Below are 144,179 nucleotides of genomic sequence, written 5' to 3'. Positions count from 1 at the left end.
TAGACTCGTTGGTCGGGCAGTTTAATCGGAAAATATTCATAGAAAGACTGTAGCTTTGTGACGACTTGGGACTCAACTAGGTCCGGTACTAAAGACAGCGACTTGGGACTCGACACGACTCAGATTCGAGATGCGGCGACTTGTTCCCACTCCTGATTACTAATACACCCATATAACAAGGTGATTTCAGACACCGATGTCCGACACACTTGCTGTATCCGGACGCAGAAACGTCAGATTTGTGCCTAATAAATAGTAGGATATCCATAGAAAATACTGGGTAAAAACTCTTTTGAAAGCAACGATTACTCAATATGATTTCGTTTCGGTTTTTTATGGTTCAAAACGGTACATTGGCATACTAAAATCTGTATACTAAAACATTCGTCCCATCTGATGATTACTGAACTATGAAACCATGCTTGGACAATTTACTATATCTGGAATTAAGCAACAAAAAGTTGTATACTATACTAAAACATTCGTCCCATCTGATGATTACTGAACTATGAAACCATGTTCGACATTTCCATGTCAGTGTAGATTGAATATTCAACCAAAACGATGCCAATAAATGCCCATGGTCGCGAATGCAAGGACACGATCTTTTAATTCTATTCCCATAACAGCTGATTCAAAATGTGTAACGATATCATGATATCGTGACTTGAATTCAACAATACTTCCACGATTACAATATTACAGATGATGAAAATGCAAAAAAGTTCATCGACACAAACCATATCAAAGACATTTTTGTAAAACACTCAATCACCTCAGTTTAAACTGAGTAGTATATTTTAACCGACACAGTGTCATCTTGTATAAACAAAATATTACAAATTCTGGTAGATGTGGTAATCAGCAGAGCAAAGGTTAAACCGATTTAAAGTTTCACGGCAAAAAAGACACTTTTTAATCTGTAGCCAGTGATACTAATAATGTATCTTTTATACTCTCAATAGTAGTTGTTATGAGTGAATTCCTAACGATAGGGGTAATTCCTAACGATAGGGGTTTGACCATCCAGTATCTAAATAAGCCGGAAGGCTGGTTGGTAGGTAGCAAGATATTTTACTCCAGTCGTATACTACTAGTGCACCAAAGTTATGGAGATACGTTGGGTCTTAATAATCACCGGTCTGAGCTTTTATTGACATTAGCGCCCAAAATATTTCTTAAAAAAATGAGCGACCAGGATGGTATGTTAATGTATATTCAACACATCACATCCACCATTTAAATGATTTTAATGCTCTTGTCAGTGATATTGTCGCTAGGGATTTAACAGTTTCTTACGACTTTATCTTTGTTAGTTACTACAGTATTATCTAACTTTTAATAGAATTCTAAAGTTCTTGTCGTGCTCATTGACTAAGTTCAGAAATTCTAATCCACTAGTGTTAATAGGAACTAATGATACCATTATAAAGTTAAACACGCAAATGCGTCTTTTTGAACTGCTTCTAATTAAGGAATGAAATATTTAGTGGCTTAGGGTCGTTAGTGCTATGAACCTGCTAAGATTTATCTGACGGAAACGAAATTGGAAAAAGTTCACTTCCTTTATAAGACACATCGATAGGGGCAAAGACTTGATGAGGTCTGCGCCGGTCAACAACAATTAGTCCATTATAAGATATGATACTGGCATATTTATTGTTTGTTTCTGATAGTCTTTTATCTCCTACTTGCTGCTATACAAAGTATACATTACTAGCACGCGGCGACATCAATCTCATTTGATTGACAAGAAGGTCATCAAAATGATTGATAGTCCAAAGAGGGGAATTCCTGGCGCGTTTCCAAGTAATTATATCCGGGCTTTTTGATTAGCTATGAGAGTTATCTCGCCTCGCTGAAAATTGTCTTGATTACACAGTATTAGCCTTGATGAAACATAGCAATGTTTTTGATAGACTGACAAGATGTACGAGACTACGTAATGCCAGAAATAAGTCAGCCATTGTTGTTTGGAGAGCCAATGAGAGACGAAGGAAGCGCCATATTTACCGGTTTATTGACAAGGGGGAGTGTGTATATAGGATGTAGTTACATTGATGTTATCACTAACTAAAGGTTAGATAAAATATTGACTTGGCTAACAACGTGTGTTGGAGAAACTTTATTTTGTTATTTTACAACTTGTGTACCTATCAACTAGTAGACATTTTAAAACAATGGCGCAACTTGATTCTTTGCACTAGTATACATGGATAAACTTTTGGCTATTCAGCACACCTATTACAAATAAACAAAGTTAATGTGTTTGCATATTGCACCGGATAAACTTATCGCAAACTTTTCTAATAATCACACACAAACACAAAACAGTAATGGTATTTTGATCTGACAACGCACCGTGTAGCTTGTTGAGAGAGGGATTGTTTTTAAGCCACTGGTATCTACTGGATTAAATTGTCATACCATGTTCTAGTTGAATATCGTGTTATCAACTTATCGCAGATTATTACTCAGATGATATCGCACTTTGATGCCCTTTGATTGACAACTTGGGGTCAATATTTGACCTGTGGGATATCCAGTAACTTAAACTGTCGGATTAATTTGTGTTAGTTTATTAAATTGAAGGAGATATTTTAGTTAGATCAACAAAATGAACAGCACATCACCATATATTCATCCAGACTATTATAATCCTCTCCAATCACCAGTAAGTTTCTTTAATACTTCTTTATTTCTCACACCTCATTCCACCGAAAATATCATGGGAAGCGTACATAACTGTAATAACGATTGAATGGAATGGGGTTTAACGTCCTATTTTTCTGCTTATGAAGACGGGCATACGCAATCTATTGTTCTATGGGGGAAATTTTCGCCTGGGCAGCAATTGAATTCCAACTGTCAAGGCTTATTTTACGTGCACAGGGGATCTCGGTCTTTCGTCCCAGCCGAACTACTAGACACTTTGTTTACCAGGTCTTCCGCACCGGTAAATGAAGAGAAACTTTCTTGGCCATCACCGAGAGCGAACCATAGACCCCATGGTGAGTGAGCCAGGCGTGGTGATTGGACTATTTAAACCCATGGTTTCGAAAAGTTAGACATATGGGGGTTGAGATGGCCTAGTGGGTCTAGAGTGTCACGCTTTGACCTCTAGCTGCCCGGTCACCTCTGGCTTGTAGTTGTGGTTTCGATCCCTGGTGTGAGCGTATGTGGCTTGGAGATAGGGGCGCCTTCTCAACCTCGTGGGTTTACTCCGTGTACTCCGGTTTCCTCCCACAGGAAAGACCCCTGCGGGTGCCCTAAGATAATAATAAAAAAAGGACAACTTGTCTGCGATATCACCTTCGGTGGATGCGGACATTAAACACTAAGAACAACAAACGTTAGACATCCAAACTGTTGACAAATCGATCTTGTTGCTTCTTACTAGTAACGATAAACCACTGAATATGCATGCAGTCTCCTATTAATATCCTAGCTAACTTTTTGTATCAAAATAACAATGTAAAACATGTTTTTGATATTCCATATTAAGAATAATTATACGCCGAGTTGCTCTATTAGGGGCTGTTGAGAGAGACCCGGGTCGCTGTGCATGTGTACTTTATTTAAATTGATGAATTGAAGTGTGATAAGGGGGTGTGGTTGTGTATTGTGAAATATACGTCAACTGGATAACGCACATGCGTCGAGGCAGCAGGTTTCGCGTTGTGAAATATCCTTACTCGCACGTGTGGCTGGAGAACATGCGGGAGAGTTTATTAAAACACACGTGGCTGTTAATCAGCATAGTTGCTTAAAATAGAATTGAAATAAGGAATATGATATTAAGCGAATTTATAATCTCTCTACTATTTGTTTTATAATTCAATACCCGGCCTGTCGTAACCCGAATGGTCGCTGTAGACATTATACGGCTATCCAGGGAGTGGAAATAATATTATGACATTTCTGGGGGTACATATTTCCAATTGAATGCCTGAAAGTAGATCAAGTGCGTTCTGTTTATCTCCTTTCTGTGTTAGAAATGAAATCAGACCGTTCTTACCCACTGTACGTTTTCATAATCAACGTACAAGCCCAACACACACTGTCTGTAGATGTGTAGTGGTTATTGATGAGTTAGTAGTCGTTGGCTGATATATCTCCGACACCCCTTTTATAAAGCATATTGTATTGATCGGTGAACAAGCAAAGATCGGAGTATATCGATCGTCTCTTCGTCTGCATATCCTGGCCTTTCCATATCAAAGGCTTTTTAGTTTGTTGTTTCGACGTTTCCGCTACTTGTCGAGCTGATTGTAGTCGCGTTATGGGAATTATTTAACAGACATTTGACATGATTGGCAGAAACTCATTTCAGTCAAGTGCTGAAACATGCCACCATTTTATATTTGCTCAGTTTTCAGTCAATACAGCCGTCGAAATCTTCATACAAATCTAATGATTGTCTTGTCACTTTTGTTTCAAGGCCGACAATTCAATAATTCCTTGAGTGATGCGTGTTAATTTCTTTAATGAAAACCTCGTGAACTCACGGCGGGAATATTTTGACGTAAACGAGTAAATGCTACTCGTGTATCAATTCCTATTCAGCAATATTTCTTTAAAGATCCATAAGTATATCAATTCCACACAATAGGACAGGCATCTGACAAGGATGCAGCAACGCACACAAAACCTTCTCGATAAAGTGTAATCGAAATCAATTCTTCAGTTATATTGTTGAGAATAAAATATAATTAGCCTACTGACTATTGCCTTGAAACCAAGGTTACAGTCTATCATATATACCAGTTGAACATATAATACCCTCTCAAATGTCATCAGCAGTAAACGTGTATTTGCGAACGCATATATTGATTCCCACTTGAGCCACAGTGCGATTTCCGTGGTCACAAAGTACCTGGTGCGAGGGCGTGGTTGTTAAACCAAACGGTCCCTTGCTTCTTGAGTATACAATATTGTGGTAGAACAGCCTCTTTGATGTGTCGTTGGTTGTTATCTTGTTTACATTGCATTTAGTGGCTAACATCATAATTTACTATAGAGGTATTCTGAATATTCAGTCTAGCAATGGGCCCCTAAGAGAGAAAAGCAGAACACGCTTACCCAGATTCCGCGACTTCGGGTAAGGTGAAAGGTTTTCGAAGTTTAAACCAGCTAAGGAGATAATACACGGAATCATTTTGACCTCGTTTTTATTTTAAACATGTTTCTTGTTTGTCTTTACAGATTGATGCCAAATCAAGCCCCCTTGCCTTGTTGGCAAAAACATGCAATGCTATCGGCAAAGACAACCCTCCTGCAAAACCTGTACTGAAATCAGTCGAGAAAAAAGAAATTGAAAAGACTCAAAATGGACAATCTCCCGAAAAGCTTTCAATACCAAATGAACTGAAGGATACCAAACAAGAAAAGGAGAAACCGGGCTTCAGAATGATTCATCATAAGGATCAATCTGGGATAAAAACAAAGTCCCCGACTCCAACTATTGTTAAACCCGAACATGAAACCAAAAAAGACTCCACCTCTATTCCAAGACTCTCTCCACCTAGTTCGAAATCTAGTGAATCTTCTGGTTCCCCACTTCGTTTCTCTAGCCCAATCCACTCTAAACCATCTTCTAGTCTGTCCCATGACGTAGCCTACCCTTATGGATTAAAGCAATCTAGTTCCTCGGGATACCCTAGTTTATCAGCTGCTTCGTTAGGGTATCCTGGGCTGTCTTTACTTGGCCAAGGATTAACTCCAGAATTAGCTGCTTTATACCATTCACAAATATTGGCTCAGTCTGGAATATACGGATACCCTGGATCGTCTTCCCAACAACCTGCTCTTAAAGCTAGTGCTGCTGCCACCTCTCCAATGAATCCTTATGTGAGTTATACTCGGGTTAGGACATCGTCAGGTGCTACAACTCTTGTACCGGTGTGTAAAGATCCATATTGTACAAATTGTCAATTAACTCTTCAGACTGCACATACATCAACCACTTGTAAAACACCTGGATGTTCCCAGTGTGCTCATGAAAAGGCTTTAATAGGATTAGCTACTGGTTCGCCAGGCATGGGATTTGCCGGAAATCCGTTGTCTTTGTATCCACAACTTTCATCTTTACCATCTAGTGCTGCAGGACTTTCATCTATACATGCTCTTTATGCCCATCCTCATAGTGCTTTAAGTGCCCATGAAGGACTACCATATGTGTGTAACTGGGTTTCAGGACATGATTATTGTGGTAAACGGTTTAATTCATCAGAGGATCTCATGCAACACTTAAGAAGTCATACATCGAGTATAGAATCAGGTTTAACAGCTGGTTATGGACTTCCGTTACCTTCGGGTCTTTCAACGGCTTCTGCAGGTTTAACTCATTTAGGGGGCTCTACACCCATTAGTCCCAGTGCATTGCGTAGAGCCTATCCAACTAGTCTTAGTCCTGGAATATTAGGTAGTAGTCGATTTCATCCTTACAAGTCGAACCTTGGAAATGTAGCTACTACTTCAGCAGGACAACCATTCTCCCCGCTGAGTGCTTACTACCCTTACTCAGTCTATGCGCAACGGCTCGGAGCCGTTGTTCCGTAAATCAGTTATATTTACATTGAATAAATGAATCGATGGAAAAGTTATTGTCGGTAGAAACAAAAGAGCATTATAATTCGAGAGACTTCTGTGGAATCGGATGTATACTCCCCCATCCACTGTTCGCATGTATTATTTGTGTTCTTTCTTTTGTGAAGATCCGACCATGAACTCCCAAGGCAATGTTTTGCTACTGTTGGTCGTTCAAATACAATGGCATCGCTCATGCTCGACGAAATCATGTTAAAACTGAAAACAGAAAAATATATTACAAAAGATAGTACTTGATGTGAAAATTAACAATTTTAATTATTGTTTGAATTATATTTTTTATGGTGCTAAGGTTATTTTTTACAGATGCATTATGTACGAGCCAAATCGTCCTATTGCCGGTCTTTTATTGTGTTTTTATATATTATATGACTTATTATTTAGACATTCATTCACATGACAAGTCCAAAATCAACTTTCTAGACTATCGTATGGCTGAGATATTGAGCGGTTAGACAATGCCTGCCATATCTTCGTTAAATGTTAAGATAGCCGTTACTCACGGAAATTACCGATTGAACGCTTGAAAATCGAGATTGTTTGGGCTACTTCTTGTCATAACTGCAAACATTCAAAATTTCGCTTAGGTAATTAGACTGGAATTGTTCCTTTTTTATAATCTATTTTTAAATTATTATAGCAAGAACGACCAGCTCTTTATCTAAATCTTACATAATGCATCTTTAATTGAAACAGAATGTAACGTTAAGATACCATTTTATCCAAGTGTTCCACAATTTCTATTAGTAATGTCTATAGTATGTTAAGAAATCCATTTAATATATTAATTTTACTTCGTTCCATATGCTTACAGTAATTAATTTAAATACTTTGTTGATTGTTGTTTTGTTTTTGTTTTTAAATAAAAGTTTTAATTCCAATTAAGCGAGATGTTCATTTGTTTACGTGACCAGCTTTATCCTAATTGTATCTTATTCCTCAGATTTTAAATCGATTATTAGGAGAAATTAGTGTTCCACTTTTCCCGATTCTCCCAACCATTTTTTCAAATAATTTACGCATTTCCACAGAACATAATCAATATAAATGCAGCGTAAGTTTAGACTTAGTGTGATCTCTCCAAATTGCCGTTTTCCCTGGTAAAACAATATGTATAAATGTTCACGTGGTGACACACTTCCGCGAATGACTAAACAATGTGCCAGGTGGTTTCTTTTATTGAATCTCGTGACGATAAAGGGATTTCAATAACTTGAGGAGGGTAAGTGGAGATGATCAACAACCAAAGCGATATTTTCTTTTCTTTACTCCCTTTTTAACTCTGAGCAACCAGATATTTTCTGTAATAGTTTTCCACTCAACATAAACGAGGCTATTTCGAGACTTACATGGGGAAACCCGGATGTAACCCACGAGCTTAGACCGGCCACCATATTTCTTGTCAGGTACAGGCCTGAGATCAAAACTACGCCACCAGAATCAACGACAGCCCTTAAGACCTAAAGGTCCCTTTGACAAGTCGGATACCAAACCATTCTGTACTTATTATACTAGAGCAGCAAATGTCCACTAATATCACGTTGGCTACCGTTACCCTTGCTTGGTTGGGTGTATTTCCGGGACTGAACACCATGTTAACAGGTCTGGGTTCAAACAAATACTCCGCCCATATCTTCTGACTATATTATATTCCCGGTATCTGATGGCTATTTGGCAGACGCTGGCCAGGACTTGAGCCCAGAAAAGCTAGCCACTTCGTCTTTGTCTCTGAAACAATTATCTTGCAGACAATGAGGCAGCTGAATATATAGTTTCAATTCTTAGATACCCTATAGTTTTTTTTCTAGATAGGCGTAAAGTAAAATTCGTTCAGTGGAAAACTCCATTTAGTATTTGTCCATGTACAGTAAACAGAATTGAGTAACAGCACCTATATCCCTTCAATAAATAACAGTATCTTTGGATGTCTCAACAATTCCACTTTCCAAATACGTTAAATTTCAGAGCTGTCGAAGTGACTTAAATTCCCCGATCCTTTAAATGATCGGATATTATTCCTCCTCCATCCCTCAATAAGTCAGTGCCCAACTCTAGATCTGACCGATATCAGTTAGCACTGGCAAAGAACCCATCCTTACACAGCAGTACCCCGTGTAAAAGATCAGATAAATGGAAGGGTATTAACATATGGTCTTATATTGCCGTCGTCCCTGTTCGTCGGTCGAAGCGTCGTCGTGTACACTCTACATGACAGCTGTCTAGTCGTTCGGATGGTACGAAAAACCGAGGTCCCGTGTCCATATTGACGTGCACGTAAAAGATCCCTTGGCAGTTGGAATTCGATATAAGAGTAGGCCGTAGCGCCGCTGCCTGGGCAAAATTTCCCTCACAGCACACTGTATGGCGTATGCCCGTCTTCATTAGCCCAGTTTAGACAGAACAGTAGGACGTTAAACCCCATTTCATTTCATTTCACACTCTACAGACTACATTTATCATACGATTTTAACACGTTCTTTAGATTCGTGAGAGGAAGAACACATAATTCTAGATAATCGTATCCAAACTTGTTTGCTTTGCGAATTCTCCAAATATATTACAAGTGGTATCGGGTGTCCCAGAAAATTACAACTTCTTAGCTAAGTAACATTCTTAAATGAGAAGTGGTATCACGTGCGGGAGCCGTGGTGGCTCTGTGAGTAAGACGATGGCTCGTTAATGAGATCTGGCGTTTGCTCTTGTGAATGATACGGGACAGAGGGCCTGGCAAGGACAGTGTCTAGTCGTTCGGATGGTACGTAAAAGAAACCTTTGCCCTTAGAATTTCGGCCAAACTGTGCTTCAAAGAACACTGAATGGCACGATGCCCGTCTTCATTAGCCCAGTCGGTGCAGAAAAGCAAGACGTTAAACCCCACTTCATTTCATTTCGACCTTTCTGTACACGCCAGCTGCTTTACTGTCCTTTAAAGTACACTACTCAATATCCACTTAGGAGCCATTAGAGATGATTAACAGCTATAAAATACAAGTTTTCAATTTGATGACAGTCCAGACTTGGGTCGCCATTGATTCCCTGTGGAATATCACATATAACGTTTAATAAATCGTTCTGAAACTTTTCAAGACGGGCTCATTTACACCGAATGTGTCTTCTGTCAAAAAGAACTCTCACTACGCCATTTGTCTGAGGGTAGACGGATCATAGGTGTCATTTGACCTCGGTAAACTCGGTTCCAATGTTGTCATCTGGACCATTTTGTTCCCAGATTAACAGACAAAGGTGGACACTAGAGTCCCATATGTACTTAGTTAATCAGTTACAATATCCTTGGAGTATAATATCCGAGATCGTATGCGTTTCTTTTCCCTCATAAATCGACGATGGCACTACTTATTCTAAACCCATATCCGACTAGAATTACTTACACCAGGACTTGCTCTATTTATCAGATATTAAAATACAGATGTGACGTCACCCTTTGATGTTGGCGTACTATTATTTCAAATAATCGTACGGGCAATTTGCCAATCGTACATTATTTTTACTAGTGAAATATTGGACGACGTATTTCACTGTAAAAGCACGTGTGGAGTGTCTGTATTTTAAGTTGTTTAATGGTCTCCAGCTTAAGACATTGCGTAATATATTAAAACAACACTCGGGCCTCGCGGCCCTCGTGATGTTTCAATACATTACTAAATGTCTCGCTCTCGACCATTAAACAATACATAATTGTCATCAATATAGGTTCATCTTGAAATTTGGTGTTCCGTCTGGGTGATGGGATCGTTTTGTTTTTATACACCTAGATTTAAGTGTGTTCGTAGTGTCCGTCGGTCCACTCGTTCCGTCAGCAAACAATTCAAATTTTCGATAAATACCTTTGAAATTATTGTTCTTGGAAAAACCATTGGCCGCTATAGAGGATAAAGATATCGCTCGAGCGTCTTGCCTATTGGTTTTCAGCGATTTTTCGATAATTACTCTCCGAGTTATTCACCTTGATCACTTTGAAAAATCGTACAAGCGGTGTAGTAGTTACATTTATTATCCGATTGAAATTTATATGCAGTATTTATGTTCATGGGATAAAGAGGTGCAATGATTTTCATCGATCTTCGATAATTACTGCCAACGTTATTGCCCTTGTGTACTGTTTACAGCCTTACCGCGGCGCTATGTTATCATCTGATTGACATTAATCAATGTTTTGTTTAGTATGAGGAAGACGTTTATAAAATTGTAACAATATCGGATAATTACGTTATGGGCTGTTGTTCTTGATCACATTTTAGTATTATGTATATGCTCTAGTTACCTTTTAAAGAATCGCCATACAACAACATCCATGGGCTGCTTGCATGACTTAGCGACCGTGGGAGTACGATTCGTTGCCTATATTGTTATTTTTAATTATTGTATAAGCGAAAGGAAATAATTGAATAGATTGAAAATTGTCGGATTGGTCAATCTTGATCAATTACCAGGACGTGGAATGTAAAATGTCATGAAGCAATAAAGATCGAAGACGCTATAGATCCCAACTCGTGAAGAATACAAATTGGCATAGGATGACAGCACAACTGGTCGACGAATCAAATACGTCACGACAAATTTATGGCCACGTCTCGAAATTTGACGGAACAAATTATTTCTCTTATTTTTTTCTAGATTCCCACCACGAAGTCAGCGCTGTCGGTGGCGCCATTCTGGTTTTCACTTTATTCTCCACGGAATGATCAAGTCTCTAAAAATATTCCGGATTGTTTTGTGCAAACTATTCAATTATTTTTAGCTGTATAAATGTAATGCCCGTATCTGAAAGGGCGCCAACTGTTCACAGCAATGAGTTATCGCGGTGCAAATATTCTTCATTAATTTCCCTGAATGATAAATGTTCTTTCTATTGCTCTGACTTGGAAAGTGATGCCCAACTAACAGGCTGTTTAATAATGAGTGCATATTGGAATTTCAAAATACTTGACAACTGTACGAGAATATTTAATAGTTTTTTGTTAATAATGTTACGGGGTCCTATTATTGTTCTCATACATCTTTTTGTACACAGATTGTTCTCATACATCTTTTTGTACACAGATTGTGACATTAGGGACAGGTCATGACAAGTGGCAGAAAGACAACTTGGAACCATAGCGTTAATTAATTTGACGATTCGTGAGGAAATAAATCGTTTAAATTTCATAAAATTGTACCCTCAATTTTGTATACATAAATATGGCTTAATGGTAAAAGTGATTTTCCTTTTGTTGATCCACCGCGTTTGGCAAATCAAGAATAAGCAATTAACTATCGGTCTTCGCAAAGTTCGAGGGGACACCTTGGAACTATACCGTTAATTTAATTGACGATTTAGCAGTACGTTTAGAAGAAAAACAAACGTTTAAATTTCATGAAATTGTACCCTCTTTTATGTAAAAATAAATCGGAATTAATGGTGAAGGAGGTTTTCTATTGTTAAGCTTCCGCGTTTTGCAATTCAAGAGTGAACAATTAGCTAACCGTTTGCGCTAAGTTGAAGACAGAAGTGAGTCTGGAATAGTTATCAATCAAATTTTTATTGAATTATCTGATGTACTAACTATAAGGTCGAGAGTAAAATACGATGTCTTTAATCAGATAAATAGAGATAATTAGCACAGCAAACTACTTGATGCACTTGATTTACAGAGTTTGGCGTCTTCGATTTCATAGCTGATACCCCTCGAGAACGTGTAGACAAAGTTCTTGACCTTTCAACCTCTGCGATCCAGATCTTTGACCATTATAAGACATTCTGAGTATCTGGGACATAAAAAAGTATTCTTCTAGTAATATGCATGGTTAATGATGGGTAAGGGAAAAAAGATATTCACTAGACTGGAAGCAGACTACATAATATAATGCATAAACAAATCCAGAACAGTTCATATTGTCAATTGGAGTGGCTAGTCCTACGTATAGCGTTCACATATTCATATCCAAATTCAATTCGGTTTCAATATCGGAACAGTTCCTATTAAAAACATGGGATTGGTCAGTCCATAGAATGTACCGGGTCAAACAGTATAGGAGTAATGGGTTTATAGTTTTGTGGCTATATGTGAAAGAACTGACACTTCAACTGTTCTTTAAGGCATAAACATAATAGTACATTAATATATTTAAAGACTTGAATTGCATGGGGGGTTTTTCTAATAATGAATTACACTCAATTTGTATGCCATACTGCAATATGGATATTGGTGATTGATATTACATTCAGACTAATGAATAACTTCACAGACAATTCCGCTAGGGATTCGAATCCTATACCGTCCGTTCATCCCTGGGTTTTTTTCGATGCATATCTTGTAAACCGTTCAAAAACTTCATTAAACTTTGAACAATACCCTATTATTATTGTGGTTGTGCAAGGGACTAATTAGAAACTTCTCGAGTTTATACATTTTTGTGTATCCATGGAAACAAATTTGACAGGTTTTCGGGTATACAGGGGCGATGGATGTTGATGACTGGAGAGAGAGAGAGGGAGATGGGGTTTAACGTCCACTCGACCCAAACTAGGTCGTTTCGGGACTAACATATGGTTCATTTTTCAATTCACTTGCGCGTAGGAGTCTTTAGCAGTGAGCGTAAACCGGAGGACCCGGAGAAAACTCAGGAGGTTGGACAGGCGACTCTATTCCTTGTCACGTACAACCGGGAAATAGAAACCCCGCCAGTTGACTCAATGACAGACTGTGATACAGCGTGCGTACGTGCTAACCATTCGGCCATCCACCCCCCCCCCCCCGACTGGAACTTCTTGTTACATTTTAACATTACATATAAGCGAGAGAGAGAGAGAGAGAGAGAGAGATGGGGTTTAACGTTCACTCGACACAAACTAGGTCATTTCGGAACTAACACATTGTTCAATTTTATTTCAATAATTCGCTTGCACGTAGGGTCTTTAGCAGTGGGAGGAAACCTGAGGACCCGGAGAAAACCCACGAGGTTGGACAGGCGCGACCCTACTCCTTGTCACGTACAACCCTGGAATCGAAACCACGCCAGTTGACTCAATGACAGACCTTACTATACAGCGCGCACGTGCTAACCATTCGGCCACCACCCCCCCCCCTCCATTACATAAAAGCAAAAGCTGGTGTAGATAGATACATCAAAAGTAGGTATATCTATATATACATCTGTTCATCTAACATATTTATAGTGATATTCGTTTTCCAGGTTTGTGGATTAGCGGTTGATTTATGGGACAGATAGCGACAAATAACGTTCACTAAATACGCTTCACTACTTCTACGCTTTTTTGATTTGTTATTATTCGCAAAATAATAGTGAGACCACCAAAGACGATTTCTGGCCTTTACATCGCATACACCATACATTCACACATTAAATATCCCTTAACTAAACACCAAACATACTCTATAGACATAACGGTAACTGTACCATTATAACGTCAGTGCATGACTCCATGCATCTTTATCAAAACCTCCAGCAATTCTATGATAAAAACATATAAAGTCCTTTTAATGCTTTCAAGTGGTGTTTTTATATATCTGAATCGGTTGTAATTAACCCCAGGGGTATACAGAATGTCTTTTTCAACAGCTTTTTGTTTGGTTTTCTTCTTCATTGTGCACTTGTTCAAGGTGACTCCCTAACCTAGAAAATTTGATTGTAGAACGTGGAAAAGAAATGTCTTTATAATATCATTCCACATTCAACTGCGGATTACATGTACAAACATTATGCTAACTATAGTAGGTAAATACTATAGTAGTCAAATCCAAACTCTTAGTGAAAAATATATTTTTCGAAAAGATTGGATAGGGCATTTCTCGATGCCCCGTCGACACAATTCTTTAAAATAAAAACTTTATTGATTCCATAAAAAAACTTTCAAGTATATAAGCATGGTTTACATAGTATAATGAACTTAATTCAATCCACTATTCTCACAATTCAGGTCGACTGAAAAGGAATAGGTTATTGCTTATTCCCTATGTGTCATTTTCACTTTCTGCTTGACAGTTTAAGATGTTGGTTATATATTGGGTTTTCCAAATGGGCGACGGACGGCCATACTGAAATACAGCACAAACACAATTTACGCCACTGGCCATCGGATCATTGTGATGCTCTGTAACGTCAACCCGGCGCCAGTAGGCCTGTGACATGGCATTACGCCACCATCTTGTAGCCTGTTGAACAAACCAAAATTGTGTTCTACATTTTAAAATGAATTACGTCTCAATAAAAGACAATCATCCAGAACTCCTTCGCGAAGACATGGTTTTTGATCTAAGACAATAAATTGATAAAACTCATGCATAGAATATAGTAAATATATTAATAAATATTGGGGAATTATCTGGGGAATATTCGATTGTGATATTAAGGTCAGACAAAACTATCAAAATCTTTTATCACCAGTTGACAGTTTTATCATAATGGAAAGAAATGGTGTGACTTCTGAATGATGGTTCTGACTTTCCAATTTACTTGAAGTAATTTCCAGGGGACCCGGTGATGAACAGGGGAAGAAGAAAAGCGACGTTTGGTCCGAACATGTGTCATTAGATAATATCATATCCCGCCAACAAATTGCTAGTCACTGTGATTGGAGGCCAGGGAGGTGCTATCACCCCGATTGTCAGTTTTGTTGATGATACAAAGATTAAATTGTCAAATAGACCCCGATACAATAATGAGATGTTGCCATTCGTTTGAGGCTATCTTGTCTTATGTCTTCTACTGTAACCGATTGTGATAAATGATGTATGAAGTTGCTGTCAGGGGGCACCACCGACCCTCTTTCTGTATTTAATGGTGGGAATTAAAAACTGTCACATTTGTCAAAGAACTTGACATTATATCTTGGAATTAATTTTGGGACTAGGAGTTAGCGGGTTTTGTAATATGATTTAGGTAGAAGATATCGGTGCTGGTACCAATAGAAGGAGTTTATTTTTAATCTAACGCCTTTATCACTTTGTCAAATTAAAAGACGTGACGGTTTCTTGTTAAAGGAGCTAAGTCTCTAACTCAATATTTCCATAATATTCGAAATTAAAAACACGAATTAGAATTCAATATTGAATAATTTCAATCAATATTCATGTTGTTATCTTGCAGTGAAACTAAAGGATTCTAATATCCAATATTTAAGACACAATTAACATTTTATAACCAGTACACGAGGTCGTATACCCTATGGTTTCATGTGACATTTTGTAATGAACAAATAAAAATATATCCTAATTAATAACAACTGATTCACAAACGACAAAGTAATAATTTAAAAATGTGTAGAATGCAATTGGAACTGTTTACATATTTCACCAAAAATAATTGATTAGAAATTACAATATTGTTTTTAAAAATGAAATATAAATCACTGTACATACATTCATATTACATGTGATTTAAAGGGACAATAACACTCTTGCTGGCTTGACAGCTCCAGAAAATAAAAAATAGCTTTATTCTAAGTACTAGATGTGTTAGTGTCTTACATGTTGTGTAAATTATCCATTAAATCATATTTTACTTGTCCAGAGGGTTTAAAGATATTTTTAAATCCAAGTCACATTTGAAAAGCTTTACGTCAGGCTTTTCAAATCATTTAGTTGAATTTTTCCAATTTTTTTAATTAGGTGTGTTAAGATGAAATTTGTATCATCAATTAATTGGAATATTGTAAAATAGTACAATTTGTTGACCAGAATAAAGATTGGGACATATTATTCAGTTACAACAAGAGTGGTATTGAGCCTTTAAGGACCATTTTCGTCTATTTCAAGGTTCCAAACATAGAGCCATACGCCCTTTATAGATCTTGTATTAAAGCTAATCTTAAAACTGTGTAAATGAACAACACCACTCCACGCATACTAAGAATCTGCATATAAGTTACTGTTTTTACATTTGATTGAGAAAACAAAACCAAAATATCAGCCGTAGATAATCTCTGGGATTGGATTAAAAAGAGGACTATCAAACGATTTTACACAACACGTGTATGTGGCTCTGAACTGTTCACATAGTCTGAAGAGGATGACAAATGTGAATTTTTACGGAATTGAATAAAGTTTTAGACTGGCGGTCCTTTAAGGGGTTCATTTAAACATACATTATGCAAGAACTAAATCTGCCTATTGCAGCTGTTTCTTTAGGCCTTAAGTGTTATATAAACTATTAAGTAGAAATTATTAACATGACAAGACAATGATCAACTCTCAAAGCCATCAGATGGGTCCGATTTTCAAGAAATATGAATCCTATTTGCGGTTCAACGGCCGTTGATGATTAACCGTAAAAATGTATAATCGAGACTTTGTTTATTATCGTAACAACGGTACCAATGACAATCGTGACTACGGTGTTATTAAATTGAGGGTTTCTCGGCTCGGGGTGAAGTAATTTGACTGAAATTTTCAGCATATTCCTTTTACATTATCTATTTTTAACTATTATAGAGAGAACTGTCAGCTCTTTATCTAAACTTTCATAATGCCGCTTTAATTTATTAAAGTTTGTACGGGATTTAAAATCCCTGCAAAGACTATCTGTGGCTTTCACTTACTATAATTATAATAATACCACTTTCAAATCTGGTTTGACTCATAAACGTATTTCGGAGTGTAGGATCAAACTTCTCTTATTTCTCGCATAGTGCAAAGGTTGAGTTAAAAATACATTAACCCGCACCCCACCCCCATCATAGTTATTGTGGGTGTAAAAACCGTATTCGCTGACTTGTAACCCGTTCAGACGCATATTTTTAAACCAGTTCATAATCGCTGGGGTTTTTAAGACAGCATCGTGTTGCGTTCACACGTACTATAAGCCAAACCAGTTTAACTATTCTGACCTCTTACTGTCATACAGCCGAGGCTAGATGTAGGGTTCCGGAATCTGCCGAGGTTTGCCGAGTGTCACAGAAATGTAACTTACTGCGTACTGCGTATGCTCAAAGTAAGCTGGAGCCGGGGGTTTTAAACCAACCCGTTCAGACGTTGATGTTTTTTTTAGTAAATTGGTCAAATTTCTTTATATTGTATGTGGGTATTATTGTAAGTCGTGTTCTATCCTTTTCAGTTAACAGTTTTACTTCACCAACGCAATATCTAATTTACTGTGGCGTTTGAATGGACGCACGTAGAAGTTATTTTAAAGTTGAATCCAGTCATCATTATAATATTATGTTGACCATCTGTATTTATATAGTAAAAGAGTCTATTTCATAATCAATCAAGTATCATGCCCAGTATTCATTTATCTAAACTATAGTTATTGTAACAACCTATCCAATATCTCTGATTAACTGAAATAGCCGACTTTAATTATGATTGAGAGCGTCGAGGTTTTTCACGGGACATTTCCTATTATATAATTCACAAACTGTCACAAATTTCCAAGCAGTTAATTTATCACTTAATTGATTCGGGGGGTCTGAGTGGAATTTACAATGACCATTATCTTAAATTGCAACCTGCCATTCGAGTGCAATCACCGGCGATCGGTTGACAGCTAATAACGGGAATGAAAAATAAAACCTCTCGTATTTGCTTCATGTTTAGATGGCTTCCTATAGATCTGAGTAAAATATCTCGTTTACTACCCAGTTGATGTCAGTCCCGTATAATTGAAGACCTTTTCAAGAGCCAATAAGTTAGTAGATGAATGCTCGCTTTCCCCCTTTAATTCAACACTATGAAATGAAACGTTTGGTACAAAGCTTTGATTAAATTCTCGATATCATTCAATGTGGCAATTTGTTTCAAAATCTTATCCTCATGGGTGATTCCTACTGACATTAACTCGAGAATTAATGATAGAAGTCACTCGTTGTCGGAAATTTTATGAGAATAAGCTATTTTTTCTCTGGCACGAAAAAGCATGTCGGCTGATTTGTCATCGTTATCATATGTAGACAATCTAAAAGTATTGATTTTCACGGCAGGATATAAATTTAATTTGGAAATAGACCATACATCAAAATAAGATATATGGCAAGAACAAAACTCTATTACAATTACTTATAAAATACATGAATTTATCCTATCTCATCTTACATAATAGATAGGAAACAGGGTTATAAGTATAAATAACAGAAGCATATTGTAAACTAATGCAGTTTTTCTCTCCTTTTTTTTCTGTCTGTAAGCTGGCTATAAATCACGCAATGGAAGTTTTAAACTTTGAATTAAAGTCGTTAACTGAAACACAAGAAAACGACGTAAATAATATCCATGAAAAGAAATAACATGCTTTTCTACCTCTACACCAGTTAAACCTTTTTACACACCATTCAACGATAATCATTGTTTATTTATATATTTTGACAAAACAGCTAACACTTCTTCTGCGCCATCCAAGATATCCTTTACAATAGTCCAGTCAATGTACGTTAAATTTAGGACAACCTAGAAAAAATTGCAACAGAAGGTTTCTTGGTACCGTTGTGTTCGTGGATCAACCTCTACAACATCTCCAAAGTTCTCTGATTTTCGGGCTGAGGAAAGGGCCTAATTTGCATAAATTCAAAATGGTCACCAAATATGCCTTTTGGGGGTCATAACTCCTTTAATATTGAGCTTTCACCTTATTAATTTATTACAGACAGAAACATGACCCCTGCTAGTAAGAATATCTTATCAGAAATTACCATAAATCAACCCATGACGTCAACACGTCTTATTTTGGCGTAATTTATATCAGCATACAATTTTCAAATAAATGACTGAGCTCCAAGGAAGATAGAAACTGATAGAAATTGAAATGTAAATAATCCCATGAGCATTAAATTACAGTTCAGTCCTGAATTGACCCATTTCTTGTAAAGTCTTAGTAGTCTGTTAGATGTCCTAAATAGGGTTTATCTTCAAGTTTGAACTCTTCTTGCTCCTACATAACACGTGAAACCTTTACATTCGCTGCAAGGTGGTCAAACACATAAATACTAGAAAGCTTGCGTATGGGAGAGCTTATGGAAAAGGTAGTGAACACCTTGTTTTGTGTTCAGATTCAGAACTTGCTGTTGACTTATTTGCTGGGCACAGCAGTCCATGACTCCGGCCGGTTTAGATAACATTTTATGAACAACACGGCTGTGGAATGCGTGAGGATGTAACAAATAAATGTATACAGTTATCTACATTATGGCATTATAAATGAAAGCAGATTGTTCGAAGATATCACAAGGGGGTCATTAATCATTCACCGAGAATCCTATTACCTATGAACTTTAGCCTTTTTGTCTTTTACTGCGATAGATGCCTTTATTGAACACCAATGACAGGACGTAGTAAAGATGGCGCCCAGACTCAATTAGCAGACGACCCGTGAGAGACATAACATTCTCGTGCACCAGTATTTTTAGCCCTCTCTTTGTTTCCACGCATGTCAAGAGTACTGAGAAAATAGACTATTGGATAAACGAAGGGTACGTTCAGTTCAGCAGCGAATACGAGCTAGGTTGCGGGTAGGTGCAAACGGTAATGGATATACTCATTTAAGATAAAGCATTTCGCCACATTACTCATTTTACTTGACAGAAGCTTTTTACTGTTTGATAGATGACTGGATGTTAATATATTTCTACTGCTATGTGATGTGAGTGATAGACTCGATCGCCATTCGTGCATCATCCCCGTGACCTTCTGTCCTTCAGTTAGTCATCCTCATCTCCAAAAATCAAATAATTTGAGGATCTTACAAGGAGTTTCGGAGACCAAAGGACGATTATTTATGGTTCAGGTGATCTGGTTCAATTCTGTCAAGAATGAAGTATTTAAATTTGATCACATGTGATGTCTATTTTGCGAATTTCAAATTCTTCAATCTTGAAATTTAAATGAAATATCATGATACCGAGTTGCGTAATCATACCCGCGACGGGTAGGTTGCCATCGAAATATTTTTTATAGAGGTCTCCATTTCAACCCAGCCTACTAGTCACAAAACCTATAACTTTTTGTGTCCCAAAGAAAGCAGTCCCGAATATTGGCAGGGATTTTATCTAAGACAACCCTAAATGACCCTCCTACGACATGATTATCAATATCTGTCTAAATGTCCAAAATCCAATAAACTGGTGATTCCAATTCTGTCTGAGAAAGACAAGCAACATTTATTATTAACTTCAATATATTATGTGTGCATGTAGCCGGTCAGATCTTCTAGTTATTCCTAGATTAATCATCTTTTAATCTAAAATACAGAGAAATTAACGAGAACGTGGAACCTAGGACGTTTGCACGTACTTTCTTTGACTCTTCAAAACATAATTATTTTGGCAAAAATTTGAAATATCATTTATCCATTCAAGCACGCGTACTAAGGTAAACACGACATCCAATTTGAAGCAATTGCTTAACGAATTATGAATCTTCCGTCCTTACTCAGTTTACTTAATCTAACTGAATTTGATAACCGTGTTCGATCTTACAGCAGATCTTATTCATTCTTACTCATAGAACGGGGAGACGCTGGATGACTAGTTGTATTCGTGTGACCTATCATTCTATTTCACCTCGTGGAAGGATAGGATGGCCAAGTAGTATAACACTTCCGCTTTAGATCATAATATGGGCTCTCACAAAAAGCGGGTTACGCTACCATTTTAAGAGTGTCAGGAATGGTTCAGCAAACGGAACGGTTTAATTTTGAGTAGTGTAAACGGGCCAAGTGTGAGTCGGGTGTTTGTGGTTTCGATCTAAGAATGGTCTAACGCGTGCTCTTTAGAACATAAGGTCTGTCATTTAGCCCACGGCTAAAGAGCCCTACGCGCAAGCGAATGATTGAAATGCCATTATGTTAGTCATGTAATGATCTACGCTACATCCATTTAAAGGGGCAGCGTGTGCACCTGAGCCATAAGTAGCCTTTAATCATAATAAATGTTGAATATCGGTAATCATATAGAAATTGTAACTGTTCTGCGCCGACTAGGCTAATGAAACGACCATACGTCATGCAGTGTGCTATGTGGGAAATTGTGCCCGGACAGCGGCGCTACTGTCTACTCTTATATCGAATTCCAACTGTTAAGGGCTCTTGTACGTGCACGCAAATGTGTACACGGAGTTTCGTTCTGTTCGACCAATCCAAACGACTAGACACTGAGCCACCGTCGCTCCTGGTCGGACGCAACCATTCAACTTAACTATTCCATACCATATTCCCTATTTGTGTTTCACAAGAATTTCAACTTTGTTACCATATTGAAGATAGTCTTGATTTTGATAATGATAACTCCCTATGCGTTATTAAATAATATATTTTAATGGTTACAGTAGCATCTAGCTAGGGTAAGTTGGCAGGAACAGGGTCTTTCTGAAACCAAAAGAGGTATATCCGGAATGGACGCCATGACAAAGCACATCTCATTTGAAACATTTCAAGTGAATTATCACTCAATATTTATTAAGTCTTTTATACAGAAAAGATGTACATCTGATAACAATACATGTATATTTATCAGACATTTTATTTGTATAATCGAAGCTGAGTTTACTTTAAGCATATTAATATGTCTTTTGCATCGTTGAGCTTTCAGGCAGTAGACGATTTTATAAATATAAATGGCTGTTTTACACCATTTCTTTCAAGAAAAATAATCCGAACTTCAGCTCACAATACACTCCGATGTAACTGTAGACGTTTAGCCTAGTGTGAATAATGATTTAAGTTTCACGGAACTTCGACTTATATTTTCGGAACCGTCCCCCTGGATTTCGACTAAATCTAATAGCAGATTGCCTTCCCTGGATAACGACTCTTTGCTCAGATGAGCATTTTCTACCGGACTGCCCACGAGTAATAAAAGTGACAGGGAAAGCAAAGGGTTGTAATTTTGACAAATAATGTTCTAGTTTGCTACAATGGGTTTAATTTAGTGTGGAGAAATTGGGCAAATGGCTTTCTGTGTATGCCTGAAAACCTGTTTGGTCTCTCCTGCTCTTAACGAGCCACCAAAACAATACGATTATAAACACGTAATAAATGAGTTCTTTAGAAATCTCGAGTCGATACTGGTACTCGCTTTGCTCCCAGGTTCATTTTCCTGCGACTTTCATTACACTCTATTAAACTTTGATAAAGTTCGGGGGAAATCGGCCACAAATCCAGAAAATTAGTTCAAATGAAAACAAAGGAGACAGCAGTAAATGAAGTTGGCCATGTAGCGATAAGCGCACCCCAGATGAGGTTTATCTATATTAAATCAGCGTTACCAATCAGGCTGATGTGATCCTTGAGATGACCCTTTGACAAATACACATCTTCTAGCGTGGCGGAAGACGGGAGTTTTATGGGAACGGTTTGGGGAGATATCAGAAGAAATGATTACGTGTCCCGACATTAGATTAACAGTTTCATTTCTTGACATTCAACTCATTTTTCTTTTCTCATTTATTCTCATGTGTCAATCAACTGCCTCCAGATTCACCAATCTTATTGTGTTGAACAGTCAGCTACTGAACAAATTTTAGTTCGGAACAAAACATGGCAACATGTCTATTAAGGTTTTTTTTCTTTGGTAACATGTATACATGTGTTTGTTTCTTTGGTATGATGTATGTTGTGTTGTCTTTAATAGTAAGTGCAGGAGGACCGCACTACACGCAAAACAAAAATCTACAAGATAAACCTGCGGACAAGACAGAAAATAGACATTGCACAAAATAAACAAATATCAAATCAAGTGAATGGATCCGGGGGCCAGCCGTAAGCGTCCACTGCGCTGTACAGTCCCTGGCCTGTGGTGACAAAGACTTCACTCAAATTTGAAAACAATCAGGAATACAAAAAAGACGTAACAGAAATAATGCGATCAATTTTGACAGTGGTCGTCTCCTGAATGGCGATAGTCTTACAGTTGACGTCATGAGTTAGAACGTCAAACAACTTTAACAATAAGGGCGATAATCCGGATAAAATCTCGGAAAATGCTAAAATATTAAGTGTAGTGAGGAGGGGGGGGGGGGTAACATGTGTGTACTAAGGTTGCTCTTTTTTGTACCATGCCTCTTATAGTTGTTTTCTTTTGTAACATGTCTATTATGGTTGTTTAATATGGCAGCATGTCGATTATTGTTGATTTTGTGCTAACATGTCTATTATAACATTTCCTTTTATATCATGTATATTATGTTTGCTTTCCTTATGTTTTTACTTTGGTAAACATGTCTATTTGGTTAAAACATTGGTACATATGTACTTTCTGGGGGTTTTCATTGGTAAGATTTATGTTATGGTTTTATTTTTTGCCTTGGTATATAACACGTCTATTATGTTTTGTTTTCTTTTGTAACATGTCTAATATGTTTTTGCTTAGTAATATGTCTATTATGGTTGTTTTCTGTGGTAACATATCTACTATATTTGTTTCGTAGCATGTCTATTATGGTTGTTTTCTGTGGTATCATGTCTATTATGTTTTTCTTTTGGTAAAATGTCAATTATAGTTGTTTTCTGTGGTAAAATATCATTTTTCATTTGGTAACATGTCTATTATATTGTTTTTGTTTTGTAACATGTCTATAATATTGGGTTTTGATTTCGTTTGGTAACATGTCTGTAATATAAGGTTTTGATTTCGTTTGGTAACATGTCTATAATATAGGGTTTTGATTTCGTTTGGTAACATGTCTAAATAGGTTTACCGTCGTTTGGTAGCATGTCTATTATGTTTTTGCTTGGTAGTATGTTTATTATGGTTGTTTTATGTGGTATATTATGTTTTTCCTTTGATAGTCTTTTATGGTTGGGTTGTTTTGGCATTTAGGAATTCCTAAATGGGAAATTAAAACAGGTAACCACCCTTATGTTATTAATTGTCTTCCATAGAATCGCTTTCGTGTCCTTTTTGTGTATCCAATTCATTTACTAAATGCGACTGGCACAGGTTACCATGGGATTATAGATAGATTTATTCCTCTACTTATTTTGTCATACAAAGATTACAACACTTGATGATCTCCATAGACAATAGTTCAAATCCTGTGTTTGATGTTATCTTCCAAGGTTCAGCATTTAATGGAGGGTCGGTTAATTTAAGGGCAATAGGAGCTCGAAAACGATGAAAAAGCCCGGACTACAAATTACACGATTGGTGTTAAGGTATTATATGTGTCCTGTACTCAGCATGTCAAACTGTCAGATGACGTGAGATATAGACTGCAAAACAAATTAAAACACGTGTAAATTACACACAAATCTGTCGTGGAAGACAAGGAAGGTCGTAATTCTTTATTTTATAGATGTTTAGGAGCGGGTGTAAAGTACTTGTAACTAGCTGTTGGAGTCATAAACAGTCTTATATGGCGCTAATTTACAATCGCCTTCCCTCGTATACAAGAATCGCTTCCATTCTCATTGCTAAACAAGGCAGTTAAGGGCGCGAGAAAACAATAATGTCTAATCCACCGAGATTTCACCAATTTAATTTGAGCTGAACATAAAAATTCTTCTCGCTTACTGTCAGACTGATTAAGAACATAAAATATATCGTAATTCTCAAAACCGACGACTCTAGCATTACACAGTGGAGTCTTTAAAACAATTGACTTGATCCAAGGCCAAAACTTGTCTCCAGGCAACTCAGATGGGGTTTATAGAACAACTGTCTAGCTTAAAACACTTGGTAGTTAGAAGAACAGCGAAAAATTTAAAAGCCATTTGTCAAGTCAGTTTGATATTTTTCTAATAGTTTTGGGTTATTAATATTTCACTCGAGAGAATTAATAAAGCTTTGATTAACTTTCTGGTTCACTTTGACAAGTCTAAAAATCATAAAAAATAATTTGGGATAACATCTAAAAAACAGAGAGATGTTGTTGGTTAAAGTCAGGGAACCATTTCCAAGATAATTTTTTATAGTCTTAATAGTTTTTATAAAGACGATGTCCTACCCTTTCTCATTTTTGGTTAGTCATATAACTGACTAATAAATCAACCGATTCTTGTAACAAATGCAATTAATTTCTGTCTCCTATGCAGATAGGGAACCTTTCAATAAACAAAAAAAACAACAATTAATCCTTTCCTTGTTCGATTTTATTTTGTTTAATTTAATTGATTCAAGTCATTTGTTAATGGTTGCCAAATGTTATGCTCCTGATACGGGTGATTTATCATTGGTTTCTATTGTTGAAAATTTAATGACTCTTCTGGCAGTATTTGTCGTTATTGTTTACGATCTTATATTAAGGAGAAGGGGTCGAATGGATGTATTTTATGAATGCATATGCTCCGGGCAAACAAATTATAATGTGATATAAAATACGAAACTGATGTGATTTGGCAGTTTGCAATATGGTTTACAAGATCTGTCACAATGGTTCAGGCCTCAACGCAGTATTCCAACTAACCAGTATTGAATCATTGATATTGCATGTGACATATTGTTCATATTTTAGCCCAACTAATTATTTCACCTCAGTGATGTCGTCAGGGAAAGTAAACGGAAACGATCTAGTTAGATGGATTAGTGTTGTCATTCGCAGCGCCACTCATTTGTTCGATAACGCGGCTGTCAATTCGCGTCTAGCTCTAGGGCGGCGCTCTGTCCACTTCTATTAACGTTACTTGTCAAACACTGCTCACTAGATTAAAAGCTCTTTGTTGTCGCAATACGACAAATCCCCCTCGTTTATTCCCAGTATTATTAGACCTGTCATGTAATTAGTTAATAGAAACTTGACAAAGACCAATTGGTGTGATTAAAAGCAGTTTGATGAAGGGAGTCACCACATGGTTTATCGCATCGGGGGAAAAAAGAAAGCGCACTTTATTAACATAACAACCCTGTAATAATTGCGATATTTGACATCATTATCCTCATTTCAAACTGTAAATAAAGGCAAATTAAACACGGGGCCTCCTTTCTCAGGTATGTTATTTCCCCATGAACGGATCGTGGCCACGATAATGAACCATCATTTCACAGGTATTAATGGGCGTCCTCTCTCGAGACAAGGGATTACATAATGGTTTTATTTACAGATGCATACAGACTTCGAGTTTCTAAAATATAGAACTTGGCAAGATGTTCGTGGCTTTAACATACATTTGAGGAAGCGGACTAAATACAAAATATGCACATAAAACATTACAGCTTCAAAAGCATTATAAATAGATAGAAATAAAGTTGTGAGTATTTACAGAATACCTAAACAAAAGACATTTAAACGTCTCTGTAACTCTCGCTTGCTGGCGTTCAACCTCTGATACTGGGTATCAAACAATCACTAGAAGAGAGAGGTCATTCGGCTACTAAAGACATGTTTTACGGAACCCACAACAAGACTTTGTTTCCAGTAACGTCTGTTCTCTAAAGGCGATTCAATCATGAGTTATGAGAACAGTTTGATCTTAATTCGCTGTATTGATGATTTAAACAAACGAAGAGCAAAGTAAATTAACCAATAAATCCGAACCGAGACAAATTGTAAGCGACCTTAAATAATTTAAAAGAATTTAATAAAGGTAAAGTTATTGGATATCCTACGCAGCTTTGTGAAGACGTATAGGAAACCGTTGTGGTTCCAGTATCCAAGTTAAATCAAGGTTTGGAAATGGTACAACTTAGATTTGTTGGGTGTCTTTCCAGCATGATACATACATTTATTCCACATGCATATTATTTCTAGGTACATTTATACACACTTCATTGTATGACCTTATGTAAAATGATTAATATGATAAATTGCAACAAATAAAGATGAAAACCAAATAGGCCCTTTAATGTATTTACAGCATCCGAAAACGTGTAAAAACCATCGATGGAATTGCCAGTCGTTTAAGATAAAGTGATCTCCAAGGCGGACACAGAACGTATATATTCGACTTGTGAGCAGGTATTAAAGAAATGCTTTGTTTTTGTACATAATTTTATTATATCTTGTTTGAACAAATGCCAGAGAAAATAAATGGTAAAGTTGAATTTAATCTTCATTAATATTTCTATAACACGAACATTGCATAATGAATATGCAAATGAATGGTTTGGGCTCGTGGGGGCTCATCACCGCCAAGGACCGACCGGGACGGTTTGTTGACAATATCGCCCAAACAAAATACATCGCTCAAACAAAGTGACCGACAAGGAAAATACATATATGTTATAGATATGCATATTCTACACATCGAATGCAAAATTTATTAAAAAGGGATTGACAAAATTATAGATAAGTGAAATTGACAAAAATGCCGTTGTCTGTGATTATTAGCAAGACCGTTTTTGTCAACATTTTAAGCATCCAAAATTTAAAAAAAAAGTTTTGATGACTCTTTTAAGTTTTTGGATATTATGTGTAGAATTTTTCTATAACATGTTTTCCTCGTCGGTCACTTTTTGCAATACTTTGGATGCTATTGACAAAGAAACTCTGTTGCGGGTTCTTATCGGTGATGGGTAGGATCTGATCCTATGCTTTTAATGTTAGTAAATGATTCATCAAATGTAGGCTTCACAGATTTATATGAAGATATGCAATATATAAAATGTATTATAATAAAAAAATGTAGGTAATAGGTGTATATAAGGTGGGTATTTATAGCACATGTGATTGTTATATAAGTTGAAGGTATCTGTTATTGCCTGGAATTCACATCATCTAGACTTGTTACCGCTTGCTGTTTTGTTGATGGCGGTTGTCAGTCAGCATTAGAACGGTATTTATTCACGATCATCTCACCAAAGATATCCGAGGAAAAAAAGAAAGCAGGGGGTTTTCATTAAATTAGGCAAACTGATATGAGGCAAATGAAGATCAAAAGTCTTCGTTTTCTAAACCTGTCATTTTTGACAGCCGGTGACGTGTTCAACAGCTTCTTTCTGAAAACTCCGCACTACTCATGATCGTTTTAAAAAACTTCAGTATGTATTTTGCACCTTTTTTATATACACAATAATTTTACTTCTTCAACGGCCACTTTTTTTGGTAGATTCGTGCCAAATTATCAACATAATTATCTAATGATACTGACTTATATCTCGAAGGCTACGACTTTTGCAAATTTCACTTTTGTACAGCACTACTTTAATGTATATAAAGAGAGTCTCTGTAATGTAAATCGTCCATGTTGGAGAATGTCATTACCCCAACAACATGGCGTGAGGCTGTAGGCGTAATGAGAGAATTAAGAAGATAAAAATGCTGTAGCGCTGATGGAGCTACGTGTTCCTGAAAATTTGTTCGCCCACCCTAGTAGATACAGCTTTCAACCTTTTTCTCCTGTTCTCTATAAAACGAGCAATTAATTCTGCATTCCTGGAGACTCGTTAGTTTGACAGATGAAGTCACAGCACATTTCACCAACCATCCATCAATAATAGAATAGATAATCACCTTTGGCTCCTCACTGGCCCGCGGCCATTTTCTATTGAGCAGACCTATCAACATTGATCAGTGTTAAGCAGTGTTTTACGAGCTGTAAGTAATGTTGTGATTTAGAATTAATAGTCCAGTATGTCAAAGGGAATGTTCCTCAAATATAATCAGCTAGGCTTAGATAGTTCACAATCCACGCACGGGATGTTGTTTATAAAGATACTTTTTATTTTTACTTTATGTACTTATACGGTATTAGAAATAAGATTCCTTAATTAAAAGTGATGTATATAGACAGTTATCATCATTATTGTCTCTAATGATAATAATCACAACTTCAGCCACTTTTAAATCCTTGTATTAATGGATATTGTTGGGTAACGTCATGTTAATTAAAGGGCAGTTTGCTCCGGGCTATAAACACGTATTGAGATTAACACCCAGGGAGTTATTTGATGTTTTGAGACAACGAGTAAACCCTCCTCTCATCCCACCATAGTGCTGTAATAAGTGAAAATTAAACATGGTTGTCTTTGATTAACCTTCAGAATCAGACAATGATGGTTACATTTTATTTCTCCAGTGATCTTAAAAGAGTCTAATGTAGAACGCAAAATGGAAATGAAATGAAATGGGGTTTAACGTCCTACTGTTCTGCTCCTAACCTGGGCTAATGAAGACAGGCATACGCCATACAGTGTGCTATGAGGGAAATTTTGCCCGAGCAGCGGCGCTACGGCCTACTCTTATATCGAATTCCAACTGCCAAGGGATCTTTTACGTGCACGCCAATGTGTACACGGGACCTCGGTTTTTCGTCCCATCCGAACGACTAGACAGCTGTCCTTGTCAGGCCTTCCATCCTGCATCACTGACAAGGGAGAACCACGCCGGAAAATCTGGATGAACTTTCTCGGCCAATGCAGGGATCGAACACCCGACCTCCAGGCTAGCGAGCCAGCGTCTTACCCACTTAGCCACGTGATCACCACGCAAAATGGATTAGGCTGAAATGGTTTGGCGTCACTTGTCATAAAGTGGGTCTCGTAGTTCGGATAGGACAGAAAACCGAGCTCCAATGTACAAACTATCAGTGTACGTGACGGATTTCTTGGCAGGTGGAATTACACTGCATGGGTAAAATTCTCTCACAGGCACTGCACATGTTAATACACAAATATAAATTACTGTATGTTAAGACTCGGAATTATGTAAGTCAAGTGTCGACAGCGCGCATAAACCAATTACATTCAAGTTAAAAGTTCGTGTTTACCGTAGCTGCTAGTATTTCTTAAACAGGCATACTGCCCAGGTTCACTACATTCTTTTCTTTAAAGATACATTATACAAGAGCTAAATTTGCCTACTGCAGGTCTTTCTTCAGGCTTTAAGTTTTATATAAATCATTAATTAGACATTTATTAACCTCACAAGACCATAACCATTAACCAACTCTCGATGCCATGGGAAGCTCGATATTTCAACTAGACTAGAACGGTTCGGTCATTTAATGATTTAATTTTAAAATGGAGAAGCTAGGCTAAGACTCTAATATACTAGTACCGTATAAACAATCAATGCACATGTACTTCTTGCCAAAACTATAAACAGTGATAACTTGGCTCAGAATAAAGCAATTTGAATGAAATTTTCAATACACAGTATTCATTTTAAATTATCTATTTTTGAACTATTATAGCGAGAACGACCAGCTCTTTATCTAAATCTTACATAATGTATTTTTAAGCCATGAAGTAATTTCCACATAAAGAAAACAAATAATAAAAAAAAACTCCCACGCATTGCCAATCGTGCGCTATGTTTTGTTTTTTTAATCCAAAATTGTCATTGGTTGAATTGATCATGTAATGTTCATCCGAAACCAGATTTAAGACAAAACTATCTTTTGTCATTAAATTCAATCGGATATATTGTCATGTTTTGTATTATTAAAAACAAATGGTAGCCAAAATGTAAATCGAGAAAAATAATACACCGACTTTAAAATAAATCATGTCCAGAGATTGATTTCTACTTTCATGATATTTGCCATTACCAAGATATACATTTACAAAACACCATGAATAACAAATGATGTATATAGTTCTAACACAGTTTGGGATGTTTTGAGAAGAATTATGTAAGTTAGACACGGTACTCCATATAGATTAAGTCGTATGTATGCATGTGATTGAATCTTTAACGCTCACCAATCTTTATATTTAAAGACACGTGGAGGTCGGTAAAAGAATATTAGGGAAAATGGATGGCACATTAACTCCACAGTTCATTTCATTAACTACCATTTACATTACCTTTGGTGCCGACAGACGGTAAATTAAAACTTGATTAATATTATGTCTAGAAATAATGAGACATTACCCGGGACTACTTTCAACACTCATTTATCACCCATCAAATACCGCCAACAGCCACGAGGCAAAACTGCTAATCTGGTAGGCTTCAAACCCTCAACAAACATTTACTATGACATGTAATTGGGACTGACTCACACGTGCATTTACTTATGCATGTTCCTCGGCATGTGCGTAATTTATAATCGGAATGGATCGGCGGCAAAGTTCCAGGATGTACAACGCCTGATGTAAATTATATAGTTCCTCTTATCATATCATAGACCATTAAACACACCATATCAATTACCACCCTCTCTTTTATGTACTTGATCGATGCCAATTCTTACGTGTATACATAGTGTGTCAGCATGTTTCGTCAATAGCCTAACTATTATACAGGGTAGAGGGAAAGACCGAACTTGGCACGGGGGTCACAGTGATGCAACGTTCTCAGATTTAAAAAAAAAATCATAATAGTTGTCTTTTCTCATTATTATAGTGTTTGAATTCCAATTAGTGTGTGTGTGTGTCCGTGAGTAAAACGCTGGCTGTCTCAAGTTGTTGGCCGAAAAAGTTCCTCGGGGTTTCCTGCGTGGTTCCCCCCCCCCCTTGTCAGTGGCGAAGGACAGGTGACCTGGCAAGGGACAACGTATAGTCGTTCGGATGAAATGAAAAACCGAAGTCAGGTGTACACATTGGCGTGTACGTAAAAAATCCCAAGTCAGTTTGATAAAGAGTAGGCCGTAGCGCCCCTGTCCCGGGCAAAATTTCCCTCACAGCACAATATATGGTGTATCAGACACTGTATGCCCTTCTTCATTAGATCAGTCGGAGCGAGCAACAGGCCATGGGCTATTTCACTCCATTTCATTTATACTCCCTCCACAGCCATCCAAAGTAAAATCCCGACGTCGTCAATTCGATAGTCTAACTTCATTAACATTTCAACGTCTCATATGTTTCAAAATATCAAAGGTGCTATTTGGACATCAAATATATTTCAGGTAAACAAGGATTGATTATGAAAGAGCTACCAAAAGTATTGTACTAGTGTTCATGTACGTACAATATCGTAGTTATTTCCCTTGAACAAATGATAATTGAAGACGTAAAATACAAGATTATGCTGATAGTACATAGACTGGGAAAGGTATTGTACAGTGAAATTTCAGGAAGAACCATAACGAATATAGAGGCTGCTGTTCAAATTACGGTGTACCGCCATATTTTGTCTTCTTTTTATAATAGCTTTACAGGTAAAGACTGGTTTCTAACTATAGTGGGAGCTACGGTGGCTCAGGGAGTAAGACGTTGGCTCGCTAACCTGGAGGTTCCGTGCTCTATTCCGTTATTGACCGAGACAGTTCATCGAGATTTTCCGGCGTGATTCACCCATGCCAGTGGTGCAGGATGGAGGGCCCGACACGGAGCAACATGTTTTCGTTCGGCTGGCGTGCACGGAAAAGAAGTCTTTACAGTTGGAATTCGATATAAGAGTAGGCCGTAGTGCTGCTGTCCGGGTAAAATGTTCCTCATAGCACATGTATTTCGCATGCCCAGTCTATGTAGAACAATAGCACGTTAAACCCCATTTCATGTCTAATTATACCCTTGTCTATGGTTGAATATACTCCAACCATCGCGCCTACGGTGGTACGGTGAGTGGGTGTGCCTTTGCAGGGGTGTGGGGGTGAGGGCACGGTGGGACGGTGAGTGAGTGTACGTGTGTAGGGGTAGGGTGGGTAGACACGGTGGTACGGGGAGCGTGTGTGTGTGGGGGTGTGTGTGTGTGTGTGTAAGGGTAGGGTGGGGAGGTACGGTAGTGCGGGGAGTGAGGCGCTGGTTCATTAACCAGGAGGTCGACAGGTTGAATCGCGATATTGGCCCAGAAATTCTCCATTCTAGTGATGCATGGCCGAGTGGGATAAAAACCGATGTCCCGTTAAAGTGGCGTTAGATAGCTGGATATTGAAATCTGCGTAGGCCGTAGCACCGCTGTCGGGGCAAAATTTCCAACACAACATGGTATGCCAGTCTTCTTAAGCCATTTCATTCCATGTCCTAACTGTGGGCTACGTTTGAAGTCAGACCGTGTTATTACGTCATCTCAGTGTTGGTTTTAGTTACTCCAACAATGGCAAGAAAGGTCATCATATTATTATTACATTTATATTAGTAAAAGAAAACCAAAAAAACCCGGAGTATTGTGGTGACGATATGTTAAACGAATTAAATATGGAAAATTTTCAAATGGTGTACCTAATTGTCGTTATTTTTGTGGTGATCACATACATCAGAATACGACATTCTCCATAACAAATTACCAAAAATTATTTTTGTGGAATTCTCGTTATATTAAAGGGAATGGAAGCTTATAATTAACCGATTTCCTACCGTGACCTCATTTGACCCAATTCTGGCCGGTTCGTTTCAAAATGGATTAAGAACCCTGGTTAAACCCCATATCAAGACCAAACTTAGATATAATTGTTCCGTTATAAATGAAAAAGAGGAGAGAAGAGAGGGGGTGGGGGGCATTCTAACAATTCTCATTTGAAACTGAAACAATCGAAACTGTTAATGAGTCTGAGGTCTCCCCTTCCCTCACTAAACAAAGTTAAGAAACTATTTAAAGCTATGTGGAGTGTTATTTGAATGTATACAGTCTGTTCATAATGTACAGCTACATCAGAAAACTATTTAAACTTTGATATTTAGCTTAAGCCTTATGACAATTGATAATCATTGGTGGTATTGTATTTGTGTTGTGATTTATGACTACATTATAAACAGATTATTAAAGTTATTTATAATATTCACATATCTAATTATCCAATTATTAACTGACTGATTATACTGTCGCGTATTAGAGGTTGAAACACAAGTAAGCTCAAAAGAAATCTCCCTTAGCCCCATACAACGTTACTCGTCCATCATCATTATATAAGATTATTGTTTTTAACTGTATGACCGTTCTGACGGCCATATAATACAGAGATTTATCGCCTGAGTCATATACTCTGGCATTCAACATAATTATTTCATATAAAAATCTGTTTTATGACAGTAGCATTTAATAAATAGCCGATCCATTATGCAGCTTTTTTATTATTGGATGAAAAGTTTCTAATAAATAAAGCGATACGCATTAATAATACCAAGCACAATGTCAGAATCATGTCGCCTGTGACCCACAGTTCAATTCGTCTTTTTTATTTTCGCTGCTCCAACTTCCAGAATCGTTAATCTGAAAATAAACAGAGATTGTCTTGTCAACAAACGGTTAGATTGGCGATCTTTACAAGACAGCACAACCCAAAACAATCAAATCTGAATAAGACTTGACATTCGAACTGAATAAATACGAGAATAATTAAACTTCCGCCATCTTGTTAAAATGTCGATAGGTAGCCTGATCATAAGTATATTAAATATTAAACATACATTATGCAAGAGGTAAATCTGCCTATTGCAGGTCTTTCTTTAGCCCTGAAATGTTATCTAAATTATTAATTTGACATTAATTAACTTATCCAGACCATAATCAACTCTCGATGTCATCGCTAACCTGCTGTATTTACTTGATTAGGATCCGATCTGCTGCTCTACACTCATTCATGATTAAATCAAGAAATGGATATTCGAGACTATGTATTTTATTGTAGCGACTTTAGTAATGATGACCGAGGCTAGGTCCCAAAATTCAGTCGCTAAATTCTCGGTTTGGAGTGGATCAATATTTTCAGCAAATTCCCTTTAGACTATCTAGTTTTTAACTATTATAGTGAGAACTGCCAGCCCTTTATCTAATCTCCCATAATGCATGTTTAATGTTCGGAAAACCAGGTCATTTTTGACTAACATTCAATTTATAAAATACATAATATCACTTCCCATTGGAGGAGTTCCCATGGCTAACAAACTATGCGTATTACTTTTGTATTTAAACTACTGGCTGATTGATGACTGTTGCTTGTCATTTGCTCAGCCAGCAGCTTCGGCTTCTGAAATCAAAGTACAAAATGCGTGTCAAGCACGCGACAGGTTATGCTTACGCTTTCCAGATGCTATTTTTCATTTGGGGACTAACAAACGTTTGTTTTCCCTTTGTATGGTAAGTTCATGTGTATGTATGGTCATGTAAAGGCCTGCCCCCCTTTCCAATTGCAACTACCAAGGGATCTAGACATTTTCCTTGTCATGGTCTCAAACGTTACCAGAATTGTAAAGTTCATTTCCGAACCAGGGACAGCACGTAATGCATGTACAGCACGTAACATTTGAGCGAATGAAAGTACGTATACAATGTAATACGTCAAGATGTATCATTTATTTCCGTTAAAGCTAGATTCGTGTCGGTTTACTATTAACCCCTCGCCCCCAACCCCCAATCAGATAGAAGATCCCTTTATATCGTTTAGTAGAGCCCACCTTTCTGGAACACCTGTTATCACTTTTCTTAATTTCATTTATTTGAGAAGTTCCTAATAGTTAACAATTTCTGTAATTTTATATTTCATTTATCAAACTCTTTATTAAAGTCTATGATCTAAAATGATATAGAAGTTAACTGATCTAATATACATAAATTGCTGCAAGGGGGGTGGGGGGGGTGAATCGATCTGAATTTAAATGTTTTTGTTAACTCAACCATAATAAAATCATTTATCATATATTCCCAGCGTGTATAATCTTCCAGCAATAAAATTCCACACAAACAATTTACCCAAAACTCGGTTCAGGAAACCTGGAAATTCTTGCTTTCAATACGGTGATTTATGGCATGTCCAAAACGCATCGTAAATATAATGTACTGCCTGTAGGTCCGTTGACTCAAACCGTTAACGAGCTTTCCTCTCCTAAAGCCCGGCTATCCAATTTGTGGTGATATTATGTTTCCTACACATATTAATGGGTTATAATTTGTAAACTGGGCAGCGAGTCATTAGTTTAGGATGAGTAGGATGATCTATGCCCGTAGTTTAATAAAGGTAGTCACCACACGCTGTATAAATCAACATTTATTGGCTATTCTCCACACTTAATCAATCTGGAAGCTACTTATAATAGTGTGTTTGGTATTCTAAATGACGGACCATATGGTAAAAGGTGGACTATATAGTAACTCCAACTGTCGACCTAGTTCTTATGAGGGTTTTTTTATTACCCGTGCATAATTGTGTTAAAATCGCCCTGTACTCAGTAAACCCTGAATATATAGAGAGAGAAATGGGGTTTAACGTCCACTCGACACAAACTAGGTCATTTCGGGACTAACATATGGTTTAATTTTATTTCAATAATTGGCTTGCGCGTAGGGGTCTTTAGCAGTGGGAGGAAACCGGAGGACCCGGAGAAAACCCACGCGGTTGGACAGGCGACCCTACTCCTTGTCACGTACAACCGGAGATTCGAAACCACGCCAGTCGACTCAATGACAGACTTTATGATACAGCGCGCGCACGCTAACCATTCAGCCATTCAACCCCCCTCCCTGAATATAAACAACCCTAATCAAATCTGATCCCATTTTAAAATAAAAATATAAACTGCTTACACTCTGCAATGCATGCCGCCATATTGAATCGATCGGTATTTACACAGCTTTATCAAATGTTCAAGTATTTAAACTTTTGTCAAGTAAGTATGAAATCATTTAAATTTTGGATCAGTAGAATATGCATATCTATAGCATATCTGACCTTTGTCTGCCACTTTTTGCAATACTTTTTGCTCTACTGACAAAGAATCCGCTCTTGTAGGTTGTGGGAGTGGGGGGGTTGGATGATCGAATGGTTAGCACGTGCGCGCTGTATCATAAGGCCTGTCAATGAGTCAACTGGCATGGTTTCAATTACCCGGTTGTACGTGACAAGGAGAAGGGTCGCCTGTCCAACCTCGTGGGTTTTCTCCTGGTCTTCCGGTTTCCTCCCACTGCAAAAGACCTCTACGCGCAAGCCAATTATTGAAATAAAATTGAACCATGTGTTAGTCCCGAAATGACCTAGTTTGTGTCGAGTGGACGTTTACCTCCTCTCTCTCTCTCTCTCTCTCTCTCTCTCTCTGTTGTTAGTGATTAATAGAACCCCCATTTTAGTATTATAATACACGACAAACACAAGTATTTTACACCTGATGCTATCAATCTCTTGTGTGATTTATACTGAAAACCACGGGGTACAAGATCCACCTAGGCTTGTTTATTCGCTAATCCTTATTTAGATAAGTCATAAATATTGTTAAAGTACACAGACGTTTCTCATCTAATAATAAATAAATATTAATATTAAAACCACCCTGTATAATACTGAAGAACTAATACACAAATTATTACTAAATAACAACTATTAGGATACAATATTTTGAAATATTACTCATAACAACCAACGCACAGAACACCATTTTGTAATAATATCAATATTGACCGATGGACAAATGAAATGAAATGGGCTTTAATGTCCTACGGTGTGTGGTATGCCATCATAAAGGAAGTTTTGTCTGGGAAGAGGCGTTACCACCTACAGTTCATCGAATTCCAACTGCTAAGAGTTCTTTTACGTGCACCTCGGTTTTAGTCCTTCCCGAACGATAGGATGAGTTTCCCTTGTCACATCGTCAGTTGTACACGACATAAGAGGGTAACCAGGATCAAAAAATTCCGAGGAACTTGCTCGACCAACAAATTTAACAACCAATACCAAAAAACAAAGTCTTGATCTAACAACCAATTCAAAGCAGCTAGCAATACAAACATTAACCAACAATCACTGTTATACACCAAACAAATCATAAAGTGACAACCATAGTTTAACAATACTGCTCACAACCAATACGAAAAAGTCAATAAAATCGAATAGTCGATATAACAATACTCATAACGACTTTCACACAAACTATTACTCAGTAATAACAATACAAAACAAATTCCTTAGCCATCTTAACTCCTCAAATGAGAATATGTATCCAGTGTATTAGAAAACGTAAGCATGCCATGTCTCTTGCACGACTCATGCCCCTATTTATTAGCGAGCTGTAGCAACAGTTTAGATCTACTTGGTAGACCTTCTGGTTGGTACAGAAAAGTACGAAGTTTCATTTCATTTGCACTGGGAAACAGATAACCTCAGGGCCAAAAAACATCAGCAGTGTCATTATCACAGTTGATTAAATGCAGCAGTACTAAAAAAATTCTCAGCCATGTCAACGCCCAATACACAAATCAAATACCAAAAAACTATAGCCAGGATGAGGTCTAAAGTAGGACGTTGAACTTTATTTCATCTCATTTGCATAGTAATACATATAGCATCCAATACACAAAATAACAATACTAACAGCAACTAATACACAATACTTCAGCTTGAAACAGTATAAATAACAAGTAATAAACAATATTTCATCTTGCTACAATACTAATAACAACTAATATACATCATTTCATCTTATTACATATAACAACTACAAATAATGCACATTACTTTATCTTCTAATATTACGAACAACAGCTGATCAAGAGCAGTATAAATAACAACTAATGTCGTGAAACAATATAAATAACAACTAATACACAACTCTACGTTCTTAGTAACTAACTCTCCCTTAAGAAACAATTTTTACACCAGTTCATACATAACATTTTAATAATACTATGTACGTTATTGCATAAAAAAAACTTACAAGGTTATGTGCATATACAAATGAGAATAATACAAATATACATGAAAAAAGAACAAAGGATAAATACATGTACATAATTATACAAAGATATACAACTTTACATAAAATATAACAATTATTGTTAATGTATTCTGGTGTTTTTAACATTTGCGCAATAGTAGCAGCATATTTTACATTAATAACTTTCTGTGTTTCGCGTAAAATAAGTCATCAACGACAACAGAAAACTAATTTGTCATATTGCCATTCATTAAAATCGTTCTTCTTTGTAACAGATTTCAATTTCCAGTTTTATCGAGTATTCTCTGAGCTTGCTGGCTGTTATTGGCTTGACTTACAGATTTCGACAAGTAACATTTTGTTATTAATGAGATCGAGTGACGAATGAAGATTGATACTAATTTCTCCAGTCTCTTGATATTTGATCTATATAAATTTCATCTAGAAGTCTGGATTAACTAGACGCTCACCCTTTTTGTTCTTTTTTCATTTGCAAGGAATAAGGAGTTTTGTTAATTCAAAATAGATTTAGCGTCAAGTTACAATATATTTGCAAGATAAATCACACAAGCTAAAGAGATTTTAATGCATAAAATTGAAATTGAATAAACTGTTTTACAGGGAGAGAAACAGAATATAACAGCACTCAAAAACGTATTTGCAAGATCCAGAAAAGATTTTAACACATCCAAGTAAACAAAAAATACATTAACCCTTAAATTGTTTAAGTGTCATTTCGAAATAATGCTTTGATTGATCAATTTTAATATTCTCTCTTGCCTATTTGTTATGGTATTCTCATCGGACGTCATTTTCGGACTACACCGAATGCAAATATAACATCTAATATGGTGTGATCCTCATTTTAAATCAAAGTCGGTCATGGATTTCAGAAAGCATTGTTGGGCCGACAGGTAACGTCGTAGGCAAACTGGACAACAGATCGGCTAATATTTCTGTTAACCCTTGTGCGTATACAAGGGTATTTCGGGACCCCACGGCCCGTTTGTGAGGATATGGTTCATAATTGTCTAGCGAGAATTTTATACATTGTCAGCTACTTAATGTCAAGTATACTGCGGCAAAAAGAATGGAAGTGCGGCAGTGGCAACATTCATCATTTGACAAGAAACTACAAGTATTACATTATCGGAAACAATGGGTCTTGTGGACACCCCTCCCCTTTTCCTTTCAACATTTGGCTAGTTACAAGTGTCTAATCGGTTCTGTGCTCGGTGCTGGCTTTGTATTTGGAATCTTTCTTTATACTGATGATATTGTCATTCTAGTAATCTAGATCTGAAAGCAAATCTAGGTACTCTACCAACCCCATCAAAAGACGATTCTATATCGTCACTGTTAATATCTCAAATATTTTTTGTACTCTGATTATTATTCAGTCTTTATATGAAGCTGTATTTATGCCTGGGTTCTTAGAATACCCCTTGTTGCCGACAATGTTTTTGGTGTGACGTGTCCGCACACGGGTTAATATTTTGTATTTTCAGTAAAGAGATTTCCGGTATTTCTGAAATTACCTAAAAAAACACCATTCCCTTACATACATCAATTTTTTTTTTTGCGATACAGCAGAACTCGTTAAATGACAGTCTATTTCAACCTGTCAATACTTCCAAAAGGAATATTTTATGCTCAACTAATTAAACGTTCCCTCACTTTCTAATGTTCAAGATAAATCACAAGATAAATAACAAGAATCTGACAGTAACAACCAGGAGTGAAACATAAATGCCAATGGTTTTGTGAGTGTCTAGTTAACCGAGTCAACTCTTTATTCAAGTATCAAACACTATCAATTTATCATTTTGTCCATAAACAATAGTCCCAGGGAGCGATCAGTTTACACTGATCAATACGACAATAAATCATACCACAGCCATCACACAGGGAGTAGTCATTACCAATAGATTTATTCCTGTAGTAAGACAGATAGCACTAAGGGGGATAACTCAGATTTGTGCCAAAAATCTATTACGTCTCTTGAAGAAAAAAAGGAATCACAGGGGATTTTGAAAAGATTTAAGTTTACAAGAACTCAGAACATGATAGGTATAATTTTTATATACCTGAAGGAAACAATGATTTATATTGTAATTTAAGACTATTATCAGCGTGAAGCAGACGACCAGATTGTTTTATGGATAAATCAGATTCTAGAATGATCTATAGGTTTTTTTTAATGATTCTATATATAAGTGTTTGGTAGCATTATAAATTGGGGTGTGTATATAAGTTAGTGTCGGTGGCGCGGTTTGACGGCATAAAGGCTTGATGGATGTTAGGGGTTGCAGAACCTGAAATGCCCGAGAAAGGTCGGGTTACAGACGACGGCACCTGGTCGTCTCCGAGAGGGGACGGGGCGGAGTTTACCGTGTAGAACCCCCCCCCCCCAAACACACACATGGAAATTTGACGCCCGCACACGCGTTTGCCTATACAGCACCTTCAAACTTATGAGGCTGACTAGAATTCAAATCAACCAATCACTCGTTTAACGTCAATGGAGAATTAAGCCCATGAATTAAGCAACTTCAAGGTTTCCAATCGGTTGCAACCGAAATCCCACTCTATTTCGACCTGAATTTCAACCATCCAATCAGATTGTTGCCGCTGCATTCACAAATAATAATAGTAGATTGGCTCCAGACTATGTTTTAATCCATAGTCAATTTAGTACAAATTCGTGGTATTCACAAGACAAGTAAAATTTGTATTTTATTAGATTTAGGGCACTTTATTTTTGCCAACTAGATGAAATAATAACTTTTATTTTCACTTTTCCCGTATGCTCGAAAAGTCAGATTTCCCGACTGTCAGTGGGCAGCTGCTGCGTCCCCTCCCCCCCCCCCCATCCCCCCCCCCCCCCCCCCGGCTCGGATACATGGGACACGGCATGAAAATCATCAGTGGCGTAGCTATTTGTTTGCCTATTTTCATCACGAACCTATTTCTTTAACAGTCAATGATTAATTAATCATGTTGCTAGAGGACTTTTCAACAACCCGATGGTTTATATTACGTGTTCAAATGTTTATCTTATTTATTTACATATGTTTATGTTTTATTTATTATTATTATATGGTATACTCAGATCTTTTGTGTAGTGTCTTGTTTCATATGTATATCATAATTTTACAAGTCAAGACCAAAGGCGCTTTTATTATCACGGTGGGAACATCAACATAGCACGTTAAACCACATTTCATTAATTCATACCGAACCAGATATGGAGTCAAATAGCGACACCGGTTTCCAGATTGGAAGAATAAAATATCAGATAGTTAATTATGCATAATTAATTCTTTTGCTTAGAATAGTTTCATAATATCTTGGGCCTTTAACAATGCATAAGACTTCAAAGATTCTGTATCAAGCTATAAACGGTTTACCTGACAAATTGACCATCCCCTACCTAGTGAAGGTGAGAATTATCCATGTTGACTTGTTACAATGGATTAAATATTCCTGTTATCTTACCGAGGATTTAACGCCGACGTGTGTATCCAAGGTAACCAGAACTCGGCTCTTAATGACAGCTTAAAGGAATATATGTTACATTTATCGCCTGGAGAAGAATCCGGGGTAAAAATGGTGCGGAACATGATCAAAGGTCTCCTGACAATTGTCTGACATATGAACAGACAGAAAAGAATGATGGATGGTTGCTTCGCATTATTAACTAGCAAGGAATCATTAGTTCTCACCGCTCAACCCAGGTCTGCTGCTCTCTGACCTGATTAAAACGTATACATCAATGTCAGATTGTCCACTTGTTTTAGGTAAAATGTCTGCTTACGTCATGTTTATTTTATGATTACTTTTTTCTAATTTAAAGTAAAACGGGTCGTGGGGTTTTTTTTATTATCGGTATTACATTATTCTGTGAAAACACCGGATGTGAGTTGCGCCATCAAAAATAAAAATACCAAACATTGGATTAGAAAAAGTTTAATGGCTAACAATAATTCTGCAAGATTCCATTTCAAAGCAGATTTTATCTCTGCTGGAAAACGGGTGTAGTATTTTGGACACATCATCAAGTTTCGTTTATCCAATACAATATCTCATATTGGAACCCGGTCAATTTCAAACTTGTTGATTTCTAAAAAGAAATAGATTACTTATGCGGTTACAACTGCCGTTTTGGTGTTCTAGGCTCATTTGGACCGTCTGTTATATTTTAGAGGGTTATTGCCAGATTCCTCAAACGTGTTTAACGATGAAATTTACCACTGAGGCAGAAGTTGACGTTGGCAGCACTTATAGGTAGGGTTTTCACCCGACCGAAAACCATACATCATGAGTCAGTTATTGCTGCAGAGTTAACGTATTAGGGCTGTTAAAAACCACTTTGACCAAAGCATGCGTATGAACGGCGTATTATGTATAAATACAAATCCAATTATCAAGGAATTTTGTTTTGGGGGAATTAGTATCATCTAGCTTATACCAATTTAAGTTTTTGCGATAACTATTGAGAGTGTTAAACAAATTTACAGGGTAAGAAAATATATACATATAATCATTATTTCCACTGTATTCCACCGTAGAAAGCCTTAAAACCAGTAGCAAAATACACCAAATTCAAATTAGGCAATATCACTTTAAATAAAACTAAATGCACTGTGACTAAGAAGAATTCTGTGTTACATACAAACTGTTGTGTAATTACATTTTTAAATCTTCTTTTATGCCTTTGGGGTTCATTTTTTACGGCATTAAACTTTTAAATAAATTTGGCTGGAAGTATTATTTTGCAATTATGCCTTTTTGTCATTTTTAATAACGATGGTTCATTGCACAAAGATTATTCTTTTTATGGTATTTCTGTCACACACGATCACATTCGACAAAAGGATAGCCTCAAGTTAGTATCGCGTTACATTTCCAGAAAGGCTGTTTTGGAAAGGTAATTTAGGTGGTTTCCTGTTTTCATCATGGCGGTCTTTTGTCTAGGATGAATTGGATGGCGGGATTAAAAACATCACACGCAAAGTCTACTTCTGTCAAATCTGCTCATTAATTTATAACGAATCCTTCCCGTGTCGTCTACTTGATCAAGAAAACTGTCAGTAACATACAACACATTGATAAATGGTCAATAAATATTAAACAAAATGTGACAGCAAAATGGATGAAAATAACAAATAATTTATTAGGCTGTAATTGACTCGTCCCAATATCTGGCTGATCACAAACCGAATCAGGAAAAGCCGAACATTAAAACACTGGGCTATTCAATATTACAATACCGACTATCATGCAATCTTACCATTAATCTTACATGGCGCCACATGTAATAAGAATTTATGATAGAGAAATAGACGAAGATAGCCTGTCATGATGTAATCACAATATCTCTCTTATTTTCTGAATAAATATTAATTTTTAAATGAAAATTTGGATAATGTGGCTATCATAATTCACACTTTACCAAAAAAATGAAACAAAATCAGAATGTGTCATGTCTGACAACATCCTTGTAAAAATTAAAACAAACAAGAAAGATAACTCTAAAAATTCGCCATGCTTGTTTCCCGATAATGACCTTTCCTTAGAAATAGTTTACGAGTTGTGACATTCTTCACATAATGGATCTCAAGTGCATTCGTGCTTTGAAACTAAAAATCAGGAGATCTTTATTTATCAAATTTTGTATTTATATTTACTTTTCAAATAGTATACTAAATTTTTTTTCAATTACTACATTTATATAACAAGTTACCTCTTAGGAAATCCCCTAATTAAATCCGGATTGAAATAAATACCAAAATCACAAGAGATGCATGAATAGTGGATGTACGACTTAATACAAATTTTATCATGCTGGATGAGTTATAAATATAAAAACATTTTTTGATAAACAAGCCAAATTGCGATTCGTAATCCATAGTTTGCAGACAATATCAACAGGACATATTTATCACCGACAGTAAAGATTTATTAGAAAGACAATCCTTTTAGTTTATAACAAACGAAAATGCCAAGTTGGATTGAAGATAAGAAAGCAATTTTGATTATTCAAAATGTTTCGTTTCGGGTAATGTGGATTCCTTATGTTGGGTTCAAAATGGCTATAACTCAATAAGACGTCTTGAAACACATTTCTGTTATCTAGATAACCAGAAGCGTTGATAGAAACTGACAGCAGACTGTCAAAACTCTGACAAAAAAGAAACAAATTTTAAAGATAAAAGACAAGTAAGAATAGATTTTATCAAGATCGGCTGGATGAAAATAAGACTTGGTGATAAAATAAAGCAAAATGATTTACAAGATGGCTATGTAGTAAATAAAGATTACCTATTCTCTTCTTCATGTCTACAAAAACAAGAGTGGAATGTCTAAACGGAATGACAGAACATTAGATCAGACATTTTATGTAAAAGTAGTTCCATTACGCACATCATAAATCTTGAGGGAGAACTTCAAGTTATGTATGTATATATATAGGTGAATAATAAACAAAACGCACAAGATGCTTAACGAAATCGACTATCAGTGGTCTTTCTTCAAGCGTACAATCTTGCTTCCAATCTTTTCTGATTTATTACTTAAATTACATGAACATAATCGTCAATTTCAAATTATCATCATGCAAATCCATACTGAATTCTGTAATTACTTGGATGACGGGTGAGATAAGATAAATAAAAGTATGTATATGTTGCCATCTGTAAAAGTTCAAGGAAACACATCTACGTGTCTGGATACCGTTAGTATCATAACAGAATCTATCGACAAATATATATATATTCCAACAAAATAAGATAACATCGTGCAAAAAATTTATAACAGAAAGAACAGTTTTGTACTATACACATATACAAGAGTGAAATCATATATCATTGAAATATGGAAAACAATTTTTCTTTGTGGTTTGTAAATCAAGAAATTCTTTATTATGGTCAAAGAATGTATCTACATCTACTTTTACATTTTGCGGCAAACGTGTTTTAAACCCTCTGCGATTACATTTTAAAGGGCGTCTGGCTCTATTTTTTAAACCTTGATATAGACAAAAATCGTTCTAAAAGCACATATTATTAATGTACAGTGTAATATGAATGTATGTAAAGGGATTTATTTATTCAATTTTTGAAAAAAATATATTGTAATTTCTAATCAATTATGTTCGGTGAAATACGTGAACGGCAGTCGTTTATGCCTGCTTAGTGCATTCTACACGTTTTTAAAATTATTATTTTGTCGTTTGTGAACCAGCCTTTATACTTTCATATTGTGTTGAAGGATATGTTTTTATTTGTTCATTACAAAATGTTACCCGAAACCATGGGTACACGACTCGTGTACTAATTATAAAATGCTGTGTCTTAAATATTGGATATTAGGATCCTATAGTTTCACGGCAAGATAACAACATCAATATTGATTGAAATTGATCAATATTGAATTCAAATTCGTGTTTAAATTTCGAATATTTTGGAAAATACTGAGAATTAGCTCTTCAAGTCTTGACTATGTTGGATCCAGATTTCAAGCGTATTACTGATTTTATTTGCTTTAATTAATCTACATACACATCGTGTATGTTGGTGGGTATTTTATCTGGATATGAATCTTTGATGTCCACTTCCGATTTAAACCCCAATTCCCTCTGTATACCCCCCACCGAACGATAAGTAGTCACATATTGGCATCGGAGAGTTTAATGGTTTATGGTTTGTTTTGATATTAATTATTTGTAACTTTTTTTTCTGGAGTTGTGTCCCTTTCAGTTTACACCTTTGTCAGAAATCACATTAAATTGTTACTCGGTCAAATGAAATGAAATGAAATGGGGTTTAACGTCCCGCTGTTCTGCTACGAACTGGGCTAATGAAGACGGGCATACGCCGTACAGTGTGCTATGAGGGAAATTTTGCCCGGACAGCGGCACTACGGCCTTCTCTTATATCGAATTCCAACTGTCAGGGGATCGTTTACGTACACGCCAATGTGTACACGGAACCTCTCCATCCAGCATCACTGACAAGGGGGAACCGCGTCGGAAAATCTGGATGAACTTTCTCGGCTAATGCAGGGATCGAACTACTCGGTCAAAGTGTTATATGCCACTAATATATCAAAGTACTAAAAATTAATTATTATTTTCCCAAAAAATTTTATTCACTAAAAAAAAAGTCTTGCCAGTTTTGCATCATAGCCGCCATCAAAATGCTAGATTTTGTTAAGATGCTGATAGATCTATAGGATTCCAAAGTGCTGAATATGAAGTTTTCAATCATAGTAATTAAACCTTCGGATAGAAAATGACAAAATGGACGTTCCAATGCTTCCCGGGCCGCTAGCTCTCAAAATAGCCATAAAACTCTTACAAAGGCGAAGATCAGCCATGTGGCAAATATACTGAGAGTTCGGGCAGTGGCATGTCGAAGAGAACTAATTTTGACTTGAATAATGCACTGCATGAAATTCTTCCAGTTGTAATTATTCTTTGAACAGTTCCCAAAATACGGAAATTCCCATCCCTTCACATACACCCTGTCATGGTTTCTACTGTATAATATCAGAAATGTATTGTTTAGCAATCGTTAATAATGTACATAATGGATTTTTCAAGAACCAATTATACACAGAGAAAACAATATCACAACCCCCCAATTTGAATATAGTGTTGGTCTTCGAGATAATGGTATCTGTTATACGTTTTGACGGGTATCCCATCTTCCTGGGCTGCCCCTGAGAAACACTGAACCAGCAAAGAAAGGCAAGAGTAGAGGATTTATTGTGATTATGTTGATATTGTCCGATTACGAACAGTTCTGTAGGATAAGGGATGGTGAGGTAACCATTCTCTTTTCAACATAGTGCTTGGCGCAAAAGGATGAGGTCACACGAGTATTAAAAGTGCTACACCTTCTCTTGAAGACAAACTGCGAGTTCTAACAGAACTTAGTTTGTTGATGTTTTCGCAATAATGGCCGAGGGGATGGTGACCCATCTGCCGTGTAATCTGCCTCATTGACACTCCAGTATTCATCATACCAAAATATTGCCATATTTTCGCTGCGTGAGTTGCACTGAACGCAGCGATTTTAAAACTTTCTCCAAACATGTATTTTTATGACTCATTGGATTAATACTTTCCTTGCGTCGTGGGTCTTTTACGTGCTGCACTGGCAGCTTGCACTGGTATGTATCGATTAAAGAATACGTAAAAAAAAATAATTTCACTTTCGCATATAATTATTTAAATCCTTATACGGCATTTAGTAACTGAACATATGATATAAAACACAAATTTATATGGAAAGCAATCACTGGGTTGCTTTCCATATAAATTTGTGTTTTATATCATATAATTATTTAGTAATAAATTTGTCTGAAGTTCATAAACATTCGAATGTTACTTTACTTTTATATCTGGCTATAATATCAACTGAAATACCAGTACTGAATCTTGTCTCTTGGTTGGACGCTACTTTAGCATACAGTGTATTTTTAATCACCGGGTTCCGTTTGACTCATGAAATTGCTGTCCCGTGGGTGAGTTTGAAGATGACGCCATCTCACTTCGTAATGGCATTCATCCTCCACAAGTCTAGTTGTCTTGCCAATTTTATGACGACTATAATGTATTATCATAATTTACAACTACAAGAATGGATATTTGCCAATAGTTTAGAATGTGATAATTAAGTAATTGCGTCATGGATATTTGAATTGAAATCTTGGAGTTGGGTAGCCAAGTGCGCTTTTGATCATAAAGTCTGTCACTGAGTTAACTGAATTGGTTTCTATCTCAAGCTAGTAGGTAACAATGTGTGTTATCACATGCCTAAGTTAAGTGCTTTACGCTCAAGGTCAATTTATTAAAATAAAATTGTTACCATATGTTAGGTTCGAAATGACATTTGTTGAGTGGAAGTTACCCCCACCCCTACTTCTCTCTCTCTCTCTCTCTCTCTCTCTCTCTCTTTCTCTCTCTCTCTCTGAATTTTAATCTCTGAGTTGAATAGTAACATTCAGACAATGTGTAGCCTCCCGGATTTGTGTGTTCCCTAGAAGTTGGATCCCTAGATGTTTCACTTAGATTGTCTAGGCCATGTTTCCCACGTCGTCTATCCAGTGAATGGTATCCTTTCCGACTATAATGGTCGAAGGAATCGCATGCCATCCCCTCCCACCAAATTATTTAATTAACCAAAATATTGGGAAGAAATGAGATTGGTGTTATTAGGTTTTGACTTGCCACTTGAATATTTAGCGCTTGGGAAATCTGTATTTTACGCGACGGAAAACGTCTGTCAGATCATGTTATCAGCATGACATTGAAAAACTGGTGGTAACAATACACTTAAGGGCAATAGACTGAATCTAATGACAATTTCCAGAAATAACTCTAATATCGCCACTAAAACAATACTAAAACACTATCATGCTACGCATTATGCTTTGAGCTGGTGGTAAAAGACCTTCAGGAACTATAATCAAGGTTATCAGATCAGAAATAATCGTTGGGGTTTTTGTTTTCATATTGGCTTACTAAGATCATCATTTTGGTTTTATTTTATTTCTTGTATGTTCTTGGGGTCTTTCGTCACCCGTGTGTAGGTTAATTGGTCTTGAAGATTGTTGACAGTGCTTACGTAGTCAGTTCTCTTTGTCCGCAGGCTTCGTGTTCTCTTTTTGTTTGGTTGTTGGGTTGTTTTGAGTACTTGGAGATGATATTGCAGATTTTGTCTCGTAGATAGTCGACTGTACCATCTGATGCTTTCTGACGTAGTCTCTTCTCAATACTGGGGATATACATGTATTCATTATGGTTTTGGGTATGGATTTGAATTCGTGTGATAGTAGAGAGGTTGGTTCACCTGTGAGGAGGGTACGTTGGCCAAGATTAACAGTTCTGGTTATATATTCTTTCCGAGGCGATTTAGCAGGTTGGTTTATCTTATTGGTTTGGTGGCTTTTTACAAGGATGTATAATGTGGCATTGGATTCAATATGTTATGAGGGTAATGCGGAGGCGACCTTCAGATAATTTGAACATACAACTTTTTCATTTCTTAAAAACGATGAGAGAATCCGCATCGAAACTTCGCCTGTGATTTATATAATTGTGTCAGGTGACATATCTGAAATGTTCTGTATAAGGTAATTCAAGTCAGTGAGCAGCTAAAAAGACTAGTATACTCACCTTCTGGATCAGAATTGGATTCTTCTGTCTAGAGTTCATGATCAGAATCATTAAGGTCATCAAGAGATAGTTCATTCTCGAGATAACTAGTTACAGTGAGCGCGGTGAGACAATTATTGTCGGGAACGGTCCGATTTACAGTTTGTACGCTGATGCTTGGGAATGACCATTTGTGATTCTTCGGAATATGTTGATGGTTTTCAGAATTCGATGTCTGGCTGGGGTAACCCACCACTACCACTGAAAAGGTCTGGTCATTGTCATTCGTATCGTACAGTGTGGGGCAGTAAGCAACGTCTGGATGGGATGGCAGGAAGTTTACCCATTATAATTGAAGTATTATCTGGTTGTGGTTATTTTCAATACATGTGAATTTGCTGAACATTTTGCAACACGTTTCGTGTGGTTAGTAATGACCTAGTGGATGGGGTGGGTGAATTAGGAACGCCTGAAGAGTCTACCCTACCACTGAAATTATCTGACAGTTCTCACAGCTAATACACGTAAAGATGCTGAATATTATGCAACAAATTCCACGCAGTTAGTAAATGCGCTGATCTGGCTTAGCTTTTGAGGGTTGGTCAATTATGGGCGTCTTGACAATTAAAATTTCCTAACATGGGAATTTACTGATTTTGTCGTTGGTCCAATATCCGAAAAGCATTTGACGTGATGAACAAATATATTCTCAGCATGCCGAAAATTTCCACAAAGGTGGATTTTAGAAGACGAATGGGTACGAAAACCAGAAAGACTGTTACTTTGTGTGCCCTAGGCCGATTTTTGTGGATTTTTTTTACTGAGGTTGTACTCAAATAGACCTTTCATAAATAGCAAGAATCATTTGTTTAGGAGCTTACTACTGAAGATTTCCCCCTTGTAAGTGATGCAGGACGGAGGGCCTGACAAGGGCAGCTGTCTAGTCCTTCAGATGTATACATTGGAATGCACGTAAAAGATCCCTTGGCAGTTGGAATTCGATATAAGAGTAGGCGATAGTGCCGCTGCCCGGGCAAAATGTCCCTCATAGCACACTGTATGGCCTATGTCCGTCTTCATTAGCCCAGCATAGGAGCAAAACAGTAGGACGTTAAACCCCATTTCATTTCATTTACTACTGAAGATTCAGATAGGATCGTTTTAATCACGTCTTGGCCCATGACCACGTGCCGAATGGAATACGTTTGTGTCGGTGGTAATGACCAAAATCAGTTTTCAGACCTAGATTTTAACCTCCGTCTCTGTCAATAATTTCTTGTTAACACTCTAGGAACTACAATTGTTATCGGATCTATTTGAATAGGTTGTTCCGTTTGCTGACAGGAAGACAGAGAAAGAGAGATGGGGTTTAACGTCCACGCGACACAAACCGGGGCATTTCGGGACTAGCATATGGTTCAATTTTATTTCAATAAAATGCTTGCGCGTAGGGTTCTTCAGCAGTGGGAAGAAATTGGAGGACCCCGAGAAAACCCAGGAGGTTGGACAGGCGACACGAATCCTTGTCATGTACAACCGGGGAATCGGACAGGAAGGCATTTGTCGCACATCCCACTGGTGATTTTGACCTAGGGCCCTGAAATCGGTAAATCCGGCCTGGTACCCACTGATAGATTAAAATAAACACAACTTGATGAATGTTTAGTTTGATAAAAATATCTTTATAACATTTAGACACTCTAAATGTAGGTATATATGTATATACAGTCCTCAATACTAGATTATCTATACACAATTATATATGATCAAATAATAGGATAGTTGTCATAAAAACTACCTTTTATTTTCAATTCAATTATGTGTTACATTGTTTATCATAGAGAAAATATACCCACTGCCTGAATACACAGAATATCAATAATCTTATTTTCAGTTTGAATTGAAATCTTCTGGATTTACTTGAATTGCGTATCTAGGATAAAATATGCAATCCCAGAATAATCATTTCAATCTATTTATCAATTTTAAATAAGCATAAATATTGGAAATATAACAGTTTATGGACTACCTTTCCGGTTTTTTGCTTAATTCAAGATGATTTTATGTCAAGATGATTTCAAAGAAACAATTTATTCTGATTACTAGTTTCTATTAGTTAATTCTTTCACAAAGTATTTCTAGAATAGATCGTAAATCACATAATTTAATTATGGTAAGTAAATTTTTACCATATAAAACAAATAGAAATATACTTTTACCACTATGAAATCCAAGTATCCATTTCATGATTTTTTTCAAACATTTGTATACAAAACTCTTAAATTATCGTTATTAACAGAAAATACCAGTTACCTTATTGAGCATCTGTGCAAAGTTATTACCATACACTTCAAACTACGTTATATTAACTATTTCAGATGCTACTTTTACTTTGCTTTTTTCTTCAAGACAATGCACATATGAAAATTAAGAATGTAACATCCATTTAATCGACCACAGTTGTCCAACAAAACATTATTTACATAGATTAATAGGTGACTATGTATTATATACAACCGTACCAGGACGATAGTCTGGAAAATAAACACACAAAATAACTAGAAATCATCATGCATAATGAATAGGTATATAGATAGATTTATTTACACAATGCCAGGATATGATTGAGCATATGAAATAAAAATGATCATATTTTCACAGATTAACAAATTTTTATTTGACATTAGTACACAATTGTAAAATTTATACAGAACCAAAAAATAAATCATGATTAACGAACAAGAAAATCTAACTGGTTAACCTCAAAATTAATTATCCTTGATTTATGATTTTTGAATATGATGAAAATGTATATAATAACAGAGCTTTAATACAAAAATACTTAAATCATATCCTTTTCATATTATTTTATAAATTAAATCTACTCAATATAAGCAAATATACAACAGTCAAAAGCGTGCAAGATTCTAAAACTAAACTCCTAAACTCAAATGACGAGAGTGTCAAATTTAATTTTATTTTTTATTCATAACCCCATGCACACGGATGAATATATCAAAACTTATTGACTGATGTAAGACAACAATGAAACTGATGATATAGATAAATGTATGTAAATATATAAGATTGATTAAAGATATATATTTTATATATTTTTTAACATGTCACAAGGACTCAATATGTACAATACAAAAAAACTTAATCAAAACAATACACAATTCTTTTAATCTTAATCTTTTTATCTTAAAAATTGTCACATATCAAGGCTTATCTGGTAGGGGGTAGAATCAGTGCAGATTTTATTTTCAACTTTTGATATATACTATAATTAATAATTGTTTATTTATAAAGAATTCAAAATCATGTTTGTTTTAATCAGTGACATCATTTAATTCTGACACCCTGTATAAAGTCAAGTATCCTCTTCCGCAAACACTGACCAGGAAATAAAAATTAAGATTAAATGAGAAAAATTTAATTCTCCCGGAGTTTATGGCATGCCATAATGAAGTTGTACCAAAGATAACTGTTGTTAACTGGTTCTGTACCCATTCTTGTGTTTATGTTATGATAATAAATATACTGAGGGTGTGTATATAGCACTTTATTGTCTTGTAATACACGTTGTTAACAAGATTCTAACACCTCTATAACTCTAGCTATTGATTTACCGCCTGTATTACCAATAGCAATCTGAAATAAATAATATGTTTATACTAGTTACTTTCATTCAGAAAATAATAAAGATTTAAAAACAAAACTCTGTTGTATGAATTTTACATTTTTGAACCAGGATCGAAACCATTATGATTTACATCTTTGTGACTGAGAGACCATTTGATGTAAGACATTACAAACTACTTGAATAATAATTTCTCCATTTTAGACTAAGGAGTGGAATAAAAAAAACCCCAAGAAATGAAACAAATGAAATACTCACTGTTAAATTCATAAAACCAAGGAATTTCTTGAGTGTTTTTATCATGGGGTCGAAGCTCTCATCGGGAAGATAACATTTTACAGAACAGACATAATCTTTATTATCACGTATAAGACAGCCTAATAATAGAGCTATATATGATGCTACAATACTGTTCTCCATATGTTTTCCTGCCTTGTGTAAAGCTGTCAATAAACAATGTTAAACAATGTGTGTTGTTTTTTTTATTCTAATTCTATTGAAATGAAATTTAAATAAAATATTTCTAAAATAAAAAATTGTTTCAAATGTTATTTATACTTTTTATTTATAAGAAACCAAAATATTTAATATGAAAAAATTAGAGTTATGTCCCCTTTGATATTTTTTTTATATATAATTTTCAGCTAGAAATACTATATAGCCAAAAAACATTCATTTAGTGATAAAAAACCAATGAGAAAATAAATCAACGGTCAAAAACTATTACTATTATTATTATTATAACAAGACTTTTATTCCTTGTTAAAATTACCCAAACCCTAAAAAAAGAGAAATGACCTTTCTTGTATGGAGAAAATGTCAGAAATATTATTACTTTTATTAGCTTAGACAATTAAGAATGGCATCACCAATCAGAGAAACAATGTAAATTTATCAGAACTGATGACTATATTTGAGTTTTATTCTTCGAAATTCAGGGTTTTTATTGAAATAAATAAAATTGAAATTACCTTTAGTAAATGTTTCATCATCATCTAACGGTGTTGGTTCAGGTGCAGTACTAGTGTTTCCATCTTCATTTAATTTAGCCTGATTAGCTGCCTTGATAGATTCGGCTGATTTTACAATCCATTGTACTCCAGCTTCTGTTTCCTGCCATTCACCACTCTTGTTATGAGCTGATGCTTCATCTTTCGTTTCTTCTTTACTTTCTCCTTCTTCTTCTTCTTCTTTATCTTCCATCATCCTAGCTGCCTCTTCTCTTTCACAGAATAACTAAACAAAAATAAATTTTATAAATAAAAATTATTTGTATTTCAATCCACTTATGCACTTTAAAATCAATCTTGATTTAGTTGTATAGATTGCCATATAAGCCAAAATATGCAATACTGTTGTAAACATACTGTTATGCAAATTTGTCATATGTATAATAATTAATATATCCTTCAACTAGAGGAATGAAGTTTTCTACTAGAACCAAATGATATGGTTTAAGTATTAGTGGTAGGACTATTTAAAATTTAATAATACACATAGTAGGACTACATGTATGAAATATTATGGACTATTTGACTGGGCAGTGGGTTGTTTTGGTGCCTGAATTTCCTTATTTTTGCCCAACAAATATCACCAAACCTTGAATTAGCTGAATATACCAAAAAGAGAATTAACATTTTTTTTTTTTGAAGGTTGAGTTTAATTCCAGATACTGAATATTAACTTAGTAGTCTTGAAGATTCGGTGTTTGAATTTGTTCAAAACGTGTCCAATGGAATAGCACTATAGAGAAGTGCAATGATTGTCCCCAATTTTTGGGCTCTGCAACTTTCCCCACCCCCGACCATTGCCACGACTAAAATCAATAACCACCTATACTACTGTGTACTGTTTTTATAGACTGATGTAATAAGTTAATAAGTCTTACCTCTACTAAACAGTTGATACCAGTTTTAATATATGTTGCACCATCTATTACTGTACTAACTTCAGATTCTATTAATATCTGTCGATTCATTTCACTGTGTTCAACCAGATTTATCAATAAACCCAAACTCTGTAATTAAATTAGCCATCTTATATCTCCTTAATAATAACATATATCATGGCAAGGGAGCCACGGTGGCTGGGTGGTTAAGACGCTGGCTCGCTAGCCTGGAGGTCGGGTGTTTGATCCCTTCATTGGCCGAGAAAGTTCATCCAGATTTTCCGGCGTGGTTCCCCCTTGTCAGTGGTGCAGGACGGAGGGCCTGACAAGGACAGCTGTCTAGTCCTTCGGATGAGACGAAAAACCGAGGTCCCGTGTATACATTGGAATGCACGTAAAAGATCCCTTGGCAGTTGGAATTCGATATAAGAGTAGGCGATAGTGCCGCTGCCCGGGCAAAATTTCCCTCATAGCACACTGTATGGCCTATGCCCGTCTTCATTAGCCCAGTATAGGAGCAGAACAGTAGGACGTTAAACCCCATTTCATTTCATTGTATACTGATAAGTTATCCAAATTTGTTTCCATTAGAAATTTCAAATTAGCAAGAGAGAGAGAGAGACAGACAGAGAGAGAGAAAGAAGAGATGGGGGTTTAAGTCCACTTGACACAAACTAGGTCATTTCGGGACTAACACATGGTTGAAACTTATGTCAATAATTTGCTTGCGCGTAGGGTTCTTTAGCAGTAGGAGGAAACCGGAGGACCTGGAGAAAACCCACTAGGTTGGACAGGCGACCCTACTCCTTGTCACGTACATCCGGGGAATCGAAACCACGCCAGTTGACTCAATGATCTACCTTATGATACACGTGCTAACCATTCGGCCATCCAACCCCCCAATTAGCAAAAGGCACAACTATTAGGTTTATGCGTGCAACACAAGGGGCAGAATTTTGCTTAATAAGCTGCAGCATTTCTGCCACTGCAACATTTACACGGCCAGACCTTAAGTTTTTTTTTTTTACCTATCCGAATGAATAGACATACTTTCCATGTCAGCCCTGTGGGCACAACCTCTGACAAGTCAAAATAAGTAAAAGTGGTCCATCTGTACATGTTTAGCATTTCTAGTTTTATGGATGACATTGTTTTTAAATACTACCTCCTTACTCTGAAAGCTTTCAAATGTTAATGATAACAAAGACAAAGTACATTGGCTACTTGCCAAGGGTTATACAGGGATTTTGTCACAAACTCAAACAGAAACCACAACATCTTGAACTCAGTGGACAAACATATATATATGGAAGACAGATGGATGTGATCAATTTGACGATAAAAATTAAAACCATTCGTGGGAAGTAAAATATACTTATCAAAACCAAAATTAAAACCATTCACTGAAAATAAAATATACTTACCAGAACTAATAAGTCAAATTTCTGTTCTTGAGGTATATATTGTGGAGTACTGAGTATACACTCTAATACAACATTTATCACTGCATCTTGTTCCCCAACTTTAGCACTTCCAATATCTACAAATACAGAACCACTTAAATAAACCAGCTATAAGAAAGATAGGTATCCAGGCAATGAAACATTAACATTATAAAGCTTTATTATCTGACTATAACAAAACATTTTATACTAACTGTTAAATTGTCTGAAAATATTAACTACATGTATTGTAACCACGGATGGTAAGGTGATAAAGGGACATAATCCATGACCGTATGTTCAGAAGTAGCTGAAAATCAATAGGATTCTTCAGCTCACACTGCCTCCATGGCAGTTTTAGATAACCAAGGTGCATCATACTGTACATAATTTTCAGAAATTTTCTGAAAATCAATAGGCTTGTTCCCTGTGCAATAATAGATAACAACTAAAATGACGTATGAGATTAACGATTTAACCTACCGTTGTCATGAGTTACATTCAGCAATACTCGTAAAACGGCCAACATACAGTTAAACACCACCCAACCAATTGATTCTTTCACTTCTTTATTTTCTTCAGGATCTTCCATAACAGGATGGTATGGTAAACATTCTACACAGCCTTTTAAAGCACTACAAATTATACAGTAGTCATTAGAATTCAAACATCATGATCTTATTAATAATGGAGTTAATGTTAACTACCCTGTCTTAGTTTCAGTATTCTATAGATTATTGATCACAACACTGAAGCTATACATTCTGTTATTACAAGTCAATAGTACGGATTACATTTCCTAATCCATCCATGTCACCAACATTCAAGGATAAACTATTGTAAAGCAGAGCTATGTTTCTGTTATCTTAGCAACTAGACAAAAATTTCTTCGGATTTTTCAGTCTTTTTTCTTGTCAATGAGAAAGGTGATTAGTTGTTCGGATGGACAAAACACTGAGCTTCCATCTACCATGGCAGTCTGTTAAAGCCACCTTCCCCAACCACAACTTACAATCAGAACAATTTGTAAGCCATTTCTTTTCATTTAGTTTGAGTGCCTATCTATATTGACTTCATGGTGCACCAATTTCATGGTGTTCATGGTGCATCAATTTCATTATGTTCATGGTGGATCAATTTCATGATGTTCATGGTGCATCAATTTAATGGTGTTCATGGTACATCAAATTCATGGTGTTAATGGCACGTTAATTTCACTGTGTTCATGATGTATTAATTTCACAGTATTCATGGCACATTATTTTCATGGGGTTTCTGGTGCTTTAATTTCACAGTATTCAGAGTGTATTAATTTCATAGTGTTCATAGTGTTAATTAATTTCATGGTGTTCATGGTACAACAATTTCATGGTTTTCATAGTGCATTAATTTCATGGTATTCATGGCACCTTAATTTCATGGGATTCATGATCCAAATTAATTTCATGAGATTCATGGTGCACCAATTTCAGAGTGTTCATTCATGTTGCATCAATTCCATGGTGCCCATGGTGCAATAATTTCATTGTGGTCATGGCACATTAATTTCATGTTGCATTAATATCACAGTATGCATGACACATTAATTTCATGGTGTTCATGTTACTTTAATTTCACAGTATTAATAGTGAATTCATTTTATGGTGTTTATGGTACAACTATTTCATGGTTTTCATAGTGCATTAATTTCATGGTTTTCATGGTGCATCAATTTCTTGTTTTACACAGATCATCTATATTGTGGTTTTAATGATAGGAATGCATGTTATCAACTCATACTATGCATAACTATGAAAACTGGATCAGTATTATATTTAAACTGTCTGTACGTCAAATATGTCTGAATTATGACTGACATGGTTGTTATTATAATATCTATTTTTATAGTATGGTTTTATAACTCACCAACATAATGATGTAACAAGTATAGCTGATTTATAATCTATTAAATAACTCTGATTATCTGTGTTCATAAAGGTTATCTGAAACAGATGACATAACACTATTAATTATATAACATCTTTCCACAACATTAATACATTTCTATTTATACTCTTTACACTACAGATAATATTCTGTATCTTGTTTAACATTTTATTAATTCATTACATCAACACTAACTGCTTATTATTTCTATTACAAATATTGTTTACAGTATTAGACATTTTATATTTATTGATTGTAGAAATTTTTCAATTTTAAGGTAAGATGCAAATTATTAATTAGATATTTATTCACATGACATGCCCATATTCAATTCTCTAGACCATCAGATAGCCATGACATTGAATAGATTGAAACAATTGCACCATTTGATAATTTAATGTAAAAGAAATGAATACTAAAGACTTTGTTTACTATCCCAGCAAGAGTACTTGACAATCACGACTATCTTGTCTAAACTTAAAACACTCATAGAACACTCTCAGAATAAAGTAAACGGACTGAAATTTTCAACATATTCATTTTTCATTATCTATTTTTGAACTAGTATAGCAAAGCATCTTTAATCTGAGAGTGATTGACAGATAAACATAAATATTATATATATTATATAACTTGATACATGTACTTACATTTTCTAAGACTCTTAGACATCTATCTAATTTTTTGAGTACTGGTAATGTTTTAACTATATCCCTCTGTAAAACATCTTCAGCACATTTAGAGCATGATGCAACTAAAAAAAAAACATTTTACTTGTTTATAACATTATTTTAAAGTCTCAGCAACAGTAGCCCCAGCAAATGTTTAAATTTTTGGCAACCTTCAATGTTTATTTAATGTCTAGGTTTGGAAACTACTTCCAAGACAAAATCAATAGTTTTGCAAGGAATCAAATGTGATATGACTATATACATGTACATTTGTATATAATTAAGAACTGGGTTGATGTTCAAGATTACAACAATATTCAAGGCCATACTGTGTATATTATTAGTTTCTTGATATTCAAGGTCACATATAATTAGTTACTTGATATTCAAGGCCACATATAATTAGGTACTTGATTTTCAAGGTCAAATATACATGTATAGATACTTAATCGTCTTAATGTCATTTATATTCAGGTATTTGATATCCAAGGTCACTAGTGTTGAAACTACTATTCGGATATTCGTTAACGGATACAAAATAAGGGTTATCCGTTTACTATTCGTTACAATATATTCTGACATTCCGTATGCTCTATATTTAGCCATTTTTACGTCTGATTACTTTGAAATTGTCCCCAATGCAATTGATCACGTACGCAGCTCTGAGCATAAATGTCAACATTATGCGTATTATTTAGTGATAGTAACTAATAAAATTATTAATGCAGTGCAACAAAAACAGTAGTCTAAATAAAAAAAAATATTCATTCATTCCCTGCGCTAGTTTACGGCATACGAGTTTAGACCGTGTTTTGACTTCCCACAATGAAATTTATTCATAACGACCTAGGTCACGAATATTCCCACTCACTGATTGGTTCAATAGTAGTAGATTATCAGAATGAGGCAAACGACCTTGCCGAATAAATGGCACATGGTTTTATTTTACTTTTTTCATTCGTGTTGATTGAGCAAAATGATAAGTGGGAGGGTGCGGATAACAGGAGTAGTTATACTATACAAATTCCTTCACCTCATTGATTTTTTGGGATGTCAGACCGATGTCATAGATAATCTTAATAATTACGGCTAAAGGTAGGCACGTTTTTTTCTTCGCGGCTCAAACAATTTGCAAATCGAAAGTACGATTTCATACTCGCCATACACAGACACTCATAAACATTGAAACAAGTAAGAAATTATGAGTACCGGTATATGAACTTTTGATGTAATTTTGTTCAAGAATTTCACGTCTCTGAATTATCCGAATAGTATTCGGATAGCCAACAAAAGTATTCGGATCACAAATCTCGATCCAATTTTCAACACTAGAGGTCACATGTAATAAATTATGACCAAAATCAAGGTCACACATTGAATAATTGATAAGCAAAATCGAAAACAATTGGGCACTTGATTTTCAAGGTCATACATGTATATAATTGGGTAATTAATGTCATTTATATTCGGGTACTTGATATTCAAGATTGTATAATTAGGCCACACAAAACACAATTTTTATTTTTTGTCAAGGAATCACTACTGGGCTAAATGATTTACATCATCATGTTTATAGGAATGTATGATTATCCAGTATCATTTATGACTGTCAACATTTATCAGGGTTGTGTACTTGATAAATGAGTCTATGCCACATTTCTGGATTCATTCAAATTTTTATAGTTATTCCCTGTAACTGGGGCAAACATTTACATGCAGTAATAATTTTTTTTTTTTTATAAAATAAAACAGGTTATGTGACCATTTTAAAATGACACAGGATTATATGAGAACAAGAATATTTTTTTTGATATGGCCTTCGGTACTTGACATCCAAGACTATTAAAGTTTCATCAAATTGCAACACATCAAAAAACAGGTATACATGTACTTGTGTTGTTTTTGTAAAACTATGTTTATAATAATATACATGTATACTTACTTGTGTCTACAACATGATCTAACGCTCCCTGAGATCTCAACTCTTCCTTAAACCATTCACCAGCTTTACGAGACGTTAAACTTAATAATGATTCCATAGCTAAATTACCAGTCTGAAACAAAACATTGACAGTAATTATAGATAACATAGTTTCACAAGTGTTTCAAATGTTTAAAGGATAATGACACATATCATTGACTAAAGCATACTTTTAAATAAACTTGTACTTATTGTAAATGTAACAAAATTGGTAAGGTATATACTTCCAAAAACCAAGGCTTTTACCAAAACCTATAATTTTGAACATTGCCACTGACAAGACATGACAATAAAACAAGACCATACAGTCAAAGATTGTGGTATGTAAATTTGAAATGCTTAACTACACAATGTATATTACAGAGAGAAAGTGAAATGGGGTTTAGTGTTCACTCGACACAAACTCAGTCATTTCGGGACTAACATGATATGGTTCAATTTTATTTCAATAATTCGCTTTTGCGTAGGGGTCTTTAGCAGTGGGAGGAAACTGGAGAACCCCCGAGAAAACCCACGGGCGACCCAACTCCTTGTCACGTACAACCGGGGAATCGAAACCACACCAGTTGTGTCCGTGACAGAACATTATGATACATCACGATCACGCACATGCTAACCATTCGGCCATCCACCCTACCCTGTATATTACAGAGTACCAGATACAATGTAGTAATAACTACATGTACCAGAAGATGATAATATACTCACAGTTAAACTATCTAAATCCAGAGTTTTTGCTAAACCAGCTTTCTGTAACTGTTCACATAACTCTTTAATTTTTAGTTTATTTTTTTCTAATTCCTTGCGTGTATTGGAGTCGTATTGTTTTTCTCTTTCTTTGTCGCTGTCCACTTCAAGAAGTCTTAACATGAGATTAAGACTTTCAGTGTCCAGATCCATATTAAGGCGATCTTGACTCAACATAAACATAATGGTAGCTGTACATAATGATAAACTCTGAAATACAGATCAAATTCAAATACAATGATAAGCTGCCAGGCAACACTATGAAAATGAAATGGAATAGGGTTTAACGTCCTACTGTTCTGCTCCGATACTGGGCTAATGAAGACGGGCATAGGCCATACAGTGTACTATGAGGGAAATTTTGCCCGGACAGCGGCACTATCGCCTACTCTTATATCGAATTCCAACTGCCAAAGGATCTTTTACGTGCATTCCAATAATGTATACACGGGACCTCGGTTTTTCGTCTCATCCGAAGGACTAGACAGCTGTCAATGTCAGGCGTTCCGTTCTGCAACACTATGAAGTGTGATCAGAATTTCATTATTTAATTCAAACAACTGTCCTATAAATATTGCCCTAGTTTTTTAAATCTCAATATCGATGTCTAACATCTTTTAAATATGAGCTATGAAATAATTAAAACACAAATTCCTCACAATTTGGAAGTTATCAAGAGATGTAACTGGACACGTAATAATCAGAAATAGTTGAAATTTGATCTTTTAAATTACTCTTGTTGATCTAAACAATAATCGTAACTTGCAAAAAGATCAATTCTTTTATAATGAATATTGACCGAATCTGAAACCAAATTAGCTTAGTTTGAGTCACAAGTAATGTCAACAGTATTCAGTTTCAAGTGGTATACAAAAAAGATATTAAGAGCATTCGTATCGAAATGGAGAATTGCAAAAGAATAAAAATGTTTAAAGATTAATGAAATGTAAGTGATGCCATAGTTTTATAACATTTGGTAATTCTTTCAAAGAAAAAAGATGGATATTATCTGATAAATGAATAATTGAATAGTACTCACTGGATCAATACAAGCATCATGTAACATAGTGAATATTTTAGTTACTGTTCCATGAGCTCGAAGATGCATTCGGAATGCTGGCAGCTTACATTTCTGAGCTAACTGAATACAACTGGAAGTAAAATACAAACTAGTCAGCTGAATGTAGATTATAGAGAGAGAAAGGGAAATGGGGTTTAACGTCCACTCAACACAAACCAAGTCATTTCGGGACTAACAAATAGTTCAATTCTATTTCAATAACTCGCTTGCACGTAGGGATCTTTAGACGTGGGAGGAAACCAAAGGACCCAGAGAAAACCCACAAGGTTGGGCAGACGACCATACTCTTTGTCACGTATAACTGGAGAATCAAAACCACGGCAGTTGACTCAATGACAGATCTTATGATACAACACGCACGCACTAACCAATAGGTTTTTTTACCCATCTGACGGGTTAAGCAACACCCTCTTCATTGTCTCAAAGGTGCTAACTTTGACAAAACCCCTGACAAGTGGAAACCAGTCTCCATCAAAGTAGGGTGGCTTGTGCCAACATTCAAAAGTATTTACATTTATTTTGCTAGCAACATAGCAATAGAACACAGCTTGCAATATAAATATTTCTTCACATACCTAATACATCTAATAGAGATAGGCTCTGTATTTTTTAAGCTATCTAATAAATATTCCACATCATCCGTAAACTCCTGTGTTTCACCCGATTCTTGCATTTCAAATGATTCTTTGACATTACGTACGACCGTAAATAACTGAAAACATAAACAAATACGATTTGGTCTATTAATTATTAAGGATGCAATAAAACTAAAAGGAACAAAGGTGTGTGGGTGGACAGGTGTGAAATTATAATTCATTATATAAAGATAGGTCGCCTGGAAACAAATCATATGGCCACAACTGCTACATGTACATGTAGGTAACACCATGCAGTCGATAAAGGATGTCACATAATATTTAGTATTTAGAGCATCCAGAAGATTTTTTTCAAATTGATCAACGGTGATAACAATGACAAAAATTATCAGAAATTGCGCTGCAAATTTAAGTCTCAACTATTAAGGCACAAATATAGAAATTAAATGACATTATTTATGTCAGAATGTATTGTGAAATAACTGTAAAAAATTGAATTAAAATTTAATGTATATTACCTGTTTATGTTCTTTATTAACTTTCAGAGATGTATAAGCTTCTTCTCCTTCTTGTGTTGGCCAGTGTACATTACGTTTCATTTTTAATGTTGGTACATCATCAACAACATCATTATCTACTGCCTTTCTCTTCTGTTTATTAGTTTTAACCAATACAATAGTACCCTGATATAACCATTTAAAACATCAGTTAATCAACTAATTATAGACAAATCACAGTATGGAGTCAATCAAAGAAAGTATAATATAATCAGTTTGGACTTGGAATCAGTGATATAATCAGTTTGATGTCAATCAAAGAAAGAATGATATAATCAGTGGAATCAATCAAAGAGAGAGAGCGGGATAGAGAGAGAAGGGGTTTTAAGATGGGTTTCCGCGTACAAACTGGGTGATTTAATGGTATATATGGACTAAAAACATATTCAAACTAATTAATTTTTCATAATTTTGCTTCAAATCCTTCTCAAACATTGTAATTGCGAAGGAATGTCCTGTTATAAAAATTCGATCAAACCAAGTCACGTTTACGTCACCTGACTTACCTCTCTTGGAAGTCAGAGGAGAATTCATTGCATACATAAAACGATGTTGTCTTTAATCGCTTACTATTTATTACAAATATCGAATTATAATTAAATTCACGGATTATCCACTACCCGCCTCTTTTTCCATCATTTTTATCTCAGAAAGTGTTGTACATCTAACTCTTCATAAAGTTTATCAACTTGTACATCAAGCGCTCCAAGAGTGTTTTTCGGGGAATCCAGTATTTTTCTAGTTAGATTGGATATCTCTACTTTCCATATATACCAAAATTACCATACTTTTATTGGAAATAACCACCCAATAAATACTTTTCTGGGAACCCATCTTTAAGGTCAACTTCACAAAAACTAGGTCATTTCAGGACTAAGACATGGTTCAGTTTTATTTCAATAATTCGCTTGCACATAGTGGTCTTTAGCAGAGGGAGGAAACTGGAGATCCCAGAGAAAACCAATAAGGTTGGACAGGCGACCCTACTACTCCTTGTCACATACAACCGATATGATACATGTATAATCAGTGTGGAGTCAATCACAGAAAGCATGTTTTAATCAGTATGGAGCCACTCACATAAAGCATGATCGAGGATGATGGCTTCATCTAATCAATCAATATCGAGTCAATCAAAGAAAACATGTTATAATCAGTATTGAGTCAATCACATAAAGCATGATCTATCAGTAATCAGTATTGGGGAAGATAGTATCGACAATCAGAGAAAGTATCATATAATCAGCATCGACAATCACTGAAAGCATTATTCATCAAAAGGAAATGGTACATTTTTAAATTTCATATGACCTACCTGTGCCTCTGGAGACAAATCCTCATTCTGCCATGACCGAGCATTGTAAATAGCTTTTGACGGTGACTGCAAAATGAAAATAATCATATATCAGTTATTCTAAGAGATCTACATTAGTAAATTATTAAAAAATACAAAGCATGCTAAATTGGTACTTTCTCAATCCCTAGCCTTTGTCATGGCATTTTATACGAAAATTTAGAAATAGTTCAATATGGTAGGGGGTTTTGCTTTTTATTTCCTAACATTTCTAATTCTAGCTTAACTAATGGATGTACATATAGGATTAAGAAAATAATGCTGATGTAGGCTGTTGTAAATTAATAAAAGTTGAAATTTCTGTGTTAGAATGTGTATACATTACATGTACATGTATGTAGGGCAGGGAAAAGTATAGGATCAGTATTTTGACTTTCAGTTTACCAGGTCATGTCTAATTAACATGCTAAAGAATTTTATTTGTCTAACTGATCTGAACAGACAGAACAGTGAATACAAATTTGAAAACGATAACTTTCGTCTCTAGAGAATGTACACAAGATTGTACAAAGTGAAAAGGTACAATGTATAGCCTGGCCTCAAGTAGATTGGATGATTTTACCAAGAGATCAAGGACAATAACTCAGATATCACTAAAGTTCAAAAGCTTCTTATTTTAACATCTCATAAATTCTGATAAGATCAGGTAATAGATGTAATTTCTAGTGTACAAGTATGACAGCACTATACAACAAAATCTTAAAGTGGTCACGTAAAATATTTAAAAAAAGTAAAACAGTAAAAGAACAGGAAATACAATTGACGATAAATGTCATAGAATCCAGGCAGAATATTCATTTAGTGAAATCTACATGTACATGTACTGAACACTTAATGCTTAAATTTAGTAACCAAGTTAACAACTTACTTGTGTGGGTTGATTGGTATTTTTCTTGGAATTGCGTGTTTTAAATATTTTCCTTGTTTTGGTCAACGGTTGCACATCACTAGAAGGAGAGTCCACACTTTCAAGATTCACATTCTCACGAGAATCTTCTGATGCATTTCCTTGAGAATCTACGTCAGATTCATCTACATTGTTTAATTTTTGAGAATTATTTCTCGAGTCAACACTATTATTGTCAATGTCCGAGGAGTCCTGAATAGGAAGGGTGTCACTTCGAATTAAAACTGGCGGTTCATCTGGATTATTGACGGCAACAGAATCAACCATTAACACATCATCCTCACTCATAATATACACATATTCCATAGTTTGTTCAACTTTAACCTCAGTTTGTTTGGGTGCTCTAGATTTAAAGATCCTGTAACCACTTTTCACAGGCTTGACTGCTGAAGGCATAGGTTCATCTTCCTGGGACACAGGAGCTGAAGAAGTGTCCTCTTCATTTGGAGCTTCTTCCTCTTGATATGAATTATCATTTTTTGCTCCCCTAGAGCGAAATATACGATTTCCTCTTGAAGGTACCACAGGTTTTAATGAAGAGGCTGGAATCGGTTTGGATTTTGTACTGATGTCAAATATTTCATCATTGTCTACAGCAGGTGGGTCTGCAGATGCCTGCGAACTCGATTGAGATGTGGATTGTACAGATGGACTAGTTTGTGGGAAGTCACTTTTTGATGATGTTTCAGCGCTATCTCCATATTTCAAGGGACTTGAATCTTCTTGTGAAGTAGAAGAATCAGTAACACCAACAACTACATTTGGTTTATATCCTCTTGGAAATTCGCGTCCTGGCTGACCAAAATATTTAGTTTGGACATCACCTTCAGCTTTGGATACAACTTTTGGCTTGCAGACAACCACCATAGTTGTTTTGTCACCACTTTTAAACTGGCTTTTAGAGACAACATTGCTGTGAGCAAATCCTCCGACATCAGCATTGGGTTTATTCTTTTGATTTGAGTCCCACATTCTTTTAAAGTTCTCTAACAGTTTTGGATTGTTATATTTGGAATTTCGAACTTTCTTAGGAACTTCATAATTACTCCAGCCTGCCATTGTTTTGTCAACTTTTTTAGCTTTACCATATGTTCTTATAGGTACTTCCTGTTTGACCTCCTCTTCTGATGCATCATAGGGACTTAGTGTGGGAGGTGCATCAAGTTGACTAAAACCAAATGCATCATGCTCAGATAGGGCTTCTGATGGGGCTTCAGAAGAAGGCTGTGATTCTGATTCTAAAGTAGGAGGCGTTGTAAGACTAACAAGAGTAATAGAATCAGATGATTTAATAATACTTGGCGTTCGTGTGTATGGGTTTCTGTTAATAACAGCGGTCGTCTTGGAATATGTTTTTGTTGAACGACGGATGTTTTCTGTGGAGAATGCCACCTGTACATCACTTTCATCTTCCTGTGATTTCAAGATTACTGATGCTGCTGGTGATGAGGAGGTATAAGGATCATCTTCAGGTTGTGTCGTTACAGCAATCCGTGTGGCAGGTAGTTTTGTATTCTTAGAAGTGGGTCCTCGTGCTACGCTAGATTTTCCCTTTCTGGGTGAATCTCCTTCAGATTCAAAGCAAAACACATCTTCAGATGAGAGATCTACTTTTGGTGCTACAGCTTTACGTGGTGACGAGGAAGCCGATGAAGATGCAGAAGCTGCTTGCATCTTCTTTCTCGGACTTTCTCTGACGGCTATAAAGTTTGTCTTTCCCCATTTTGTACTGGTAGAAGCTGCTTTAATGGGGGCAGGTTTATTACTGATCAGTTCATCAAAGGCACGACTAGCTGGACTCTCTTTACCTCGACCATAGGTACGACCACCAGTTCTTCTTAATGTACTACTGCTCATTATGAAGGATACTGAAACAACAATAAGTATACAATAAACTAATTATTGTGATGTTTACATCTACTGTTTATTATAATGTTCCCCTTGTAATTTCTACATATCTAAATCAGCAGATACAACATGTAATATTTCCACATGATTATGAAAATGAAGAAATAATAATAATATTTAGTTACATTTATATTGGTAAGTATTCACTCATTAAAAACAGCAATTACTGCATTCTATTTTCTCAGGCAAACTTCAAATCCTGTAAGAAAAATAATAATTAATGATCACAAAATACAATGTAGGACCGAATACTGATGGTAAAAATCCTATGGCGATTTTGCTTCAAGCTGGAATGGAGCATACTACATGTACTGTATGTTCACTCTTGACTATGAAATTGGTAATTTTGCTATACCTAAATGAATTATTTTGTTTGCTTAGAAACTACAACAATCTTTTCTTTAGCTCATAAGTGATAAAAGCATTACGTGTCCACCAAAATAAGCCTACCATTCAAACTATGGTTTTAACTGGCTTAATTTTATTGGTGAGCCGCTGTAGCTCAGTGGGTATTCTGCTGGGTCACTAACCAGGGTGTCTGGGGTTTGACCCTGTGTTGATCGAGAAATTTCCCTGGTCTCCCCTTGTCAGTAGGTGCAGGATGAAGGACTTGGCAACAGCAGAGTTTAGTCATTCGATTTGGACAAAAAACTGAGGTAGTGTGTAGCCCTAGTCGTGTGTACACACTGGCGTGTACAGAGTAAAAGAAACCTTGACAGTTGGAATTTGAGACAAGAGTAGGTTGTAGCGCCGTGGATCAGGCACTATACACCCATCTTCATTAGCCCAGACATTAAATTTTCTTTCATTTCATCTTAATGGTGTGATGTAAAAATGAAATTTAGAGGCAAATTAGACCTATACATGTACTGGTATATCAGCAGATTAAATGAAATTTGACATCCAGATAAAAATTCACAGAATAAACAACACCAACAAAAATATGCTTTTATCTTTTGGCAGTGACTGACCTACATCAATTTTATCCATCTGTCATTTTAAGTGACCTAATCTTTTCAATGCCAGGTTAGTCTTTACTATATGTTTGATTGGCTGTGTATGTCAATAATATATGTGTCTTCAATGCAAATAGCGAGACACAAACTAGGTTACTCGATACAAACTAGGTCATTTTGGGACTAACACACGGTTCAATTTTATATCAATAATTAGCTTTAGCAGTTGGAGGAAACCGGAGGACCCGGAGAAAACCCATGAGGTTGGACAGGCGACCCTACTCCACGTCACGTACAACCGGGGAATCGAAACCCCACCAGTTGGATCAATTCCAGACCGTATGATACAGTGCGTGCGTACTAACCATTCGACCATCCAGCCCCCCGGTTATTTCAGGACTAAAATACAGTGTATGGTACAATTTTATTCCAATAATTCACTTGCAGTTAGGAGAAACCGGACGATTCGCAAAAAAAAAAACCCTGATCACTCGACCACCGTCAATGGAGTAACATTAAAGTAGCTAAGTCTTTAACTCTATATCATAGAAAGTCTTTGATATTGAAAACACAAATTTTTTGTCAATTTAAATCAACATTTATGTTGTGATCATACCGGTAAAAAATGGGCTTCTGATATCCAATATTTAAGACAAAAAAAACCACTTCCCATAATGCATTTTAGTGCCATTTGTAACAAGGGACTCGAAGAACAGGCTAGACATATTCCACAAGTCATATCAAACGGTGATGTCATATTCATATCTGGAGAGCATGCGCAATAAATGCTCTTTGTGTAGACTGGTATAACCAGACGCTAGAGATTGCCATTCAATTGAGACGTCTGGCGTATTTCGCCGAACATAACTGATTAGAAATTACAGTAAAAACAGAAACGATTGAATGTAAATCAGTTTATACATTTATAAAACATATTTGTATATGCGTTGAGACTCATTTGAGCCAATTTCTAGGTCCCAAATATTAGCGATTTAGCTTCTTTAAGTCAGTCAATGTACTTATCCAGGCAAGATATGAAATTGAGCTTTTTTTTTTCTCCTTGTCTAGTAATGATGTTACAGATCCTGGTTATACCGAGGTAGATTTTGGATACCCATGGGAGTTTCAGCTTGCTGGTAGAGTACTGTGACTATTAATGAATTAAATGGGGTTTAACTACTACTGTTCAGCACCAACTGAGCTAAAGAAGACAGGATTATGCCATGCAGTGTTCTATGAGTGACATTTTGCCCGGACAGCAATTGAATTCTAACTGTCAAGGTTTTTTTTTTTTTATATCTGGTTAAATCAGTCTGATTAAAATACAGATCTTTATTTCGTTTCGTTTTTTTTATACTTCTGATGGCCTGCACGAGATGAAGATCTGACCGATTGTAGTGGAAGGTCGTGTCAGGGATCATACGAACGGCTTGTGACCCTATGACATCAGACAGTTGATTAACCAATCAGCATTGATGTTTCTAGTGGGATACCCACAGTTCTGTGCACCACTCGCCAAGAACTTGCCGTAACAGACCGTTTCATTGGCTAATCCCTCACATCAACAAGAATGTGGCTTATATAACAACTTGTTCAGATCCTAATAAAGTCTTGACAAGTAAAACAAAATTTGCGGTTAAATATTATCGTTAATTTTTCCAAGGTGTGTAACCCCCACAACAGATATCCAATAAGATTAATCAACACAATCATTTTAATTCAATCTATTATTAGTATAAATAATAATCAACAGCTGAGTCAAAAAGTATAAAAATTATAAAAGTATTAAAAGTCAAAAATAATATTTTATTTTGTTTTGACATTTCAATTTTCATAACTCTACCAGTCAAAATTTCACAAAAATATCAAAGTAAATTAGACGCCAAAATACTGCATGGCCTCTAAGACACATCGTTACAACCACTAAGCCAACTTGGACAACATCCGCTGGTCGACAAGAATGCAACAACTACCATATCATGAAACGAACGAACACCAAAACAGTCTTGTTTACTCTTCTGAGCACTTCCTGCGATGATTGTCAAGTGAAAGCTCGAGTTAATCAAGACATTTTATGAGCAAAACATCTCTAGAGCCTATGTGCGTTACTTTGGCAAGGGAATGGAGACTGCAAAAGAGTTAAATATACGATTACCGGTGAATATTTGAGTTCACAACAAGTTCTTCTTTACGTTCACCGCCATTTTCCTGTAAAATGGAGTTTTTTGACAAAGACGCAGGCGCAGAGACCTCAAAATAAACAGGGCTAGCTACAATTAATTAGTCGAGGTTTCGCATTTTACATGGGAGACTACTCCACCACTTGCCCATTATTAACTCCCTTTAACCAGAGCACAGCCTGTATTAGATCATTAGACAAGCTGGACACATTAATTTAAAACCACATCACCATTTTTTCTGACAACTAATTTAAAATGCAGACATAGCTCCATATGCCTGTTTAGTGACTAAATCACTCACTGACTCAGGTTTAACTTACTCAATCAAGAACACCCTCTTTGTTATTTTTTTTTTATGGATGTCCAATACCCACCTTAAATTATAAATATCTTGAATTTTAGTATGAGCTACCTCAAATAATGGCTCTGATAGGCAGTGCTACCCACAATTCTTTAGGTTTTCTCAGAACATTTCAGTTGAATCATTATGGTAGCAGTCGTGGGTGTGGGGTAGTCCAGACACAGAGAATATATTTTCTCTCCTACATCCATGGAAATAAACCTGTTTTGGCAAACTCCACTGTAATCCTATACATGTATGCATCTAAATGAGCAGAAATATTGTCTCAAAATTTCTGATTTTATCAATCCCACTGACCTATCGCCAAACTTGACATTGTCTCCACCTTGAATCCCCGGGGACAACAATTCTTAATGTCTTGCTTTAAAAAAAAAACAACCTAAAAAAGGAATGTAACCAAAAGCTTTCTGCAATAAAATGTGGTATCAAATTCGTGCAAATAGCATGCAAGATTGTTTACTACTTTTTTTCATCAGGACAATATGCCCATAATATTTATTTACATACGAATATGTAAACAGTTGTGTATCTGAAGTTATCTACACAGATGGCTCACACAGGTGGTCTCTGTGGTCTAATCTCTAGTTGAATTCAAAATACAGTCTTTTAATTAAAATATCTTGTTTTATTTATCACAATTTATTATACCACAGTATATGGACTATACCTTTTGCCTAAAGGTGAGATTTAAGTGTTGGTTGACTTTGTATTACAGATATGAGGCAAGTCTCTGTTGCTATTACAGGTGATTGCAAAGGAAACAGTATCTTTTTTAATGCACAGACATGAATCTTGACGGTTGCGGTAATAAGTAATTTGTCTGACATTATGGAAATTTCCAGAGAAGATTAATTTCTGCTCCCCTCCCTCCTTTGAAGTGTCAATGAAAAAAGACAAATCCAATAAATTTAATACAGTATCCTATACAAAATAGAACATAGTCTATCCACCAAAAAAAGAATTCACTAAATAAAAGTATATAAAATATGTTTTATTGTAGAGAAAATACATGATGAATATGCATATTAAAGAGACTTAAAAGATTTGTTTATGTTAATTTAAAGAGTTGAATGATTTTGAGCAATTTCTTTTAATCAAGATGTAAACATATATAACATTCAATATTAGTATTTAGTTATACAATGTGTTATCTTATACAAAATACGATGCAACAAACATTTACACCAACAGCTTATTTGTTAGAATGCAAGAAATATTTTACATGTAAACAAAACTACACGTAATTTGAATAACTGTACAAAAACCTTTGTTTAAATGGGAATGTTACATGAATGTGGTAATAAAATTAAGATGGTCCATATTTTATCTTCAATAACAAATACTACTACACTGTCATTGAAAATAGAGTAGAAAAAAGTACCACAGATACAAGTTTAAATATGACTCAGATGTTTACACCTAATCTATCAAAATTCATCAACATGCATACGTCTGTGATACAGAATGATTCAGATGTTTTCATCCTCTGGTCTAGAACTCATATTTATACTGTAATGCTGAAAACACTTGATATCATAGATTTATTACAAAATATTGTTTATTAAATAAACAATTTCGAAACACTGATGTTGTAATCAAAGGTGTACAGAGCACTGAGTTAGACTAACTGAAAAATTAAAGAAGACTTCAAATAGCATAATTTCAAGAAAAACTGTTTAAAAATAATTATTGCATAAACTGTGGTCATTAAAGGTTATGCCGACACTATCAATATACAATTTATGAATAATTGATATAAGAGTAATATAAAACTACTACAGATAATTATATAAATATACATGATATACAATAATAATGAATAACAGCATTAATTACATTAATTATATATAAATACTCACAACAATTTATACAAGGAATAACAATACAAAACAATGAATGATGATTAATTTGGAGAATGAATAGTAAGACCACATTAAGGGGAAGTAACTCTTCATATACTGCTATACCAAACCACCTTTCAACCAATGTCATACAAAAAATAATGTGTACAAAAGACATAAAATCATCATTCAATATCAATTAAACAATCATTATCATTTAACAATTAAATATCAGACAAAAAACAATACTATAACTATTATTATGTTATTTATGACGAAAATAAAAGCAGACTAAAGAGAGGTAACTCTTACATCTCCTACATTTATCATACTACTACATCACTGTAAAATCAATTTGCTTTCACTCTTCAAAAATGTAATTAGTTTTAACTAAAAACAATCATACAGCAATCAGTCACCATCATTTGTAAGCTCCCCGAAATCAGAATATAAATTTGTTTTAAAAACGTTAAGCACTGCTCTAAAGAGAGAGTTTGTGCATACATAAATAAATATGCTGGTTTTCAGACAATCCTTCCCAAAAATCTTATGGGAAGGAGGTTTATATTTTGTCAAAGGACCACTACTGGGTTAAATGACTTCTTTTAAACATCACATTTCAAAGGACTATATTTATGTGACTACATTGTTTTTGTGAATGTATAATTATCTAGTATCACTTGTGATTGTCAGGGTTACATACTTAATAAATGAGCCTACAGCACAATTTAGAATTCATTTTTGGATTCCTGTGAAGGGGTAAAATATGTTATACTTATAGCACGGCTTTCATGAGTTAACAGGTTTCATTAGAGGCCGTAGGCCGAAGCATTAAACCTGTTAACGAAGGAAGCGTACTATAAATGACTTGTAACATTGACACTTTCTCAACATGCTTGTTGTTATTGCACCGAAAACCCACCCCACTTCTCTATATGATTTCTACTAAAACTAGTGTAAACCAGCAAAAGTGTGCAATAACATCGAACATGTCTAGTTATTGCATGATTTAGCTCCACCCAATATACTAGAGGGAGAGCAATCTGCTTATTTCCCATAAATGTTACAAGTATTTTTATGTTTCATGCGGTTCTTTTTTATTGATGCATAATTAGCTGAACATATTTTTATATGGACTTAATTACTACCTCTTTTTCATGACTTTTATAAAATGTGGCTTAGTTCAAAATGAAGTACTAAATTGGGTTTAACTGGGGTGTTATTTCATTAATGATGGGGCATGCTTAGTATGATTTAACTTTTGTTTTTAAAGATCAACTGGATGGTGGAACACAATATCAGCTTTATCTCAAACCTAGCTTATCTACAAATTTTCTACATGCAGACAACAAAACAAATCAACAAAATTCAATGAAATTGATAATTTCTCGTTTGGAACTTAATACCTATTGTATTTTAGTCTTCCAGCAATGCATCAAATAAATCAATTCCTAGGTCAGTGATGAGCAAGCTGTTACCACCTTCCATTATTATTTTTATATAAACATATCAAAATTCAAAAAATCAATTTATAACAAAAGTTTCTTTTTTTTCTATTGACGAAACTCTATTCTAGGTTTATCATATCGATACAGTTAAAACAGAAATACTCAATTATCTCTACTGCTGCCTTCATCTCTCTTTAAAATAACATCATTATTTCTGAAAAAGAAAGTTAAAGATGCATTAGTTAAGATTTTAATAAAGAGTTGGTCATTCTTGATATAACAATTCAAAAATAGATAATAATAATAAAAAAATAATGAAAATTTCAGTCAAATTACTTTATTCTGGACGAAATTAACACTGTTGGAAGTTTGGACTAGAAATAGGCATCAACTTGTCTGTTGCACCGTCTCCGAGAACTGTTGATCGTTTCATTGACAGATGATAACTCCGCCCATATATTCTTGATTATCAAGTAACATTCTCAATGCCTATGTTACCCTCGATCGTCAGTCCTCTCATCGGCAGTCGCCGGTAGTGACGTCAGAGATTAACGGTAAATGTTAGCTTAGTCAGATATTTAATGATTTAATTATGAAATGGATGACTGTTTAAATTCAAGCTGTATCCAAGCCTTCCGTGGGTGTTGATTTTGGGCTTGTTAGGTAAATAAAGGTCTAATTAATAATTCTTTAACATTTGAAGCCTAAAGAAAGACATGCAATCGGCATATTTAGATAAACAATTGGGATAAACTTTATAAAAGCTAAGATCAAACATCAATCAAAACATTTTGCCAGGAATGTCTGTTTATTTACTGAACATTTTTAGTGGCAATATTTTAGCCAACAGATATTGATATTTGAAATTGTGTTGATCTTCATTTGTGGTCATCTTGATTAGTTATACTGATCCTCTGTTAGTTTTCTTACCTTAGATCCCGAGGTAGAGGTTTCTGAAATATGTCTTGATGCTGCTGCTGCTGCAATTGTTGAAGGATCCAAAAACATCTCTGGTATACTATTACCAAAATATATTTTGGTATTTTGGGCTATTGACTCATACTTTACAAATTCTAAATATTCTTTTGTGAGTTTTAACTGTAAAAGAAATACACTATATAAGTAGATACAAATAAAATATAGTACAGTATTTTCGTTAAAATAGTATTTTATCTAATAAATATTGTATTTTATTCAAAAAATTCAATATAGTATTTTATTTATTCAAAAAATTCAATATTTTATTCAAAAAATTCAATATTTTATTCAAAAAATTCAATATTTTATCCAAAAAAATCAATATTTTAATCCCCAAATTTCAATATTTTATTCAAAAAATTCAATATTTCAAAAAATTCAATATTTCAAAAAATTCAATATTTTATTCAAACAAATATATACCCTATCAGATTAAAATAGGATCATTAAATATGTGCAGACGGCCTTGACATCAGGATTCTGGCAGGAGTTAATATCAATTAGTTAGACGGCAGTGGGATAATCAAATATAAAAATATATCATGTCTCAAATGCACATTAAACTCCATCCCGTTTTCTCTTTTAGAGAGGCATTAAAAGCTTGCAATGGTTAAAAAAAACTACCTACCTTATTTGATTCTATTTCTTTTTTTGTTCTATAGAAATCAGCATCAGCTTTAGCCTTTGCTCTAGCAGTGTTAGCAGAATCTGTAATTATAAATGAAATGGGGCTTAACTTTCTACTCCAACTGAGTTAACTGAACACAGGCAAACACCATACAGTGTGCCATGAAGGAAATTTTGCCCGGACAGCGGCACTACGTCCTGCTATTAAATTGAATTCCAACTGTCAAGGAATTTTTTATGTAAATGCCAATGTGTACATGGGACCTCTCTTTTTCATCCCATCCAAATGACTATACGTTGTCCCTTGTCAGGCCCTCTGTCCTGCACCACTGACAAGGGGTAGCCATGTCGGAAAAACCTGATGAAATGTCATGAAATGGGGTTCTGCTCCTACTGGGCTAATGAAGACGGAAATCCCAATGAACTTTCTAGGCCAATGCATGGATCGAACACTCGACCTCCAGGCTGGCGAGCCAACATCTTATCCACTGAGCCACTGTGGCTCTCTATAAAGGATATAAGTTATTATAAGTACAAATACAAATTGTTTATTCATTATGACATTATATAAGGCTCTCGTTCAAGTTTAGAATTTCACAAAAAAAAATTAAGTTTATAAAAAAATAGGATAAAGTTTGTCAAAATCAGTATAAAAAAACCCATCTTTCTAATTCGAGGTAACCAAATATGTCAAATCTTGACCAAATGGCAAATTTTGAAGTGATATAATAGTTAACAAATACTGTCAATACCTTCAATTTCAGACATCTTCTTTTCTGATTCTTTTTCCATAACCTTTTGTTCCCATTGAATTTTAGCCACCAAAGCTACTTTTTCTGCCTCTACAATGATGAAAATAGTTATATCATTTAGATTTATCAACAAGAGATAGGGTATGAGGCCCTTGAAACCATAAAATTAGAAATAGTAGAAGGTGCTGGAGTTTGAGTCTGGATGTTCTGAACTGACAGAATAACAACATAGTTCCACAAGTCCCTTTCAACCAGGAAAGGGTCTTGTGAAACTATGTTGTTATTCTGTCAATTCAGAACCTCAAAATCCAGTAGAGGGTGTTTGTGGGTTGTAAAGACAACCCTACTCCTTGTCACGTACATCCGGGGAATCAAAACCACACCAGTTGACTCAATGACAGACTGTTAGCATGTGCTAACCATTCAGCCATCAAACAATCTACTGAAATAACTGAATGATAACTGATTTACTGAGAATTGAGTTCTGTCACCTCAATGTTTTATGTATATATGTAGATTTAGGGATTATCAGCTGGTTGTTATATTTTATTAACTTGGTTGGTTTGACTGAAAACTAATTACCTATAACTGCCTTTTTCCTCTCCGTTTCTGCTTCTTTCTCGACTAACTTCTGTTTTTGAATGGCTATTAGTAATTTAGTTTTTTCTCCTTCCCTGAAAACGAAATATAAATACATTCACAATCTGGTAAAGAAGTATTTATACATGTTTCTCTGGTTAGTAGACCAAATAAACTTTTATTTGATGGAGCCATCACATACATATTTTATTGAATAAAACTTGTTACTTCTCTGTAAAACCATCTTCAAAACATTTATCCAAGTCCTGCGATACTATTTGAAGCCCTTTGACAATTCTTTACAGAAAAAGCTAGCAATTTCACATGTGATTGGCCACAAGTTTCCAAACTAAGTTATAGTAGTCACATGATAACAATGTATATTAGCTTGTTGGTAGTTTCTTGATAAACATGTCTACAAGCTTTACACAAGTGTGGGAGTTGTTTCTTGATAAACGTGTCTATAAGGTTTACCCAAGCGTGGGAGTTGTGTTTATCAAATCACTTATTAAAAGAAAACGGTCGTTTCAGGGAGCATTTTTTCAGGCAAGGCAAATAGAGTATTACATTTTAGAGTTTGGTTTGCCTTCTTACACCAACCTGATAGAAGTAATAATAGGGCTTCTCCTTTTAAATGGAATAGAATAATTACAACTTACATGGCTTCATAGTTTTTTCTGATAGATTCTGGAATCTTTGGCTTGGTAACTCGAACAGCTTGTACCATTAAACCAGGAGCCATTGCATTTAAATCTATTTGTAAGGCCTTCTTTAAATTTTCATCAATTTGATCTAAAAAAAATTAGAATTAAATATAATATTTATGGATTTTGATTGAAGGTATTTATAACAATTAGCAATGTCAAAGCATAATATTGATCTCACTACCACAGATGAAAATTTGACATTCCACGACCCATAGACATCTAGAGACATGTTCTGAACTGGTATGAAGCCCAGGAGTGCCGAGGAGAATGTTACATCAGTTTGGTAAAACATATCAATTTGTACAACAATATCATTATAACACAAAGACAATTGTTAAAGAACCCATCAGATATATTTTAATGATTTGAATGCATTAATTGTAATTCTATAATATTCTCGGAAACCTGTACCCTAGTCCTGTACAACTATAAATGATCAAATACAAGGCTATCCTCACGTGATTACATATGGCTAGAGTGTGTCACTATTACCAAGTCCCACGTACAATTCAACAGTGGGATTCCTTAAATTAGTTATGTAACCTCTTTACGCAAATTCTATTCATCAAGCCAGGGATCATTTATATGCACTACTAATTGGGATATTTCCAAATGGTTCTTCATAGGACATCTTGAAACAACAGTAGAAATACTACAAGAAAATTCTCATTCTGATGAAGCAAAAAGGTGAATTTTGTCAAATATGCTAGATACGACATTTTGACTCCCCATTGACAATATTATATTGTCAATTATAACAAGAATAATCTCAAAAAGTTCATTAAGCAAGAATGTATAATAACTGAAAAAAACTCACCAAATAAATCTATATAAACCTCTTGTAAATTGTGTACTGAACAAAACTGATTTAATTCATGGTGAATTTTATTATAGATTAATGTTTTATCATAGTCTGCAGTATAATTCTTAACGGTTTCATATACTGCAAATAAAAATAATAATCATTTTTTATTATACATCTACTCTCTTACTTTAAATATCTACTAGCAGCATACACGGCTTCACTCAGGCCCAAATTGAACCGAATCATGGCCTAAACCATTCCAAGGGTCATGCTGGTTAATTTGATACCCACAGAAATCTTTGATTTCGTTTGTATAGATTATCCACACAATAAGTTTCAAAATTATACATTAAACTGGGCTTCAAAAGTTTTAAAGTTGTGACTCTGACCCTTGTCACTAATTTAATTTAGTTCACAACCAAATTAGTGTGACCCTTCTATTTTTTTTTTTTTTTTAAGAATTTGCATGTTTTTAGGTCTTACTAAAACCACGGACCATATGAATAAAGTTTACAGTGGCTATTTGTATCGTAGGCTTTCATTAGCTAGCTAGCCAGTGAGTTGTTAAACAAAAACACTGAGGTATGACAATATTTTCAAGTCTGGGCCACCGATAAACGTTGAATCCAAGCCAAAAGATTATCTACCATTGACAATTTAATGTGGATTCCGCTGGGATAACTAAGATATATTTTAAAAATTGTTGACACTTGACTATGATTGGTAATTGGCAACTTGAATGAATAATACTAGAAAAGTTTAAAATCCTCTTAAATAGTGTATTAGCTTGATAACGTTGAGAGAATACTCTACGAAACGTCGCCTTAAATACACTAGTAGCTGTTTTCCATAAGTATGTGTTTTGTTGTTACTCTTAAATAGTGTTGACATTCACTATACAGTATCCGGTTTCTTTGTGTTCAATGAAGTAGCTTTCACAATATAATCAACTGTTTTATACATATTTATATCACTAATAAAATTCAATTGTTAAATCTTTACCTTTAGAACGTTCTAACTTATTAACAACTTCAATTCTTTCAAAATATATAATCACACCACCACTGTAAACAAAATACATCAACATCAAAATATACTGTGATCTAAGCAAATAAAATAATCTTTATGATCCTTAGAAATACAAGAAAAGCACATTCTTAATTTATTAATCAAATACCAGTGAGGCTGATGTCTCACAATAAATAGATGATACTCATTAATCACTTGCAAAGTTAACTTTTTATAAAGCACCGACCAATAAAATTGCTTATCACTCTGTTTAAACAGAAAATGCTAATTATCGCACTTAGTCAAGGTACTGATCCAATGAAAATATAGATCAAGTTCCATCCCTCCGATGTTCATGAGCATCAACAAATCAAATTGCTTATCTTTGCTTAGCCTAAATACATGTAGAACAGACTTATCATTGACCTCAGTAAAGACATTCATCTCTTTTAAATATTTTACCACAATTATAAGCAAGGTTACCTGGTTCCAAAAGGTGCAATCTGGTTAAAACATAGATCCTATTTCGTTTTTTTTTTGTTTTTTTTATAGTTTAAAATTACGTTTTACTTGTTTTTACTAATACTACTAATCTGGAAGAGTTCTTATATTACCGGCGTTTTGGTTGAAGGGAGGGATAAGCCAATGAGAAGGGAGGGATAAGCCAATGAAACAGTCTGTTACGGCAACTTCTTGGCGTGCCATGCACGGAACTGTGGGTAAAACACTAGAAACGGCAACGCTTATTGATTAATCAATGCCTGACCTCATATTGTCAAAAGTCCCTCGTACAACCCCTGACATGATTCGAGTACACCTTGTCAGATCTTTATGTAGTGTCGGCCGTCGAAAGTATAAAAAACAAAACGAAATATAGAACTGTATTTCAGATTGCAAAAGGTGTGACGAAAGACGGAGGAAAATTAATATAAGAATAAACCAACTCGATGAACAATACTGAAACCGGATATGGTGATAGTAATTTAGCATAGGCTCATTATATAAGTGATTAAAATGTGGTAATTCTATGTCATTTTTATTAAATTTCATTTACATCTTGCTAGGAAATATGAATCTTACCTTGTTCCACATGGAACATTTTTTACTTCATCTGTTTGTAATGTGGTCTATGAAAAAGAAAATCCAATACATACATTATAAGTGTACATGTATCAATTGGATTTCAGTATTCTACTTTTCTGCACTAAAAAGGCTACAAAAAGAGGCATTTAAAAGGATGGGCATTAGCATACAGTGTGTTATGAAGGCAGCAATGGTTCTGAATATTCAAATTTCAACTGTCATGGGTTCTTTAAAAACATTTTTAGATTAACACATGGTCAGTATAGTTTTTGATGATATGAACAAACAGAGCATTTGCTTCAAATGGTGACCCTTAACCCTTTGAACCCTGGCATAAATGACCATCCCCCTGGCCCGTGGATCAAAACTTGACAATTTTCAGTGACTAAATATAAAATTGCTAATCACCCAAAGTGTCAACAAAAGTTATATTCTACAAGTATGGATTATGTTTTTCTCAACAATACACCATAATCAACATTATTCACGTCCTTGTCAACACTCTCAAGTATTCTAGCCAGTGCCTGGTCTACTGTTGCACGTCTGTTTGCTATTCATGACCGTAAAACAATACATGTATTTCCAGGAACATTTGCGTTGTGTCTGCGAGTGATGAGGGGGAAGAAAGCACTGCAGATGACACATTGTAACATGTGTTCTGATTGGTCTAGACTTGATGGAATTCCAAATGAGTCATACCAGAGTATCACCGAGGGAAGGGGGAAAGCCCTCGCTACACATAACATGCATTCAGAGTGGAATTCCTAATGTGTCATGCTTGGCCGTAAAACCGACCAGCCAGGATATAGACATTATTATCTCGACCGAAAAACTGGCCAGTTGGGCCCAAAGAATTAAAAACAATTACGGGTTACAGATACAATAATGTCATTGGACTGAGAAACTAAATAAATGAAACAAAAAAAGAGATGTCCTTGAAACTGTAACCTTGAAAACAATTAATGGATTACCTGAACTGATCTAAATGTTGTTAATACAGGAAACATAAAATGATAGCCAGGTTCACTTGTTGATGATAATAAGGCACCTCCCTGAAAATAAAAAGATAAATTACTGATCCAGACATACATAATTCAATACATAATTTCAATTCAACACGAGAAGCAAATAGGGATTAAGACAAATTTTCCAACTGACCTTTCAGATACATGTAGATGGATTTGAAATCTACATAAAATCATCATTAGCACTCTTAGGTTTCATTTTTTTGAGAATTCCTACTGGAAATATAGTTTTATCACCAAGCCTTTAGAGGATTTTAAGAAGCCGTATAAATTCAGGATATACAAGATTCATGATTATAGTAGTATATTGGTGGTAATATATTGACAATTGTTACATTTATATCAATTATAACCGATATTTAACTATACATAGCAAAAACAAAATGTTAAACCAAAATATTAAAAACCTTACTCTATAGTACACACCAACATGACCTGAAATGGATAAAACAAAAAAATATAATTCATTAGCTTAAAAGAGGAAATGAAATAAAAATTTGAAAAGAAGCTAAACCGGGCAAATGAAGATGAGCATTTACACCATGCAGTGTGCTATGAAGGAAATTTTGCCCTGACAGTGACACTACGGCCTATTCTACACCATGCAGTGTGCTATGAAGGAAATTTTGTCTGAACAGTGGCACTACATCCTACCATAATTTCGAACTCAAAATGCCAGCAATGATAAAGTGGTCTAAAGAGCTTTAATTTATATAATTGAATACAGTTGTGTCAAGTTTGTAGCTTATGGATTTTTACCTTCGGATTATATCAATTCAACTAACCTTCTTCTATCTTGTGTATAGAAAAATTCAAAAAGATTCCTAGCAGGACTGCCGAGACAGATAATATCGTTAATGCTGGATTAGCCATTCTGTTATGTTGACAGTTACTGTGAAATTATCACCTTCCCTTGACACTGTAATCTAATAAAATATGAATAACAGAATATTTCATATCAATATAATACTGATTTCTCAAACTGAACATATAACCTACATGTACACAACCATAATCTATAAGTAGACAAGGTGAAGAAATGGAGTGAATCAGTCTATTTTTTACCAAGATTTTCATGTCTTAACTATAATTATTGACTTTTAACATTCTGTCTAGTACTAGTAATCTAATCTCATCAACATAGTACATGTACTAACCAAACCTAAAGGTACTTTTAATCTGTTTATTTTACCATAAATATCCAATGTTTCATTTATCACTTATTTAAATACCTATACCTTACTGTTTAATACTTGATACACAATCCAGTCACACAAATTCATCTAAGACAAGCTGAGAGTGTCAAAACTGAGCACTAATCAATCAATTGTACACACATTTCAACACTTTAGTTGCTATTAATAAAAAAATTAGATGTTGCGAAAAGAGTTTTGTCTAATGATCAGCCTCTAAAGAATATTTCTCTAAATCCTTTGCCCTCTTTATGAATTGTATTCGTGTAAGTCATTGTTGTGTTAAAAGCAACATGCAAGTTCCAAGCAGACGGCAGTGGATTGGGGTTATTGGCTAGACTTTAGAATCTATCCACAACTCACTCTAGCTGAATTACAGACAGCAGGTTACAGTGAACATCAGTCCTAGGTTATTTCAGGTTGATTTAAACAGTATTTTATTTCAAGTACAACTAGAGTATTTACAACACTGATGTAATGGATTAGAAAACAAGCCAAAGCTTATATAAATTCATCTCCATGTAAATTATACATATCAAAATGTACAAGTACATGTATTTCTAACATATTTACACTGACAAATATAAATAAATAAGTCATCATCATCTTGGGAGGGTATTTAATGTTGTGATATGCTGATTCACAGAATTGGGGCAGTGCAGAAAATAGTGATCGCTGTCTTCTTGGATGTGACCATATCTGCATATCGGAGGATTATCAGAAATATGCATTAAAAATCTATGGAAATTTAGAGTACAGTACTTTTACAGTTGCGAAGTCTGGAATGGATAATCTGAAATTTACGTACACCATAGTTATAATATTCAGGCATTTTATGATCATTCATGCTCAATTTAATTTTGAAATTTTGTATATCAGATTTATGTTAAAATATTAGTGGGTATATTGAGTATACTATATTCTAATATCACAATGGAATATCTTATAAACTACAGATTTGTTATCTTATAACAGATTGGCCATTACATGGTTAACTCATCGATACAATTTTTTTTATTTTGAAGCCAAAACATATTTACTTTTAACAGTCCATGCGATCAGTTATCAGAAATTAACAATGCTGTAAAGATAGACCTGGAATAGGCAAACATCTGGCACATGAACACAATCACAGGTGTGAAAGGCACTTTTGTCACAGATGTCATGCCTGATTTTCAATGTACAATGAAGACATGATTAGATGATCTTAACTGTTAAGATTGACCAGATAAAGACTGGATAAACAAGATTCCCCATCCCCAATATTTTAACAATCTTGGAGAGAGAGAGAGAAATGGGGTTTAACCTCCACTCAACACAAACTAGGTCATTTCGGGACCAACATATGGTTTAATTTTATTTCAATAATTCGCTTGCGCTTAGGGGTCTTTAGCAGTGGGAGGAAACCGGACGACCCGGAGAAAACCCACGAGGCTGGACAGGCAACCCTACTCCTTGTCACGTACAACCGGGGATTCGAAACCATGCCAGTTGACTCAATGACAGGCCTCGTGATACAGCGCGCGTGCTAACCATTCGGCCATCCAACCCCCCTTAACAATCTTGGAACCTGGTACAAGATGTAACCGGTGTTGTCTGACCCTTTAAAGAAGAATAAGCACTTCACAGACTTGATGCAGCTGGTAAAAAAACTCATTTTTGTTTGATATTATTTGATTAATTACCACCAGGCCTGTTCAAATTGATTATATACAAATTTTGAAAAAATCCTGCTAAATCTTTGTTACTTTACATGTTTAAATCAGGTCAAGGGCCATTACTTTGTCAATGTAATTAATTACATTACCCTTACTTTTTAAATGTAATCATTACAATTACCTTCTCACTTTTTCTAATTAGCAATGTAATTCATTACATGTACCATTACCCATTACATTGAAAGTAATTAATTACCATTACTCATTACTTTATGACTATGGTATATAAGTAAAAACCTTTTTTTCATAGACATTAAATAGACAACCAGACAACTTTATTTTTCTGCCATTAAAAGTGCCTACAAAATCAAACTCAAAATAATCCTTGATTTACTATAGATATTTTTTATTTTTATAATTTATAACTTCAAGGCAAAAGCAAATTTCCAAATGGGGGGCAGTGGTAACAAAAACTTGTTTTAACTGTATGACTTGAAAAATGAATCAAAAGTATAGAGTAAATTAACTACATTCTCTTTTAAGTAATTCTATAGAATTCCTAATCAATCCAAAAATTGGTCTATAATATATTGTATAGCTGGGAAATTATTCAGCATAACTCTTATATTAAATAATCATAAAATGATGAGATACTTGAAGGCCATTGTTTGGCTTGTTACTTGTCACCTTGAGATTAAGATTAAAGTGTAATAAGACTATATCGTCTTTTAATCCAACCGATTGACTGTATGATTGGAATCAAATTAGCACAAATCTCTACATCATTTCAGAAATCCACTTTTCAGATAATTTGTTAAATGCTTTTTTAAGATAATTTTTTTAATGCCTTTTAAAGATAATTTGTTAAATACTTTTTTAAGATAATTTGTTAAATCATTTTTTTTCTTCTAAAATTCCAATGAATTGGATATTTGTGTCAGATATACATGTATTTAATTTACGTCTTTGATGCTATATAAATATTAAAATTTGAGGCTTGTCATATTGGAAATATTTATATGTGTCATAAAATGTTATGGAAATGTAATTTAACATATTACATGATTTTTGGAATGTAGTAATTAGATTTCCATAACCAGTACGGTACTCAATACTCTTGATATCTTCCATTTACCCCAGCCCTGGTATAAATACAATTTCACTTTCAATTAAAAGTGAATTTAGCGGTTTTCAAGGAATGTAACTAACACTCCAAAAAAATTTCCTTGCTTTAAATAAATCAGTTCTTCGATGTTTAAGTCTCCATATATTTCAAATATGATATACGAAATTCATTTATTCTCTTTGTGAGAATGATAATGGCTCTTTAAGATTATGTTTTTTCGGTCAGACTAGCAAAAGCTGTAAAGATCACATTCAAACCGGAGTGCTAGAAATTTTGTAATCAATCAGCTTGATGAGTCTGGTAGACCGATGCTCGTGCAGTAGGTCATTGTGTGAGCATTTTTCAATTTTTAAAGCGACTTGACAATATCACAAGAATGCAAGCACATTTGTCAATGATATTAGAATGAAGTGAGTTGTGTTTTGATGCCATGTGATTCATACATTGCAGTTCAAATTAAAACTAATAGAAAAAGTGAATAACAGATGATACCAGTTTGGACAACGACGTCAATCACATGCATTAAGAAGATTGATCAATCATACATTGAATCTAAATCTAATGGAAATGAAATGGGGTTTAACAATAACCTCTGACTATTCTGCTCCAACTGGGCTAATACAGTCTGTGTCGAGAATAAATGATTCAAGTATGATATGGTCTACTGATTACCATGGACCTTTATGTTTATAACTGTCCCTACAGTGTATATATAGGCCTATCTGATAAATATAATTAAAACAATTTAAGATCATGGTGATGTTCGAAAGTGCAAAAGCATGGCATGCCATGTGAAATTTAAAGATATATATTACGTATCTACTTATGTAAAACTACCGCATATAAAGCCAACACTCTAATCTAAGTATATAAAATACCGGTCTAATAATGACACTTGGGAAAACAGTCTACAAATTTATGATGGCAATTGGCTATGAAAAAAACGGCAACTAATAGCCTAGGCCTACTATTACTGTAACATAACACTAACCAGTACACACTGTCTGTTAGATAAGAAACGTCATCTCTCAACCCTCTGTATTTCGAGATAAGAGATTGTGCTATATTAACTATATAGTTTTACCTGGCAAACCTGACGTGAAACACGTCGGGCTTCAATAAGCAAAATTGACAACATTTTTCATGAAAACAACAATTGATTATGATTATTTATAACACTTCTGCCACATTCAACTACAATTAAGCATATAATCCTACGAATCATGTCTTTTTGAATCAAAGTGATGATAGCCTGGCTCTCCGGCATTTTATTTGACATCTTTGACGCCATGAAGGTTGGGCGTCATGTAAAACATCCAATCAAATTACTCACCTGATATAAGTTGCGCAGGAATAATACACCGTAATTATGAATGTCCGTATCAATTTTGATAAAAACAAAACCTGATTTAATTTATTGACAGTATGCTGTATTATGTATATAGGCCTACTGAGTATTTTTGTAGATACCGGTAACCAAAGTTGTTTCGCTAGTGACTAGGGTGGTGTGCCTGTGTTTAATAAGTTCTAGTAGGCCTAGTATAAAATTAACTTATTTTCAAGATGTTGCATGCATTAATAATGAAATTAAGGTTGCCAGGTGAAATTAAAGGCATCCAATCGTAGCTAAAAACAAGCACGTATCAGCAGTACATCACATCTCAACGTGTAGCTAACTGTCTGTGACTGTAATCTTGGCCGTGTCTCGAGACTGCTTTTGAATAAATCTATAACAATGTGGCAAAGAAAGCTGACGTGTCTGAAAAAATAAAAATAGAAACTTACCTAAGGTGAAATGATCTAGCTTATGATTGCTACACCGGCCGAACAATATGAATATAAATCATGAAACCATGAAATAAATTTCGTCAATGCTACTTCCGTTCTGTATTTTGGAAAGATAACTCTGCCTATCCCGGGACTATTTTTGTTTTTCATTGACAGAACTTGCGAATCACTGCATTTATTTATCGTGTTTTCATAGTTATGTTTTAAATCTAAGAATCGCCCTTTTCCTTCTAAATATATGCGGATAATTTGGTTTCACTTCGAAGCCCGACAAAAACTCGGAAAATTAATATTTTCTATATTCCGGTAAAAAGAAAAAAACAAAAAAACAGGGGAGGTAAATATCAAATGTAATAGAGGAAACAGACCACCCTTTAATGAATGCGAATTCTGGTCTTTTTGCCCGGCTCCATCTTTTCCCCAAGTTTTCGTTGGGCTGAACACTTTTCACTACAATCAGAGCAACAAATGGTCATGTTACATATCAACGTAACCAACCGCTTACTATGTTATTCTTTCCGCTTTTAATTCATTTAACAAAACCTGTCAGAAAATTTTAATTCAAACCCTCTTCTTTCAATCTAGACCAAAAAATCAACAAAAATGGCCATGCTAAAGGGGTGTAAAGGGAGAAAAAGAGAATTGAGCGGCCATGCAAAACGGGTGTAAAGGGAGAGAGAGAGAGAATTGAGCATTAAATGGTGAAATTTAATGGTAGTCTGCCTGCATTGCTAAAAGTTCTATAAGTTCTAAAAAAGATTGGTTTCCATCTAATTTTGAGTACCATAATTTTACAGGTGCTACCATCACTAATTTGATGGGCTTTTATAAAAAAAAAGGGGGGGTTCTACTGTGAGGATTTTACTATTTCATGCCTGGTTAGGCTAGGCTATAGCTTTCTTCTTTGTGAGGGTACAGTAATAAAAAAATAAATGAGCCTCGACTTAAATAACTCAACCATTATTCAAGGCTGGCCAAGTTGGGGTGCCAGCATAGACTAACATTGTATGGGACTATTTGCATTTTAGCAGACATAGGCCTACATTCGTCCAAATATTACCAGACACCAGATACGAAGTACCGTAGCTATATATTGATGTAGGCTACCTCATACCACTGTTGCATTATGCATACTCCAACTCTGTATTCCATTTCTGGGAATGTAATTAAATAAGGAAATGGAAACAGGGATATCAAAATAAATACTTATAGCTTACATATTTTTTTATTTTTATTTCTTCAACTAATAATATATTTATATATGATAATATAAATCACTTAGTGGTAAGTTCCATATAACATCTTTGATTATCAATGCTCACATACAAAATATATATTATATTATATACAAAAATATCTTTAACTTATACAACAACAATGGAAGAGATTAATAAATGATAATCATTTGGTTAATGGAATAAATATGGAATGCTTCTCAAATATAGGTATGAAAATTATAAAGCTGATTAAAATCAGATGTAGATGCCCTTTCCTTTTATGGGTTACAACATTAACAATTGACATATTTGAAGTCAGTGTTCAGATCACAACTATTTTGACTAATCATATTGTCTGTATTGGTATACTGGGCTACATATTGTGATGAATGTTGGGGGTGATTTGGAGTTATAACCATTTGGCATACAAACAATGTCTTGATATAAATGTTACTAATAAAATAATAAACAAAATTGTTATCTAATTTTAAATAAATTGGGATATTACTAACAAATTGTATCAATATTTAAATATTCAATAATATCTAATATCAGTACAAAAAAATGAAGTACAATTGGATAGACTATCTGATACAAAACTGTTTCAAGACTGAGCAGCCCTTGTAGACAAGCTGTCTCCATGTCTATATTTATTAACTCGATTTTATATTCTTCAAATCAAACAACACATATTTCAAAACAAAATTTATATGTCAATAAAAAATCTCAATATGAACAATAAAAGTGGTTTCAATATCGATATAAAACTCAAGTAAATTTGAATAATTTGATTCTACAGTGGGTTAATTAATATAGTCTAAAGAAATAAAAAAAAAAGAGCAACTGAACAGATAAAGACTACTAGATACTGTAGTTTTATGGCAGTTGCAATGCATCTGCGTCAATCTGTTTCTTAGAGGATCTACAAATGCTAGCGGAATCCTCCACTTACGTAAACAACACAAATTCAGTAGAATAAAAAATGTTAATTAGTTGATTATCTAAACTGAAAGAACAGAATACATAGAGTAAAAATATTTATATAATTTATAGAATATCTTGACTAAATCTGGTATGAGGATAAGCTATTCCATATAATTTATAGAACATCTTGACAAAATCGGGTATGAGGATAAGCTATTCCATAAATTATTTATATAATTTATAGAACATCTTGACTAAATCTGGTATGAGGATAAGCTATTCCATAAATTATTTATATAATTTATAGAACATCTTGACTAAGTCTGGTATGAGGATAAGCTATTCCATAAAATAAATTACTAAATAAGCAAATTATTTATTACACCATCTAGAGGTAGAGGTGGAAATACTGAAACTAAAACAAGAATACTACATCTCTGACTCTTGAGTATTTCAATCCAATGAAAACTAGGTCTATTACATATATGTCTCACAGCCCATTTGAATCACCACATTTAAAGACCCACATCCAGTTTAAAAACCACTGGATCTCTTGTAATTTTAACAATACAATGAATACTGTATCCATAGCCCCGTTTACACTTGGCCGCGATAAGCGTGACGTTCTGGGCACGGTACCAGCCGCGATAAATTTCAAGAAATTGACCCGTTTACATTACTCTAAAATAACCGATCTCAGAACCGTGCCAAGCACGCTAAATGTGGAACTCTTCACAGAAAAGTTAATTTCAGTCCCTATACAAATTACCCAGATGAAAACAATTATGATGGTTGATTTAGTTTGAGCAGTCATTTTGACAGAACTGATGACAGAGCTGTCAAAGTTTGTGGGGGGAAAAGTCAAGGTTCATTTGGCGCTTGCGCAGTAATCCGTGCTCAGACCGGTTAGCGTCTACACTACGAAAATTTAAAGAGATCCGGTCCTGGTACCGTTCCGAGACCACCTCATTTCAGTGGGCCAGATTGGCACCGTACCAGGCGCGGCACGTTTACACTACAAAAAACGAAGAGTGCCGCACCTGGTACGCTTAAAATTTGTAATGTAAATGGGGTTATAGTCAGTGATGACATACTCCCAGAGTACATGATCCCTTCACCAGTTAATGTTTTCTCAGCAGGTTAGGAAACTAACATTTGAAATGAATTTTGACCATTTATAACTTTTGGTGTTGCTGAAGTTAACAAAGAGGAAGTGGGACTTTAATGAATGATTTTGAATTCTGACTAACATGTTGTCTCCCATGCTGCAATTCTTTTATTGTTCTTTGAAATATCTTAGGTTATATGATATATATATGTTTGGAATAATTAAATGGGATTTATGTAGAAACGTCACACTAGTAATAAAGTGTGGACTACCTTAGATATATTGTTTTTATAAAGTAGGCTACAGTGGGTACAAAAGTATTGTAACTTACTATATGTAGATATATGAGGTAGACTATAATATAAATATTACATACTCATGTATGTACAATAATCATTGATATAAATCTAACACATAAACATAAATATATTTATCTATTATGACATAGAGTCTATATATATATACATTCATGTGTATTTATACTGCCCTACAAAGGAGAAAGGCAGTATCTGCAACATAATCATAGTGTAGATACTGCCTTCTTCCTTTGCACGGCAGTATATATGACAAACAATACGTAAGCAATAACTGAATTTACAAAAAAACAACATTTTGCGCATAAATCTTGATCACTTGACATATAAGATTGCACCAGGGAACAATATACAGTCTTAATACATTTATCAAGAAAGCATACCAATATAACATAGGCAGGAAAGTCTTATTAACAAAGACTATTGATAATTTAATACAATAAAACAATTTATTTTAATCATTCTTGACGAAATGCTCGTTATTGAACTTAATCAAGGTTTAAATAAAACCCTTTTTCATCCCTCTCACTTAATTATGTACCGACAAATCAAAGTGCTTATCCCTGCTAAACTTAAGCAGTAAATTCTGGTCATCGAACGCAGTGAAGACATTCACCTAAAGTTTCTACATCAATTATAAGCAGAAATATTGTGTCCCAAAAATAGTGACAAACGAGTGAACCAATATAGTCCCTTGCTTTCTTTAAAATGTTGGTGACAATTAAAAAGTTCTGATAATTAACTCATTTTTATAATTAACACTGTAGCCATAGGGCCATAATAGAGACCAGTGTATAGACTACCGTTTAATTTATAAATTATTATATTCACATGTGATGCGATTGAAATACAATCATATCCACATTTCAAATTTTTTGCGTGATTGAAATATATCATGTTAACATATTTATGCGAATGAAATATAATCATTTGAACATTATTAAAATTGCTTAAATTACGGAAGACTTTGGCTTCTTATGACAAATATTCTTTGCCTTTTTTATCATCTTTTGGTAGAATTTCACAGGTGTTGAAATGTGAAGACATGATTCTTGATAAAAGATAACTGTCTTAGTACATGCCTTGATCTGAAATATAAAATAAACAATATACTTTAATATTTACCGAGTTGTTTTTATCTTTCATTTTGTAATACCTTGCAATAAACAAAATGTTTTTCATATGAAATGAAATGAAATGGGGTTTATCGTCCTAATTTTCTGCACCAACCGAGCTAATAAATGAAATGAAATGGGGTTTAATGTCCTACTGTTCTGCTCCGAACTGGGCTAATGAAGACGAGCATACGCCATACAGTGTGCTTTAAGGGAAATTTTGCCAGGACAGCGGCACTACGGCCTACTCTTATATCAAATTCCAACTGTCATGGGATCTTTTACGTGCACGCCAATGTGTACACGGGACCTCAGTTTTCCATCCCATCCGAATGACTAGACAGCTGTCCTTGTCAGTCCCCCCGTCCTGCATCACTGACAAGAGGGAACCACAAGCTAATAAAGACTGATGAATGCTGACACACCATACAAATTGATTGGAATGGTTTATCATACATAATTCCACTTATCTTTACTGAAAATAATGACATTGTTAGAAATATCAATAGATGGTATGCCTACTCTTGATGATGCACCATTCAATACATCAAATGTTAAAATATTATAGAAATATAAAGGATTAAGCTTTCTAACAACGTATAATATATTGTGTCTAAGGGTCCATAGGGAGAGAATTCATACAAAATTTCAGAAAAACTGACAAAGGTATTGTTCTGACAACTGATCTACTAAGCCCAGGAAAAGAGTTGGATTATATCAAATATCAAATCATGAGTAATATACCATGTATAGTTAGTGTGAAGTATTCTTATATGTAATAAAACTATCAAATAAAACTGTGCTTTAAAAAACATTTTCAATTATCAAAGTCATATATTTCCCTATTTGTATTATATACGGTATTATGAATAATATCTATAAATTTATTTTCCCTCCAATAAACTATTATATAGCATTCAAGATTTTGATTATATCCGCATTCCTTAGAGTAACATGATTTGTGTCAATGCGAATTTATCTTTAAAATGAATGAATATCAAATTTCTTGATGCCTATTGATAGATTTATAACCTTGTACTATTATTCACACAATTGCTCTGTGCTTACTTAAAGTGACACTAATCTTTGTCAATGGTTCATGTCACAGCAGTGGTCTGGACACATTTGTTGTATTCAAGTGCAGAAATTCTTAAAGCCTTTTAATCCTTTTATAATATTAGCTTTTATATTATAAATAATTCTAATCTATTGACTTGTATGGTACAAAAAGGTAATACTTTGAAAGCAAAAACAGGCTGGCAATGAGAGAGAGAGAGAGAGAGAGAGAGAGAGAGGCTGGCAATGAGAGAGAGAGAGAGAGAGAGAGACCAAGTGGCAGGTTTAACATCCAATCAACACAAAATAGGTAATTTTGGGACTTACATATTATGGTACAAATTTCATTTCAATAATTTGTGTGTATCCGTACCCGGAGAAAACCATCATAGTTATGCAGGCAATCCTCCTCAAATACGAGTGTGGAATTAAAAACACACTACATAACTACATGACATTGTTCTTAAAACACACACCCATTAGATCATTTACCCCCACACACACACACACACACTCCCTTCAGCCAATGAAACGACTGCATTTTAATACATAGCTAAAGGCCCAATATTGCAAAATAAATGACAAATATAGATTTTAAAACCATACAAAATAACCCATTTCTATCAATAAGAATCAAAGCTAAGATGGTATCAAACTTCGACTTTGTTTTATTTGTTTAAATTAATATCAAAATGATGATTACAATGGCCACCTTTATTACTTTAAATTTAATAAATTTATTTTTATATCTAGTTATTGTGCTCTTTGAAATCAAGGAGCACCGTAATTCTGTAATTTAGATACCGATTCACCAGTAGGGAACTGGTAAACAGTGTCGACAAACAAACAAGTAACAATAACACAGTTTTTTACATGACAAAACAATAATGTTATTGTATGATCTTGTGCTCTCCCAAAAATTGAAAAAATAATGAACCTCCCCAATTGACATTTGAGATAAATTCATATTTAATCTGATTTAAAGCTTTACAAAGGATTCATTGTTATCAGCTTGTGGTAGACCCGTGGATGTCAGCTCACAGTGAATAGTACAAATATTCTAGATGTAATTGAAAGATGTTTTATGATAAATATGATCCTTTTTATATTTGATTAATAGAATTCGAGCCTATTATCCACATATTTTTGATATTTGTTGTGTATTACCTGTATGTAAAGTACTTGTCATAGGTGAGGTCGGTCGACTGTGATCTTCGGTTTGTTGATCTTCCTCATCAGATAAATAATTCTCCAAAAACTGAAAAGCTGCTGTAGTTACATTTTTACCTGAAAAGACCAGACAAAAAAACATTCTAGTATTTCCTTGTATGAATGAAACCTTCAGTCTCAAATAAATAATGATAAATTCTCAATTCTTATCATGAATAAAATTTGTACATTAAATTCATCAAGTGTGAGAAAAGTAAGTTCTATTACTATCTCTGCATCTTATACCATCCTGAATCTAAATCCGTTTTTAACTACCGGTTACATGTACAAATGAAATGAAATGGGGTTTAACATCCTACTGTTCTGTTTCAACTGGACTAATGAAGACAGACATACACCATAGCCTACAGTGTGCACTACGACCTACTCTTATATCGAATTCCAACTGCCAAGGGATCTTTTACATGCATGCCAATGTGTACGAGGGACTTCGGTTTTCCATCCCATCTGAACGACTAGACTGCCGTCCTCGTCGGGCCCTCTGTTCTGCACTACTGACAAGGGAAAACCACGCCTGTTAAACTTCCTCGTCCAACACCAGGATCGAAACCGCAACCTCCAAGCTAGTGAGCCAGCTTCTTACTCATTTAGCCACTGTGGCCCCTGTACATGTACAAGTCACATATGATTATTGTTAACCCTTTAGGACTTTGTACATGTAAAATTTTAATCTAGACCCCAATGCTGCACCATATGATTATAATGTATATAACATGACAAATACCAACACCCTTAAAGGAAGGACTCACAGATCTGATATGAAACCTCTTGAATATAAATAAAGGAAATCAGATTTAAATGACCTTCATCAAACACATCCTTAAGTTTCATATTTATATCACCCCATAACACATTCTACAGTAGATAACTTTCATATTCTACCTAGCGATAATCCCTTGGATATATCGTTTGATATCCGCTTGGCAATATCGTTTAACAGGAATTATATTTATTTATTTGTAGTTGGGTGATATAGAGAACCTCCTATTCTCAAAAAATATCAACACTCAATAAAGTAAATAAGAAAAGCTCAGCAAAGCCCCATTCTTTTTACGTTATAGACTTGTGTTAATGTTTCAATATTCTTTATATATTGTATAGTACCATCATGGACCTTACATAATACATGATAGTACTTTGTGTTTAAAAACACCACATGCAAAGTGACTATTTCTCACAAATTTATTATCAGATATCAGTGGCCTGCAGAAAAGGGGGTGATGACCACAGGCAGGCATCCATATCAGTGGAGCATCTAATCAAACATTGAAATTAAACTTAGGTCTGTTTAATTTGAAATCACTACTGTTAACTTTTTTCTACAGTTTGCCCTGTTTTATTAAAATAAAAAATATCATTTGATGTTTTTACATATTTAATTATAACAAAATGTCTCTCTCTCATATTTCTGTATACTCGGGACTATATTAGTACTTGAGTCTTTAAGAGAATATACTATTCAAAAAAAGTAGGGGATATTTGATTTTGGGGGCATAATACTAAAATATGCAAATGACTACGAAAAAAGTCACTATAGAACCTAACAGAAGAAACATTTCCAGTTACATGTGACGCCCAAACGCACCAATAGCTACCGCATGGAATGCAGGTGATGCTTGGGATCATCATGGGGGTCCAACCCAAGATTTGCACGACTCTGACTTTGAATGTTACAGTCATTGTGGCATTGAATTCCAGGGTGGAAACATCAGTTTAATTGTTTTAGTGACCAGAAAACAAATTTTGATATGCGTCGGCTTACCCAAATGAAAGGTTACGTGCCCTTGGCATACTACAGATCGGCACAACACAGGCGGTTGTGGCGCGGACGATGAATGTTTCTCAGTCTGTCATAAGCAGGCTATGGTCCAGATACTGTGATACACAATCTGTACAGGACAGACCACGCTCAGGTCGACCAAGGGCGACAACTCAAGCCCAGGATCGATTTATCCGTACCTTGGCCTTGAGAAATCGTGTCATCACAGCAAATCAGATCAGCGCTCGTCTTCAAACAGACACTGGTGTGAGAGTGAGTGGCCAGACGATTCGGAATCGACTGCTTAGGGGTCACCTTTGCGCCCGACGTCCTCGCGTGATCCCTTGTTTGAGAGATCATCACATTCAGGCAAGACGTCGTTGGTGTAGGGATCGTCAACACTGGGATAATCGACGCTGGAGCAATGTGATGTTTTCAGATGAGTCAAGGTTCACTGTTGATTTTTTGGACAGACGTAGGAGGGTGTGGCGTCGTCGAAACGAGCGCTTCCAAGACGTTAACGTCATCAGACATGATCGATTTGGGGGTGGTTCTGTTATGGTGTGGGGAGGCATCACTGTTGCTGGAAGAACGGCTTTACATGTTGTTGCAGGGCGTGTTACAGGCCAGTACTACCGGGACAACATCTTGGCAGTCCATGTTGTGCCGTTCGCACGACGTCATGGCCGCCGTTTCATCTTCCAGGATGACAACGCAAGATGTCACAGGGCCAGGATCGTTACAGGTTACCTCCAACAACAGAACATCACCACATTACCTTGGCCAGCACTGAGTCCCGACCTCTCCCCCATCGAGCATGTCTGGGACATGCTTGGACAGAGGTTACGTCAACGTCAACAACGTCCTGCCAATGTCCAAGAACTTGCTGCTGCGTTGCAACAGGAATGGGACAATCTGGACCAAAATGACCTTAGACGTCTCATTAGGAGTATGCCACGTCGGATCAATGCTTGTTTGGCAAACAGAGGAGGATTTACCCGTTACTGACTTGGTTGTGATGCTGTGGTAACTTTGCTGTTTGACCCCGGGTATCATTTTACCCTTATAATGGTCAGTCTGTGCCTTACTTAGTCTAACGATCATTTGGAATAAATCGATGAATGTGAACTTCATTTCATTTTGTCATTTGTTTCTTCGTCAGTTTCATTAGGTGACTTTAATAACACTTAAAAATCAAATATCCCCTACTTTTTTTGAATAGTATATATGGGAATCACGGTGGCTAAGTGGGTAAGGCGCTGGCTCGCTAGCCTGGAGGTCGGGTGTTCGATCCCTGCATTGGCCGAGAAAGTTCATCAGATTTTCCGGCGTGGTTTCCCCTTGTCAGTGATGCAGGACGGAGGGCCTGACAAGGACAGCTGTCTAGTCATTCGGATGAGACGAAAAACCGAGGTCCCGTGTACACATTGGCGTGCACGTAAAAGATCCCTTGACAGTTGGAATTCGATATAAGAGTAGGCCGTAGTGCCGCTGTCCGGGCAAAATTTCCCTCATAGCACACTGTATGGCGTATGCCCGTCTTCATTAGCCCAGTTCGGAGCAAAACAGTAGGACGTTAAACCCCATTTCATTTCATTTCATTTCATTTTTAAGAGAATATAATCAAGGGGTTGGCCTCGGGTATCACCAAATCTCTGCAGAAAGTGTTGATTTGTCTTTCGTAACATATAGAAGCATAAGTTCCTACTCATACTCTCTATTTCAATAAGAGAAATAAACAAACATAGACACTGGATCTGTAACTGTTTCTATATAATATATAGATTGAAATTGTGTTAATAGCGGTTTACATCAAAGATGCTTATTATAACATTAAGAGAAATTCTAGTGTGTATTTATCTAGTTTATTGGATATCAAATAAGAGGTACGTGTTGTCAGCTTGTAAGTATTTACTCATTCTAATCTCTTATAATCTTCACTGAAAATAGTTTGTTTACGTTTGGCTGAACCACTAATTACACCTGAATCATAGGTCAATATTGCTACAGGTGTGGCCAAAATACTCCACAATATAACTGACCACTCCACCTGACCCCTCAACACTTCCAAGTATTTGACTTGATAATTCTTCTCCTTTAAAATTGGTTTTAATGGTCGTCTCTTTCAAGGTCTCTTCAATAAATCAACATTTATCATGACAAGATATCAGTGACCACTTATCATCTCTGTTTTGGGTACAGAATGCTTGAACTATCCAGTGTTTAGGACCATTTAAACATATATGATGCATGAGCTAAATCTGCCTATTGCAGGTCTTTCTTTAGGCCTGACATTTTATCTAAATTATTAATTAGACATTAATCAACTTGTCCAGACCATGTTTAACTCTTGATGCCATCGTTAGGATGTGATATTTAGTGGATTTGAATACATTTTGTGATGGCTAATTTAACATAAAAATGGATAATCTTACTTAATGCCCCTTAAACTTGTTTTATATAAGAAATGTTTGAACTATGAAATGTTTAGACATGGGTGTATGAACCATTTGATTTTGGGGTGCACTGGTCACTGGTTCATCTTCCCAAATATCTCTATTTTTGCCCAAATATCACCAGGCACTGATTTAGCCAAATATACTAAGTTTTTTTCGAATGATATCAATATAAGTGAGATTCTTGGTAGGCCTACTATAGATCAGAATATAAATCTTGAAAAAATTGATTTCTAATATTCAAATAGTGGTCAGTGGAATAATTGCATTGATTAACCGATTTATGTGACTGTCTTGCTCAAGTTTTTGTTCGCCATGTGGGGATAGTTTATTGTCTTCATTTTTATTCACCAAAAGGAGTATTAAGTTAATACAATGTCCTAAAGTCCAAAATTGAGAAGTATCTGACAGATATTGTAAGACTGTTTTACCCTGGATTTATTGAGATGAGATATATAATTTTTTGTCTTGAATCTAAGTGTACCTTTAATTTGTCGAGTCCAATATCTACATATTACTATCATATCAAAACTTACATCTTCACCCTTTTATTAATCAAACAAACAAAATCAAGTCAACATATCATAGGTAATACGAACTAACATAATGGAATGTCCGTGAATGGGTTAAAGGGGATAATTTACTGGGTGTGACCTTCTATGGGTCTTGATGTACAATAAGAGACCATCACTTATCTTTCATTCTAAGCATTAGCTTACCGTTCACATTTTGTTTACGTCTTTTGATTACAGCTCTCATCAATTGCTTGATGGTTTCATACAAAATATTAGGAGGAGGATTATTTGTCATTACTCATCACAAGAAAATATTATTTATCATACACATAGTTCAATAATATTAGGTATTCAAATATGTAATACTAAAGTTATGTTCACAAAAAAGTTGGATTAGTGTGTAAAAAACTGTAATCACAAGAAGATATTAGTTATTCAAAGATTTAAATTGCATATGTTGGAAAATAACAAATTTCTCACAGTTTAATCCACACAGATTGATTATTTAACATAATTAAGAAAACAAAATCAAGATATCAATGGTGACAGGCAAGTTATAATATCATGACGTCATCTGACAATACGAAGATTTGTTTACTGGCGATTAGTTCAACTTTTACAAAATTGTTGTTTGCTAGGGCTTTATATATGGCTCAAATTATGCTAAGAAACTCAATAGTAAGGTTACGTTCACACTGATTTTTACTCAGAGGAATCTAACGGAATGACAAAGATGGATCAAATACATATTCACACTGAAACATTTATTTGAAGGGGTTATTGCTTAGTTGAATTGAATTAAAATCTGGTTTTTATTTTCTTTCTATTTATTCTGATGATCACTCTATTAACATCTAAAGACATATTAAAGGAAAGAGTGTTCTGGACAACTGCACAATAATGCCTTTATTAGACCTCCAATCAAAATGAAGTGGAGTAAAAAACTAAAAAATAAGGGGGGGGGGGGGGGAATAATATTGCTAAATTTTAATAAAGCCACGACATCAGGTCAATATTGACTTAAAATTTATTAGCACAGGCTGAGTTAATATTTGTGAATCATGATATATAATACCTATAACAGCAATCTAATTAAAAAACAGATCTATATTTCGTTTCATTTTTTTTTTATACTTTCGATGGGCCTACACTACATTAAGATCTGACCAGTTGTAGTGGAAGGTCATGTCAGGTGTCATACGAGCGGCTTTTGACCTTATGACGTCAGACATTGATTAATCAATCTGCGTTGACGTTTCTAGTGGTTTACTCAAAGTTCAATGCACCACACGCCAAGAACTTGCAATAACAGACCATTTCATTGGCTAAGCCCTCACATCATCCAGAACGCAGGTTATATAACAACTCTTCCAGATCCTAGTGTAGTAAAGACAAGTAAAAACGAAATTGTGAACTATAAAAAGCGAAACGAAATAGGATCTGTGTTTGAATCAGATTGCCTATAACAGGAATAAAGTTGAGGCAGATAAAGTTACCCTACATCCTTCTTTAAAGCTGCTAGAAAGTTTTCTAATCTAGTTATGATTTATCTTTTATAATGTTACTAGATGTGAGCTAGATTTTTGTTGTGTTTAAATATGTTAAAAATTCTGACAGAGTCATAGCCTCAAGTTACAGCTAACTATCTGAAGAAGTACAAACAGGTCAATCTGAGATTGGATTGGAGATTACTCATAAACAAGGATCTGTAGCATTACAAACAGTAACAATTGTAATTTTGGACATTATGTAGGAGTGACCGTTCTGCTCTATATACTATATAAGTATATTAATCACACCACTAGTAGGTATGTAGTGAAACTAGGTAAAGAATGATAATTGCTGTTCACACCTGTGAAATCATGAAGTATACACAATCCTTTCCTACAAGGTGTGAAATATCAGTAGGTAGGGATATCCTTATGTACTGTTCATTGTCTATATAAATAATATTAAAAAAAAACCCTGAAAGATCAGGACTCAAGATCATCTGAAACTTTTTCACACTTAACAAAGAATGTACACAAATTTTAATCTTTAACCCAGGGGATTTTACACAGCCACTTGTCATGATTTTTATCATATAAGGCCAAACCAGTTTAATTTTCAGTGCTTCTGGGTCAAAATGAGTAAATAGCTATTCAAAATATGTTCAAAACTTAAAACTTACAACAAAAGCTTTTTGAGAAGAGCAAACAACTATTACTTTTTAAATTGTTTCTGTTCGCCCTCCCCAAGAAATATGGAGTATTTTGGAGGAAGAAAAGTTCAGTGAGGCCTCATAAATAGACCTACATGGGAATCTTTAAGGGACTAATCATGACAATGTTTGCAGAGGTCAAGCCTAAAGGGCATGCATAATACAGCACTGTTAAATCCAAAAGGGAGATACTATTAGGACTGGAAAAAATCATATTAATTGTGCCTGAAAAAATGAACTAATACCTAAATTTTGTGCCGGATATACGTATCATAAACATTCATGAAAATATTGATAAAATCAGATCTATACCAGACAAAACAACACCAATGGGATTGTGCTTGACAATGTCTATGACAGTTCTCACAATTTTGAATTAACGTAGCTTAAACTAAAGAACATTCTTACCTTTAACATCTAAATCTTCAGATATTTCTGAGCGGTCAGAGAGTAGACTAGGTGATGCTGATAATAAATTATGCGATGTTGAGGGTATAGGTTGTAGTAAGGTATTAGAAGGTTTCTCTAGTTTTTCTGTGTTTCTTACTACTTCATCAGATTGTATAACTTCTGTCACTATAACATTGTCGTTAGACGTCACGTTATCAATATCTGCGTACACAGGTTCCGACACAGATTTAGCACTCGTGTATGCTCGAGGTTGGCTTGCAGCCGTAGCATTATCAACCTCATCTTCAATTAAATATTGCGCTGGTCTATCTGTCTTTTTATCGCGAACCATACTGTCCATTTTGGCTAGAATGGGATTATCACTTTCTTCCACATTTAAGTTTTTCTCAGGGACAGCATAAACATCCCCTTCATAAACATAATGGCGGACATTTGGATCATCTTCTTTACCTTCGTGATCAGAAGGTGTGAAGACCTGTTTTTCATCATCTGTGATATTTTTAACGGGTTTCACCTTGGATGCCTGAAGTTTCATACTATCAGTAGCTAAACCAGAATCGGTCTGAAATGCTTTGTTATCATAGCCAGTATGAATTGCTTCAACAGATTTCGACTTATTGCTCTTTTTTTGATTGTGTACTTCTGCTTTTGCCTCCCGTGATCGACTTGACCTTGAACTAGATTTTGTTTCTGCTGATTTATTAGTGTCCGTTCTTTTTCTACCAGCATGACGTCTCTGTTCTTGTGTTGCGTCACTTTTGCTGCGCGACACTTTCTTCCCATCTCGCTTTTCTTTTTGTTTTTTCCAGCTAGACGAAGGTTGTTGCTCTATTAGACGTGATTTCGAGTGATGCATATCTGGAACATAAAAAAACACAATTATTAATTACACATTTGAATCTGAAAAATCAAAATAAATGAAAAAATTTTGAGAATAATTTTAATACCCTAGCAAATAATTATTTTTCTTTATTTTCGTTACATGACCAGTACAAGATTATTTCTGGACCTGGGTGTCTATAATTCATTTATTTTATTTATATGCTCCTTGACTCACTCCCCCACCCCACCACACCCCCACACGTACTTACCACCATATTGGTATATATCTACAACATTAGGACCATGTGTTGGATCTATATATTCATAAACTGGTGATAATTGTTGACTGTGATATATACGTAAATTACTCATATTATTATTATTACTTTGATAAACAGCATGACCTGGAACTAAACAATACATTTATTTCAAAAGACATGTACCAGATGAATCAAATTGATAAGCTAGAAGATTGTAGATTCTTACTGGGTAAATAAGACGTGCATATACCATGCTGTATGCGATGAAGGAAATTATGTACAGACAATAGTTCTTCATCCTACTCTTATTTGAATTACAACTGCCAAGGGTTCTTTTACGTGCATGCACATGCAAATGAGGACACGGGACCTCAGTTTTTTGTACAATCCCAAGGATTAGCCACTGTTCCTTGCCGGACCCTCCATTCGGCACCACTGCACATGGGAACCACACCGAAAAATCCGAAGGAACTTTTTCTGCCAACACCGAGGTCGATCAAGGGACCTCCTGTTAAGTGAACCAACACCTTACTCCATAAGTCACTCTGGCTCCATAAGAGCCTTACAGAATGATGTGTTGCTAAAGATTTCTAAGCCTATATAATGCACTCTGTTGATTTTATTATGAGTTTCAATCGAAAGTACTAGCAATAGATAAAAATGTTTTGACAATGCATATTGCATATAGGTAGCCTAATATGCAACAAAATTCCTAATATCTTTCTTTCTTCCAGTTGACATTATCATCTTGGGATATTAAATTAATGTTTCGATATAAATAATTCATTTAATCTATAATCCCTACAAATTATAGCTCAAGTATACAGAATCACACATAAATTTGGGATTATTGATCATTGAAGCAGACTTGAGTCTTTCTAAATCATAAACTGTAAATTTATTCATGTTCTAATCATAAATGGTTATAAAACAGTAGATATCCTGTGTATTAACACTACTAAATAAAAGAAATAAAATAATATCACTCTTTAACTTCAAAGACTGGTTTTTAGGCTACATTAAATTTACTACTGTAAAACCTCAGGTCACCTAAGGCTAATGTTGTCATTAAATTCCATTCTCAAGATTACCTACAGGAAGACGACATGACATTAAAGTTGTTCACGAATATCATTATTATTATTTCTCATTTTATAATACAAAATGGACAAATGTTGGAGAGTTAGAAATATAAAATTGAAATATAAAGGGAAATTTTTAATATGATAAAGTTGTGATTTATAGAATTATATGTCGATGTTTGGAAGCAAATGAAAAGAAACACTTTAATTAAAATTACTAAATCTCAAATCTTAAGACAAAAGATCACACCCACTTTTAGGGAATTCTTCTTAAGCAATTTGAAAAAATAAAAATGTTTTGTCAAAATTTTTTAGGGTCTTTATATCATGTCACGATAATTGAAAATTATGTTTTAAATTTAACAAAATGTATAAGTCGCTTTCCGTATAAAGCAGGGGTCATAATGTTTTGCTTCCCCATCCTCCCACTTTTCTTTTACACCATGATACAGTGTGCCATGAGGGAAATTGTGTCTGGACAGCAGTATTTCCTTCTATTCTTCATCAAATTTCAACTGTAAGTGGTTCTTTAACACAGACATCAATTCGAGTACACAGGTGAAACTTAGCTTTTTGTCCCATCTGAATGACTAGACACCTTTTTCTTAACAGACCTTCCCCCATGCACATCTTTCAAGTGGGAAACCTGGCTGGAAAACACTGAGGAATTTTCTCAGCCAACCACTGGATCGAACCTGCCCAGGTCTCCTGGCTAGCAGCTCAATCCCCAACAAAGGGTTAAATATTAATATTTGCAATCAGCCTTGAAGCTTTAAGATAGAGAAATCCAAAATCAGTAATTCAGAGGAGTATATATATGTACAAGAATTACTCATGTGTACAGTATTTACATATGAATTAATAGTCTAACACCTTATACAAATCTCCTCACATTCACATTATTGAAAAGTTGTTCAACCACATATCGCTTCTAAAGTTGCAATTATATCTTCAAACATACTTATAAAATATGTTTACAAAAGATCAACTTATTCGGAGCAAGAAGCCTCTCTCACTTCAAAAGAAATTTAAACAATTTTCAACAGTCCTGTGAGAATTCACGCACATCAATTACAAATCAAGGCCGCTATGTATTCATCATTAATATAGGTAATGAAATTAGAACGTGCATCTATTCAAGTTTTGTGAGGAGGTAAATTATCTTAAATCTTTGGCCTGATGTATTTTATAACTTACTAAAGTGACATACTTGTATTTAAGTCTAACCCAGAAACACCCGTCAGACCACATTCATTCATGATTAACCACCAACCAAAGCTTTTAGAATTTAACAGAAGGGAAAACAAAAGTACATACTTGAACTTTTAGATTTAATTTCATTATTGAAATCAGCCACTTCACTGTATATACATTATAAATTATAATACCTTTATATATTAAATTGAAAGGTTCCCTTTAACTTTAGCTAATGTTTTATATATGGTTTTTGCTTTCTCATTTTTAAAAGTTTCATGTTTATTCATAAAAGTTAATTATTTATGGACTAAAATATTTTTAGATTTAATAATTAAAGATACATTATGGGAGATTAGATAAAGAGTTGGCAGTTTTCACTATAATAGTTAAATACTAGATAATGTAAAGGGAATTTGCTGAAAATTTCAGTCAAATTGATCCACTCTGAACCAAGATTTTAGTCTCGATCATCATTACTAAGGTCAGTCTTGATTATCCATTTCATGATTAAATTATGAATGAAAGTCGAACAGGAAATCGGAACCTTATCCAATAAACATCGCAAGCTAACGATGCCGTCGAGAGTTGATTATGGTCTGGATAAGTTAATTAATGTCTAATTAATAATTTAGATAACATTTCAGGCTAAAGATTTAGCTCTAGCATAATGTATGTTTAACTACTGTATATAATGTAAGGTATTTCTTTTCAATTTGCTTGCAGAAGAATCTGTTAGATAAAGTTGCTATAATAGATTGTATCATCCCAAAATGAATAGGTTATTGTTTGTCAGATGAAGCTTCCATAACCTTAGTTGATTCCTAAACTTCTTTTTTATTATGACTAGAATCCATATAACCCCTAGACTAGATTGTCCAAACTATTGTAAGGTCTTGTTTGTTTGTTAGATGAAGCTGTCATAACCTTCTTGGTTGATTCCTAAACCTCTTTTTTATTATGACTAGAAAGCACATGACTCCTAGATTGGATTGTCTAAACAATTCTAAGTTCTTTGTTTGTCAAGGAACCATAATATTCATGGTTGATTTCCTCGACAAGCTTCCAGTATGACTAGAAAGCTTATAACTTATAACGCCCAAATGTTATCATCAAATTCTAATTTGTGCTACTTTTCGGCACCAACCGGGCTAATGAAGACAGAGTGGCTTTTTGCTGAATCTTGTAAATATATTTTCAGTACTTACAAGGTGCTGGAGGTAGTCTGGCTTCAGATGATGCTCTGTGAACTCCTGGAGGATATGGTCGGCCATAAAAATAGGCAGATGAAGGAGGGGGGTTTGCATACACCCCTGGTGTTCCCACCCATACCCCATTACTTCCAACTTTAGGAAGTCTGTCACCACTTATGTGACTCATAGTTGAAGCCTGACTGTGACTGTGACCTTGCTCTGGATGTCGAGTTAAATGGTGGAACTTCTTTTCCTGCCTCCGTCTTTTATTTCGGGGACTGAAAATAACATTTAACTTAGAAATAAATCAAGTAAAAATAAAATTTCTAATCAAAGCAGAACCAGATTTTTATTGCTGCCAGAGTTTGATACTTGGGTGCTTCAAATGAAGCTTGATCCAAAGGGGTGGTAAGTACCTTAAAGTGGCAAAGGTATATATTTTTTCCTGAAGAACTCTTCCAGATCTATTGTTGTGAAGATGAATAAAACCAAATTTTTAAGTGTTGAATCAAAATACTTATTGAAAGATGAAATTGAAAATCTTTGTGCTGCAGACTTCTTCTCATTTGAATAACATGGCCTGTACACATTTCTACAGATTTTATTATCATAAAGCCATTTATAACCTCAAATACGTGCAAATTACCCTTAAAAAGCTAAAAGGACAAGGAAAAGATCAATTTCTAATGGTGGTTTCTAAAGAAATTAGCAGAAGACGAAAAAAAGCAAACAATGCATCTGGTTGTATTTGCGTAACAACAAGTTAGAACACATTATTGATTGATCAAGCCATAGTGAACGGCGCTTTGCGGTATTCAGTAAATGAGCTTTTTATGTCTCTTAAACACCCAATAAAAAAAATTTGTTGAAAAGATCTAAAACAAATATTCTCTTCAGGGTAAACCCACAATCTTGAGAACAAGTTAATCGTTTATTTCAATTAGCTAAAAGATTATTTTCTTTTAACCAACATCTTAGACACACGTACTTATAGATTTAATTCACATTACATTTTGGTGCTGGCACTATTCAATTGCTCAATAGTTTGCTTGCACTGGTGCGAAATCGGAGCTGAACACCGACTTAATGATCACAAAAACAATTACTCCTTTAAGAGATCATTGCTTTAAAAATGATGAAACCTCTTTGATTTGGGTCCAAATAAAAACTGTCACTACTCGATTGCTCAATAGTTTGCTTGCACTAGTGCAAAATTGAAGCAGAACACTGATTTAATGATCACAAAACCATTAACACCTTCAAGAGATCACCGCTTTAAGAATGACCAAACCTCTTTGATTTGGGTTCAAATAAAAACTGTCAGTTACATTGGACTGCTTTGTAGGATAGTTTCTCTGATTAAATATTTTTTGTGTTGCCATCGATTAAAATTTGATTTAGTTTTTGACATAAAAGGTATAGGATGTTAATGACAGAAACTTCTTGTTATTCTATTTTAGGGTCAAGGTCATTGAACATACAGGTAACATATAGGTCACATGCATGTAACACAGACAGCTCCTATGAGATTTAGACTGAAAAAAATCATATGCATACATGCGTCTAAGGACATGGTTTCAGTTCCACCCTCTCTTAGCAAATACATACAATTATCAAGGCATCGTGAAAAGATCTGCTGATCTCTGATTACCCCATCCCCTGAGTAAATATTACAGTTATATGCAACGTTTCTACCATGCTATGATTGTAATAGTTCACACCCCATTCGATAACAAAATGTATAAAAGACATATCGTAAAGGATAAGCTTACCCGATTTAACAATAATATTGAATTTCTACAACAGCATCTCGATTATTGACATTGTTTGAGAATCAATGTTATGAATATCAATATTAGTTATTCTATCAATCGGATCTCAACTATTTATATGTTTATAAAGAGAATAAGGATAGTGGCAAGGTGGAGCTTTAACCGGTAATATAATTACAAGGACATGTTGAGAAATTAGTAAAAGGGCATGGTTGAAGGTACCCATGCACTGCAAAAAGTGAGCATGCATCAAAAGGTACAATAAACAATAAGGCCACACTTATTAAAATTTTGCTTCTAATTTTCAATTTTTGAAATTTTATGGGACTCAAGTGGCTATTTATTTATTAAAACCCAGAAGAACTAAAAACTACTTTGGTATGGCCTAAACAGTCATGTGCCAGAAATAAGAAGGCTGGCGTGCACATTCCATCTCTGGATTCGCACATGATGCAATGAATGGATATTTTAAGACTAAACTATTTCTTTATTAACATGTACACAAAAACATGTCGTGAAGTACATGTACAATGATAATAAACACCAAAGGAAATAACTGTGTGTGCTATTATGTTTTTTAAAAAAAAAACAGTGATGTCTCGACCACAAAGTTATTCTGATAAGATGGCTTTGTTTTCAATATTCTGTGCCCTGGGACATGATTTGCAAAGTACAGGGTCTACCAGGGATTATTTTTATTTAAAGATCAAAACTAGTGTGATTTTCCTGCCTGTAGAATGGCTCATATACGGTTCAATTACACTCTATAATGGAGTCTGGATCGAAACTCCAATACCCCAGGAATATACACAAGATTATTTTGGATCTAGTTATTGGCTTGGACAAATCTAAAGTTAATTCAGTGGACCCTGACATAATGGGTATAAAGATCTCAAATTGGGGATTATACATTATATGAAAGGAGGATTCTAATGTGAAATTAGTCGCCCTCTTTTCCCTCCTATTGTTCTTCCCCAATTCTCCAGTTTTGTCCATACATAGATTAATCAGAAACTTTAGTAACAAACCAGGTATGTCCTACAATATGTCAGTGTCAGGACAGAGTTCATATTAAAGGAAAAAACACATTTGATTAATGCGGATTTTCCTGTTTAATTATGTGATACTGGCATTAATTTCCAAACATGAAATTTCACTTACCCACATAGCATATATATAATAAGTGATACTATAGCAATGAAAACAATTAATCCTCCTACAGAACCACCTATAATATAACCAATTTCAGCATTATCAGCCATCTTTAACTACCTGTAAATAACAGAAAGAAAACATTAATATTTAACAATAAACAATCAATATTACAATGTAATTTTTTTTTTTAGAATACTGGAAAAACCTCTGTTGCCATATTTAGAAGAAATATGATCACATTATGCTGTAATATTATTTGAGTGGTGATAGAGAGATTGCATTGTCTTATGTATTAGTCAGTAGTCAACAACAAAAAAAATAACAAAAAAAGACCAAGAATAATTGGCTATGTTTATTTGCTGTTAAAATCCTTCAACATAATCTTTTAAGATTATAATTATTTAAATGATCTGCTGTAATTTGCATATAATTTTTTATGATCATATAATTGTTAAGATCATATTTTTAATATTAATATAATGACCATAGATAGCTTCCTGGGCTATACAGGTAGGCAAACATTTTTTTTCCTGATATGAGTTATTGTATTATATCCCTTGTCTTAATTATTGTTATACAGTATTAGATATACTGCATTTATTTATTATACAATACATCTTATAAATTATTACTAATATGTTAAATAGGAAATATTTATATATTCACCAAGTTGTATACAATACTATTATCACATATTTAGTAAGTACCCAGTAATATGTATCCATGTAGTTAAATATATATATTGTATTAAGTTATGCATTTGATAATTATACATGAAGTAGATTCAGTAAAGTTATGCATGTATGTGAGTTATGCATGTATATTCAGTAAGTCATTTATCAATGCCATATACATATAACATTATAACATAAAACACAGAAAAATGTCTAGGTTTTGATAACACCTGTAGTGACAGTTATAACCATTTCTGGACAATTACAACATTTATGTCCCTGCCAAAATTCCAAATGACACTCTCTTTAATGTAAAGGAGAAATAAATTCAACAATTCTGACTTTATGATATTAACCCAAATATAAAGAATGTTAATTTTTTATTTCAAAATCTATATCATGCTGAGAAAGCAAGCTGTGATTTTTATTAGAAGGTGAAAAATGGTTGTTCCCCAGTCAACCTACAGATAAATGGGGTCACTGACATATTTGATCCACTTATCCAAGTCACACTGAAAACTTTTTCTGTACTGTTTTATCAACAAATTAATAGCTTAATTTGACATTGTAGTCTGCTTCAAATTTTCAATAGTACCATGGATTTGCCACTGATCAAATTCAAGAGTTTAATGCATGTGTGTGAAATCACAAGGTCTGTCATTGAGTTAAGTGGCATGGTTTCGATTCCCCGCTTGAACGTAACAAGGAGTAGGATCATCTGTCCAACCTCTTGGGTTTTCTCCAGGTCCTCTGGTTTCCTCCCACTGCTAAAGACCCCTATGCACAAATGAATTATTGAAATAGAATTGAACCATAGTATGTTAGTTCCAAAATGACCTAAATTGTGTCAAGTGGATTTTAAACCCCATTTCTCTCTCATTAAGTTTGGCACAGATGGACATCTGTGTTCCATCTCATCTGAACCACTAGACAGTTTTTCTTGCCAAGCCCTCATTCTTGCACCTCTTATACATGTTTTGAGGAAAGCTGGTTGGGAAATCCAGAGAAACTTTTTCTGTCAAGACTGCAATCTAAACCATTAAACTCTTGATTATTGGGCCGGCACCATATTCAATGAACCACCGTGGAGGAGAACATTCTTACATTAAATAGATACAATAGGTAGTCTAATTACTACATGGAAAGAACTTCAACTTCAGTAAAAACACCACTTATCTTATTCACTTCCAGCAATTTATACAAACATCAATTTCGTTAATTGTTTTTCTATTCAATATCTCTTAGAGGTTTAGGTTGACAACTTAGACAAGAGTGGACACAGAAAACCTTTAACTACTTGCAGATGACATCATTTCCTCAGAAGAACATCATAACTTTGGATACATAAATACTGAATGTCAATCGTGGAATTTAACTTCCACTGTCTGTTGACATTCTCAGGCTGCATTCAATTCATGCAGCAATGCATAGTCATCTGCTTAAAATATCTGTTGATTAAAGCCATTATGTCTGTGACATAGCAGGTAACAAGTTCCCCTCCTGTTGATGGCTTGATCGATATTATCAATAACGTCCTATATTTACCGTAGTCTTCACTAATCGTCCCAACAATTGATCATCAAATGTTTGACGACCCTCTATGATGTTTGTTCACAGACTAATTTTACCAGGGAAATAGGTTACCGTTATGGTAATTATTGGCTTTGGCTAAGGGGGTTGCAGACGGATGAGCTGTTCTGCCATTTTCTCACTCTGAAGTCACACCAACCAATCATACAGTCTTTGTCAAAAGGAATTAACTTCTTAGCATAAAACTATCATATAAGGAATCATTGATTAAAGATACATTATGGGAGATTAGATAAAGAGCTGACAGTTCTCACTATAAAAGTTAAAAACTAGATAATGTAAAGGGAATTTGCTTAAAATTTCAGTCTAATTGATCCACTACTAACCGAGAATTAAGCAATTGAAATTTCAGCCTAGCCTCGATCATCATTACTAAAGTCAGTACGATAAAAAACATAGTCTCGAATGTCCATTTCATGATTAAATCATGAATGAAAGTTGAGCAGCTAATAGGATCATAATCGATGACATAGAGAGTTGATTATGGTCTGGATAATTTAATTAATGTCTAATTAATAATTTAGATAACATTTCAGGCCTAAAGATAGACCTGCAATAGGCAGATTTAGCTCTTGCATTATGTATGTTTAAGAAGATATGAATATATGTTCACGGTTTCAAACAATAATCAACAAAATTTAAAAGTACAAATAAAATAGCCTTTGCAAACCTTTAATATACATCATTTTGCCTTTGGAATTTTCAAAGAAAACTAGATGTTTACCTTCGGCATGGAATTTTGTCCATTAACCCATTACCACTTAGACCGCCCCAAACTAGAACTAGCGCTCCTTAGATGACCCTAAACCACTCTGTCACTCCTGCAAGAACTAGTAAATAGTCCTATAATACGAAAAGTTATTCACTTTTCTCTAATTTTTTTCAAGCTCAAGGAACTCTGTTAGTCAATATTTACATGTACCAAGTGCTAAAGGCATAATGAAAGGACTAGGATGTGTTCAATATGCATCCAACTAAAAATTCATTCAAAAATATACTATACTTAAGTTAAAAAGTAAACTAAAGCCATACATTAAGGTAGAATGGTATCTCTGAAACTTGATCAACATTAACACTTTCTGATGATTATCAATATAAGAAATGTAAAATTGAATAAACAGTCATGAAAAATGTCTCATGAATAAGATAAGTACCAGTACATGTAAATATGTAAGCCCAGTACAATATAAGTAAAACACTTCAGTATTTGTGTCTTTTTTAAATGTCTATCTATGTCTGTATAAGTAATGTTTGTTTATTTTGCCCCCAAGGTGCACTTCCTTGATGATCACTTGATGTAAACACTATGATGACTCTATCAAGCTAGTATTTAATCAAAAGAACAGTTTGACATGCCTCATTCTGTATTTAAATTAACTCATATATATTTGGTAAGGCCTACAGCTTAATTTTAGAATGTCTGATTAGATCTGTGTTCTGATGCTTGATAATTTTAAAATAATTTGAATTTAATATAATAAAAATATGAGTCTTAAGTAAAGAAAGAAAGAAAGGAAAAAGGGAGCCACAGGGGTTCAGTGAAAATGGTCAGCCAAGAAAAAACCAAGGCAGCACATTAAGGACCCTTGAAATAAGAGTAGTCCATACCACATTGCATGGTGTTTGTCCTTTTTCATTAGCCCAGCCAGCATTTGGTGAAGAAATGTAAGAAGTTCAATTCCATTTCAATTCCATGCCATATTCTAAGTAAAATATGGTTTTAATCAATACTGAGTAGAAAGAATATAAATCACAGAACTGGTAGATCAATATCATAAAGGCCGAGATTCCTGACATTTATAAACCATATGTACTCAAAATCATGTAACAAATGCATAGATTAATTAAACAGATAAACATCTAAGAATCCTCAAATCAACTAAAATTAAATAGCCTACTAATTATTCGAAACAGCCATTGTACTTTTCAATGTAAATACCTTCATGTCAACAGCACCTTTAGGTGTGGAGTCAGTTTGTATTATTTAAATTATTATTTTTGCCACTTCCTGACAGTACATAACTCAACATTTTTAACATTAAGCTCCTTGCAAAAATGTTCATAAGGAGTGGCACCACCTACAGCATTTCAGTAATTATACATTTGGATACGAGAAGAGGAACGGCAACACTCCCATGACAAGGTGACTAAAGTTGGACAGGCTGAAACATCTGCGTGGATACTGGATCAAGAAAAAGATACCGGCGGGGCAGAGGAGTAAATAAAATGAATTTAAGGATCCCCGCTCAACAGTAGCACAAAAGACTTGGTAGAATTGAAGATTGTTTAATGAATAACGTTTCAGGTTTTTCAAATTATAACATATAATAATCCTGTGGCGCCTTATATACAACAAAGGTTGCGACGTCACAGGATTTTGTGGCTCCATCCTTTCTGATAGCTAGCATACATCACTCTTTGACATATTGTGTAGTAAATATGACCAACAATTTTGTAAATAAAGCAAGCTGTTTGTTTTATCATGGACCTTATAATATCCATGGTTTTAGCTGTTTGTTTTATCATTGACCTTATAGTATCCATGGTTTTAGCTGTCTATTTTATCATGGACCTTATAATATCCATGGTTTTAGCTGTTTGTTTTTTCATTGACCTTATAGTATCCATGGTTTTAGCTGTCTATTTTATCATGGACCTTATAATATCCATGGTTTTATTAAGTTTGAAATTCTATACACAACCCATATTTTTTATGCACATATTAAGCAATGAACCTGTTAATCTTTATGGAACTAAAAGTTTTTGTAGGCACATATCATGCAATGAACCTAATCATTAAAAAAATGAAATATGATCTTTATTGAGTGTTTGCAATTTAATAGTTCTATCAATACACCTTATGGAAAAATCAATGAAAATCATCAAATACACAATGGTCGTTGTTGGGTGTAACCACACAATCAATATTACATGTATACAATATAAAAAAAATCTTATACGCCTGTCAGTGCAGGCTGTATAGATTTCGCTGTGACATAATAATAAATCATCTTATTTCCGTTTAGGTATGTCAAGTCAGTTTATATATGTTGAGTTATCAATATTTCAATATATTTTCATAGAGCTATAGCAACTTGATTTAAAGGGCGTATGGCTCTATTTTTTTGACCTTGAAACATATGAAAATGGTTCTATTAATGTAATATGAATGTACGTAAAGTGATTTATATTCAATGTCTGAAACAAAAATTGTAATTTCTTATCAATTATATTCAGTGTAATAGTCTGCTTAGTCCATTATACGCGTTTTTTATTATTATTTTACTAATTACTTCCACATGTCTTGTAGGATATGTTTTTATTTGTTCATTACAAAATGTCATCCGAAAACATAGAATACATGACTCATGTACTGATTATAAAATGTTAATTATGTCTTAAATATTGGATATTTGTTGATAGAAATTAACCAATATTGAATTCTAATTCGTGTTTTTAATTTTGAATATTATGGAAAATATTAAGTTAGAGACTTAGCGTCTTTAACTAGGCTTCTGTACGTGGAATGAATAAATGAAATATGGTGTAATGTCCTACCTTTCTGCACCAACTGGGTCAATGAAGATTGCTATACACCATGCAGTGTGCTACGAGGGAAATTTTTTCCTCCAAAACTGGAAAATCCTGAGGACTTTTCTCTGTTAATTAAATCCAGGAACTCCTGGCTAATGAGCCATTGCCATACTCAATGAGCCGCTGTGGTTCTCAGGCTTCTGTGGTTCAGCAAAAATAAATGCCCAATGACATGATTTGGCTGTTTTTCAGTGGGGAACAATTGGAAGTTAAAATCCATTTTCCACACCACAAAATTTATTCCAAAATTAACATGACTGAATCAATTCCACACTACAAATCTGTGACAGATGAGTTATATAACATTTGGACAGTAGAAATGGTCTGATCAAGACAGACAAAATTTTTGTACAATTTTCTTTGAAACAAAGCTACTGGGTGATCTACTGCATGATGTTCAGTCCAGACAGTAAAGATGTGAATAAAGTCTTTGTGTAGGAGTGCAATACAGTGTTCCTAAATCATCCAATTTAAAATGATTTGTTGAAGTGTCAAGACCCACACTTGCAATTTACCAACTGCTGTGCAATTTTCTTGCTGTAATGATGAAGCCAAGTTTTGTTTACATTTTGATCAGGAGATACATCAGTTTAAGTACAAAAAAAAGGCTTGAAACAAAATCACCCGATAAATTTAAAATTTTACAATCTGAACCTACAATCAAAGAAACCAGTACACAGAAAATGATTGTAAAAAAAGAAAAAGTTCCAACCTCTTGATGTTTCTGCCATATTGTCATGATTGGTGTTTAAAATGGACATTGATTATATTGGTAGAAGAATGGTGTAACCAGTTTAACCTCAAGTCACTTCATGTTGATTTAAGTTGTTATTGTTTATTGTTGTCTTTCTTAGGTCAACAACTACCAAATATTCTGTACACAAAAACCCATGTAGGTCAAATAACAGTAAAATCTAGGTAACCCGCCTTTAGTTTATTTCAAGATAATATATATTATGTACATCTGTGACAGGTCATATGGTAGAAATAAACAAATTTAAACCTGCTATATTTTATCAATCTGGATTACACTGTTGGAGAACTTTGTCAAGACAGACACAGTCGCATAACTGTAACAACATACACTGCCTACCAGACACTAGTGACCAATTCTTGAAGCACTTCCTGGGAATATAAGGCTAGATAACAGAATATGTCCACCAAACACTTTACCCGTGCAGTTTTTAAGGGTTGGAGATGGTGGACAGGTTCTCAAATTGCTCCAAATATAATACTAAAGGTCTTGGTACACTACAGACCAAGACTCTCCTTTATTCCAATTGTGTATTACCATGGACCTTATAAGGTCCATGGTATTACCAGAAAGTATGGAGGGTAACCATGGCGACAGTTTTAATGGTTTCTGCACCTAAAATTTGCTTATTAAGCTTACCATTATCTTCAACAATTGCAAAACCAAGTTAATAAGTTCTAGTTCTTCAAGGTCTTGAATCAACAACATTTTTTTTTGTTCAGTGGATGTTTATTATCAAGACTCTTGATAATAAACATCCACTGAACAAAAAATGTTGTATTTTTTAAACTAAACACATTTATAGAAGAGCAACCAAGTGATTTTAATTGGTGTTCCCACAGAACAAATTAATAAATATAAATCTTTCAAAAAACATTTTTTGTCATCATCATTACTACTCCCTTTTTTATACTATTCAAGACACAGCTTCTATAATGAGCAAAAAGTACTGAAATTAAATATTGTTGAAACTGACTAGATAGTCTTATTCTTTTATAAATAACATTATAGATGGCAGTTTTGTGAAATGAATATTTAAAGTGGCAATATGTTTGTGCAAGCCAGAATAATTTGTGCCATAAATAAATCTTTAATGATACTAATTGTTGAGTATGCATATTAATTCTAAAATTATAACACTTTAAGCACCAGTACTTGTAATAGTCATGAATAAATTCAATTGTTGATCTCTCTATAATATGACTTACGGTCAACAAACACTATTTTGTTAGCAAACCAATATAAGAATTAGAGTTTTCAAAAGTCACATTTGAGAAATATGTAGGTTTGTAAGATTAAATAGTTTGTTGATGACCATAATATAGTATGCTTTAACCCCAGGCAAAGATTGGACTTAGTTGGTTTCAATAAACCATATAACAATATAATTTCCTCTTTAAGGCATGTATTATTTAAGAATAAACTATTTAAGGCATGTATTATTTAAGAATAAACTATTTGTCAACATTGTATTTTAGTTAAAACTGGAAAAAGTCTCATGGGGATGATACATTTTTTGCCTCAGTGATCTATTTGTAATATTTAGGTTGGAAACCTATTTTCCATTGTTACTTACATGCCCTGCCTACATGTATATTTAAATGTCATGATAAAAATTAATTCAATATCAATACAGGTTTTTAACATAAGTAGGAAAGGATGTTATATATTTAGTTAATGTTCCATGTAGAAGTCAGAAGAAGTTTAGACATTAAAAAAAATAAAATAACATGTCTGAGAAGATTTATGAGGTCAAAAATACACAACTTTTTATCTTCTCATCCCCAGTTTTCCCTCATATAGTGGTTGTCACATCACAAAAACTTGTTTATTACTAATCTAACTTTTTGCCCCCGGATTCATGTACATGTAAGTAAAGTGAGTAGGCCGGTAGATTCTTCATAAAAGTGTTAAAGTGTTTCTGTTTGAGAAAATGTTTCTAAAATGAATCACAGTGATCAGATTAGAATATAAGACAAATTTAAATCTAAAGAGTTTCTTTATTTATTTCACCCACAAATATACCCAAATGTTAAACCCCATTTCATATTATATACCCTGATATCAAAATGACTAATACCAAGATAATTTGTAATAATGTTTGCTGTATTAAAAGTTTCTAAAATAAACCTTATGAATCAGATTTAAAATTCTAATTTAAACAGGTTTGTTATTTGTAGGAAGAAAGAATAAAGATTCACCCACAAAATCTGAATATTACAAGATAATCTTTATAAAAAAAATGTTTACTTTGGATGAAAGGTTCTAAAATATGGTTGATCAGATTTAAAATTCTACTTTAAATGGGCTTGTTTATGTGAAGAAAGAAAATAAAAAAAATTTCACCCACACTTATTTTACATAAAAATTTTAAGATCTAAATACATGTAGGTAATCATTTACTATATCATGAAAACAATAGGATTGTCTGTATCTGTTCTTCATGTCTAAAGTTGATTTCATTTGTTTTCCTTAATACTATTAATACAATACTCTCTTAATACTCTTTTTCGTGCATCCACACCAGACTGTCTCTCTTGTGACTTCACGATCTGCCAAATCTTCCAGTTAGTTTCCCTTTTTGGAGCCATGGATTTACCTTCAGCTTATACTGATCAACATAAAACAAAAGCGTCTGGTCCGGCAAATGATCATGACTAAATTGGATGACATGGTCTTTAATGAGTGGTGTTGACAAATAAAATGCTTACTCGCACAGAATAACTTAACATCCATTACACGATCATTTAAATGTTTAGGTAAATGTTAGTTTTGCGGCTGGCCCGACCACCCCACACATCACATCATGCAAGACGGATCAGACGAGGAACAGTATCCAAATATAGCAACTGTTTAAAACAACTAAGATGGCTTTACGAACAAATGTGGGTGTTTGTTGCGACAGAGCAACAAATACTTGTCATTTCCAAAATAATGATTACACACTTTGCGTTCAGGAATTAAAACCCAATATTCAAGATATTCTTTCACCATCGATGATGCGTAGCTTGTGAATGTTTTCACTATTTAAAGGTTGAAACTACGGAAGAAGAATTTTCGTAATTATTTTCCTTCATGTGCCAACATCAAGACACAGTAAATTGTGAAATGGATGTTTGTTGATGATTTGTTAAAATAAATATTCTACATTTTTGTATGTGGTTGTTGACAAATACATAGCTGCTGACAGATTTTAAAATGGATTCAGGGCACAATTGAAGATGTCTGCCATGAATGTCAGGAAGACAGAGGTCTGCAGGCTGTTACATGTACATGTATTGTTCCTGATTCCTGTCCTTCATTGATTTATTGATTCCTATACATGAACTGAGAAAAAATTGCCATTGACTTTTATATACCTGGCTACATTATTAAAGATAAGTTGCCAGGCAACGAAACATACGCCCACAGCAGGTAAATCGTCTGAGTGGTCGACAAGGGTTGTCGCATTCTTAGGGCATTTACAAGACAATTTCATACAGATCAGATTATAATTTTCATCGTTTGAGGGTTCACAAGTTTCTACAAACTGAAAGAAGGGCCTTAACTCTGGAAGTAATATACAGAAATTGTTGAAATTTGACAGGCTTTTGTTTTACTAATTCAAATAATGCATATAAATTTCATACAGATTGGATGATAACTTTTGTCATTCAATCGTTCACAAGGTTCACAAAAAGTAAAACAAATGATGCATGTATATTTCATTGTAGATCAAATGATAACATTTGTCGGGTCAAGCAATGACAAGGTTCGACAAAGTGAAACAAGGGCCATAATAAATGCAATAAAAGGAGATTGCTGAAATTCAAGAGGCTTCTTCGTTTCACTAATTTAAATAATGCATATAAATTTCACAAAGATCGGATGATATCTTTTGCCGTTAGAAGGTTCACAAGGTTCAACAAAATAAAACAAGGGCCATAACTCTAGACATAATAAACGGAAATTGCTGAAATTCAATTGGATTCTTCTTTTTATAAATTTAAATGATGCATATGAATTTCATACAGATCGGCAGATATCTTTTGATGTTAGAGCGTTCACATGCAAGGTGCAACAATATGGAACAAGTCACTAAACTCTAAAAGTAATTAACGGAAATTATTGAAATTAAATATAGGCTTCTTCATGATAACTTTTTGCGTTAAAGTATTCACAAGAAATTGTGGATGATGGACAGACGGACGGGGGCGATGGCAATGTACGCCCACATATGTTATTCAAATGGTTTTGGATTCCTCTCTCTATCTGGATTCACATTTGCATGTGGGCGTATAAAAATGATTTTGCCAAAAAAAAATATAAACCAAATACCTGTAATATACCCCTGGGCTTTTGGCACATTTGCTATCCCTTTTGTTATCAAAAAAAATTTGATCCATCAAATCCTATCAAAAAACACTAAATGAAAGATTGTTAGTTGATAATCACCCTGGGCAGTTGGAAAACCAATCATATTATTTTCCTTGCTCTGATCAAAAATAGCTACAGTGCCAGGATAAGTTGGCATGTTTGGTTTTTACTTGATTAAAATAGTTGTATTGTTTTGCATCTGTATACACTAGCCTATTATATTCCAGCATACATGTACATGTACCATAAGACAGAACAACACAGTTGCCATACATGTGTCCAATATATCTGATAACTTGTTTCCATTTGCATTCCCTTTTCTGTCTTTCAACATGCAACATATTTTAGTTTTATTCAGTACTCTCTCAAATTCTTTGTATGTTTTATTTGGATGTCAGTATACAGAGCTCATGCTGTTGATCGCCATTTCTGCTTATTGCAATAAAAATATCAATTGGGTGATAAGATTTCAACTAGGGCACTTTTTTATGTGGAAACTTTTTCTTTGTGGTGATAGATTTCTAAGATTTGTTTATTCATCATATACTGATATTCAAAGAGTTGAATGAATCTTTGTGGGAGCATGGAAACCATATCAAGGTTTTGAAGCACTATCATTTTGAATTTATGTTTGACTTTTGCAGAGAGTGCCATTTAATTTGTATTCATGACTTAAAAGGCCAATACATTTTAATTATTCTGGGTCTTTATAAATAAATAGCACCTCGAGTATGGTGAACAAAGTTTTGTTTAAAATTTCAAATTAAATGCTTTAGAGAAAAGCAACCAAGTCCTTTTTGCATTTAAGTTAGTTTTTTCCCTAAAGAAAATGGAGGCATACTCAAGTATTCATGAAGAGCAAATATTCAATAGTTGTGGCCTAAATCATTATTATTGTATATTAATGTATATAAAGTACATGTAATAATAGATTACCACCATTTACTTTTCTAACGAATTTATTTAAGTTAAAATAAACCCTATTGTAAAGAAATAACCTTTCCACTCAAGTTATTTCAAGTCATGTCAGTCAAGTTTACCATATAATATATCTATTCACTATTGACTATTACCTATTATTCAATAGCCATATATATATATATGTTTATAGTTATAATAAGTACAATATAAGTACTGTAAATAAAAGCGAGATTAAAGTATACATTTAATACAACTTATTTACCACAAAAGAGGTATTAATGAAAGAATAAATACACAAGGATTAGATTAGGTTTTTTTTAGCAGAAAAAAAAGTCAATTTATTTGAAAGAAAGGAATGGAATTTAGATTTTTTCAACATTATGTTTTTCAAAGAAAAATTTGGCATACGATTACTAGCAATATAATAATAATATTAGAATAATTTAAAAACAGATTAAATAGGGATTGAAAAAAGACCCTCTCATCCATAATCCCATCATGCACCCCAAACATTTTAACATTACTTCTCTTTATTCCCCAATCTAGCTATAAGAATATCGCTACCCAATTCTGATGGATACAATATTCACATATACATGTATATGAATTTCAGTTATCAACTTGACGAGAAGATTGACAATTAGATTGAACATTTGTTGAAGCGATAGTTGCATTATTTTTATATCTGTTGGTCATGATATCACTTTTATACAATCATAGGAATCATTCTGATATTGTTGTAATATAATAACACTGAAAATAAGTGCAAATTTAGCTCTCTTGTTTTCTATAGCGTTCCCCCAAAGCAAATTTCAAACAAAAACGTTTGAGTTTCAACTTGAAAATGAAATATATTTGCCAATTCCACAACTGACAACAGTGAATTATAGGATTATTCTAAACAATGTAGCACTGTGTTGATTCCATTTGTTTTAAAGCTTTATTTTAACATATTTCAAAAATATGACAATGCAGCTATCACTTTAATTTAGTTCACTGCGAAAACATACTACATTTTACAAATTCTACATTTACTATTTTACATAAATTAATGCTTTGAATTCAATATTTTACGTGAATTAACATGTTTTGGATTAAGTCTACAATAGTGGTAAAAAGCATCATTTCATACATGAAGTATCAAGTCAGCCACCTGTACATCGTTTAAATAACCCATTCACATGAAATTATTGTCATGCTTCTAGCTACCTTCTCTTCTCAAAGTTTTTAATAAAGAAATGTTTTTGAAGTCATCCCTACAGGTTAAAGTTGCAATTTCATATTTTTAAGTTATATTTTTAAAATTTATTAAAATAAAGCTTAAAATAGATGGTATCTATAAACAGTCCTACCTTGTTAAAGAATAATCCTATTAATCCTATAATTCACTATTGCCAGCTGAGAAATTGGCAAAAATATCATTTTCAACTTCAAATTCCAACATTTGAAGATGGCTAATGCATGGAGGCAATAGGAAAACAAGGGAGGTAATTGTGTTATTATTTCCTGTGTCATTGATTTTTAAGGGTGGGAAATAATGCCCATGGTCGTATAATAGTGAGTTGATAACCTAGATTGAGCAAAAGACATGAAATAATTATGTTTTGATTTTCTTAGAAAATATGAAATTCTCGCTTTAAATACAGTTGTTTCACTGTGCTTGGTACATTGTACGCAAACGATACTCTTTCAACATAGGCTACAGTCTTTATACATTCCATACTTAATGCTTTGCAATAAATATCGCTCAGTTTTTAATTGTTCAGTTTTTAGAAATTCCTTAAATGAAATGGAGTTGAACGTCACACTCTTTTCTGCACTAACTAATGAAGACAGACATACTCCATGTAGTGTGCTATGGGGGACATTTTGACAGAACAGCAGCAATTCCGCCCACTCTTCATCGAATTCAAAACGGTTTTTTTAACATGACACGACCATAATCAAACTCGATGCCATCGTATGCTCGAGATTTTAACTATATTAGAATGGTTTGGCCATTTTCTCCATTAATTTAAAAATGGAGAAGTGAGGCTAAGACTCAAATATACTAGTACCGTGGTTATGATAACAAACGATCAAAGCATACATCTTGTCAAAACTACAAACAGCGATAATGTGGCTCAGCATAAAGTACTTTGAATGAAATTTTCAATATATTCTTTCTGCATTATTTATTTTTGAAGTATTATAGCAAGAACTTCCAGCTCTTTATCCAAATCTTACATAAGGTCACACCTGTGTATATGTGTATAGGCTACCTAATGAATCTATTCAATAGAACGCTGCTCAATAAAACACTTAAAACACCGAGAGAACCAAAACAGTCATATTGCCATCAAAATTCTGGAGTCATGATCTGTCTAAAACTATCGATATACCTTACACGCACCCAGAGGTCAATTAGGGACCATCATGGTAAATCGTTCTTTCCTTACCAGTATTTTATAGATTAGCTCACAGTGACAGCAGTATTTCCTCAATCCTATCTTCTATATGTAAGTTAATACTCTGATTCAATTAACTTTAAATGTGTTGACAAAGGTATTTATGGTGTATAGATTTTGATGTAAAAGCCCCTATTTAATACGCATTTGATAGCATGAAAAACTGGTTATGGTATTTTATCAAAACGAATCTTTAAAGGTACAATGCTATACTTTGTACATACATGTAGATAAAAAAAGAGATTTAGTCAAGGTGTTTAATTGCACAGTTCATGTACCCGGTAAACATTTCTTTAAAAAAGATTTTTTTTGTCATTGTGATTAAAAAAAGAATCTTTAGCCGGAGTTACGTCACCCTTATGACTAGTAAAATCAAGTTTTAACTGAGCTGTAAAGACCAAGAATAAATGATCAGCCGATCAACAGCCGTTTTTTTTTCACCGTCCGCAACTAGTTTCAGGCAGTACATACTTTATTTCTGTGACTGGTTACAGAGATTTTATCTATGCCCAGTTTTAGTGCTGGCCGAGTTAGCCAATAGAAAATGTTTATCAGTCACACGATACTACCACAAACAGGTAAAACCACCAGATATTCCTACAACTTTATAATTTTTTAAAAATTACACAGGAATAGGATTAGGTCTAAGATAGGGCATTGGCCTTATTAAAATATATATATTCATATCCTTTTATCACTGTTGGGAAAATCAGAAAGTCCAGTAACGTAAAAACAAGAGCCTTTTTTTGGTTACCTTCCCTGAATGAACAATGCAACGATGGCTATAAATGAAATTGAACTTTCTTAAATATATCAGGAAATGGTTCACAAACTGTTATATGGATGGGCATGTGTGGACATGAACTGAGTTATTTCTCAGATTGCTTGAGAAGATATTAACTACTAAGATGGTCAAGTAGAATGTTTTCTTGAATATCACTGGTCACATTTACAATGTTCATTGGTCCCACCATTTTGGTTACAGTTGGCAATACCAGTCAGCCATGCTGCTAATGACACAAGTGCAGTTACGGTCCCTACCAAGTAGTTTGATCAGTTTCTACTGATCATAGGCTACATAAGCTAACAGTTTTTACTGGTTTCCTTTATTTTGTAGTGTTGTAAGACAACATGAGATTTTGTGATAAAATAATATATCTCATTCTGTCAGAACCAGTCATATTTAATATTTTAATTATTTGTTCATGAATTCGTAATATAACAACTGTCAAAAACACACAAGCACATTTATGTGGTTGTTGTTGAACATTGTAGAAGTGTGTAGTAGAGCACTACTACGTACTAATATTACTTATAACAACTACATTGATCCATGATTTATTACATATGATGTATAACAGGGAGCTATGATGGATCAGTGAGTATCTCACTGGCTTATCAACCTGGAAATTCCTCAGAGTTTTGCAACCTGGTTACCCCTTTGTGAGAAGTGTAGAATTATAGATGGCCTGGCAAGGAAAAGCATTTAGTTGTTCGTATGATAAGAAAAACTGAGGTCCACCCAAGACTGCTGTACAGGCAAAATTTCCATTATTGCTCATTTCAGGGCATATGCCCGTCTTCATAAGCCCTGATGAATGATGCAGAAATGTATTTCATTTCCAAAGAAATAGCCTTAGAAATTAAACAATGATTTATGTCTCACAGCAATTATCAATATAAAAAAAAAATCTGAAAAAATATGATGGGTGAGTCACAAATAGAAATGTGAAGGAAGGGTGTGGTCGAAAAATTGTGTCTGCTATTGAACCTGGTAAAAAAAACCTTGAATAAAAAATAACCTACAATGATAGTACATAGACAATCGGCTGGTCAGCTTCCCACCTGTAAGTTTGTGGCCAAAATTTACTGGATAAATCCAATTACTGGAGGTGACCCTTGAGGTATTTAGATAGCCTCTTGGTGAACCCTTTATATAAACAAGCACTCGAGAAAAATTAGCCATCTTGAGGTGATGAAAAGAGTGATTTTAGTGTCTGCCCCCGTGACAAATTTGTGAGATTGAGACACTTTGAAGTAATATGACATATTAAATCAACCATGAGGAAACATATTACTTACATTAGTATATACTTGAAAACCTGGATAATATCGGATAAAGTTTGACATGTCTGTTGTCTCTGATCACCAGAAGTGGACCTACGCATCCACTTTAGGTAATTGGATGAGGAAGAGTTTTTTATCGCAATATTTAATCAAATAAACATGACAGGGCATGAAACATGGTACATGGCTATTGTCCTATAATATTCAATAGGTCTATATAGTCATCAAAGATGACAATAGGTTTTCAATAAGGCATGATCAATCAATTCTAAACAGCAGACAGAATACAAAATATATAACCAGTTGAATTAAAGATGCATTATGTAAAAGCTACATTTAAATCTGCCTACTGCAGGTCTTTATTTTGGCTTCAAAAGTTATATAAATGATAGCTGTGATTTACATGGATTAGAACACCTGCGAGATTTATCCAGCATCATTGGTATCATGATAAAGAATCAACACTACATATTCCAACACTAAAGAAATCAGAATGAAATTTACAATATTATTCATTTTGCATTATCTAATTTTGAACTATTATAGCAAGAAAGGTCAGCTCTTTATATAAATCCTACATAATGCATCTTTAAATGAACAGACCAAAAGGATATCATCAACTAAATAATGAGTTGTATCAGGTGTTCCAGAAAAGGGTGAAAATACAAATTAATGCTGATGGTTAATCAGAGCCATAATATTGACTTGGATTTCAGAAGCTGTGACAGTTACTTGGCAGAAGGCAATAACCAACCACAGATTTACCAGTTACACTGCTGAAATACAAAACTACAAAATAAATTGTTTACTTCTCTACTAAATGAGAAGTGGTATTCAATGTTCTTGAAAGAAGACAGCATACTTTGAAAGCATACATCACCTTGATTTAAAAACCCTTGCAAGTTCCATTCAGTATTTACAAAGATATGATAAATTGAAAATTTCACAACATTCAATATCTTCTGCAGATTAGAGAGAGAGAGAGAGAAATGGGGTTTAATGTCCACTCGACACAAACTAGGTCATTTCAGGACTAACACACGGTTCAATTTTATTTAAATAATTTGCTTGAGCAAAGGGGTCTTTAGCAGTGGGGGAAACCGTAGGATCTGGAGAAAACCCACAAAGGTTGGATAAGCAACCCTACACCTTGTCACGTACAACCAGGGAATCAAAACCACGCCAGTTGACTCAATGGCAGACCTTATGGTACAGCTTGCACATGCTAACCATTTGGCCATCCACCCCTTCTGTAGATGATATAAACAAGCCAGTGCCACCTTTTTTAATCAGACTGTATCAAAGCATGGCGATTATCAACCATTGATATCCCATTTCACTTCATTTAACATTTTGATATGGAACAAAAAACTATAATGTAATGTTTGATGGTGCACATGCTCAATGCGACATTAATGTCCGCATCACTGCAAGGGCGTGGATGACAAAATGTCACTCTCCCAATAAATAAATAAAACTTTTTAAAATCTTAATGTGTTCTCCATTTCTAAGTAGGATGACATATCATGCGATTCCAATTACGTATATCAAAGAGCAATTATAAAAAATAATGATTTTGTATGTCTGCTTTCTAAAATAAACAACAATATATATTTACGTGCATGTTAGGGAGTGATATAGCAAAATAACATATTATAATAAACACACTGCCTGAAGCTAGAATATGATTTATTGCCTGTTTTCTGTGAAGTATACCCCTAGGGACAAATATAGTGTTTCTATTATTTGCGGAGACCACATGATATTTGTGTAAAACACATCTAATATAACACACACACACATATAAATATTATATTAACTAGAATGTATATGTTTAAAATAATGCAATTATAAAGATTTACATGTAATTGTTTCAGTATTTCACTGTAGATATGGAATTTCTGTTTTTGATGAAAGACGTTATGTAAGGTTGACACCATGAAGGAAAAGCATCTGGAAAGACATGATTTACCAAGTAACACTTGCAAGAGATATAGTATTATTGTCTATGAACTTAGGTGTGCTAAAATGCAACAATAAAAACTATACATGTAGTATCATCATCAGAAAGAACAATTAAATTGAACATTCATAAGGCCAACCAAATAAATTTTTAGTTCTTCTGGTTGATAAATAAACAAATAGTCATTTGAGTCCAATAACATTTCAAAAATTTTAATTAATTTATTACCGTAAATGACAATCAAATTTCAATCGATTTAAATCTCTGCCATCCAAAGATTTAGAGAGTTGATTATAGACTTGTCTTATTGATAAATTAATGTCTAAATGATAAGTAATATAACATTTGAAGCCAAAATAGAACCTAAAATAGGTAGATTTAGCTCTTGAATACCGCATCTTTAAAAATTTGGAACTAAAAGTCTTTGAGAAGCTAACAAATATTTTTTGTTTTCAAATTATTTCAGGTTAGTTGGGGAGATAAGGCCTGTTGGGTTGGGTAGGTCATTTACGAAGAGAAAGTTCATCTATTGGGATGTTTGGGTTAGGGTCAAGAGGCAGCACCCTTGTTGAGACAAACTCAGCATTTAGAGATTTCCAATGTCTACAATTGACTTGATTATAGACTCTCCCATATAAATAACCTATAAGACAGATAGATGTTTTACACCAACTGCAATACATGGACACTGTTTTAATTCTTGAATGAGGGAGGTAAAATGAATGATTTATACTCCCCACTTGGGCCAAGCTATAAATCTATCACTGTTGAAAGAATTGGTGAAATAAGTCGGGTATTGTGCGTAGGTCATGAAATGAGGAAGATGATCTAAGTCTGCACCATTAATAAGTTATTAATCATAGTTATAGCTTTAGTCTTGACTGTAGACATTTTGAAATTGACTGTCATAATTCCTAATCTGTTGGTAATATTGATGTAATAATTATTGATGTCACAAATATCTCATCGGATTTACACCTTTTGATATTTAGCCATGATGAAAAGGATTTTTGAAGTCGTTTGAGCTCATATTACAGTGTCTATTGTCATTGGTATTTATGGCCGAGATGAAAGTCAGATGAAATATGTCTTAAGTTAAACAGGGATTGTCCTTCTCCTTATCAAAGACAACTGTTGTCATTGGTTACATGTATCTACATTTGGAACTAAATACATCAAGAGTTAAATAATTTCTATTCATGGTTATTGAAGGTGGGGAGGAGATCTAATATTAGACACATTACATCATCTCCAACTTAAACAAGGGGTCACGCCAATAAATTACCTGGAAAAGGTCATAGTATATCTATTTCACGCCTTCTTTGACCTTTACATGTTGAGTGGATGTCCCATGAAAAATATACAAGATGCAGCAGTGTACATGATCAGTACATGTTGGTTACATGTCGATATAAATATCAAAAGTATATTGACAGATCATCATCATAGTTTTCCTCCATTTTAAACCTCTAAGCCTGATGGTTGCAAATGGTCATCAACAGTTATTGTAGAATAATGACATCGTCAATTATGCAATTATGTAGACGATGATTGACCTTTGATGTCACATGCATTATAGGTTTACCATAGTGTAACACAAACTGGACTGAGCAGAATGTTGTCTTTAACTCATTTTATGCCTTTGTGTACTATTTTATATACCGGTACCTATTTAGACTAAATTGGGAATATGTTGTATCTACTTCCGACACATTCATTTTTTTTCTTAATAAATTACAAAATTGTTATAGAATTTAATTTGCAGAAGAAAAAAGGTACTATTTATTGAGAGCCAATTAACTCGCCTCGATGTTATCCCTTTCAGTTTTAGTAGCGGCCAAGCGAATATTTACTGCTGATCAGTTAAGTCATTAATAAGCTTTATTACATTATTTGGGTAGTTTTTATGGTTTGTTCTTTTTTCTCTGTGTGGGGGGGGGGGGGAGGGATGGGGGTAGGGGGTATACATTGTCTAATTGGTTGAATATGGAGTCCATAATAACTTACATGTAGGTTTATCATAAATAAATCATATAACAAGTTATAGATTTTCAGACTATCAGTGGCTTGAAAAGTTCAATAACTTAGTTAAGAAGATACACTGTACATGTACATAGCAACAGAAGATAAGATACTAGAAAATAGCTTTCCCACCAACACCTATAATAGAGGCAGAGGACAGTCAGGTTCAAGTTTGTTTACTACAGTCTGGTCATTCAAATACATGTAATTCCTACAAGATACATCATTTCTAGTGAAAATACTGACCATTGCTCATATCTAATCAGGACAGTAACTAGCTCAGAGCAACGAGGGGTGGAATGTGTTCTCAGGGGTGCTGTAAAATTGACGGACAATGTATATCTATGGTCAACAATTTTTTCACAAGTGGGGGGGTCGAAACCTTTTGCAGGGAGGGTCTCCCCCCCCCCCCCCTTAGCCCCCCTAGTTACGGGTGTGTATCTAATAATACTTTATTAGAGAAGGGAAATGAAATGAAATGAAATGGGGTTTAACGTCCTACTGTTCTGCTCCTAACCTGGGCTATTGAAGACGGGCATACGCCATACAGTGTGCCTACTCTTATATCGAATTCCAACTGCCAAGGGATCTTTTACGTGCACGCCAATGTGTACACGGGATCTCGGTTTTTCGTCCCATCCAAACGACTAGATAGCTGTCCTTGTCAGGCCCTCCGTCCTGCATCACTGACAAGGGGAAACCACGTCGGAAAATCTGGACGAACTTTCTCGGCCAATGGTAAAGGATTAGGATGCAAAAGCCTTTCAACAATCCTGCTCTTCACAAAAGTATAATACAAAAGGTACACGTGTGTCAAAGCAAGCAGTAAACTGACATTCATTGGCAACAAATAAGTTTTTTGCAGGGTTGAATATATTCGCATGTATATGAAACATACTGCGTTTTACTCAATCACCACTTTCACTCAATATTGGAATGATGTTGAACAACTTTCTCAAGAGTTAACCCCCTGCATTATATTACCTGTACCATAAAATGATCAATTTAAAATACGTCAAACCATTTTCTATCTTACTCTGCATTACCATTTGAAAAACTAAATTGAGTACATATTTACAAAACAAGGTGATATCCTCATAACCCGTATCAAAGCAACCCTACAAACAAAAATTAACAAAGAACATTTGAAGAGGGTTTTTTCTTTTCTGATTACAAGTTTACCTTGAGTAGAAAGCAAAATGTTGCAGAACCTAACATGTACATATAATATACATGAAAGTAGGCTATATTTGTTCAGTTGATGAATAAAAACACTGTTAACATGCAAAAAATATAATTTAAATGAAAATCTTAAAGAGGAAACAGGTTTCTAAATCAACGTCAGTCTAAAGGTATTTTATCATTGGTTAAACAGTATTCAGAAACTAAACATAAATTTTTCACAATTTTCATTCAAAATATATAAAGTCTTTAATATTCAGATTCTCAGAAGAAATTTTTAAGTAAATAAAACCAAAAACTATTTTCTTACAATATTGTATACAACACAAGTAGCAAATATGTTGTATATGTATCGTCTTTGTTTAGCTACTTTATATATGATAATGCTAATCTTAATAAGCTATTGTATATAATCATGTATGGGTAGAGGAAAAGAGGATATTTTTAGAGACAAACAATAAGTCTTTAGTACTAATATTTGTATTATTCATCTAACTATTATTAGTCACATAATATGACATAAATAAATAGTAAGTATAAGTTTTTCATAAGTAAGTTATTTCAAGTACAAAACCACAATATAAACCATTTTGCTGAAGGCAGAAAACCTTACCAGAATCAAAACTATAGTGCTTAGGGATAGAAAATTTTAACCTCCATTCGACACAAACTAGGTAATTTTGGGATTAACATATACACATTTCAATTTTATTCAATAGTTCTCTTGCACACAAGGTTCTTTAGAAGTGGGAGGAAACCGGAGGGCCGGAAGAAAACCTACTAGGTTGGACTGGCGACCCTACTCCTTGTCACATACAATGACTCAATGACAGACCTTGTGATTCAACGCGCACACGCATTAACCATTCGGCCATAAAGACATTTACAAAGTATCTCTTTAGTACTTTGTGCAAATAAATATTGAATACTCTGATTCCTAAATACATTTTTTAGTAAAACCGATGTTTTTAGCATTGAGTTTTGTAGCTCATTTTTGAAATCATAAAATAACTACTTCTCCCTAAACCATTTCAAACTGCTCAAATTACAGAACTATTATATAGTCCTTAAATAGTTCCTAGCTATTCATGGGAATTGGTTGGTTTGGGGTGAAAGAGGTAATAGTGGTTTTAGGCCGTTCAAGTGCTTAAGGGTTAACTGAAACTTCTTATCACATTCCATTTCCTGCAATCTGATGAATTCTTAGTTCAATCAAATCAGAATCATCCTGGCTTTCAATGTTAATAAGGTTTACAAAATAAATGTACATTTTGCATAGACTATTGTTGTGAAACCAATCCAAGTATTATGTTCTTCAAAGATTTAGCTCTTCAAGCAATCCACAAATATTTACTGAAGACCGTAACAATTACATTTTTTCTCACTCATGTACATATACATCAAGATCGTCAAATAGTTAATAAATAATAGACTTACTTAATCCTGTGAAAAGTATTGTTTTATTGTGAGTTACTGATTTGAAAATGATGTATTTATATATATTGATCAAAGACAATCAATATAATGTTTATTTTCAAGATGTCAAGTTTACTATACCTGATGATTGATATGTACATGTACTGCATGACTTTAATGTCCCATCAAACAACGTACTTAGATCATTTTCAAGTTACATTTAGGAAACGTTTTCCCCAAGCACCAGCTTTCTGCCTACTGGTCTAAACTGTCAGTTTACCATGAAATGTTATGCATAAGGTACTGTACATGATGAATGTTTTTAAGTGTACTTTTCCACCAATAAAATGTTCAATAATTGAATTACAAGTGGAAATGGTCTAAATCTGGAGGCCTGGAAACAGTGATTGTAGATGACAAGATGTCAGACACAATTGAAGCTGTACCTGGCATTTTTTTTTTTACTTTGCGTTGTAAATGTATTAAAAGTATCATCAAATTGAATGAAATGAACAAGAATCGTACCTGACAAAATTACAAGAGCACATCCTAAATGAATGCCTGACAATGCCAGTGACATGTGGTGTATATCTAAGTTTATTCAACAGGCTTAGAAGGATGAGTTCCCAAACATTTGACAGCTGGCAGATGAAAATGGGTAGATAGAAAGCCCACTGTCCGTCCGGGCGAACTTATCCTAATATTCACACACAAAGAATTATTGTATATTAGTCTCAATAAGTCATATCTTTTTGCAATGTTAATCAACAAATGTCTATTCAAATACAACACTCTGCTTGCTCTTATCTGTTTCAAATTTGTTGCCAGGATAGTGGTAAAACATATATATTTCAAAGAAACAATAATTAATAATTTTCAGGTGAAATATATTTACAAAAGTCTACATGTATATATGTCACAACTCATAAAAAAATATTATATTACATTCAGAGTCATCTTTACAAATAGAGTCATCGAGGAATTCACCTCACTGAAATTGTGGGGGTGCCAGAAAACTAAACATTCATTCTATTCATGAAAGTAGTGCTATCGAACGTTCGATGAAAATTTCTTTCCTTTGCATTGACTAGTGCGATTTTTCTTTGTGGGTACATTTAGTATACCTTTTCAAGTAAAACAAGTGTGAAAGTTTGGTATGTCAGTTATGAGGAGTGTTGGTGGTATTAGTACTATAACTGTTAGCTGTACGGTCTATATCAACATTGTGAACTAAGACGTACTGAACACCTGAGAAGGGAACGGACGTTAAAAATGTGTCCTTACCTCGCTGTTTCTAAACGTCCTGATCTTCAAATAATATCCCCCGTTCTAAAATAACATGTATGCTGTAACATATATGGTCCTTTAACATTTCAATTAATCTTCAGTCATTGATTAAAATATCTCCTTAAAGGTACACTTGAAGCGTGTTTTAAACAGGAATTTATAACACGGCCGCGAGGCTGTTAATAACGACCTATCGCTGTCGCGGTTGAACAACAACTGGGCTAGTTAAATGCGTTTCTTTCTCTCTCGCCAGGTGAAGCGCCGTCAGTATAACTGTAAACCCACAACATTCCAGACACGCATGCCTGCCTTTACGATTTGGGAAATGGTTGGATTTTTTCTTCTTTGAATGGTATTAATTTTCCTTTTATATAAAGACCCCATGACACAATTCTTACAAAAGGCACATAGTCGGTAATGTATAATTAGTAAGCCTACACCGATTATGTAGCTGACAAGGCCCCAGTGCACATTTTTGAGGCTGGCCACTGGAATGACATCTTGCTAAAGGTCCGATTAAGCTCGGGTTCGTCATTGACAAATAAATTGAACAATGTTGATCTTTAATAAGTGCAAATAGCAAATTAATTAGCCCTATTTTACACGAGAAGCAAAAATACACCATTATAGATTTCTATAATGTAAGAACGCTGATTTTTATCATATATCTTCCACTTTCGTATGGAACAAATCACGTTGATTTGAACCTCATTATCTTTTTAAGTTAAAACGAAATTGCTAGACTGTTGTGATGTTATGGGTGGAAATGCCGCTGCCCAGTCAAATTTCACTCTTATATACGCAAGAAAGTGGATATCGAACCAACAGTTGTCACATCAAGGTTTGTAAGAATTATGTCTGAGACTTTGTCCATCCCACCACTCCCCCACCTCACCAGCTTCAGTTCATGTGAGATGTGTGGGAAGGAACATTGTTAATGCTGTGTAAAACCTCACAAACTGAAGTCTGAGGTGTGACGCGATATATAAACTGACGGTGTGGCACTTACAGGTTTGGAAAAAATCACAGGTATTGCCAATGGCGTCCAAACTGATTTTTTTTATTTTTCGGTTTGGCCTTTCACTGCCCGTTTTTCAATCTTTAATGTGGCCGTAATTCTGTTAGCATCGACAAACAATTTGAAGTGTGACATGATGAGGGTGGGGGTTACAGTACACTATGCACAAAACCGGCGTTGGTAACCAATTTATTGCGCTAATAATATGCCCAGGCATAGACGGAAATAAGACTTTACAAGCACACAATACCAACTAAACCATTTCGGGACTTGTACACTTGTCATATATTTCAATAATTGGCGCTCTTTGGCAATGGAAGAAAACTGGAGAACCAGAATTAATCCACATTAGTAGAATCCACACATTCCGACTTGAATTCTATTTGTAAGTATATCATATCAGTAAACTTAACTTATACTTGAAAAATGACAAATATTTATTGAGTATTTTTTGTGACGTTGTTAAAAAGGGTAATGCTATTTGCGCTTCAGATTTTAAGTGTTGAAACAAAGCTTTGATTTCAAAACCGAAAGATTTACAAACAAACGATGACTTACATTGGTAGTTAAGGCGATTATACAGTTATTTTTGTACTCAAGAGGTGCTTGGCCTGGCGTCAAGTTTTGTATCGAAATTTGCACTTCCTAATATGGGTGCCGATAAAAGTAATTATATAACACTTTTGTTACTGGATTAACAACTCAATAAGAAATTCTACTGCTGAGTAGCGGCGGATCTGCTATGAAATCAACGAAGCTTAAATTAAGCTTCGAACCCTCTAATCTCGTTGGGTCCTAGAATCGTCTTAGTCCACATTGCTTCAAAACTGACTATAAGTGAGTAAGTGAGTAAATTTTATTGTAACAAGAGTGGGGATATCACTTCGTATAGAAAGGGCGTGGGGGGGGGGGGGTAAAGCTACTGCAAAATATCCCAGATAGAATCATTACTTAGAAATTAAGTTCCTATATTGAATATAAAGAACTAAATCCCTAATCTTGAAAACCTTGTCTTGTTGGGTATGTTTTCTTTGTTCACTACAAATGGCGCCCGAAATCATAGAAATACGGGCAGGTGGGGTGGATAGCCGAATGGTTAGCACGTGCGCACTATATCATAAGGTCTGTCATTGAGTCGACTGACGTGGATTCGATTCCCCGGTTGTACGTGACAAGGAGCAGGATCGCCTGTCCAACTTCGTGGGTTTTCTCTGGATCCCCCGGTTTCCTCCCACTGCTAAAGACCTCTACGCGGACGCACAAGTGAATTATTGAAATAAAATTGAACGTTGTTAGTCCCGAAATGATCTAGTTTGTGTCGATTGGACGTTACTCTCTCTCTCTCTCTCTCTCTCCATTATTGATTGAAATGGACCATTATTGAATTTCATTCGTATTCTTAATTTCGAACATTATGGAAAATATTGAGTTTGACGTTTAGCTCGTTTAATTTCATTTTGTTCCCTAACGGATGAATTAACTCCACGGAAGAAGATGCCAGTGGTTAATCAGACTTCTTTGTTGGCTGTGAAGGGTCCATAGCTGTTCAAGCTTTAGGACACCAAAAATGTAGGTCCGCCACTTAAGTTCAGTATAAGTGGTCGTCGGGATATTCTGGACGTAATTTAAAATAAATGTTAGACAGCTTAGCATTTATTATGACAACAAGGGGGAAATTTACGAGAGGCCCTGGAATTTAAATCAATTATAACGATACTATTACAATTGCTTCATTGATGTGTCACCAGGGAGGAAATTAAACAATTCATCCCTATCGTTTTTGTCACCATGAAATTCGAATAGAATTACGATATTGATTAAGAATATAAAGATCGACCCGATACTTCAGCAGGAAAGATTAAGTTCACCACTATAACACCAATTTATTGGAAGTAAAACAGTCTGAGTAATAAACAGATAGGGCTTAGTATTCACTACAGTTGGGTTCAACTGAATTCAAGGATAGGAGATGAATGGAGTTTTGATACTAACTAACGTTTATTTTTATGACCACGTGTGCTATGCTATATAATAAGGAGAATATGGTCGAAGAGGGTGTGGTATGTCCAAGTGGTTTAGAGTGTCGCGCTTCGAGCCTTAGCTGGCTGGTCACATGTTGTGGTCGAGGTTTCCATTCCTTGTGTGAGCGTAAAAATGTGACTGGGGGATAGGGGTGCATTCTCAACGTTTATTCACACAACTGGTCTGCCATATCACCATCAGTGGAAGCGGACGTTAAGCACTAATAGAAGAAGCTGAAGAGCGGCGTTTCCGGCTACTCGCCAGAACCACGTTATTCGGAGATAAAAATAAACAATTGGAGTCAACTGATAACGTTAGCACCGACCGGGGCGGTTTTTGTGTCAAAAACATAAAATATTGAGATAGACATGGACGAAATAAATATATTAAATTATTTCAGTAATTTGCGGATAAAAGTTAGCGCGCTTATATTCCCATATGAGAAGTATCAGAAACAATAGAAATGGAAGAAAACGTGTTACTTTTGTTTTTTTTAAACCTTAATCTTGTGATAAAACTTTATGTAAATAAAATTAAATACTAAATAAGTATACAGGATAAATTAATGTGAAATAACTTAATTTACATATGTCTTCAGGAATGTAGTCTAAATAAAACCGACTATTTAAAGAGTAAAACTAAATATTTGAAAATATGACACGGGTTATTGTCTGGTGAATATTTCATGCACGTATCATAACGTCAAAACAACACTAGTCATATATGGCACGTACAACTTTTGTTTGAATTCTTTTAGTTGTATTCAAACCATTTGCATAATTCTACCCAGATGTAAGTATTGTAAACATTAGAGTCGTGCATAATGTCACCTTTAACCCCTTGTAAAATGAACATGACCTGGGATATGGCGTTATTAGTCACTCGTCTAAACATTTTCACAATTGTCACGGAACAGTTTGTCTTTTTTATAGACATCAGTCACATCATGATAGATATTTCTTTTTAAAGTGGTGCACACCAAAAGTATGCATTGGTATATGTTGGGTTTCAAATCCCCATCTATATTTGTATAACATTAATAGAGAAATATTTATTCTCTTGTCGACTCTCTCAGTGCAAGTCAACCCATTCTTTATGAAGGCCTTCTTTAATATTCGGATGTGCTAAATGACAGTGATATTGTATGTATTTTTGTGATCGTCAGACTTTTGATATCTGTAAAATACTTCCGTGCAAACGGTTTGGAAGCTAAAGCAAAAATTTATATGGGCCGATACTGGTTTAAACTAAAAGCTATCATTATCACAGAGTCATAATAAATTTGGAAATGAATTGGCAAACATGTAATTAAATGGCATTATTATGGTTATAAGGATTCTGACACAGCTGGAATTATCACAAGTTTGAACTTAAGATCCTCCAACTAAGAAATAACAATCTTACAGCGCCATTTTTAAGATATAAAAAGCCTATTTGATCAGGTATTTATATTGTAAAGTAAGCCCAGCCATTCGATCGTGATAATGATGACGTCATTATAATCGTCTTTACCTAATATTGAGTAATACTCACTATTTATTATATTATGACGTCGAAATTTTGTGCTCTGTAATTTTTCAATTGTACATTTTCGCTTAGTGCTCCTACAATTTCGTTTGAAGAGATTATTTTAGTGTGTGTATATATAGTGTTTCTATTAAGGGACACCGGAACGTCCGAAGACTACAGGGGCACAGGGCCAGGGTAATGGGTGGCAGGGAGTGGGTGTTTCTCACCCCGGTCCCCCACCCCCACCCCACCGAGAAAGTTTTGAAATTTTGATGCAGAAACGATGAGATCAGACGTCTTCAAGTCCGGTTACTATTTAAACCACATCAGATCAACTCAGAACTCTAGATACAAGAACCGATTTGGTGCACTTCGACCAGAGAGAGAGAGAGAGAGAGAGAGAGAGAGGGAGAGCTGTTTATATCGGGACATGACATGTCTTTATTTCAATAGTTAGCTTGTGTCTTTAGATGTGGGAGAAAACCTGAATATCAGTTAAACAGGCGATTCCAAGTCCTTGTCACGTACAGTCGCGGATCTGTTAGGCAAAAGAGTTAAGACATGTATGTTCTATTATGTCCTCGTTATTTAACATTCCAATTAAGGAATTCGAGGAAGGGTTGCGTATATATATTTTTAAAAATATTTATAATATAATATATGTTTAATTAAGAGGTGTTTCAGATTATATGGCTTATAAATGTCTGTTAGACACAAGTGTTTTAGATTATGTGTGTTTCTCTGAAATAAATTTCCAATTTCTTTCCTCCTAATTTATTCTTTTGACATTTTGATGATACTAGAAAAGATTTACACAAGTATATTATTACACATTTAACCTCAAACAACTAATGAGATGCACTAGACTCGTCTTTTGAGCGGTTATTGATGAGATTCAAGAAGCTCAATAAAGATAAAATAGGTGATTCACAAGGTATAAAGCAGGGGTCTATATTTATCCCCCCCCCCTTTTCAATGTATTTAACCAAAGACACCGTTGAAAGTGAAAAGATCACACTTGACATGACAAAGGGATGAAATAGATAATTGCATAGGTAACTAGAGAAGATTGATTTTGTATGTTAATGGCTTTCCTCCAAAGTACGATATTTTACACCCATCTTGATACATAAAATATAAAAAGTCTCCAAGATATCTGATAAGCAGTGACAACTCAGTAACAGAATCGCTCGTCTTGATAAAGAAGTGATATCTGGTGTACCTTATTGTACTAAAGTCAGAGTTTTTTTTATAATTTCATAAAAAAATATTTGAAATTCTGAATAATTTATTCACCCAGAAATTCCGAATTATTTATTCACCCAGCACCTAATTTTTTTTTACATGTTCAGAAATTTTAATTTTAATATATAGATAAAATGAAAACATACACACTGAAGTCAGTTAGAATTTTGTTAAAGTAACTAATCGATATCAAAAACACACTTTTATGGATAACAATTACTATGGTTTATTTCACTGCGACGTTTCAACAAGGTTTCACAAGTCGTTATCAAGCATATATACAAATAGATAAAAAATGAGAAAGATATGAATATAAATACAAACATCAGTGCGAACTATCCAATGGAATGCAAGGTGAGTGAGCATGATTAGCTATAACAAGCTATTGATGTAACAAAGGTGCATAATCGTATATATTAGAGTTGGCTTATTGTACAATTAAAAGATGAAACAGGGCATTAACCAAGATTAACAAATATTGAAACCATACACAGTGTACCATAACTGAAGCCAGTATATACTAAGATTACTAAATAAACACACATAAAGATCAAACTGGGGGTTTATAGAATTATATCAAACCATAATGTTTACATTGATTATAACAGTTAGGAAATATAATTATATTACACAGTTCTGTAACTGAAGTTTCAAAGAGCTCCGAAGCTTGAAAGGGGATAATGGTATGTTTTCAAAACTGAAGAGAGAGAGAGAGAGAGAGAGAGAGCGGCTTTAACGTCTACACTCAACATGTCATGTCGGGACTAACAAATGGTATATTCCATTTTAAGTCTTTTTATCAGTCAGAAGAAAATCCACGCCTTGTCACACCAAACCGGAGATCGGAACTACAACACTTGACTCAATGTTGCCGTGATGAATCTTATTATATATAGCCCGCGCGCTATATAAACCACTCGACTACCCAAGCTCCCGAGTGCCGAAGTTTTCATCATTTTTCGTGTGTGTTTCTGATGAATTATTAGATATTTAGCATAATATGCATTCATTTGTGTAAATTGTACTGCGTATTATATATTATTGATACGAACTTAAATTTAACTCCGGATAATCGCTACTTAACTTTTTAAATGAATTTTGTACCATGTAGATTTCTTTCAAACGACGTCACGCCTTTTTTAAGTGAAAAATTGTTCGCACGTCATTGTCATACCATTAGCTTTTATAACTGAGATAACCATTTCTGACTAGATCTGATCATTTAATCAAGTAATTGTTGGGTTATGCAAGAAAAACAATCCTGTTTAGGTAAGCGATATGCACCTGCTTTGTTTAAACGAACCCGGGGGTCATTCTTTTAGAAGGAGAAAGAACAATTAAAATTCATAATTTTCTCATGTCTTTCTCACAAAACATATACCACCGATGGTGTTATATAGATAACCTTTACTTTCTTTCCAACCATTTTTTGAAAAATAATGGAAATGGATACATTTAAATCTGTCAAAATATAGCTTATCTATGAAATGCACCAACCGGGCTATCAGGGGATCTTTAACGTGATGCCAATGGGGAAATCCCTGATTCCAACCAGTTGTGAGCTAATGCCTCTTCATAGTTTTTTCCATTAATACCCTAAGCTGGAAGTCGTATGAAAACTTCTGATACTTGCATACATTACGTCAGTTAAATGCAAAGGCACGAGAGAAATAGATAGCTGTAAATGGAATTCTCAAATAAATTAAGAAATGGTTACAGGTTTTCAAGAAACAGTAGATCCTACACCTCCTCTACACCACTTAAAACAAAGTTGCTAAGAAGAATTAATTTTGTAAACAAACATATCTTCCTTACGGGCGAGCTATTCAATACGTCAGAGAAAAGAAATGTATTGATGCTATCGTATTAAGGGTTGACATTGATATTTCTGTCACTGGTCTTAGATGGAAAAACATAATCAAAACGTAACGTATGTCTAAAATAATAATATAATGAAAACTTTCTGTTTATCAACTCGTCATATGATGAATTTACAGGTGAATTCAACACGCCTGAACAATTTATCATCATACGAGTTACCCCCCTTATATCTCCCCTTCGAATCTGTTCATTCAAACTGGATTTTGCGGAATATTTGTAACGTTCAGTTATTGTGTTAAACAATAACGTTCACAGAATTGACAGAATTATTTTAACATTGGAATGTCTCTCTGAAAATATACTGAAATGATTAATTACTATACATCTCCTTAACGTCATTATTAGAATTTATTGAAAAGGTGTATGTGCACGTTTGCAAAAAAATCAGTCCTTCCAAGGGGTATGCTGTAGGTAGTCCAAACTTAGGGCACTTTCGGAGAGGGCAGAGTCTGACAATTTTTGATTCTGTGGCACGTGCCAGAATTGATTTTACGTCAATCTGAGCCATGGCAGACCATACATTGACACTTGGTTAAAGGATTATGATTAAGTCATGACGGTCTGAACAGGAACAATCAAGAACTAAACGACCCCTGAGTAAAGAAAAACCAGCATCAAATGGGATTGGTATTCCTTACAAAGGGTACCTGCCAAGTTTCATTCGATTCTGTTCCGTAATGAGGAGGTGGGGGGGGGGGGGGTAGATTATCGAAAGTAAATTGACACAACCCCAAGAACAAGAAGACTATCAAGATTTAGGCACTCACTTTAAACCAAGGAGAGAGAGAGAGAGAGAAATGGGGTTTAACGTCCACTCGACACAAACTAGGTCATTTCGGGACAAACATATGGTTTTAATTTTATTTACATAATTCGCTTGCACGTAGGGGTCTTTAGCAGTGGGAGGAAACCGGAGGACCCGGAGAAAACCCACGAGGTTGGACAGGCGACCCTACTCCTTGCCACGTACAACCGGGGATTCGAAACCACGCCAGTCGACTCAATGACAGACTTTATGATACAGAGCGCGCACGCTAACCATTCACCCATCCAACCCCCCTTAAACCAAGGAAGTAACTGGTAAAAGATAATGCCAGTAGGGTTTGAGGTAACGGTTAGCATGTTATTAGCCTTGAGTATGCTAACCGCCAAAAATTTTCCCATCGCCCGTGTTGCAATTTCCAATTTTTTTTATTTTCCTAAATTCATTTAGATAAATGAATAAAATTAAGACAAATTAATTGATTCTAAATATTATGGAAATATTAATCTGGCAGTGAAATCGAATCTGGAAGCCATCCGTGGAAATTAGGGCCGAATTGAGCTTGCATGGGGCCCTTGCATCAACAGTGAAAAACGAACATGTTCTGTACTCGCATTGAGCGAGATTAGTTTTTAGTATCTCTGGATTTGGTTGGAACAAGCTAATGGCAGCAGAAAAGAGGGCACCATGTTGTCATTAGGGCATTTCCTTGAGTATTTGAGGAAACTCTGTCGAAATTCGAGGGCACT

General features: G+C 34.7%; 4 protein-coding genes across 6 annotated transcripts; 1 reads left to right on the top strand and 3 right to left on the bottom strand.

The window, feature by feature from the left end:
- Positions 1–1,963: 1,963 nt before the first annotated feature.
- LOC126811136 (zinc finger protein Noc) lies at positions 1,964–7,482 on the top strand. Its single transcript, XM_050536619.2, has 2 exons — positions 1,964–2,674; positions 5,206–7,482. Exons 1-2 carry the CDS (start codon positions 2,618–2,620, stop codon positions 6,559–6,561), a joined length of 1,413 nt encoding a protein of 470 aa, XP_050392576.1. The 5' UTR covers positions 1,964–2,617; the 3' UTR covers positions 6,562–7,482.
- A 44,299-nt stretch (positions 7,483–51,781) lies between these two features.
- Positions 51,782–72,011, bottom strand: LOC126811124 (wings apart-like protein homolog). The gene is made up of 17 exons (XM_050536601.1): positions 71,933–72,011; positions 68,947–69,020; positions 66,875–68,781; positions 65,968–66,033; positions 64,614–64,778; positions 64,075–64,211; positions 63,458–63,569; positions 62,380–62,628; positions 61,633–61,744; positions 59,670–59,773; positions 58,999–59,075; positions 57,577–57,728; positions 57,076–57,191; positions 55,652–55,780; positions 54,735–54,999; positions 54,022–54,206; positions 51,782–53,774 (listed from the first exon to the last, which is right to left on the bottom strand). The coding sequence occupies exons 3-17, from the start codon at positions 68,768–68,770 to the stop codon at positions 53,709–53,711; spliced, it is 3,831 nt and encodes a 1,276-aa protein (XP_050392558.1). The 5' UTR covers positions 68,771–68,781; positions 68,947–69,020; positions 71,933–72,011; the 3' UTR covers positions 51,782–53,708.
- A 1,277-nt stretch (positions 72,012–73,288) lies between these two features.
- On the bottom strand, positions 73,289–89,034 carry LOC126811137 (erlin-1). 2 transcript variants are annotated; one of them, XM_050536621.1, is made up of 13 exons: positions 88,934–89,034; positions 83,957–84,097; positions 83,584–83,606; positions 83,118–83,198; positions 82,144–82,190; positions 81,058–81,119; positions 80,068–80,193; positions 79,203–79,335; positions 78,547–78,638; positions 77,965–78,054; positions 77,214–77,293; positions 76,538–76,705; positions 73,289–75,821 (listed from the first exon to the last, which is right to left on the bottom strand). In XM_050536621.1, exons 2-13 carry the CDS (start codon positions 84,042–84,044, stop codon positions 75,816–75,818), a joined length of 996 nt encoding a protein of 331 aa, XP_050392578.1. In that variant the 5' UTR covers positions 84,045–84,097; positions 88,934–89,034; the 3' UTR covers positions 73,289–75,815. The 2 variants fall into 2 exon arrangements, with proteins under 2 accessions (XP_050392578.1, XP_050392577.1); XM_050536620.2 differs by lacking the exon at positions 88,934–89,034 and adding an exon at positions 88,482–88,859.
- Positions 89,035–90,142: 1,108 nt separating this feature from the next.
- LOC126811132 (uncharacterized) lies at positions 90,143–135,197 on the bottom strand. Of its 2 annotated transcripts, none has more exons than XM_050536613.2 (7): positions 134,990–135,197; positions 110,726–110,836; positions 107,808–108,070; positions 104,333–104,473; positions 103,239–104,099; positions 95,838–95,957; positions 90,143–93,587 (listed from the first exon to the last, which is right to left on the bottom strand). In XM_050536613.2, exons 2-7 carry the CDS (start codon positions 110,824–110,826, stop codon positions 93,571–93,573), a joined length of 1,503 nt encoding a protein of 500 aa, XP_050392570.1. In that variant the 5' UTR covers positions 110,827–110,836; positions 134,990–135,197; the 3' UTR covers positions 90,143–93,570. The 2 variants fall into 2 exon arrangements, with proteins under 2 accessions (XP_050392570.1, XP_055954457.1); XM_056098482.1 differs by lacking the exon at positions 134,990–135,197 and adding an exon at positions 119,735–120,130.
- Between the last annotated feature and the right edge of the window lie 8,982 nt (positions 135,198–144,179).

Source organism: Patella vulgata, chromosome 2 (assembly GCF_932274485.2).
Source record: "Patella vulgata chromosome 2, xgPatVulg1.2, whole genome shotgun sequence".
Classification (NCBI taxonomy): domain Eukaryota; kingdom Metazoa; phylum Mollusca; class Gastropoda; family Patellidae; genus Patella; species Patella vulgata.
Note: the sequence above shows the minus strand (reverse complement) of the source record. Positions and strands in the feature narration are given on the sequence as shown.

What these genes read in the sequence shown, in the direction of transcription:
- LOC126811132 (XM_050536613.2), bottom strand. Translation starts at nt 110,826, where the DNA reads ATGGCTGATAATGCTGAAATTGGTTATATTATAGGTGGTTCTGTAGGA. An exon ending in CAGACTACCTCCAGCACCTT is followed by an intron (nt 104,474 to 107,807) that starts GTAAGTACTGAA and finishes TGTATTGTTTAG; the next exon opens with TTCCAGGTCATGCTGTTTAT. An exon ending in AGATATATACCAATATGGTG is followed by an intron (nt 104,100 to 104,332) that starts GTAAGTACGTGT and finishes TTTATGTTCCAG; the next exon opens with ATATGCATCACTCGAAATCA.
- LOC126811124 (XM_050536601.1), bottom strand. Translation starts at nt 68,770, where the DNA reads ATGAGCAGTAGTACATTAAGAAGAACTGGTGGTCGTACCTATGGTCGA. An exon ending in CTTGTTACATCATTATGTTG is followed by an intron (nt 57,729 to 58,998) that starts GTGAGTTATAAA and finishes TATAATTTGTAG; the next exon opens with TGCTTTAAAAGGCTGTGTAG. An exon ending in GTATCAACTGTTTAGTAGAG is followed by an intron (nt 55,000 to 55,651) that starts GTAAGACTTATT and finishes ATTTTTGTTTAG; the next exon opens with TTATTCTGTGAAAGAGAAGA.
- LOC126811136 (XM_050536619.2), top strand. Translation starts at nt 2,618, where the DNA reads ATGAACAGCACATCACCATATATTCATCCAGACTATTATAATCCTCTC. An exon ending in ATAATCCTCTCCAATCACCA is followed by an intron (nt 2,675 to 5,205) that starts GTAAGTTTCTTT and finishes TTGTCTTTACAG; the next exon opens with ATTGATGCCAAATCAAGCCC.
- LOC126811137 (XM_050536621.1), bottom strand. Translation starts at nt 84,044, where the DNA reads ATGGCTAATCCAGCATTAACGATATTATCTGTCTCGGCAGTCCTGCTA. An exon ending in TATACACAAGATAGAAGAAG is followed by an intron (nt 83,607 to 83,956) that starts GTTAGTTGAATT and finishes TATCCATTTCAG; the next exon opens with GTCATGTTGGTGTGTACTAT. An exon ending in ATGTTGGTGTGTACTATAGA is followed by an intron (nt 83,199 to 83,583) that starts GTAAGGTTTTTA and finishes TTTTATTTTCAG; the next exon opens with GGAGGTGCCTTATTATCATC.